Below are 111,433 nucleotides of genomic sequence, written 5' to 3'. Positions count from 1 at the left end.
ACTCTTAAGACGTGAGATACCTCAGACTTCGGCAAAAGAAAAATAAAAGAATAATGAAATTGTTCTCTTTTCTTTGCCAACAATTCAATTGTTGAAGAATGTGGCATTGTAAATCTGATAAACTAAAATACAACTTATATTGAGTGATTACACTATTAATTACTTATTATTTTTTAATTAAGTTCACACTCGTTGAATTGTGCATGTAGTTAAGTTGATCAATGTATTGTGTTGCTTAGTAGTGGGTCTATATCAAATGTATGAATCATACCATATGATAAGTTTGATAACTGAGGTTAAGCACTACCACTACTCACTATCACTAATCATCCGTTCGTTAGATAATTGTCACGTAATGCTAGAGTATGGAGATCTTTATATGTAACTTTTCTTTTCCTTTTTTTCCGTTAACCAACTGATAAATTAGAGAAGGAAATTCGAACTTGAGTGTAGAGATTGTGGCACATTGTGTAGTCAACTTGGATAAATTTAAGATAAGAGAAGGCTCGCTATTTGGGCAGCTTGTCAAGCAATACTGGTCTCATCTCCAATCTGCAGAATCGCATTGAATGTAGCAGTTCCATTGTTTCATATCTCGCCATTTTTCCACGGCCGGGTAGCAAAAAGATGAAACATAGTGAAAAGGAGGATTGGTGTAAATTATAGCAAAGATTGCTTGCCCGAAGAAGCGCGTTGGCGAGGATAGGGAGGTCAGGTTCAAGGTGGTGTGTATAATCTCTCCACCTTATTTTCTCGAAGGCAAAGTCAGCATCTTAGTGGAGATCAATAGTAGCACATCAGGGTTGCATAAGGTTGTAGGTAATCGTTACCAGCCACGCGATGAATGTAATCTAAACACGGATCATGACGATGAACTGTATTGTATGTATCAGGATTCGGAAACTGGAAATTGTCATTTCTTGCGCAAGAAGTTATTGTCGAACGCAAGAGCAGGACAATACATTTCAAGATCAATAAAAAAGAGAAGTACATGGATTTGATTCCAAAATCGTTACATCATTCTGCAGCAGTACTGCACCTCCTCCCTATTACCAGCTCTAATCGAAAAATAATTACTCTGCAAGCGAAAAATCGCGGCAACATGCAACGAAAGGACCGTGATTACTAATACTTTTGTCACACACCACCATAAATGATGCTGGAAAATAATAAAGACAAACCCTAGTCACTCCAGCTCATCATCTGTTAAGCATGACACAAAAACTAATTTGGATTAGTTAAAACCTAATGCAATCGTCTCGTCTTCTAATTGACGGAAATCACTTACAGGGATTTTACCACACACGCTTAACATGGAGGGTTGCTCCCTTCGAATCTACGTTGGATTCGATCCACCAAAGTCGGCTTACATGGAGGGTTTTATAGCCGTTGCATACCCTCACTCGCACACACTTGCAATGTGACTATGATCACATACACAACACATGTTTTCATTTAACTTCTAACAAACTAGACACGTGGCAGAATATACACCCTAGAGGTGATATAATCATGTCCGTTCATGACATTATTTGAACTTCAGCTATTCTTAACACTTGGCACCATTCGAACTCCATCTTCTTCCTTTCATTCTTCAGCTGCAATGCTTCCGTGATCCAGCTGCCATGCTTATCCACCAACAATATCGTCCAAATTTGAGTTATTGAGTCAGATGTGCCAGTTGATGGAGACACAATATTAATATCCGGTGGTTGATGAAGATAATGTGTATTCATCATGCGAGTTTCGATAACATAATTTGATCCGGCTCACTAAAACTAAAATATATACAGAATGCTTTTAATAATCTACTACTTGATCATGACTTAATGAAGAAATAACAAAATTAAAACATTTCTTATAATCTTCTGATTGTTGTGTTGTGGCTGATTTATGCTTTAAGTTGGGACCGAGTAACACATATCACATATGTATTTTTATATATATTTATATATGTCAAGATTTTGGAAATACGGTGAGCAGTACACTACTAATCATGCTAATACTGTCTCCCAACTTGTATTTTAATACTTGCACAACAAGACAATTAAATGCGATTAAATATAAAACCACAAAGTGTGAAGATTCGTATTTAATTTTAGCAATCTTCCCACCCAAAATTCATGTATTCTTCAACGTGATGCATATGCTGCAAAGAAATCTAATTATGACAGACATGGCAGCTGGATGGGGGGTTTTTTTATTTTTTTTTATTTTTTATTTTTTTAACGAAAAATTCAGAGCTCAGTTAAGGTACAACTAATTTTGGTTGTTGATAAATGATTATCAATTATTGAATTTGGAGTCCTTAAATGATACTAGCATATGATGACACACGAAGTGTGTGAGAAATTTTTTTATTTTTGTTTTTGAAATATAAGGAGGAAGGAAGGAAGGAAGTGATAGAGAATGTGGGAGTGAGAAGTTTTTATTTATTTATTTTATTTTTTATTTTTATAATAATTAAAGATATATTAAGATTACATTTAGGTAAGGCCTTGAAAAAAAAATAGTAAAATTTGATTGTGTGAAATTACATTTCTACCTTATATTTCTTACTCATATTCTGTTTTAATTAGAGAGTTTGGTGGATGCAATCTTTCCTCCATTTTTTTTTATCTTAAATTTATTTTCTCAGTTTCTGGCCATACTATCCAGTATCCACTTGCTACCCTCGAGATTTTCACACCCATTTTATATGTCCACTGCGTAACTTTTTTCAATGATCCGAAGAGTATTTTTAAATCTATCGTTAATAGATCATCTTCGTAAAAAATTAGACAAATTCAAACTTATTAAGACATTCATTTACAGTGAGAAAATGGACGAATTCGGATGTGGATGATTTCTTATGATCTTTGAAGAAATACCTAAAGGATAGACGGACCGGATCATTGAAATAAAACTACAGAATGAACCGACGTGTGTCAAAATGGACCGTGTATCAAAAAATAGGTGTCCTTGATCCCAATTCTATAGGATGTGTGTCAAAATGTGTATAAAAAAGAAAAAAAAAAAAAATATATATATATATATATATATATATATATATTTTGGTTCTACAACTCGAATTTTTAATTATACTAAATTAGAAATAAACACTTCGACAACTGCATGGCGACGCCCCGATCCCGCAGGAAGGATAAGCTTGCATGCATATGCTCGAGTTATTAACAAACAGAATTACCACTTCACGTCTGCAGTAAATCACCAGCAAGAAACTTTCCATTTCGTAGATACAGTGTATATGTCTTGGTCTTGCATTGTATAACATCAACTTGAATCTGAAGAGCACAAAAAAAGAAATGATGGAGGATTTATGGACTGTGTTCTGCGGGGAATCCGGCCGTTCAGACGCAGCCGGAAAGCCATGCAGTTCCAATCTCGAGTCTCTAATCCGTCCTTCTTCATGCATCAATCACGCCTCGATAATTGGCTTCGACATTTTGCTTCTAGTACTGCTCTTGATCAACATGTTTCACAAGTCCTCGTCAAAAACAGTTCACGTTCCACGTCGATTCCAAGGCCTTTCGTGCTTCAAAATAGTCTCCGCCATTGTCAACGGCTGCCTTGGAACTGTGTACATGTGCTTGGGAATCTGGATTCTCGAAGAGAGGCTGAGGAACGCACACACTGCATTGCCTTTGAATTGGTGCCTGCTTACTTTGTTTCATGGGTTCGCGTGGTTGTTCGTGGGTTTAACCGTCAGCCTCCATGGAAAACAACTTCCCAAACAACCGTCAAGGCTGTTATCTATCCTTGCATTCTTGTTTTCCGGCATTGTCTTTGTTCCTTCGTTGTCTGCTGCCATTTTTCGGAATGAGTTGTCGCTAAAGACCTTTTTAGATGTCCTGTCTTTTCCAGGAGCAACATTGTTGCTGTTATGTGTTTATAAGGGGAATAAATACGAAGATGGCGATGACAGAGCCAATGAAAATGGCCTTTATAGGCCTCTCAATGGCGGAATTGGTAAAAATGATCGTGTCACCCCATTTAGCACAGCTGGATTTTTAAGTAAAGCCTCGCTTTGGTGGCTAAATTCGTTGATGAAAAAGGGCAGGGAGAAGACTCTTGAGGACGAAGACATACCCAAGTTGCGAGAGGAAGATCGAGCAGAAAGTTGTTATTTGCAGTTCTTGGAGCAACTGAACAAACAGCTACAAAGCGAACCTTCTTCCCAACCTTCAGTACTTAAGACGATAATCATATGCCACTGGAAAGAGATTTTCCTGTCCGGCTTCTTTGCTTTGCTAAAAATTCTTACTCTCTCGGCAAGTCCTCTGCTACTCAATGCTTTCATTTTGGTTGCTGAGGGAAAAGAAACTTTCAGATACGAAAGCTATGCGTTAGCCATGACACTTTTTCTTTCGAAAACCATTGAGTCCTTATCGCAAAGGCAGTGGTACTGGCGTTCCAGGCTAATTGGTATGAAAATTAGGTCTTTGCTCACTGCGGCCATTTACAAGAAGCAACTGAGATTATCCAATCCTGCTAAGTTGATACACTCGGGTGGTGAGATAATGAATTATGTTACGGTGGATGCTTACAGGATCGGAGAGTTCCCATTTTGGTTCCACCAAACTTGGACAAGCATCCTCCAGCTCTGTCTTGCATTGGTAATAGTTTTCCGTGCGGTTGGCCTAGCTACATTTGCGGCGTTGGTGGTGATAGTTTTGACTGTGGTTTGCAATGCTCCGCTCGCAAAGTTGCAGCATAAGTTTCACAGCAAGCTTATGGTGGCACAAGACAAAAGACCGAAGGCTTGTTCCGAGGCTCTTGCAAGCATGAAGGTGTTGAAATTGTACGCCTGGGAAACACATTTCAAGAATGCGATAGAAAATTTGAGGAATGAGGAACACAAATGGTTATCAGCAGTGCAGCTGAGAAAGCGTATAATACCTATCTGTTTTGGTCATCTCCTGTTCTGGTCTCTGCTGCAACATTTGGAGCATGTTATTTTCTTGAGGTTCCATTGCAAGCGAACAATGTCTTTACTTTCGTAGCAACTTTACGCCTTGTTCAGAACCCAATTAGATCAACTCCTGAGGTTATTGGGGTAGTCATTCAAGCGAAGGTTGTATTTGCACGTATAGTAAAATTCCTCGAGGCACCAGAACTGCAGACTTCAAATGTTTGGAAGTGCAACGTGGACAATGTAGGCTGCTGCATTGTTATTAAGTCAGCTAGTTTTTCGTGGGAGGAGAATTTATCGAAGCCTACTCTGAGAAACATAAATTTTGAGGTCAGACCGGGTGAAATGGTGGCTATATGTGGAGAAGTCGGCTCGGGAAAATCAAGCCTTCTAGCTGCAGTTCTTGGAGAAATTCGAAACGTTCAAGGAAATGTAAGTACCTATTTTCGTTTCCCTCGATAACTAGATAATACAATCAATTCATAAATTTCTCTTTTCGACTTTTAGATTCAAATTTTTGGGAAGATTGCCTATGTTTCTCAAACGGCATGGATCCAGACTGGAACAATACAAGAAAACATTTTATTTGGTGCAGCTATGGATAGTCAGAGATACCAAGAGACGATCGAGAAATGTTCACTGGTTAAGGACCTTGAGCTGCTTCCCTACGGCGACCTAACTGAAATAGGGGAGAGAGGGGTCAATCTGAGCGGTGGTCAGAAGCAGAGAATCCAACTTGCCCGTGCGCTCTATCAGAATGCCGATATATATCTCTTGGATGATCCATTCAGCGCTGTTGATGCACATACTGCTACAAACTTATTCAATGTAAATATACTTCTCTAGCACAGACAGTGCTTCTGTTGATCAACTTCTGCTTATACCGAGAGTTAATTTGTAAACTGCAGGAATATGTTGTGGAAGCACTTTTGGGTAAGACGGTCTTACTTGTGACCCATCAAGTCGATTTCCTACCTCCATTTGATTCAGTTTTGGTTAGTCTACTTTCAAATCTAGCCTATTTAGTCATATATCAATCATCGAAAGGCAATCGAGCACAAACCTTCAAGTTAAATTTTGTTGACAGTTGATGGTAGATGGGGAGATCCTACAAGCAGCTTCTTATCACCACCTGTTGGCCTCGAGCCAAGAATTTTAGGACCTTGTCAATGCACGTAAAGAAACCGCCGGTTCTGAAACGCCTGCAGATGCCACTTCCGCACAAAGTGGAATATCGTCCAAAGAGATTAAGAAGACTTACATAGTAAATCAACACAGAGCGTCATGTGACCGGTTGATTAAACAAGAAGAGAGAGAAACAGGAGACATAGGTTTGAAGCCGTTCATACAGTATCTGAAACAGAAAAACGGGTTCTTCTACTTCTCAACAGCGGTACTTCTACACCTCATTTTCGTTATCAGTCAGATAGCGCAGAACTCTTGGATGGCTGCTAATGTTGATAATCCAGATGTTAACACATTGCGCTTGATCGCAGTTTACTTGCTGATTGGATTTTCTGCAACATTATCTTACTATTTAGAACTCTTGCAACTGTTGTTTTGGGGCTTGAGGCATCCGAGTCTTTGTTCTCCCAGCTACTAAACTCGCTTTTTCGTGCACCTATGTCTTTTTATGACTCGACACCTCTGGGAAGGATACTTAGTCGGGCAGGCATTTCTAAGAGAGTTTGGTCATGAGTTAGGAGGAATTCAAGGAACTAGTGTTTTTACATGTTGTGTTTTTCTTATATAGGTTTCATCTGATCTTAGTATCGTCGATCTTGATATTCCCTTCTGCCTAGTCTTTGCGTGAGGAGCTGCCATAAATGCTTCTTCTAATCTTGTAGTACTGGCTGCTGTTACCTGGCAAGTTCTGTTCGTCTGCATACCGATGGTCTATCTGGCATTTCGCCTACAGGTAACGATGCAGAAACTACATACCTTCAACTACTGATACTTCTTTCTATTACGAATATACGAACAACCTGAAACAGAAACTGAGAGCGTAGAAATTTTCTTTCAGAAATACTACTTTTCCTACTTTTGTATTAAAACCCTTTGTCCCACATCGGCCAGAAGGCTTGAGAACAAGTCATTTATATAGAATTACCCCACTCTAACTAACACCGAGGCCTTTTGTATTAAAACCCCACACCTGACGGATTGAGCAGGTGGCCAAGTGGGGACAATATCGGTGTTGTTGGAGTGGGCCCATGACCCGTCCACCTGAAATTTAAGAGATCAATGGTACAACTAAGTCCTTTGTAGCAAACCACCTAGCCGAGTCTGTCTCTGGAGCGATTACAATAAGAAATGAAGAAGAGCGGTTCTTGGCGAAGAATTTTGACCTCATTGACACAAATGCAAGTCCTTTTTTCCATAGTTTTGCAGCGAACGAATGGTTTATCCAACGGTTAGAAATAATCAGTGCAGCAGTACTTGCTTCAGCAGCACTGTGCATGAGTTTGCTTCCTTCCGGAACTTTTAGCTCGGGTAAGCTTTTCTACTTTTCCGGTAAGTTCCTAGCTAATGGGAAAAAAGCCCGAGCCTCATACCAATTACCGTGTCACTGCAGGATTCATCGGAATGGCACTTTCTTATGGTCTTTCATTAAACATTTCCTTAATGTATTCAATTCAGAACCAGTGCACTATTGCAAATTACATCATTTCCGTTGAAAGACTAAATCAATATATGCATATACCAAGCGAAGTCACTGAGATAGCAGAAGGAAACCGTCCCCCAGCCAATTGGCCAGACGCAGGGAAGGTGGAGATACGAAATTTGCGGGTAAATATTGCTTCCTGTAGTGTCGAAACTAATGAAGGTTGAAGTTTAAGAAGGTTGTTGATAGTTTTGATGTTAAACAGATCAGATACAGGGCTGATACACCACTTGTTCTGAACGGGATCAGTTGCATTTTTGAAGGACACAAGATTGGTATAGTTGGTCGCACAGGCAGTGGGAAGTCTCTCATAGGTGCTCTGTTTCGTCTGGTGGAACCAGCCGGAGGGAAGATTATAGTCGATGGCATTGACATCTCAACAATCGGTCTTCATGATCTCAGATCACGTTTTGGAATAATACCTCAAGATCCTACTCTTTTCAATGGGACTGTGAGATTCAACTTGGATCCCTTATCTCAGCACTCAAACCAGGAAATATGGGAGGTACTGCTCGTTCTATAATTTCTATGGTGCATTCCTTTTCGGTTGATTATTTTGGCATGGTTGCAAATTTGGACTTAGCAAAGTGTTATCTGTACATGTTGAAGGTTCTTCGGTAGTGTCAGCTTTGAGAGGCTGTTCAGGAGAAAGAAGGCGGCTTAGACTCGTTAGGTAAGGTTTTCGTATATCAGTTTGAGGTGTTGGCTTTTGCCTGTGAATTCTGATCAGCAGTATTAACTGATGACCTGGTTTTTCAGTTGTGGAGGATGGATCAAACTGGAGCATGGGACAAAGACAACTGTTCTGCTTGGGACGTGCCCTTTTGAGAAGTCGGGTACTGGTGCTTGACGAAGCAACAAATATAATCGGCCACTCAGTAGAGATCAATGCTAGCACATTCATAACCAGCCAAGGCAACAAATGTAATCCACATAACACATTCAAAGGAAAATAAAATCTCTGATTAATCATAGAGAAGTATACATTCGATCTGAAATTGTCTAAAGCATTTGCACCAATCAGCACCTCCTACAGTACCAGCTCTAATCGAAAAATAACGATTCTGATCACGGAGGCTCTTATGACACGGCCAATTCAAGTTACAAATAACACAGCCTATTATTTGCCTCAAATTCCTAGTGTGGAAAGGATGATAAATACTTTCGTAACCCTCGAAAGTAACCTGTCCACAGAAGTCCATCAACCAATGAAGTATTTAGTGCCTTCGGAGAGGTCAATAAATTCAGAAGAGCAAACCACATGCCTGCAGGAATAATCTTTTGTTGTCCTCATGGCCCTCCAAGCACTGCATTCTCAATGTCCTCTCTGCTCAGTGCATAACTAAATCTCCTCTCCACATCCTTTTCAAGATTTCCCGGTCCGGTCTTTAGATACCTACATCACCAGTGCAACACTTAGCAGCTGTAACAATTGATATAACAAAAAGGTTCATAATAAAACAGTTTCAAACGATGATCTAGAGCATCATCAAGAAAAAACGGAGACAGTCATGCGATTAGGAAAGGCTAAAGGTAATGCAGGGTAAAATGAACACTATCAAGTATTCAGCCGTTCATCTACCTCGTTTTCACCTCCATCTTCTTTTCCCACAACCTTAAGCTTCCCACTTTCATCCACCGCAAACATTTCCCATCGTCTATAACTAGCTCATGTCATCAAGCGGCCAATCTCATTCATGAAATTTTGAATGTGATAAGGGGACGTATCTGCATAACGAAGAGGGCCAATCCTAAAGAAGCAAACTCTTATATCGTTCCTTTTCTACCACACATTGACTCTTTTCTCATTTTTCTGTGAATAGACACTAGTTCCGCGACTGCCAGTCGCACCCACGATCATGACCTCCAATTCGAGCAGCCAACAGGGTCAAGTTACCAAAGTAAATCACTCACTTACAGAAACTGGAAGCTACGAGTGGACCAAAGACATGAAAGCCTCAAAGAGGCCCTAACAAAACTCTGCTTTCATCGGAGTTCAGGTGCAATGCCTCTACTTCAATTACTCTTTTGTTCTAATTAATGGCGGATTAATTAGCAAAAAACATACTGCAAATTCTAAAACTTAACTTACAATCTCATTGAATTCACAATCTTTTTCCTATAAAAGTAACACTAAACCCTTAAGTAAACCACCAAATCGATACATCATCCAAAAATTCCACATATACATATACACATACATATATAGCACGAAATAGCAGAAACCCAGATGAGAAAACAGAAAACCCACCTCACATACAAATCGGTGACGTCGAGGGAGAGCTGCGCGTGCCACTCGGGCTTCTCCACCAGCCAAACCGCCCGGTCCTCTTCGCTCTGGTAAAACCCCAAGTTCCTCAGCCAGGCCTCGATGCAGGGGAGGCTGTGGGCGTACAGCGGCTTCTTCTTGTCCGGCAGCTTCTTCAGCCACTCGTCCTCCGGCGCCGACGACTGCTCCTCTTCTTCCTCCGCCTCGGAGGGCTTGGAAAACACCGGGACCGAGAGCTTTCTGGAAGAGTGAGTGAGGGGATACGGTGGGAATTTGGGTGAAAGTGAAGGGTACGGAGTTGGATACTTTGGGAAACTTGAGGAAGAAATGGAGGAGAAGGTGATGAATTTGGAGATAGAAATGGCGGACATGTTGGGACTCTGTTGTAATTTTACAATATTTCAGGGGTTAGATCTGAGAGAGAGAAAGTTTGGAGCTTTCGGGGTTGAAGAAAGAGAGAGTTTGTAACAGAACAGTACACAGAACGTGTTATCTTCTCCATGTGCGCTAGGCCGTTGGGCCTTATGAGCCTCTTTTCACTTTTTAATGAGGTGTACAATCTACATCTGTAAATAGTAATTCGACCTTTTAAACAAGGGAATTTTAATGCAAAGCTCTCGGTACTGTTCATTTTAACGAAAAACCACATTTTAACACTAAAAAGTCAATCATGGTACTATTCACTTTACCCTTTATTTTGTCCTTATCATTAAAATTCAAAATTTTCAAATCATTTTCATTAGTTTTCCTTTTAAACAATCATCTCCATTCGATTTTTTAGTCAATCTTCATCGTTTATTTTCCAGTTTTCTTAGTAATTCAAGACTATTGAAGAAAAAATGGTCCATATGTACTGCGTAGTGTTCCGTCTAGGTTTGTTTTTTTTTTTGTAAGTGAAAAATATTAAGTTTGTATATTTTTTGGCTAAAGAGAATCACTTCCAATAGAAGTATGTTGAAATTAGAATATTTTCTTGCTACCAAAATTTGGTTTCTCGCCTAAGCATCATTTGTGCCATCGTGTTTCTCCTAAAAACGACATCATTTGCTAAAAACAAATCACATATATAACAATTATATTGAAATTTTCGTAAAAAGTGGTGCGTTTTTTCACGTGAATAAATACTTTAAATGTTTTTAATTTTAGTTTTATTTTTTCCCACTGATGTCAAAAGCTCTTTTGTCCTCTAAAAGCGCTTTCAACAAATTCAGAAGCATGCCAAACAGGTCCTTCAATCAGATTAAAAATATTTCCTTTACCGCCAAAATTTAGTTTCCCGCCCAAGCATCCACCGCACCGCCGTTTTCTCGTCGAACGACAGCGTTTGGTTATACTGCCTTTATTCATCATTTGCAGCTCACTTCTTCTCTGCAGTTAAAGTCCGTCTCTTTTTCCGCCTGCAAATGCGATGGCATCCGATCGGAGCTCCGGCGACCCAATCGCCGACTACGGCAAAACGCAGCGCATCGTCCTCCTCCTAGACCTCAACCCACTTCTCCACCTCCAAAACCCAGCTCCATTTCTCACCGCCCTCCTCTCGGCCGTCAAAACCCTCCTCTCCTTCCCACCTCTCTCCTCCTCTCTCTTCGCCTTCAGACCCTTCTTCTCCTCCCTCTCTCCGCTGCTTTCCTCCTCCAAGATCCCCACTTCCCTCTCCCTCTCTTTCCACCTCCCAGGCCCATCTTTCAACTCCCTCTCCCAAACCCTCAATTCCCTCCCCGCATTTCGCCGCGACCCGTTGTCGCCACCCCGGGCTTCTAACCTCGCCGCCTCCTTGCGCCAGCTCGTGCACGATTACGCCTGGGACCCCGTGGTCTGCGATCCGGTAACGGGTATGTTTTCGAATTGTGATTCGATTGCTGTGAGGTCCAATTTGGTCGTTCTGTTTTCGCCCCTTTGTGTACCTGCCAACTGTTTGACAGAATTCCTGAATGTGGGTGTGGGTGACGAGTCTTTGGAAAATGTGAATGCGTTTTCCGAGAGATTTCGGGGTTTCTTTGAGAATGTGAATGATGCATTTATGAGTAGGGATATTCAATGTAGTTGGGTTGATGTCAGGTATGAATTAGAATGTGGTGAGGGTGAGGTTGGGAACGATGAGGATAAGACGAGATTTGAGTTTTTCGAGAGTGGGGTTAGGAGTTTGGGATGGGGATTTTGTTCAACTGATTCGATTGTTCTTGGTTCTGCTCTTGTTCCTTTTGGTTTGATTTATCCAGAGATTGGGATTTCATCCAAGTTTTTCGGTTGTACTGATAGTCATAAGAAAGTCAACGCGCAGTTGAGTCTCGAGATATTAGATGTAAGTGGGAAGCCTTTGGAATGCAAGTTTTGTGATCTTCAATTGGTTGATTTGAAGATGTTGCCTAGAAATGCAGCTGATGATACATTCTTTTCCCTAGAAATCATGAATTCACAAACAAAAGGTGGTAAACTGAAGGAATTGTTCTGGGGGAATTTTGGTAAAGGCGTGACAAAGTTTCAGGTTATGGCTTTGCAAAAGTATAATGAGTTTCTGAAATTCAGGGGGCACTTATCTGATCCTCTCCTTGTATGTGAAGGTTCGGAAAAACCTGGTAAAGATGGAAAAGAAAGTTTTGGCAATTATTATGCAGATAAGGTTCTAGAAATGCTAGCAGTGGACTTGGGTGAGAATGCAAAGAGAAAATCTACACCCAGTTGGCAGATTCTCTTGAGTTTCTTATATAGGAATGGTCATGGAGCATTAGTGTCTCTTTCAAATGACAGTGGTGTATCATATACCGCAATCCTTAAGCCTTTCACAGTTTCTTCGGCTCTTCTGTTTATTGTGGACGAAGGATTTCACCCTCAGACAAAAGTGCATGATATTGGTGGAGCAAAAGCAGACCGATTAAGTCCAAAGATGAAGAATGAGATTTGCAAACCGAATGCTGATTTGGACCAAACTGGGCCACCTAATAAGCATTCTGCAGGCAAGGATGGAAGGAAGCGGAATATCAAAAGAAATTCACATTTGCTACAAGATCTCACATGGAGTGCTTTCTGCAAGGCAGCATTTGAACACTCAGAGCTAGGTTTGGAAGAGGTTTACTTTGCCAGGGAATGGTATAACTCAAAAAAGATGAGATTTCTGAAATGCTGGATGAAACAGATTAAAAAGTCTAGCGAATGTGGCCTAATAGAGGAGAAAGAATCCCAGGCAGACAAGCTCCATAAAAAAGAGATGGACAATAGGTTGGATAACTTGCACCAAGAAAGTGAACAGCCAATTTCTTCATCTCCTTCCATTGGAGAAAATTCTTTGACTGTGGCTTCTGGTATACAAGATGAAGCTGCTTTGGAATTTAGATCAGAAACGTTGGAAGCTTTTTTCAGTAGTCTATCCAACAAGATCCAGCAAGGACTTGAATATGAAGCAGTAGACTTGGGGGCTTTGGCATATCGGCTTGTGAATTCATCCATATATTGGTTAAATACAAAGCGGGAAGCAGAAGCCCTGTCAGAGAGTCAAACTCCTCTTGTAAATTCTGGTGCTACTGATGATTTGGTTGCTGCCGAGGTGTTAAAACTTCTACTCAGAGATCCCAAGGATATCAATGCAAGGCAGAAAAGCTGCAACCTCTCTGTTAAAGCATCTGATTCAGAATCTGAAGGACTTGCTTCGGGAAATATTGTTCGAGAGTATCCTTTTTCATTTATAACTTAACTACTATGATAATTTGTCTCTGGTTACATTCATACTTTTCCTTCACTGAGTACTAGATATGAATTGCAGATATTTTTCCGGATGGAGATACTGCAATCAGAGGTTGGTGCAAGTATTCCAGAGTCTATGAAACAGAAGTTTGTAAAACATATTTGCTCATTTTTGGAGAAAATTCGGTGTCATCTGGAGGGAGGCTTCTTTGGTGACTGGAGTGTAGATGATTATGTTGAAAAGATCATAAAAAACAGGTAATGAGTCTCTACATGGTTGAAATCTCCTACCTCTGAAATCGTAATCTTTACCTTCTTTCGATGTTTATTGAGACATCACGGCTTTCTCTAAAAGGCTAGAGCACACTAAATTCAATCTATGATTCACATCTCAACATGTAGGCATGTCAAGTGCCATTGTTTTCCATTTTTGCTATTGGATATTACTTATCGTCTACCAAATGCTGTCCTATGTACTTTTGAATTTTGCAAAATTTAAGGAAAGTGTTTATCTTTATTATTTTAGAGGAGTTAAGTGTCTTTCCATTTTAGTGTAAATATGCAGGATTTCCGCCAGTTATTCGCACATCGTACCCATGTTTTTCTGAGTGAGTTGGGAGTGCACATACAACTTTTGCAATAACATATTAATCTACAATGTGATTCTTGAACATGGAGTCAAATGATCTGTCATTCGTTTTCCCTAAAGTACATTTGCCGGCACTCCATTTTTGTTAGATGAAGATTAAGCTGATAGACTAATCTTTGAACTCCCATACTTTCAGATACTGTGAGACACTTGAGGACGTGGTTCACAAAATCTATATGAAAATGGATTTGTTGCTGTTTGCTGACGAGGAAGAACTCCCTAATAGTTTACTCAACAGCGAGGACAGCAATCGATCCTGTAGAGAAAAACCAAAGAGAGATGAAGTGGATGAAAATTACAAAATCTGGGACTCATTGTCAGCAGAAGGTGAGTCCCTTGGTCTGCTGAAAACTGATAGTGGAAGACCAACCGCTGAAGAGGTTAAACAAAACGACGACCATGCTCGCAAGTTAGTTGAAGCTCAAGAGAGTAGAGAGAGAGCTCGAAGATTCGCTTCTTTCACAAGAAGGATGCCCGATCTGCAGAGAGTTTGGGCCCCAAAACAGCTAAAACCATTGAAACCGAAGTCCAATCCGCTTCGAAAGCTGTTTAAAAGGAAGGATCATAGAGGGTCATGTGATGACAGGGTATGTGAAACCCCAATGACAGGAATCAAACGCTCATGCTCGCAAAGCAGCTGGGATGACGAAGAAGATTGCCGAGAATACAGTAGCCAGCCGTGTGGTTCTGTTTCGAAAGCATTGTTCCAGGATGATGACCAGTGAAATGGAGCTGCAATGAGACACGGAAAGCATATATTATAGTCTTACCAAAAGCAGCTCAACTTAAACCATTTGATTTTCAAGTGCAAGCTTCTCTCTTTAATTGTATTATTAATTTTCAGTAAAACAGTTCTATTATTTTCTTAGTGGTATTCAACAACAAAAATTAATAAAAAACAATGTGTGATTTTTAATTTTTCAAAACAAAGTGGGAAAATGCTTTGTTGTTGTTGTCAAGACCCGTTTCATTTTTCCCGTTCAACATACCAGAAAAATTGTTGTCACTATTTAATCACGTCATTCATAGAGCACTACTCACGGGAGACTATTTCGGTAGCAACGGATCTGAAAAAAGTATATAGAAAGAGTTCTTTTCTTTTTTTTCTTATTTTTTGGCAACAAAAGAGTTCTTTTCTTTTATATTAGCATTTAGCATTAGGTTGAAAGTTGTCGAGGTGATAGCAAAAGTAGGGAAGTAGAAGCAAGAGGTCTTCAAAAAAAAATTGTGTAATAAAGCTTCTGAAACACAAAAAAAATGTTATTGGTTTATTAAATTATTTATCGAGTCATGAAAAAATTCTTTTGTATTCTTATCTCATTCAATTTTATATTATTTCTATCAGTGTGAGAATTATCCTAATCAGCAGTTCTACCGAAGTTTCTCCGAAAAATTTGTAGTTGCTAAACTAAACTAACCCAAACCCATGTTCACAACACCACAGTCCAATTCATGAGAGCCATTACTCCCATTTCCCGCCAGTTTACAACTGCCAGACAACTACCAGCCATCATAACATCTACTCGAAAAACCGAACCTTTCCTACAGGACCCAGTTCTTGCACACCAAGTGTTTGGTAAAATACTTGATCAAATCCCAGATATCAAAACACTGAAGAAACTCCATTCCAGCATCCTCGTCAACCAAAATCTCCATTCGGACGCATCGCTGGGCATCAAACTCATGAGGGCCTATGCTGCTTGCGGAGAACCAGGAATCGCACGCCACATATTCGACGAAATTCCTGAGAAGAATGTTGTCTTCTTTAATGTCATGATCAGGAGCTATGTGAACAACCATTTGTACCATGATGCTCTTCTTGTTTACAAAACTATGTCTGCCAAGGGTTTTAACCCGGATAATTATACGTTCCCTTGTGTGCTGAAGGCGTGTTCCGGGTCGGATAATTTGTGGGTTGGGTTGCAAATTCATGGTGCTGTTGTGAAAGTTGGCCTTGATGTGAATTTGTTTATTGGGAATGGTTTGATTGCCATGTATGGGAAATGCGGTTGTTTGGTGGAGGCTCGGAGTGTTCTAGATGAGATGCCGTGTAAAGATGTGGTTTCTTGTAATTCTTTGGTTGCCGGGTATGCTCAAAATGGACTGTTCAATGATGCGTTAGAGGTTTGTAGGGAAATGGAGGCGTTGGGGCTTAAACCAGATGCCGGTACCATGGCTAGCCTATTCCCGGCTGTGTCCAACACTTCATCGGAGAACGTTTTGTCTGTTAAGGATATGTTTATGAAATTGGTGAAAAAGAGTTTGGTTTCGTGGAATGTGATGATAGCGGTGTATGTGAATAATTTAATGCCCAGTGAAGCAGTTAATATTTTCTTACAGATGGAGGCGAGTGGAATAGAGCCTGATGTAGTCACAATCGCCAGTGTTCTTCCCGCTTGTGGGGATCTTTCGGCTCTGTTGTTAGGGAAACGAATTCATGAATATGTTGAGAAAAAGAGACTCAGGCCAAATTTGTCGTTGGAGAATGCATTGATCGACATGTATGCTAAGTGTGGATGTTTACAAGATGCAAGAGAAGTATTTGATGCCATGAAATTTCCGGATGTTGTATCATGGACTTCAATGATGTCTGCCTATGGTAGGTGTGGACAAGGTCGTGATGCCATGACACTCTTTAGGAAAATGCAAGATTCGGGCCTGATTCCGGATTCAATTGCATTTGTATCGGTAATGGCCGCGTGCAGCCACGCAGGATTGCTGGATGAGGGACAGCATTACTTTAAAATGATGACTGAGGAGTACAGGATAGAGCCTAGGATAGAACACTGTGCTTGCATGGTTGATTTGTTTGGGCGTGCTGGAAAAGTGGATGAGGCTTACAGTTTTGTCAAACAGATGTCACTGGAGCCTAATGAAAGAGTGTGGGGTGCTCTGCTTAGTGCTTGCCGGGTATACTCTAACATGAACGTTGGACTTCTAGCTGCTGATCGCCTTTTCCAATTGGCTCCCGAGCAGTCAGGTTATTATGTCTTGTTATCAAACATCTATGCAAAAGCCGGTAGATGGCAAGATGTCACAACTGTCCGATCAATAATGAAGAGCCGAGGAATCAAGAAAATTCCCGGTGTCAGCAATGTTGAGCTCAACGATCAGGTCCATACTTTTCTTGCTGGTGATAGATCACATCCTCAATCTAAAGAAATATACGAAGAGTTAGACGTGTTGGTAGGGAAAATGAAGGAGTTAGGCTATATCCCTGAGACTGATTCCGCTCTCCATGATGTCGAGGAGGAGGAGAAGGAATGCCATCTAGCAGTTCACAGCGAGAAGTTGGCAGTAGTGTTTGCCATTCTAAATACAGAGCCAGGGACACCGATCAGAATTACCAAGAATCTTCGTGTTTGTAGCGATTGTCATATTGCAATTAAGCTCATTTCCAAAATAGCGGAACGGGAAATTGTTGTCAGGGATACTAATCGCTTCCACCATTTCAAGGACGGTTTATGTTCTTGCGGAGATTATTGGTGACTGATAAGCCTCCACCCGCTACTCGCACAATGTTGCCCTGTACCTCGGACTTCTTAAAACCTTCAAGCGCAAGACATGAACTAAATGACTGTGGATGGTGACTGCGTTGGTAGAGCATCATGTGGTCAGTGGCGGTTTTGGGCATGTGCATATAGGTGCCCTTGCACTGGGCCGCCAACCCTAAAGGCCCCCCTAAAAGATGATGTCATCTACATATGTAACAACTTGGTTTGTGGCAAAACTTTAATCTTTGAATTTTTTTCAGCGTGTGAATAAGAGAAATATGATCTATGTTTTTAGTTTGGTTATGACAGCTCTGCTGTAAATTGTATTTTATTTTTTTTTTTCATGATTTTTTATTTGAATATAACTCACAAGTAATAATACACATTTAGATCCCTTATTAATACAACTGTGGACAAATAAATTAGCTTTGTAGCATGAGCTTTTTATGCAATGGCCCATTTACTATCTTCCGCACAAGGCCTTAAAATCTCAGAGCTGCCCCTGCATGTGGTATAGTGAACCCTTTGCTGGCTGCAACGGTTGATTACTAGTCAATTTGTTAACTATCGAAGTCTTGTTTGATAACCATTTCATTTGTACTCTTGATAGCGAAGCATGAACTTCAGCAAACAAAATCGTCTCTGTCAAACAGATCACAACACAACACACCTGGCTCTAGTAGATAATTTTTATTTTCCAAATTATTTTATCAATCATGTAACTTTATCTTTCAAATGTTTGTGTAAGACCGCGAAATAGTTCAAAGTCATGAGACATCAAGTTCAAGGTCAAGATATAGCAGCCAGCAATTTGGCATCATCTTAGATGGTACTAGAAATAATGCCTGCGCGTTGCTGCGGGAACCAGCTGTTTCAGGCGTAATCGAATGAATAAAACACATTTAAGTTGAATAAATTCAACACAATTATGAATACATTAAGATGAATATAGATTCTTAACATGTTTAAGTAGCGAAAAGATTACAGCACTTTGGATGTGTTAACAATCCATAAGCTGATGACTCCCTCCCTGGTTTATCGCATCATTCTTAATGTATTCAACAATGCAGCAGCAATTAAAAGTCCTTGAAAAATGCCTAGCTACTATAAAGACATGACGAAAACTATATCTCACCTTACCCCCTTGTTGGCATAGACAGCAAATCCATCCTTCTTGTTCGGGGCGAATCATAATCCTGAACTACATTATCATCATCGTCGAGAATGTCAAACTGTAAATCAACCATGCATTAAACAAAACTTAGAAATTAAACAATTATCAAAGCTTGGGAAGAATGCTAAATCCAACTAATTCGAAACATAAAGCAACCTGAAAGAGCCCGAAAGAGAGAAAACTTATAAATTCTATACAAATTATAATCCTTAAGAGAAGGATGGAACAAAACAGGTTCATTCTTGAGAACAGATGTAATTTTACACATTGCATATATGTAGATTTAAGGACGGCCTGGGCTAAAATAAAGAGGATGAACTCTAGAAAGTAGAAAATGTTGTTGTTCAACCAAACTCAAAAGTAAAGAAACCATAATATTAACATATAAATAAGTTTTATATATCAATGTTTACATGTACATTGTTTGAGAAGGTAAATTAGCAACATACACAGTGATCAAAAGATTAACAGCAATAAACTGCTAATTATTCGAAATATACATGAAAGTTGTCATTCACATGATCCAAATGGTAGTTAATGCAGAGGACAAAACAGAAGGAAACAAATATTATACTGGCATAAGTTGAATAATTGCAGCAAGCAAACAAATAGAAGACTAAAAAACTGAAAATGAAAACAGGTAACATTGAGTTTTAATAACCAAAAGGGGACCTTGTTTAAGCAGCTCCACAACATCATTTATACTTGGACGATGAGCGGCAAAAACAGAAAAGAAAACACAAATTAAACAAAAAAAATATAGAATTTAACACTAATCCAAGGATTAAATGTCAAGTATAAAGTCAATTGGATTGGGACCTTTGCATTGAGGAATATCTACTACATTATGAGTTCCCTCTCCTTATAAAGCCCAATCAGGGGGTTTTCCGGTGAGCCACGAACGGGTTAACTTTGCACGACACCGCCATCCCCACTAACACCAAACCCAGATAATATCAAGATCAAAACTAACCATTACCAGAAAGATATTTCTTTTTATTTAAATTTTAAGAAAAGGCCTAAACTTTACGAAATTAAGAGGAAAAAAAAGGTTAAGTAAAGCACCAATTTGCAACTATCAAAGTGAAATCTGAAACTCCAACTGTGTTGAAGAACTCTGTCGCCTCATCGACGATAACCGGACGGTGGAGATTGAACTGGTGCGTAGACCCGGAGCACCTGATTATACACCGAACAAAAAACAAAATTTAAATCAAGTCGAACAATAATTATGAGAAAAAAAACTATAAGGGATTTGAGCTGAGAGTTATGATTCGAAGTGCGGGCAGTGGAGGGTGCAGGCGGCGGCGGAGGAGGGGTTGAGCTAGGGCTCAGTGAGAGAGAAGTTAGTGCTAAAAGCACTATTTGTCAGCCAATCATATAACAGCCACACCACTTTTCTATATATGACAAAAATTAAGAGTTCTCCAAACTCAAGCATGAAATTAGATTCACCAGAGAACTGGAAATTGCACATGAACAAAATAATATACATCATGCCGTGATTTTCAAAGAAAAAAAGAATACCTTCTTCATGTCCGCTTTAGGAGGTGGAGGCTCTTGATAGAAGATTGGCATTGGAGTTGTTTTAAGTCAGTTTCTTCCTAAACATCCTAATGTCAGCTTCTAGAGTTTCCAGTAAAAGAACAAACAACATTCATAATAAGAATGTAATTGCACACACAGGTTTCAGTTGACCACCATTGATTGAATACCACCTCATGCTTGGCTTGCAAATTATTCTTTTCCATCTCCTTTGCATGTATCTTTTCCTCCAGTTTAGTATAAAACTGCCCAAGGTAATTGTAAACGTTACTTCGATAATAGATTAAGCACACAACAAAGGAAAAATCAGAAAGATGCAAATGCAGAAACAAACAACCACCCAAAAATTCAATATCCATTTTCCCCTATGATGCTATTTTTAAGAAAACTATCATCTCCTTCAACAGATTTATTCATGAGATAATTTAAAAAATAAAATAACTTTCACCATTAACTGTGAATATCCTCATAGGGTAACGATTCTCAGAATTAATCCCTACCTACCTCCTATCCAGAATTAAACTTAGTTTTCCAAAATCAAATTATACTGATTGATAAGGATTTAGGAGCAGTATGTGCATATGCAATAAAACTCATAATTTGTGAGTTTTATGTAAATGATCCATTAATTTTCTATATTCAGGAGACAGTTTCTGATATTAAATTACGCCGGAGGGTACGCGAAAGTTGGACTGTGGTTTATTTGGTTCTACTTCTGAATTTCCTCTTCATTAAATTGTTTACTTACCTGCTTCTAGTCTTACTTATGAATCTATTTTTTTAGAATAAAGTTAGAAGATGTTCTAGCACCAGAGACTATTAGAAGTTGGAAAGATATGCCGATGCAGCGGTTGGAGAACAGTTTGGGAAACTTTGGGTAGGAAATATGCTCGCAAGGAAAACCGACAATGGGTGAGTATCACTCTCAAAGCTGGTTTATGTTTAAATTAGTGAATTACCATAATCTTTGCTGGTTGGTTTTCACTCTTGGCCTATTTTAGTGTGTAAATGCTGAATGTATTCCTCTTTTTGCATGATCCTGGACAACTCTTACACCCTTACTACATTGTCACCCTTCTGATTTTTGAAGAACAAAGACTTAACTTTGTCCTAAACTTTTCCTAAATCAACCTAACTGTGTCTTAAAGATTTAGACCCGACGACATAGTAGTGTTTTGGCAATTCTATTTCTCTTCCGCCTTAATTACAGAAGTAGCACAATTTATGGGGAAGAGAAGTTTTCATGCTGATGAAAGATATACACTCAGCATCTTTCAGATTCGGGGATTGTACATTTTAAATTGAATTGGATAAAGCTGAATATATTATTTGAAAGACTCAGTCTTCAGAAGTTCTAATCATATCCTATTCATTCTTAGTGTGGTTGTGAAAATCTCCTAATGCATAGTTTAAGGAGCTGTAGGAATCCGTTTTGTTCTGTGTGGAACACTCGGGCAATGGTGTAATAACAGGCAAGATTGGAAGTGCAAAGAAAAAGACTAATAGGATCATCTGCTAGAGTCTAAAGCTGAGAGAAGTGCAAGAAAACTACAGGTATGTGAGAAATTTTATTTTGCTAATCGGACCTCTGGTTTATAGATGCATGATAAAATAATTGAAAAGCCATAGTTTATCACATGGTTTTTTATCCTAGCCATAATTAGACTAATGTGATTTATACCTAGAGACTAATGTGGTTTTTCACATGCTTTTTTTCACTCAAAATGTATAGGAATATGAAAATGATCATCACAAATTTCAAATCCTGCATTAACCGAAATTAAAACAATTATTCAAATTCCTAAATTAAAACAGCATTTAGAAGCACTATAAACTCAAATTACAAAAAACATCAACAACATGGTGAGAATGAAGATTTATTTTATAGAAAATGATAAATCTTTCTCAACCAATATGCTAAAAATGTTCGCCACCAGTATATAATAAAATACCGAATGCTAAATTCATCACATAGCACCAACTTTAAACGGATCTCCTTCCAAAATTAAATTAAGAATTCACATGCCACTCATTAAGAAAATCATACTAACTGAAGCTGTATATTGTAAAATGCAACTGCTTTTAGAATTCCTAAGTCATATCAGTTAGCAAGAAACCCATACTAACTCAAGTTACAGTTTCATAACGCAACTACAAAAAGACCAAGCTTCTACTGCAAAAAAGCTTTTACAAAATCATAAAACTCTTTAACCGTTTGAACCTTACCAGAAAGTTTATATGAGTTGAAGAATAGTTGTACCTAAGTGCAGCAAGATCATAACCTCTTACAGCTTCTCCTCTGCATCAGAACCACCTACAGTCCAAATTAACAAAGATTCAATGCCAGATCAAGAACAAATCAGTAATAATTTAAACTAAAATCCCTAACTATTGTTGCAGAGAGAATTCATATCAAGATTAACTACATTATTTAATTCGAATGGAATCCAAAAGCAGCATAAATATAAAGGGTAAAAAATTAATAGCAAAAGTCACATTTCAGCAGCAATTAATAGCAGAAATCAGAGTTTAGTGGCAGGGACCAAAACAATTTCAGTAAAAAAAGACCAGAAACTGCAATGACTAACATATTTAAATAAATGTGAAAATCTATTTACAACCACATTTACAATGTCTAACATATTTACAATAACTTACATATATATAGGTGTCCAAGTGTCCATATCAAGGTTGTAGTTCACAAGTTCAGGAACAACTTCAATGAAGAAAGCATGCTGATCTGAACAATAGAAAATGGGGTTTCGAAGCTCACAACAAATCTGACGGGTTGACAGAAAAATAATAACCAGTCATTCATCATACCTGAATTTCTTGAGTTATACAGCTCCGAGGGATCTCAATTTTGGATATGTTGTAGTTCACAAGTTAAGGAACAACTTCGATGAAGAAAGTATGTTGATCTGAGCAAGAGAAAATGGAGTTTTTGAAGCTCACAACAAGTCTGACGCGTTGATATACAAATGACGAACAATCACTCATCATACCTGAATTTCTGGAGTTGCACTGCTCCGGTGGATCTCCAATTCGGATATGTTATAGTTCACGAGCTAAGGAACAACTTTCATGAAGATGGTTTTGCGATTTGAGCCACAGAAAATGGTGTTATATTGAAGAGCTACCACTCCCTCTACGTAGACACCCTCCTTGGTTTACCTAGCTCCAACACCCACATTTCCTTCAACAAGACTGCAGCAAATCAGATTGTGAGGAAAGATGGCAATCTTTCCAGCCAAAAAGGAAAGGCAAAGCAAAAGAAAATTAAACACATTGATGGCATATTATGAAAGAAGAAAAGGAAAAGTAGTAAATGATGATGAAGTGTGGGAACAACATCATGACAAATGATGATGAGTCATGCTTTCCCCCCTCCTTGGATTCGGCTGAAAACATCCCCCTATTTGGATTCAGCTGAAAACATCTCACTCAGTCGACAAAAAAAAAAAAAAAACAAAAAAACAAAAAAAAAAAAAAAAACAAAAAAAAAAAACAAAAAAAAAAAAAAAAACAAAAACAAAAAAAGAAAAAAGGGCCTAGGCCTCCACTTCTTTGGGCCTAACACATCTTCATAACAAAAAAACAATATATGAAGAAAGAGCCCTGGGTTACCACTTCGAAAAGAAACAAGTGAAGTTTTCCTACTCATGACATTGACTACTAGCTAGACACCTCATTCGGCAACTCTCTTCGCCTGAAGACTTGGGGGACTCCCACCATATGCTACTGCACCTTGATACTCGGCAGTCTCACAACCACTCAGTGACTTGGATTTTTCAAGTCTCCAACCGAGAAGTTTTCCTCACTCGGGAAATTAAGGGAACACTACCTCAAACTACATGCTTCACTCACAAAGCTTCAACAATACAGGTTTCAACAAAAGCAAAAATTCAAAGAACTTTATGAAGAAGGCTTTGGTGTATTTAACACAATATGTTGAAATGAAGCAAAGCTTATTTATTAATATTTTCGATAAGCCACAAATATGTACATATACATGAGTCAAAATAAACAAACAAAAGGGAGCCTTCACAAAGGTTGCTTAGGCGAAGTCTCAGCAGTCGGTAGAGCCCCAGAAAGAGAAAGCACCGGAGGGTGGTTATCCGGAGCCTCAGTACTTGACAAAACCCCAGAAGGAGGAGGCATTGGAGGTTCATCATTTGAAGCTTCATTACCAGGTACAGCCCCAGAGGACGAAGGCAATAAATGCCTTTGGAACAAACCCACAAACCGCTGATGATCAAGTAAAACCTTACCATCAGATTCCTTCATCTGGTCAAGCTTCCTCTTCATGTTTGTAGCATAGTCATGGGCGAGCCGGTGCAACTGCTTATTCTCATGCTTGAGCCCTCTAATCTCCTGTTTGAGACTCATCACTTCAGCAGCCAATGATTCAACTTGGCGGGTTCTAGCAAATAGGCGTTGGGCCATATTAGACACAGAACTTGCACACTGAACACTAAGAGCCAGAGAGTCCTTAACAGCCAACTCATCAGACCGTTTGGAAAGTAGTCTGTTATCTTTGGGAGTGAGAAGGTTCTTGGCCACCACTGCAGCGGTCATATCATTCTTCATCACAGAATCCCCAACGGTAAGAGGACCAGTAGGGGATATGAAGGATGGGCGCCATATGTTGTCTGTAGAAGGCGTGGCTGTCTCTTCTCCAAGGTTCAAGTCAAAACGACGGTCGGAGGGTTCAGACATTTTCAAATGTGTTGAAAAGGGAAGAGGTCAGACAAATCAAGATCTTAGAAGTGCAAGAAATGAGCTTCTACTGGTAAAGATTCAAGTGTGCTGTGGAACTTAATGCCAGCCTCTATAAAAATCTGCACTCGACGGAGCTTCAGAAATCGAAGAGGCGTTTGCTTTCTCAAAAGCTGAGCTGCTCAGAGACCACGAGGGCTGATCTCAGAAATCGAAGAAGCACCTGCTTTTTCAGCCTCGTCAGCACCTGTCACATGCACACTCAGCTTTGCGGAAATTACGGGCAATCTGTCGAAGATTTCTGGTGAAGTAGAAACAACGCTATTTCTATGGGTTTGAGTTAAAGAGTTCAATGAACTCGCTCTAAACTCCGACAAACTACACAGGGCTGTTATCTATCGGCAACTCATTATCAAGTTCAGTACGCACAAATTCTTCGTATCCACAAAAGCACAAATTCTTGTACTGCCAAAAGCATCTGCAACCCAATATAAAACTATACAAAAACTTTAATAATACATGAACCATAAACACAATTAATTCCCTGACCAAAAACCTCTAAAAAACCAAGCTTGCAAGCATAAACACAAAGTCTTCAATCTTTCCGGGCTAAATTAATAACATAATCAATTCAACCCCATTTCCACAATTAAAATTTTAAAACCATCAAACTTGTACATTGAAAGTCATGATATCAACTGCAATGCACAGAGAAAAATGCAACTGCACATAAGCTCTTAAGCACATTGAAAGTCACAATATCAAAGCAGTGATGTAACTTCTTCACATGATATCATTTTGAATCATTCCAAAGAATATGAATTCTACGTGATTTTGTCAAGGGTAACAACTGGTGCAAGAATTAAGATAGAAAACAATGCTGGGATGATGAATTATGAAAGCATAAGGCAGGGATTATGATTAAAAGTACCTAAACCCTATTTTCTATCTGTACTACTGTCTTTCAAATGGATCCTCAATTTCTTAAATCACGGAAAAGAACCAGCTGAAAAAGTTAAGAAAAAAAAAAGTTCAACTGTGTATAGGTACCAAAGAAAATGCTTTTTTCTAAGATTTATTGATTTATGCTTGAGAACATGTGAACAATCAGCAAGAGACACAACTGATTTAGGCATTACCCAAACACTGAATCAGATAACACATTAGTAGACAATCCAACACCTCACCACTTCCTTAATTAAAGGTGGAAACATAGGGTACAAAAACATGATTTTCAATTAAAAAAAATAAAGAACACGTTAAGGGCTTGAATTGCAGGTGCACTCTCTCAGTTAGTAGCAAATAATATAGTCATGCTGCTTATAGTTATACTAAAACAACCATCACCTAAAAGGCCACACCTTTATGCTTCATTCAAAATAGCTACCATAAACATTTTGCAGTCCAAAGCTCCAATAATTCAAAGCTCATAAGAAAACTGAAAGTAACTAATTAACCACCATCACCTAGAAGGCCACACCTTTATGCTTCATTCAAAATAGCTACCATAAACAATTTGCAGTCCAGAGCTCGAATAATTCAAAGCTCATTAAAAAACTGAAAGTAACTAATTAATCTTAAAATAAAGCAATTTGGTACAGGAAAAAAAAAAGAAGAGAACTCTGAGCAAATACAAATACCCCTAAAGATTCTAAAGAAACAAAACCCTAGTTCTCAAATTACAGAACACTAAATTAGATACTAACTTTTTACTTCTGTTATCTTTCGGAATGCATGGTGAATTCATTTTTATTAATAATCTATTGTAAGTCTGAATGGGAGTTTCTGATGGACTGGTAACTGAATGCAAGGGATTAGGATGAGAGAACTTAGGTAACGGCGTGATGTAATGACACTAAATTTCAAATTTTCTTTTAAAGAGTCAATAGTTTAGAGCCCAGCCTCTGCCTTTAACAGTCTTTAGTCTAAAGCAAGGTCAAGACAACCTCCGGCTTCTGATCACAGAATAAAAAACCAAAACATCAACTACTAATTCATGGTGATCACATATCAATTACATGATCCAAACAAAAATCATAGCTCTTGTTTCGAAAATTACGGCTTAGGGTTAACAGAACAATTACAGGTAAGCAGATAAAATCAAATGGTGAAGTTAGGTAGATCTATTGGTCGATTTCTGTTAGAAAAAGCACACCTAATGCCAAACAGATATGCAAATATGGTTACCAAACAGATCTCTACGCAATGTACCAACCAAACCGCTACCAAACAAAACCCAATTATCCAAGAAAAGCGAAGCAGAAGCAGATCTTAATCTCCCAGGAGCAATCCTAACCATAATTATACACAACAAATCAAGCAAAACAAAAAAGAAAGGATAAAAATCCGGGGGAATTTGAAGTCCGGACAGGAAATGGGATCCCAGAAACGGAGCCAAACAACGGATCTCTCCTAATCCGGGGTGGTTAGTCCACTGGAAATCCGAAGTGCCAATGAGTTTAATAAACCCTAGTTCAGTTACACAAAAGCATGAAACATGAACGAATCTGAGACTACCAATTGCGAAAAAACATCTCAATAAAAAATTAAGACAGAAAACCAATCCCCACAGACTACAAAAAAAAAAAGAAAACTAATTTTACCCAAATGAAAACGGTTTCACGAATCTCACATCTCTCCTTTTTTTTTTCCAGCTGGGATACACACTGAATACAAAACCATGGCAAAAGCCGTACTCGAATCAAATATATACAGTCAAATAAACCACTGGATTTCAGCACTGCTTAAAAAATTAGACAAATACAGAATCTAATTTCATCTTTTTCCACTCATTGTTTTTCTTGCAACACTGTTGGGCACCAAACATCACCAAAACTGAGCTCCACACAAATAAGCACAGTGACTGTGGGAAAAATATAGAGCTCCAACAATCAAGTAAAATAAATGCAAACCAAGAACATGTAGAATTATAACAATAAATTTAATTTGACAGATAATTTTCTTGCTGAAAAACTTTGATCTGCAAAACCAAATAACATTTTTCAACAAAAAAAGAACTAATTTAACAAAGCAAAAACAGTATACGAAAAACAGCTATTCAATTTAGCTTCATTAAGAATACAGGAAGTCCATTCAAAACAACCAAACGGATAAAAATATAGAAGAACCAACCTTTTTGAAAGATCACTGGTTCCATCGTACGTTCAATAACTTTAGCATGAACCAAATTATCTGAAATAAAAACAAAGTCCATTAACCAAATCAGAAGAAAACCAATACAGATAAACAGAGAAAAACGCATTCACACACATGCATAATACAATACATACAATATATAATTAAATGACATACCTTGATGGCCTGTGGATCTGCGACCTTGTTTCAAGAAGAAGAGCAGACGGAAACAGTTCTAATGATGAGGCAGTACAAACTTCTGAGTGGGAACTAAAATTAGAATAACGTAAATTTCAAACCATTTATAAGTACCAAATCACAAAAGCCCCAAATTTAAACAAATTAAAGCCACCCGGATGTACAACCCAAAGAACTCACCGGAAAGCCCTAGCTTTTCTGCCTAAAAAATTCCTTTAAATCAAACCGAAAAACTGAAGATGGTTACCTGAATTCAATAAAAATTAAAATATAATGAATTTACTCTTAACCATGGTTTTTTCAAGAATCAGAAAAACCTAAAAATATCCGAAACGATCCCAAATTTTGGAACTGCTTTAAAGTTTAAACCAACCTGCCATGAAATTGGGTCCACTGCGCTCGCCATTTCCCACTTCCTCCGATCGTTTTTGATAAAACAAAAATTTTTAAATTGTCAATTTTCAGATATTAATTGGAAAATAAAGCGCAGAATTGGTAAAGTCCGCACCTTCACACCTCGTTTCTGCGGTTGAATGAGTTATCTCAGCTGAACATACAGAGTGAGAATGGCGAGCTGTCAAGGAGTTCGCGGCTGGCGAGAGAGAGAATCGGTGAGGGATCTGAGGGAAATTACAGAGTGAGAAAAGGGAGGGATGGGGGATGGATGTTTATAGAGAGAGTCAGGAGAGAAAAAGAGGGAATGAAAGAGGGGGATGGAACGGACGGAAAAGTATTGCACGATGATTGACGCGTGGGCGCTCTTCCACCGTGCGGTGGCAATTTCATAAATAAATAGAAATTCCAATCTGAACAGCAGAGAAGGGCTGTGGCAATTTTGCAAATAAAGTGAAATTCGGCTCCATACACTGTTCATTTGTACAGTGCAATTGAAAAGCCTTCTTTAGACTAAAGTAATTGGGAGTCTATGCTCCTTCTCTCACACAGCATATTCCATTCGGTTTCATACTTACAAACTTCCAAACGTTTATGTGATGATAAGGCTGTGTTGATTCTCCACGTATTGTTTCTAGCTTGTCTCTATATATGTATATAAATATGACGTTCCATCGGGATTGTTTGTCAGGTTTGGTGGGTTTTTTTTAACCTAATCGATGGTTTAAGTCTCGTTTGAAAATCATTTCGTTTTTCATCCTAAGTTTAGAAATCTTTCATTTTATTAAGAACATGTTTAAAAGTGTTTCTGATACCTTTTGAGCGAAAAAATTCAAAGTGCCTATAAATTAAAAAAAAAAACAATAGAAGAGAAAAAAAAAACACTTCCGAATACTTTTTCTTAAAGTGCCTACATTTAAAAAAAAATAATTGATAGGCTACTTCTACTAAAAGCACTTTTAAGCAAAAACACTTTTAAAGTCGCCCTAATTCGAATGACGGTTCTAAATTTTCAAGTGAACTTGACTAAAATCCACAGTCCAGAATTATTTCCACAGAGATTTTAAGACACGTCTGCCAATAAGCTTCCAAGCAGAAGGAATGGCACCAATTTCTTACCCGCACGACACGTCTGTCATACTTTTCTTCCCTAAACCTTAAACCAGATATGTCCCCTGCGCCTATAAATGCATGTACCCTCCCAAGCACTTTGAGCAACAACCAAAAAACACACGTACAAAAATGGCAACCAAAACACAAACCCTAGCCCTAACGCTGTCCCTCTTGGTCCTCATTTCTTCATGCAAGTCCTCTGAATCTGCCGGAATCGCCACGTATTGGGGCCAAAACACCAACGAAGGAACCCTAGCAGATGCTTGCAACACAGGCAACTACCAGTTTGTTAACATAGCTTTCCTCACGACTTTCGGCAACAACCAACCCCCTGTCCTGAACCTCGCCGGCCACTGCGACCCCGGCAGTACTTGCAAGGGGCTGAGCTCCGACATCAGAGCCTGCCAATCCAAAAACATAAAAGTCCTCCTCTCGATTGGAGGGGCTGCCGGAAGTTACTCTCTCACTTCAGCTGATGATGCCAGGCAAGTTGCTGATATACATCTGGAACAACTTCCTAGGTGGTCAGTCAGCTTCGCGCCCGCTTGGAGACGCTGTTTTGGACGGCGTTGATTTCGACATTGAGGCAGGTGGTGGGCAGTTCTATGATGAGCTTGCCAGGTCACTGAACGGACACAAAGGACAGGCAAAAACAGTCTATTTAGCTGCAGCTCCACAATGTCCGTTCCCGGATACTCACCTAGACGGCGCTATCCAAACCGGCTTGTTTGACTATGTTTGGGTCCAGTTCTACAACAACGCCGAATGCCATTATGCAAACGGTAATGCCGACGCTCTTTTGAGCAAGTGGAACCAATGGGCCTCGGTTCCCGCCAGCCAGGTGTTGTTGGGGTTACCGGCTGCTCCTGCGGCTGCTCCGAGCGGCGGATTTGTTCCTGCTGATGCTCTCAAGTCACAGGTTCTTCCAGCTATTAAGAATTCGCCTAAGTATGGAGGAGTTATGCTTTGGAGCAAGCAGTTTGACAACGGTTATAGCGCATCCATTAAGGACAGCATCTAATTAAGTTCTGTGCCTGGCTTGCTTGTCCATATTATGTTGTTAAATAAGTTCCCAATAATGTAATCTCGACACACTAGATAAATAAAGTGTTTCAAGGTTGTTTGATTAAAACTATTTGGTTGAGTTGATCTATACACTCCATCTAAATTTAGGGATCATTTGTAAGTGATTTTAAAGTAACTGAAAACGCTTTTAGAAAAAATGTTTTTGGGTTCCAAAAGTATTTGAAGTGTTTTGTACAAGAAACATCAGTATATGTTTTTTGTACGAAACACTTTTAAGTGATTTTCCGGGATTCACTTGCAATTTAACTAAGGATTGTTTTCAAAAATATTTTCACCGAAAGCGTTTTCAGTTATTTTAAATGCACTTCTAAATAAGCCCTCACTTAACTAAGTAATCTAAAATAAGTATAAATTGGGATCAGGATCCATCATCCACCACACGTTCAACAATTCGAACAACTAGAGGTGAAAAGAGCAAGTTCGTTATTCTTATAACCAACTCTCACAGTAGTATATAACTATATTCGATCGCTCTAATTCTTCAACAAATGGCAAAGGGTCAATTTATTTGGGGTTTTATCACAAATGATCTATGTAATAGATCTAATACTCATTATTTTGGTCCCTCAATTTGAAAATCGATCAAAATTTACAAACTGAAATGCATCAATTTCATTATTTGGTTAATAAAAATAAAAATTTAGAATTTCCGTGTGAGAAAAAAAAAACTTGAAATTAAGACCTCAATTCCCAAGTTTAAATTCATGTAGATAGTTGTCCTATTCAAAATTTCGCCAATGAAGTTTAAAAACAAAAAATACAAAAAAGTCAACCAAGAACGACAACAACCACCACATGTCATCATCATATACCATTATCACTGATGTTGCCGCCACCATCATTACCGCATTTGCCACCACCATTACATCTCCTAACTATAATATCTCATGTTAATGACTCAATACGTCAATTCAATTTTGGATTTAGTCAAACAATAAAGTTCACAAATTCTAAAAAATAAAATTCCATGTTCAATTTGCGTGTTTAGAATCTTGTACACACTGTAACAGATCATCATTAATCTTGCTTTTAAGTCTGATAGCTTATGTAAAGCAAACCGTGTCTCCATGGTCAACTGTTCAAAGGTATAGTTGGGCACTTTAAAGTTAAACCCATACAACAACAACAACAACAAAGCCTTTTCCCACTAAGTGGGGTCGGCTATATGAATCCTATAGCGCCATTGCGCTCAGTTTTGTGTCATGTCCTCCGTTAGATCCAAGTACTCTAAGTCTTTTCTGAGGGTCTCTTCCAAAGTTTTCCTAGGTCTTCCTCTACCCCTTCGGCCCTGAACCTTTGTCCCGTGGTCACATATTCGAACCGGAGCATCAGTAGGCCTTCTTTGCACATGTCCAAACCACCGTAACCGATTTTCTCTCCTCTTTCCTTCCATTTCGGCTACTCCTACTTTACCTCGGATATCCTCATTCATAATCTTATCCTTTCTCGTGTGCCCACACATCCAACGAAGCATCCTCATCTCCACTACACCTACGTGTTGATGCTTCACCGCCCAACATTCTATGCCATACAGCATTGCCGGCCTTATTGCCGTCCTATAAAATTTTCCCTTGAGCTTCAGTGGCCTACGACGGTCACACAACACGCCGGATGCACTCTTCCACTTCATCCATCCAGCTTGTATTCTATGGGTGAGATCTCCATCAAATTCTCCGTTCTTTTGCAAGATAGATCCTAGGTAGCGAAAACGGTCGCTCTTTGGTATTTCCTGATCTCCGATCCTCACCCCTAACTCATTTTGACCTCCGTTTGCACTGAACTTGCACTCCATATATTCTGTCTTTGATCGGCTTAGGCGAGGACCTTTAGATTCCAACACTTTTCTCCAAAGGTTAAGCTTCGCGTTTACCCCTTCCTGCGTTTCATCTATCAACACTATATCGTTTGCGAAAAGCATACACCAAAGAATATCATCTTAAATATTAAGTTTGTGATCTTCGCTAGATTGCTCCGGTCATTAGTATGGATAAGTATGTAAATGGATAGAGATAGGAAGCAAACACAAGATGTACGTGGTTCACCCAGATTGGCTACGTCCACGGAGTAAATGAGTTCTCATTAATTGTGAAGGGTTTACACATTATATAGGTTCAAGCTCTCCTTTAATGAGTACAAGTGAATGATTTAGTACAAATGACATTAGGAAATATTGTGGAAGAATGATCTCGTAATCACGAAACTTTTAAGTACCGAAGTGTGGTATCGTCTTCACTTGCCTTATCTGTCTCATAGGTAGATGTGGCATCTTCTTTGGAAGTACTCTTCCTCCTTCCAGGGGTGGTATCTTTAACTGGTGGAGATGCACAAGGTAATGTATCAATTTCACTTGACGCTTACTTGTAGATTCAGGCTTGGTCAAGCGCGATACAAACCATGTAGTAGGAGTCCCCCAAGTCGCCGAGCTAGGGGATCTGCTGAAAGAGGTGACATACAAGGTAAGCAATCAGAGCTCCAAGCAATCAGTCCCAGATCAGAAGTTTGATTTCGAGTTCCGGCTGATTGTTATCCTTCTCCTTATCTTGCAGGTAGCATGAAGGATAAAGAGAAGAAAATGAGAAAAGGTGATATGAGATACTTTTGCTTTCGAAGAAGTAACTTTCCACAGGCTTATTCTTGAACTGGGCTAGAGGGTTTTCTTGTTTCCGCCAGAGTATAAGGCCGACTGAAGAATTTGAGGGTCAAAACAAGTCCATCAAATCTAGAGTACGTTCGACCCTGCTGATATGGGATACTTTTGCTGTTGACAAAGTAGTGGATGTATCGGCACGTGTTCTGTTGCGCTTGTCTCCACATGCTTCCTTGTATCCTTCTCACTTGCCCTATTTGTTCCTCAGACAGATGTGGTATCTTCTCGGGAAGCATAAGATGTTGAAGATGAGTACTCGAGAGCAATGAGGTTCCAAACAGTCAGTTCCGGACTGGAAGCTTGATTCCAAGTGCTGGCTGATTGCTCTCTTTCTCCTTGTCTTACAGGTAAGAACAAGGCCAAAGGAAAAGACAGGGAAAAAGCATGATATGGGATACTCTTGCTTTTAACCCTGATGATATGAGATATTCTTGCTCTAGTGTAGCTTGTTTGCAGAGGTATTCTCGGGGGGAAAGAAAGCTGAGTATTTCAAGAGGCTTCGTTGGGAGCAAGGAAGAAAATATCGGTAATATCGGAAATATCGGTAGTTCGAAAACAAGGAATATCGATGGAAATATCGGGATAATATCGATATCGATAAAAATTACATGGAAACCACGGAAATTGTAAGAAAAACTTGGAAATTTTTATTGAAACTTTGCAGGATGTTTATTTAGTCAATTATCTATTAGTTTATCACAAAAAATTGGAATGAAATGCATTGCATGATGGATTTAACATTATCAAGTTGATTATATAGCGAGCTGACAAACATTGTGAGTGTAGAAAATATGTAGAAATTAATGAAAGAAGTCTAAACACACCATAATCATTTATATATAATGAATTAGTACAATATTTTCCACTTTATACATTGCATGGTAAGATACATGAGTGACTTAGTACCACATAGAGTTCCTATGAGGTTCAAAATTTTCACTATCTTCATCATCTCTATGTGTAGAGTGAGTGTATTTTGAAGAGTAGTTAGCAACCATGGCAATGGTTTTCAAGAACCAAAACCCAAAAGTCAATAGGAAACCAAATACTTCGGTATTTTTCGGGATTACCAAACAAATGGGATTTGGAAACCAATCCCATATCGAAAATTTCGGTATTTTTCGAGATGGGATTCCCAAACTTCATGATGGTTTTGGTTTGGGATTTTTTGGTTTGGGTTTGGGACTTTTTCGGTTTGGTTTGGGATTTTCCAGAATTTTTTCCAGCCCTACCATGTAAGTGACCAAATAAAAAATAGAAAAATTAAAAACCACATGCCATTGACTAAGTAATTAATTGACACAATTTAAAATATAATACCACAAAAAATTTGGAATATGTGCAAATTTGTTTCTTGTAAAAAGAATTCAAAACAAAAGCATATATATAAATATTGTAGCATATTATCACAACAACATAAGTGGTATAATGGTTAAGGCGTTAAGGAGTTAAGTGGGAGGGGTTCGAACCCCTGTATGCTCAAAATTGAGACTTTTCAAAATTTTCAGGAATTTTTGGACTAATATCGTGATATTATAGTTAATATCGCGATATTATAGTTAATATCGCGATATTATAGCTAATATCGTGATATTATCGATAATATCGCGATATTTTGACGAAAACTCATTGGATACTCATTAAAATATCGGTAACTCAAAAAAACGAAAATATCGGCGATATTTCGCCGATATTTTGGATATTTTCTTCCATGGTTGGGAGTGCCCTCTCAGATATGAGGAAGGGTTGAGCATTTTTGCAGGTCTGCCTGTCTGTTAAGAGGCTCTCGAAGTTGAGAAAGCGGTGCCTCTTTGGTTTTCGAACAAGCAATCATGTCGGGGATCTGTCTCTCGAGATTCGGAGAACGGTGCCTCTTCGATTTTTGAGAAAGCAATCCTGCTAGGAGTCTAGCTCTCGAGATTCGGAGAGCGGTGTCTCGTCGCTTTTTGAGAAAGTAATCATGTTGGGAGTCTGGCTCTCGAGATTCGGAAGACGGTGCCTCTTCGATCTTGAAGCAAGCAATCTTGTTGGGAGTGTTTTCTCGAATGTGAGTAAAGGTTAGGCCTGTTTGCTAGTCTACCTTGCCACGGAGCACAGAGGTTGACCCACAGGGACTTTCCAATTATCCAGCAATGGTCATGTTCCTTTACCTTTGTGGGTAATAATATGGTAGCTAGACCTTCAAAATTTATGTGTCTAAACTTTGTTAGTGCTGTTTCTTTGCTATTCTTTTACCCTTCTTGGTCATAGCGATGTAATGGGAGCTGCAAGCTTCACGTGTCTAAACTTTGTCAGAGATTTTTGGCAAAGTTATCTGTGGTACCCGTGAGCTGATGTTGCGTGTGGAAAGTGAATGATTGAACAGTAACATTTACGTGCTTTCTACTTCACTAGAAATCTTCGACAAAATGCCCGTAATTTCCGCAAAGTTGAGTGTGCATGTGATAGGTGCTGACAAGGCTGAAAAAGCAAGTGCCTCTTCGATTTCTGAGATCGGCCCTCGTGGTCTCTGAGCAGCCCATCTTTTGAGAAAGCAAGCGCCTCTTCGATTTCTGCGATCGACCTTCGTGGTCTTTGAGCAGCCCAGCTTTTGAGAGAGCAAACGCCTTTTCGATTCTTGAGATCGGCCCTCGTGGTCTCTGAGCAGCCTAACTTTTGAGAAAGCAAACGCTTTTTCGATTTCTGAGCAGGCGCCTCTTCGATTTCTGAAGCTCCATCGAGTGCGGATTTTTATAGAGACTGGTATTAAGTTCCAAAGCACACTTGAATCTCCACCAGTAGAAGCTTCATTCTTGCATTTCTAAGATCTTGATTTGTCCGACCTCTTTTCTCTTCAACACCTTTAAAAATGTCTGGCCCCTCCGACCGTCGTTTTGACTTGAACCTTGTTGAAAAGGCAGCCACGCCTTCTCCAGACAACATATGGCGCCCATCCTTCTTATCCCCTACTGGTCCTCTTACCGTTGGGGATTCCGTGATGAAGAATGATATGACCGCTGCGGTGGTGGCCAGGAACCTTCTCACTCCCAAAGATAACAGACTACTTTCCAAACGGTCTGATGAGTTGGCTGTTAAGGATTCTCTGGCTCTCAGTGTTCAGTGTGCAGGTTCTGTGTCTAATATGGCCCAACGCCTATTTGCTCGAACCCGCCAAGTTAAATCATTGGCGGCTGAAGTGATGAGTCTCAAACAGGAGATTAGAGGGCTCAAGCATGAGAATAAACAGTTGCACCGGCTCGCTCATGACTATGCTACAAACATGAAGAGGAAGCTTGACCAGATGAAGGAATCTGATGGTCAGATTTTACATGATCATCAAAGGTTTGTGGGTTTGTTCCAAAGGCATTTATTGCCTTCGTCTTCTGGGGCTGTACCGCGTAATGAAGCTCCAAATGATCAACCTCTGATGCCTCCTCCTTCTAGGGTGCTGTCCAGTACTGAGGCTCCGAATGATCCCTCTCCAATGCCTTCTCTTTCTGGGGCTCTGCCGACTGCTGAGACTTCTCCTAAGCAACCTTTGTGAAGGCTCCCTCTTGTTTGTTTATTTGACTCATGTATATGTACATATTTTTAACTTATCGGAGATATCAATAAACAAGCTTTGTTTCATTTCAACGTATTGTGTTAAATACACCAAAGCCTTCTTCACTAAGTTCTTTGAATTTTTCTTTTGTTGAAGCTTGTATGTTGAAGCTTTGTGAGTGGAGCCTGTAGGTTGAGGTAGTGTTCCCTTAATTTCCCGAGTGGGGAAAACTTCTCGATTGAAGACTTGAAAAATCCAAGTCACTGAGTCGGGTCGGCTATATGAATCTTAGAACGCCATTGTGCTCGATCCTGTGTCATGTCCTCCGTTAGATCCAAGTACTCTAAGTCTTTTCTTAGAGTATCTTCCAAAGTTTTCCTAGGTCTTCCTCTACCCCTTCGGCCCTGAACCTCTGTCCCGTAGTCGCATCTTCTAACCGGAACGTCAGTAGGCCTTCTTTGCACATATCCAAACCACCGTAACCGATTTTCTCTCAGTTTTCCTTCAATTTCGGCTACTCCTACTTTACCTCGAATATCCTCATTCCTAATCTTATCCTTTCTCGTGTGCCCACACATCCAACGAAGCATCCTCATCTCCGCTACACCCATTTTATGTACGTGTTGGTGTTTCACTGCCCAACATTCTGTGCCATACAGCATCGCCGGCCTTATTGCCGTCCTATAAAATTTTCCCTTAAGCTTCAGTGGCATACGACGATCACACAACACGCCGGATGCACTCTTCCACTTCATCCATCCAGCTTGTATTCTATGGTTGAGATCTCCATTTAATTCTCCGTTCTTTTGCAAGATAGATCATAGGTAGCGAAAACGGTCGCTCTTTGGTATTTCCTGATCTCCGATCCTCACCCCTAACTCATTTTGGCCTCCATTTGCACTGAACTTGCACTCCATATATTCTGTCTTTGATCGGCTTAGGCGAAGACCTTTAGATTCCAACACTTCTTTCCAAAGGTTAAGCTTCGCATTTACCCCTTCCTGAGTTTCATCTATCAACACTATATCGTCTGCGAAAAGCATACACCAAGGAATATCATCTTGAATATGTCCTGTTAACTCATCCATTACCAACGCAAAAAGGTAAGGACTTAAGGATGAGCCTTGATGTAATCCTACAGTTATGGGGAAGCTTTCGGTTTGTCCTTCATGAGTTCTTACGGCAGTCTTTGCTCCTTCATACATATCCTTTATAGCTTGGATATATGCTACTCATACTCCTTTCTTCTCTAAAATCCTCCAAAGAATGTCTCTTGGGACCCTATCATACGCTTTTTCCAAATCTATAAAGACCATGTGTAAATCCTTTTTCCCATCTCTATATCTTTCCATCAATCTTCGTAAGAGATAGATTGCCTCCATGGTTGAGCGCCCTGGCATGAACCCGAATTGGTTGTCCGAAACCCGTGTCTCTTGCCCCAATCTATGCTCAATGACTCTTTCCCAGAGCTTCATTGTATGACTCATTAGCTTAATACCCCTATAGTTCATGCAATTTTGTACGTCGCCCTTATTCTTGTAAATAGGCACCAAGGTGCTCTTTCGCCACTCGTTTGGCATCTTCTTCATTTTCAAAATACTATTGAAAAGGTCAGTGAGTCATGCTATACCTGTCTCTCCCAAGGCTTTCCACACTTCAATCGGTATATCGTCTGGGCCCACTGCTTTTCTATGCTTCATCTTCTTCAAAGCTACAACCACTTCTTCCTTCCTGATTCGACGATAAAAGGAGTAGTTTCTACACTCTTCTGAGTTACTCAACTCCCCTAAAGGAGTACTCCTTTCATGTCCTTCATTGAGAAGATTATGAAAATAACCTCTCCATCTGTCTTTGACCGCGTTCTCTGTAGCAAGAACCTTTCCATCCTCATCCTTGATGCACCTCACTTGGTTTAGGTCCCTTGTCTTCTTTTCCCTTGCTCTAGCTAGTTTATAGATATCCAACTCTCCTTCTTTGGTATCTAGTCGCTTATACATATCGTCATAAGCCGCTAACTTAGCTTCTCTCACAGCTTCCTTCGCCTCTTGCTTCGCTCTTCTATACCTTTCACCATTTTCATCGGTCCTATCCTTGTATAAGGCTTTACAACATTCCTTCTTAGCCTTTACCTTTGTTTGTACCTCCTCATTCCACCACCAAGATTCCTTTTGGTGTGGAGCAAAGCCCTTGGACTCTCCTAATACCTCTTTTGCTACTTTTCGGATACAGCTAGCCATGGAATCCCACATTTGGCTAGCTTCCCCCTCTCTATCCCACACACACTGGGTGATTACTTGCTCTTTGAAAATGACTTGTTTTTCTCCTTTTAGATTCCACCATCTAGTCTTTGGGCACTTCCAAGTCTTGTTCTTTTTTCTCACTCTTTTGATATGTACATCCATCACCAACAAGCGATGTTGATTAGCCAAGCTCTCCTCCGGTATAACTTTGCAATCCTTACAAGTTATACGATCCCCTTTCCTCATTAGAAGAAAATCTATTTGTGTTTTTGACGACCCACTCTTGTAGGTGATCACATGTTCTTCTCTCTTCTTAAAGAATGTGTTGGCTAAGAAGAGATCATATGTCATTGCAAAATCCAAGATAGCTTCCCCATCCTCATTTCTCTCCCCAAAACCATGGCCACCATGAAAACCTCCATAGTTGCATGTCTCTCTACCCACGTGTCCATTTAAATCTCCTTCTATAAATAACTTCTCCGTCTGAGCAATTCCTTGCACCAAGTCTCCAAGTTCTTCCCAAAATTTCTCCTTCGAACTCGTATCCAACCCTACTTGAGGTGCGTACGCACTAATCACATTGATGAGTTCTTGTCCTATTACAATCTTGATTGCCATGATTCTATCTCCTACCCTCTTGACATGTACAACATCTTGTGTCAAGGTCTTGTCCACAATGATGCCAACACCGTTTCTCGTTTTATTTGTGCCCGAATACCAAAGCTTAAACCCTGAGTTTTCTAGATCCTTTGCCTTAAGACCAACCCACTTAGTTTCTTGTAGGCACATAATATTTATCCTTCTCCTCACCATAACTTCCACTACTTCCATAGATTTTCCCGTTAAGGTTCCTATATTCCACGTTCCTAAACGCATTCTACTCTCTTGAACTCTACCCTTCTGTCCTAGCTTCTTTACCATCCCCCGTCTAATAGGATCAAAGTACTTCTTTTGTGTGTCCTGTGTAAAGTTGATAGGAGCATATGCTCTCAAACAACTTTGAGTGGAGTCGTTCGAAAAGAAGTTTCTATGGCCCCCTTGCTCATTTAACACTGCATTCGGGTGTCGATGGAGATACAGCGACCCTTTCTCACTTATCACTGTGCTCGGGCCACATAGCGCGCCACTTACGGATGACGTCCTAGCTTTAGCGCGATTTCGTTCTGGATTCATTGTCATAAGGATTCGACGTAACTGTGGAGTGCTGGCTGTCGACTACCTGACGCCCTCCCCCTCCTCCTTTATCCGGGCTTGGGACCGGCAATGTAAGATAAACTTACATAGGCGGAGTTACTTTAAAGTTAAACCCATGTTTAAAAAAAAATAAAAAAAAGAACATAACTTCGTCAGTTTCCACGATAACACTAGAAGTCTAGCAAGCATGGGTGGAAACTCCCAAGCCCCATTTCTACTCCTTGTCTTCTTAGCGCAGCTCGTTCGATTCAAACTCTGCGACGCCGGCATCGCCATCTACTGGGCCAAAAAGGGAACAAATGTACCCTGGCCGAAACCTGTGCCGCGGGGAAATACTCGTACGTGAACATAGCCTTCCTCAACAAATTTGGCAGCGGCCAGACCCCCCAAATCAGCAGGCCACTGCACCCGGCATCCAATGGTTGCGCTATCGTCAGCAGTGGCATAACGAGTTGCCAAAACCGAGGAATCAAGGTGTTCCTGTCTCTTGGAGGCGGAATTGGAAACTACTCTCTATCATCAGCTGCTGATGCAAAACATTTCGCTGATTATCTATGGAACAATTTCTTAAGTGGCAAGAAATCAACTTCGCGCCCATGTTTTGGACGGCGTTAATTTTGACATAGAGCACAATTCTACTCAGTAATGCTGACGCTCTTTTGAGCGGCCGGTGGAACCAATGGGCCTCGGTTCCCGCCTGCCAGGTGTTTTTGGGGATACCGGCGGCTCCGGAGGCTGATAAGAGCAGTGGATTTATTCCTGCTGATGCTCTCAATTCATAGGTTCTTCCAACTATTAAGAATTCGCCCCAAGTACGGAGGAGTTATGCTTTGGAGCTGGCAGTGTGACAATGGCTATAGCGCATTCATCAAGGACAGCATCTAATTAAGTTCTCTTCCTGGCTTGCTTATCCACACTATGTTGCTAAACAAGTTTTTTTATTTTTTAAAATGATTATTATTAAGGCGGGAGGAAGGGTTCCAAACTTCTAGGAAATGACAGTTTCGAACCCGAAATGCATGAATGCTAAATAAGTTTTTAATAATGCAACCTGAACGCATAAAATCAACCTCATTGCTGAGACATATTTTTAAAGATGTGGGCCATACCACTTATATTAAAGTGTGTTAGCGATGATATTACTTTTGTATGTTTAAACACTCATGACTTTTATTTTAGTGAACAAGTTACTCATAAGTTACGCATCATTGTTAACATGTTTTTCCTTAACCTACTGGCTAGAGTTAATTACATGCATATGTATTTTTGACAATAAAACATCTTATTGCATGTACTATACTTTGAAACTGGAATAAAATAATTTTACATGTGTGGGCATGGACGGAGGCAGCATATGCGCATCGGGGCAGTTGTTCCCAATCATGAAAAATGCTCCAACTAAAACTATAAATTACTTATATACTTGGAAATGAAGTTTTACTCCAAACACTCAAAATATCCTCTCACGTTCTATACTTTTCCTACTCTCTCACCCTTCCGAACCATGTAATTTTTCTATTAGTTAATCGTTTACAATTTTACCGTTCTAAGCACTAGTTACCCAAAATCATGTTGGACAATAAATTAATAGCATTGTATCAAAATTTCATTTAATTTCATTATTCTTTGCCCCCGCTAAAAAATGTTTTTGACTCCGTCCGTCCATGTGTGTGGGTATGAAATGAAATTATATATAGGTCCAAATAAATTGTCAATGGTATGTATGAAGGCTAGCTAGCTCATGCATACTAATATGTGAATAGACTGATAGAGAAGGCTATCTTTATACTATAACTTGGATCAGGGATCCATCATCCACCACACCTTCAACATTCCAAACACTAGTGGTGAAAAGAGCAAGTTGTTTATTCCTAACCCAGTCACGTACACAGTAGTAGTCTATTACTATTTGATCGCTCTAATTAACCTCTTCAACAAATGGCATAAGATCAACTTATTCAGTTTTGACTGTAAATAGTTCGTGAAATTGACTCAACTCATTATTTTAGTCATCCAATTTAAAAATTGATTTAATAATAAATAAATAAAGCTTTTAAAGGCAACAGCAGCCCAAGAGATGTCATCTCCTCCATCCCATCTGGAATCTCCCACACAGATGGGGATTCTCTCCCCCTCCTTTTTTTCCTCTCCTCCCTCCCTCCCCTCCTTTTCTCTCTCTCTACAAAGGTAAAATCTTGAGCGCTCAAACAAGAAGGTAGGGAAGGGAGAGAAAAGAAAAAAAAGGAGAGACTCCTTGTCCCTTCCACCCTAATCCCAGCCCAGCCACACCCACACACCTTCATCTGCCTACAAGAATAGTGATTATTAGGGGCAATGGATTAGAGGCGGATATAAAGATTTGCCCTTATTAATCTTTACTAGAGGCAGAAATATAGATTTGTCTCTATTAATTGTAATAGAGGCGAAACAATAAGTGCCCCTATTAGTGTTACTACTTTTAGGGGCGAAAAAAAACACATCTACAAAATTTAGTTATTAGTGGCGGATGAATGAGCCTTTAATATATATATATATATATATATATATATTTTAACTTAATAATTTACATTAGAAGCATTTATCTCCTTATATTTAACTTTTTTCTTAATTATTAATCAAATAAATAAGATATTTATCAAAACCTTAATTATAGGATAACCAACACGCACATTCCCCATATTTCTCTCTTGATCTTCTTTCACGGCACAAACTCCTCATCTCCATTTTTCATGTTCCTTCATATTCTTCTCATCATCTTCATTTTCTTGTTGATTCTTCATACCTCATTCCATTTTTCTTGCTTCTTCATATTCTTTTTCTCATTTCCATTTTGCTTGTTCCTTCATTTTCTTCTTCTCATCTCCATTTTTCTTGTGTTGGAAATTATATATTATAATATGAAATATTGTAATATATAATTTTAATAATTGTTGAAAAGTGGTAACCAATTTCTTAGAAAGGTTATGTTGTTTAGGTGTATTCCCTTGATAAGTAATGTATACTTACAGGTGAAAAGTTATATCTCCTTAACAAGAAGTACTTGAGTTCTATATAAACTCATGAAACCATTATCATTAAGATATAGAAAATTAGAGTTAATTTTTACTCTTGAGAAATAAGGTTTCCCCACTTTGTTTCTCTCATGCTTCGTGTGTCGAATTCCGAGTCGTGTCTTGAGAGTACGGAATATATAAAGTTCGCTAGAGTCCGAAGATTAAAGTGCTTTGACTTCGGATTATAGATTGTTGAATCCTAGAAGATGGACGCTTATCGAACTACAAGCACAAGAGTAGGGGCGAAATTCTATCTTTAGGATATTGCATTTATGCAAGCCTCAATCTTCAAGTTTGTCAGTTTTTCTAACTTTATCTCTAGTTGTTTATATTAATCTCATATATAATTGATGTTGTGAAATTTCTTTATGATTATTATTATTAAAATTCTTTTGTATTTCTCATATTTTCTAATATTGCTCTAACAATCTAAGGATATAATTTTTTTCTCTTGCAATATTAGAGAGTATGAGTCTGAGTACATAATAGAAGAAGTTAAAATCAATAACATTGAACATAGCCCTAAACGCTAAGTAGAAGAAACTCTGATTTTGGTTTGGAAAATTTATGGAGCTGGATTTTATGTGCATATTGATGTGTATTAGTTTATTTGATGTGTTTGATATATACAATAATGTCTGTATGTTGCCACACTAATGGAAATTGCGTTGTGTATATACTGGAAGATATTTTTCGGTTTTCTTCTGGCAGCTATATGTGTGCTTTCATTGTTTGCATATGTTGTTACATCATAAATGCCTTCTTGCTTGGTTATTCTCACCAAAATGAATCTGTCATTCTTATGAGATTAAAAGAAAATTAATAAATAGATTTTTCTACATTTGACAGTGATAAGGTATTGATGTCTCTGGCCATTTACCACCATGTTAAAATTTGAATTGTCATATGGGGTGATGCCCAGAGTGTTTCTTTCAAAGAACAAAATTAAATTATTTCATGAGTTACTGATAAGTGACCTGGATATCTCCATGAAAAGGTATTCGGTACTTTAACCAATCAGTTTAGTGTGGTTTGTGGTTAGGGGCTGAAATCAGATATGGCTATTCTAAATTTTCTTTGATTATCATGATTGGTTTTGAGATATTTTCAGAGAAAACATGGATATATTGATAATATATGTTGCACTGCAATCATGAATCTTTTGTTTCACATATGCGATTCTCATGATTCAATTGCATCATTCATGAATATCTGGCAAGTATGTTTGGCATTGACTTTTCTATTAGAAAGGAGGTAACGGTTAAGGCTAAATGAAATGGCTTGATTCAAAAATTTGCATTATTTGCAAATCTAAAAGGGCAATTATGTGTACCAGTTCGTGGACTGATGCAATGTTTCTTTCTTGGGACAAAGGAAATCAATATTTGATTGGGCACGAGGATGATTAATCGGGTTTTGTTGAGAAAACCCTTATATTCATAAAGATGTTAGCGAAAGCTCTTGATGAAGAATGACTACCCAAATAAAATGGGGTTGTTCTAAATTTGTATTGAAACAGTTTGGAAAACTCTAGTAGAAGATATGAACCCAACTTCCATGGTATCATAGAATATAAGATGAGTGCAGATTATTCATATTTATTCATGGAAAGAATGGAATACATATGAAGGAAATTGAACAATTACTCAGACATATGTGTGCATATGCAAAATTGGGTTTAGTCTTTAGTCATGGTCAGTCATGATAAGAACCCAGAAAGTGGATAAATTTGGCTTTGAGAAGCAACGAAAATAAAATGATAAACTTAACTCATTTTAGATGAGTTATCTGTCAACGTCAAAAGACGCTTATTTAATTATGGGGTCAAGGTCCAAGACTTATGTTGAATCAAATTAAAAGACACTAAAAGTATGGGGAATATTTTGCAATTTTAAGGGTTGCATGTACGATTCACAAATTACATTGTATAGGCTGAGGCCTATAATCAAAAGAAGATAATATTCCTCTGGGGGTTCTAGATCCTTGACAATTTTGAAATAAAAGCTAAGAAGTGCTTCTCATGGAAAGGCACGATCATTTCCGTCGTAGGGTCATGGATTTGGTTCATTCAAACTGTAACAATTTGGTTACTAGTTATGGAGATGATAGTTCTTTCTCAGACTGTAACCTTTGATAGTTGTTACGGTGCCCTTTGAATAGCATCATTTTGGCTTCGTTATTTGAGTAGCTGCACGTATCTTTGAGATATGAGATTTACATAAGAAGAATGGAAAATGTAATTTGCTAATTGAGTTAGATAATCAAAATGTCATCTCTTGTAATGAGTTATTGTTTAAGGTATGACAAGGTTATAAACCTTCTATAGATACCTTAAATGTGGGGGAAGTCTACTTCCTAGTGTTAGCAAATTATTACATAAGTCCTAACATATGTTTCGAGGACTTAACATTGGAAAACAACTACTCTCGTATGAAATATAATTTCATAAGATGGATTGTGCACACCATTAATGACAGTCAACCTAGTGGTGGATTCAATTATTAAGGGGTGTGATATCCACACACCCATTTTTACTTCTCTCACACCTTTTTTATTTTCGGCCGTCAGATCGAATGAATTGAAGAAGATCAACGGACAGAAATTCACGAGGGGTGTGTGAGACGTAAAAATGGGTGTGTGAATAGCACACCCCATTATTAAATGTTAGACTAGAGAGTAAGTTGATCATCGAGGGGAATGAGGCTAAAACCAACATAACTAATGAATCAGCCGAGCGGAAACCTAACTTAATTGATTGGAGATCCCATGGTCTAAGTTCAACAGGCAAACTGGTTGAGCATGATTCAAAGAAGTTAACACACTATATACCTCATTCCTATGATGGAAGAAGTATGTTGTCTGCAGAAGTTTCAGGGTGTATATTTATACTTAATGACAGTGATATCTTATAAATAAGAGGAATAGAGCAGACTATTCTTAATTAGTGGTCACCTATGTGAGAGTAGAAGTGGGTCGCTTCTATGAGTATGAGATGGCTAAATTCTCTAAAGCTTTCATGAATCCAGGATTTGTTCAGGACCAAAATGAACACAACCGTATGAACCGTAATATATTAGGATTAGTGATGTGTGTTGCTTATTGTCTTGGTTTACTGCTGCGGTGAACAGTTCAAGATTCTATATTCACTGTGTCACCAAGTAAATCCGATAAGTATTCATTAGGGTAGGTTCAAGTCCAAAAGACACCTCTCCCGATGCATCTCTTGTCCGCCTGTACTCTCAAATTCTTCCTAATTTTTCATTCATGTGGGGGATTGTTGGAAATTATATATTATAATATGAAATATTGTAATATATAATTTTAATAATTGAATGAAAAATAATGTTAACCAATTTCTTAGAAAGGTTATGTTGTTTAGGTGTATTCCCTTGATAAGTAATGTATACTTATAGATGAAAAGTTACATCTCCTTAACAAGAAGTACTTGGGTTCTATATAAACTCATGAAACCATTATCATTAAGATATAGAAAATTAAAGTTAATTTTTACTCTTGAGAAATAGGGTTTCCCCACTTTGTTTCTCTCATGCTTCGTGTGTCAAATTTCTAGTCGTGTCTTGAGAATACAGAATATATAAAGTTCGCTAGAGTCCGAAGATTGAACTGCTTTGACTTCGGATTATAGATTGTTGAATCCTGGGAGATGGAAGCCTATTGAACTACAAGCACAAGAGTATGGGCGAAATTATATCTTTAGGACATTGCATTTATGCAAGCCTCAATCTTCAAGTTTGTCAGTTTTTCTAACTTTATCTCTAGTTGTTTATATTAATCTCATATATAATTGATGTTGTGAAATTTCTTTATGATTATTATTATTGAAATTCTTTTGTATTTCTCATATTTTCTAATATTGCTGTAACATCTTGTTCCTTCATATTTTTATCCTCCTTCTTCACTTTTTGTTCTAGATCTAATATTGTTTTCTCTTCATATCTATTTTTTCTTAATTTTCTACCTTTCAATATTCCCTTTGATGAGTCTAATATAGCGAAAGAGAGATTTAAAAAGGTTTGTAGTAGAGAAAAAAAACTAAACTTATTTAGTTTGATTGAAGTTTTTTTTGTTTTTTCCTCTCAAACTGTTGTTTTGTAGGTAAATTTGGAAGTGAAATTTGTTAGGTGTGTTCTTCATACATATTTTTTTTTCATTTTATTTTTGTATAATATAGGTGTGTTATCAAAATTATAAATTACATCATAAACCCCTATTGGCTTAATTTAGGTTTTATTTTTTGTTTGTTTTGGAGGTTTTGTTTTTTTTGATGTTTTGTGAACGGTAGGTACATAATTTGATTGTTTTAATTTGTTCGTTTCTTTTCATGGTTGTGAGTTCTCCATAATTTGATTGTTTTGGTTCTTATTTTTTCTAAAAATAGTTTTACTCTAATTTGCTTTTACCTTCTCTGGTGTATCTACCAGATGGATCATGGAAGACACTTGCTTTTAACTTTTCATCTTTTCGGTGTTTCAGATGCAGAAGATTGATTAGACATATAAATTTTGTTTAGACTACCATTTGTATCTAATAGGCTTAAACTTCTTCTTGATACTTGTACCATTTGTATATAATAAATGAAGTATGAATCATTTTAATATTAATTTTTTTATTGACAGTTTATTTTTTCGTCTAGGGTGGTGGGGGAAAATAAAATAATCGTAAACATACTTGACCCTAAAAAACGTTTTTAATTAATATAATTCCCAAAATGCAATAATAATAAATATAAATGCATTAAATATATAATAAAGTATGGGCTTTAATAATCGCCCATAATACTTTAAACATTCGTACCTAATATTGTTTGCATGTCACTTGCCTACATGACAACAAAACTATTAGGGGCGGAAATAAGTGCTTATTTGCCCTTATTTATTAATAGCAACGCTTTTTTTAAGTGCAATTTCAATATCCGCCACTCCTAACTATTAGGTGCAGAAATCCTCAATTTTTGCCCCTATTTCTAATTAATAGGTGCAAATGTATTGGCTTCTACTTGTTCATAGTTTTGTATTTGTGTATGCATGTATCATGGCAGCTTCATAACAATTCAGATTCCCCTTCAACTAATGAAAAATTAGAAGAATATGTTAGGATGCCAAGTGACATTTTGGCAGTATAGGTTATGTTCTGTATCTGAGTAGTTGAAGGGAATCTGAACTGCTTTGAAGCTGGCATAACAAGCCCTCAACTCATTAATCTGTTAGACTTTGCCATGAAAAATTACAAGCCCTTATATTTTAATCCACCGCCACTGATCGAGTATATTATACTTATGACGTGCGAACTTGTAGTTTGACTGCAATTTTGGTTGAAATTTAAATTTATTCCATATGCTTTATGTAGCCTCTAACTCCAATTTTTTATTCTTTAGGTTACCTCTAACCCCAATTTAATTGGCCAATATATAGATAACATCTACAATAGAAGATATACCAATATGTTCGGCTGAGAGAAAGAATTTGGACAAAATTCAAAATTTATACATTGAGATGCACCAATTTTATTGTTTGGATTCAATAAATATAGAAATTTAGAATTTCTTTGTGGGAAAAGAAACTTAGAATTTAGAACCTCAAATTCTCAAGTTTAAAGGTCATATCCAAAATTCCACCGGTGAGAGTTTAAAATAAAAAATACAAAAAACTCAACTATAAGTGACCATCACTACCACATGTCACCACCATATACCACTATCACGGCTCGCACCCACCACCATCACCATCGCAACCATAATGCATCACTGCCTTCCGCCACCACCCACCATCATCATAGCAGCTATTACCACCATTACTAGCACATCTCCTAATTATAATTTTTCATTTATATATTATTACTCTATACACATATTTAATTTTGTATTTAACTAAACAATAAAATTCACAAATTTTAAAAAATTAAATTTTATCTTTTCAATTTTCATCATCTTAAAATTTCTTAATAACCTTAAATTTATTCTCCAAACACATTAAAATCATCATTAATCTTGCCCTTAAGTCAATGAATCCTCTCGACCGAAAAAAAAGGTCAATGATTCCTTATGTCCAGTAAAGCAAACCGTGTCCTTTTCCACAGTCAACTGTTCAAAGGTATAGTTGGGCACTTTAAACTCCTATAAAAAAACATAACTTCATTAGTTTTCACTATAACACTAGAAGTCTAGCAAGAATGGCTGGAAACTCCCAAGCTTCATTTCTACTCCTTGTCCTCTTAGCACAGCTCGTTCGATTCGAACTCTGCTACGCCGGCGGCATCGCTATCTACTGGGGCCAAAACGGGAACGAAGGTACCCTAGCCGAAACATGTGCCACGGGGAGATACTCGTACGTGAACATAGCCTTCCTCAACAAATTTGGCGGCGGCCAGACCCCCGAAATCAACCTTGCAGGCCACTGCAACCCGGCATCCGGTGGTTGCGCTATCGTCAGCCGTGGCATAACGAGTTGCCACAGCCGAGGAATCAAGGTGTTGCTGTCTATCGGAGGCGGAGCTGGAAACTACTCTCTAGCATCAGCTGCTGATGCAAAAGATGTCGCTGATTATCTATGGAACAATTTCTTGGGCGGCAAGAAATCAACTTCTCGCCCCTTAGGCGACGCTGTTTTGGACGGTGTTGATTTTGACATAGAACTCGGTTCTACTCAGTACTGGGACGTCCTCGCGCGACGCCTCAAGGCGTATAGCAAGCCGAGAAGAAGTGTGTATGTAGCAGGAGCTCCTCAATGTCCGTTTCCTGATAAGTTTCTCGGGCGTGCTCTTAATACAGGGCTTTTCGACTATGTTTGGGTTCAGTTCTATAACAATCCTTCGTGCCAGTACAGCTCTGGTAGCACCGATAACCTTATAAACTCGTGGAAGCGATGGACTACATCGGTCAAGGCAGGGAAGATATTTATGGGGTTGCCGGCCGCTCCTGAGGCAGCCGGAAGTGGGTATATACCGGCTGCTGTGCTGAAATCGAAAATTCTGCCGGTGATAAAGAAGTCGTCGAAGTATGGTGGTGTGATGTTATGGTCCAAGTTTTATGATGATAAAAGTGGATATAGTTCTTCCATCATCAAAAGTGTTTGACTTTTGTAACTCTATGTTTTGGTTTGTCCTTAAAATACTATCTCAATAAATAAATCGGATGTCATTATCCTAATGAATGTGTTTAATTTTGTTTATGAAGTCCGTCCATATCAACAATTTTTGTTTAACTTTTGAAATTTTGTTAAGATTTATTTTTAACGTCATCTGGAATTCGTTTGTAAATTTATTTTATTCATATAATTTAAAAGTTGTCACTTTACTTTTTGAAACTCAGAATTCGTTTCACTTTACCCTTTGTAATTCGATTTTGATCTCATGCCCCCTAGTATTCAAAAGTCATCATTTGCTCTATAAAACTCAGAATTGGCTCAACATCGCCTTAATTATGTTATTTTGTTACCTGTGCTTGATTTGGATACAACAGACTAATCAATTCTTTCTTTTTTTTCATCTCTGTAACTCAAGCACAACAACCCAAAAAAAATTCAAATTCTTAATTTCTTCTTTTAAACTTAATATTATTAAATATTTATGCATAGTGAAGATTTATAATCAAATTCAATGACACGTGTGGCATAATCTTATTGGGTGGTGGGTTTCACATAAGTGCTGGAGCAACTTTTGAGTTTCAAGGGAAAGAGTATCACAAGTTAAAATAGAACCAATTTTAAGTTTCAAAGAGTAAAATGAGAACTTTTGAGTTTCAGGAAAAAAAAAAAGAATTCACAAGTTAAAATGAAACAAATTTTGATTTTTAAAAAGTAAAATGGTGATTTTTGAGTTACGGGACAAGTAAGATTAAAATTGATTTTAAAAAACGTAGCTATAAATAACTTTTTTAATAAACAAAAAATCTGCCTCATTCCATCAATGCCCCTTCAAGTTCAAACCATCCGTAAATTCACATCATCGGTAGAACAACTTTCAAGCACGAAACTCCCTCAATCTTAGTCCCACACTCGTGCAGCCGACGTAAAATCCACCCTAGCCAGTGGTTAACGGCTATGCAACAAACGGTAAGCAGCGGATATCAAAAGGTGACGATCTGTTTCCTCAATCAAACTATTAAAAGACATTACAGTTTGAGTAATAAGTTAAGACATTTCATTCCAACTGCCAAATTTATAACTCAACAACTTCTTCTTGTTCTAAAACATACACCAAAATTATTTAAGGAAAAATTGTAAAACAAAAAATAAGCATATAGGATCACAAAAGAGTGCAATACAAGAAAAAACAACCAAAGCAAGAAACTACCACAACAATTCCGCTGGAACTACAAGAGATACGCTATCGTTGGAAATTATCGTAGTGTAGACGAAGAAATCTATGTTACGAGGGAGACATTTCCATCTCAGTTGCACCTAAATTTTGCGCACTTGAATGTTGTGAGTGGATTGGAGCCGCCAAATGGGTTGCCTGCCACTTTGAACGAGTGCGACCTCTTCTCCTGCCTTTACCAATCCTTGCTTCTGTAAACAAAGCACCGGAAAATGCATCATCAGTGTTGGCATGGTTGAATAGCATATAGCTATGTTAGTCCAAATCAGAACCAAAAGTGTCGTATGAAAAAGTTAAAATAAACGAAAATATTGATACTGTCAAGATTGATTCAAGGATGAGCCTTTAAGGGAAATGAAACCCGATATAAAAATGGCCGATTGGATAATTCCCGTATGTGACCAAATACAAATTTAAATTACTCTTATGTTGCCGTAAATTTAGGAAATATGCAGCATAACGTCACCTTCAGCACAGTCAAGGCATTGTTAAAGCTTGTTTCAGAATCTTCTGTGAACTCCATGTATATGGGACATACGCCTTGATACAAAGCCAACCTCCGTTGTATGCTCTTACTACATGGCCATCAAAGTACTTGATCAGTCAAAAAATCAAATTCACTTTCCTAATGAATAGAACTTGCACAGCATATTTTAACTGATACAGTTACAACTTTAACAAAATTCTTGCCGTGCACCCGCCCGGAGGAGGGGGATGACAAATCTATCAAGGAGAATCAAAACAAAATTCTAGTAACACTATCACAAATAATGCCTCTGTGACAGTTAACATGAAAACTCACTCATTCGTAAAGGCAAATATGGTCCCGGTAGGTCGGTAATGGCTCAATAGAATAGCCATGAAACCAGATCTGGTAAAGACAACGATTGAGGTACCAAGAGTATTGGACATCATGGTTGCATGGTAAGCAAACATCTCACTCATATGGTTCTGCAGGAAAAACGACTTCAGAGTCGGTTGAAACTGAATGAATAAGATGCTGCCTATTGAAACTGAATGAATAAGTATATGTTCCCTAACCTTGAAAGCTTTACCAAGATTGGCAGGCACTGCGCCACCCAAGATAGTCGCCTCAGTCCGAAGTGCGACAGTGTGCATAACTTTCACTGCCTTCAAAGGAAACCTACATGGATATGAAATCTCTTTATTACATTATGCTACGGTCTAAATGTTAGTATATAGTCCAAAACTGGTTCCGACAGTATAATTCCAATAGCCACAACAACTTACTTTCCATGAGCAGTCTCTCCAGAAAGCATAATTCCATCAGAACCCTCTCTAACAGCAATGGCAATGTCGGATACCTCAGCTCTGGTTGGTGTTGGATGAACAATCATGCTTTCCAGCATATTTGTTGCCACAATAACAGCCTTTCCCATGCTACGGCATATCCTAATTATCTCTTCCTACATTTTGAAATAAAAGAGAGAATTCAGAATGTACTAAATGAACTCAACTTAATGTAACAATCTTGTTAAGTGGATTCAATTGCAATGTGTTTATCGTTAAGTACCTGCAAAAGCGGAACTTCCTCAACAGGGAGCTCTGCACCAAGATCTCCTCTTGCAACCATTGCCTAAAATCAGATAATTGCATGTCAGTATTATCTTCAAAATGTGTTATTCACATATTAAGATGCAAATATCCAGGAGAAAGAGCATGTAAATCATTTATTAAGCATCACGTTTCCACTCATTGATTCGAGAAATTACCCCATCGGATGCTGTGATAATCGAATGCAAATTTGGGATAGAGTCTGCACTTTCTATTTTAACAATAACGTGTATATCTGCATTATTACCTGCAATATAAAATAGGTTAAGATACATTTATTCAAAAGCATTACACAAAATGTAGTATTCAAATGTATTTTCTGAATATATGATAAAAGTATTTGGAAAGTTACTTTGCAGATAATTCTTCAATTCATGAACAACTTGCGCATCTTTGACAAATGAAACAGCGTAGAAGTCAACTTTATTGTCCACTCCAAATTTAATATCTTCCCAATCTTTCTCTGCAATAAATAAGTTTAGACAACTATATTATTAGGAAAACAGATCATAAAGAAATAAAAGAAAACATCTTTAATGGATTGTAAAGGATTGAATCGACAATCTAGGAGTCCAACCAGTGATAGAAGGCAATGTTGCACTTTTCCCTCGCACATTCAAATGTCGCCTAGACTTAAGCTCTCCTCCATCAACAACTTCACATTTCACTGATTCTTCTGTCTTGGACTTCACCAGAAATGACATCATACCACCTGCAGCACAAATCAAGATTCAGAGTGCATATAAACATAATTTCAATTTTTAACCAAAAGAAAAGTAAAATTCAGCATACCATCAACCAAAAGCATGTCTCCCGGTGCTACATCGTTAACAAAATCATCATAGTTCACGCTAACACAATCTGCTGTGCCAACCCCTCTTTTGATTGTAAAGGTAAATTCCTGCCCACTTTCTAAATTGATTGGCTGTGGCAGGTCACCGCTCCTAACCTCAGGACCCTGATACAGAACAACATTCATCAATGGAATGCTTAGATGTTCTCCGAATAGTAAAAGATAAGCAATTCAAACTGATGACTTGATATTGAAGGAAACAAGAAACAATAGGGGGAGCCTTGCCTTGGTATCAAGCATGATCGCAATGGCATTGTCTTCATGTTGTTCATTATATTCTTTAACCAAGTCGATAACTTTTTGATGAGACGCGTGATCTCCATGCGACATATTCATACGAGCAACATTCATTCCGGCCTCTGCCAACTTCCAGATCATTTCGCGCGTGTTGGTGGAAGGACCAATTGTGCAAACAATCTTTGTCTTACGTTTGACCACAGGCCTTGACCACATACCCACTGCTGTGTCGTCAAGTTGCTGAATTGCCCTCAGCTGATCCTCTATCTGATCAGCAACACAAACTAAACAAACTGAGCATGCATTCTAAAGCACACGAACTTTAAACGAAATCTCTCAAGTCATTCTAATAAAAGCGCTTATGAGCAGAAGTGCTTTCTATAAAAGCAATTCCAAGGAGGTCCTTCCTCGGCCACCAAAAGCAACATCTCTACAGTCTAAGAAGCTAAACATCTAGTAATCAGTCTAATTACTATCAATTCAACATCGAAAAAACAAAAGAAATTCACTTTTGGTCATGATTTCCTACAATTTCTGGGCAACGAAACAGATTATACTTTTTTTTAAATTAAAGTATCAAACTTGCCATCCAAGCGAGTCGAACCTGAGACCTCGGAGTTACTATATAAGGAGGAATACCACTAGACCGCATTGTTAACGGCAGCAACCAAACACATCACGCTCCCAAAAAAAAAAAAAAGGAAGATTGAACAGTAGCACGAACCTTGGGCGAGTCTTCGGGCGAGACGGGAACGACCTCCGTCTGAAGGGGAAGCTTGGCGGTGATCTCAGACCTCCTATTCCCAAACACTCTCCACCTCCATCCCTTCTGCTTCTCCTCAAAAGCCATAACTTTGTACGCAAAGCTCGTCGGCGGCTTCAGCTTGTCGGCGGCGCGGCCGCGTGCAGATCCAGAGCTGGGAGAGAGGATCGAGCTATGAATCGCCCGCATAGCCACCACGTGCGCCATTTTGTTTGGAAGGAAAGAGAGAGAGAGAGGAAGAGGGAGGGAGATTCGGGTTTTTGGAAGGGGAATGCGGAGGTTCTGAGGGAGAGGAGGAAGGTGAGGGGGAAGTGTGTGGCGGAGGGATTTAAAAGAACGTATGTATGTAGGTAGGGAGTGGTTAAATCGTGTTGAAGTCGCCGCTGAATTTGGCGGAGGTTTTGAGGCGACAGATGGATAAAGAGTGTTTAGGAGGGACGGGAGGGCTTTGGTTGTATCGAACAAAAGTAAAATGTTGTTCAACTTCTTTCGTTCAAAGCTGAGCTTGTCTCGAAAGGGGCACGGGTGGGTCACGTCACGAGACGGTTTTGGGCCTGTTTCGGACCAACACTTCTGCCTACGCATATGCTGGGCATATTTCACACGCGGGCTGCTGGGTGGTTTGCCAGGACACCTAACTTGCATAACTGGTTTACCGTTATCGTGATATTCCAGCACTATTTTAAAAATTTCCGTCTAATGCCGTTTAGGTATTGTTTAAACGCTAGACGGCTGGTCACTGCCCCGATTAATACCTAAACGTTTGAAAATTAAGAAATGGCGCCTAGACTTGCTGAGACGCCCGCCTAGCAAGGACGGAGCTGCCATGGGCCTAGGGGGTGGATGCCCCCACTAAGATTTTTCTGACGCTGGCATGCTGCTCAAATTGAGCTGGGTTTGCAGCAGCAGAGCCCTCACTGAACTGATCTGGTTCTGCTCTCCGACCTGGTTCTGCAGAAGCAGAGCTGGGTCTTATATTTTTTTTTTTAAAATCCAGGCCAAAACGACGTCGTTTTGGTCCTGGTACAAAAAAAAAATAAACGAAACGGCGTCGTTTCGTATATGTTAACAAAAAAAAAGTATGTTAAAAGGGGGACCGCTTGTCTCCACAGTCCACCCCCATTCCCTGATTCCCATCTCTCCGTTTCCTTTTTATTTCCCTTGCCAATCAGAGAGCAGCGTGGTGCTGCTCTCTTTCCCCAAATTCCCAACATCTTGAAACGGAACGGAACAAGAGCAAGGTGATGTTCCCAGCCACGCCAATAGCCAGCCACTCCAGCCAGCTACTCTCTAGCCGACATATATATATTTAGGGTAAAATTTTTAATTCCTAAATCTATAATCCATAACCATAATTAATTATTTAAGACGAATTTTTGTTTAATTGGTATAGAAATATAGAATCATATGGTAATTGGTTATTGATTATTGATATGAATTCTATGATTATTGATGAATGAAATTATGAAATTACGAATTCTATGAATATGGGTATACATTTATTCATATGATTAGTTGAATTAAATGTTTATTTGTTGAAGAATTTGTATGCTTATTGGTATTGCCATATTGGTTAATTGAATTGTTGCCTAGGTTGGATATGGATTAGTTATTAGGCATATTAGCACAGTATACTCTAGGACTAAGAGTCTAAGAATTTTATTGAGATTTTTATTCTATAAATTATACAAATTACGTATGAACCTTATATGTTATTGGTATCAATATGATTGACTTTGCAGACTAAAACATCATGGAGAGGTTTTTCAAAAAAATATCAGTGCCGCCATCCCCAGTTATTGAGAAAAATGATGATACTCGGGGACAAGATAGTACAGAATTTATTTTATCAAATCTTCCATCAGATCCTGGTAAGCGAATTCGAATTTTGGATTACAATCCTAATATTCGAGATCAAGTACGAAGAGCGTATGTGCTAGCTGGTCCTCAACAACCTAAAACCCATAATTTTCCTTACAAGAAATATGGAGACACGCAAAGACGATTCAACCCTGCTTGGTTTGATGATTTTCCTACTTGGTTGGAATATAGTGTAGAAAAAGATGCTGCCTTTTGTCTGTGTTGCTACCTTTTTAAACCAAACATTGGAGAACAAGCAGGTGGTGATTTCTTTGTTGGAGAAGGATTTTCTAACTGGAAGAAGAAAGAAAGACTTCTAACTCATATTGGAGGCGTCAATAGTGCACATAATCAAGCATGGAGTAATTTTGAAGCTTTAAGGAGTCAAAAGCAACATATCCAATCTTTTTTCTCTAAAACTCATGATGAAGCTCGAATTCAATATAGAGCTCGGTTGAATGCATCAATTGATTGTTGTCGATTTCTTTTGAGACAAGGGCTTGCATTTCGTGGTAATGATGAATCTGAACATTCAAGCAACCATGGAAACTTTCTTGAGCTTCTACAGTTTCTTGCCGACCACAATGAGGATGTGAAAGCTGTTACTTTGAAAAATGCTCCGGAGAATCACAAATTGACATCACCAGATATTCAAAAAGACATTGTAAATGCTTGTGCAACTGAGACCATCAAGACTATTATTAAAGACATTGGCACTTCGCTGTTCTCTATTTTGATTGATGAATCTCGCGACGTATCAACGAAGGAACAAATGGCTATTGTATTGCGTTATGTGGACAAGAATGGGCATGTCGTTGAGCGTTTTATTGGTATTGAGCATGTTACTAGTACTGCTGCTCTTTCACTCAACGAAACCATTGATGAGGTATTTTCTAGGCATAAATTGAGCATGTTTAGGTTGCGTGGGCAAGGTTACGATGGGGCCAGCAATATGCAAGGTGAGTTCAATGGTCTTAAAGCTCTTATTATGAAAGACAGTGGTTCTGCCTATTATATTCATTGCTTTGCACATCAACTTCAATTAGCTCTTGTAGTTGTGGCAAAGAAGAACATCCAAATTGAGTCTTTTTTTAGTATAGTTACTATTTTGGTAAATGTTGTTGGAGCTTCATCGAAGCGTTATGATCTTCTTCGAGAGAAGCAATCTATTGCAGTTATTGAAGCACTTAACAGTGGTGAGTTTACAAGTGGGAAAGGCAAAAATCAAGAAACTACTTTGAAACGTGCTGGAGAAACACGTTGGGGTTCACACTTTGGTACTTTAGTAAGTATCATGACTATGTTTTCATCCATACTTGATGTACTTGAAGTAATAGCAGATGATGGAGTAAGCTCTCAACAAAGATGTAAAGCGAATAATTTATTGGATTCCATGCAATCATTTGATTTTGTGTTTAATCTACAGTTGATGAAAGATATACTAGGAATAACCAATGAATTGTCACAAGCATTGCAAAGGAAGGATCAGGATATTGTAAATGCAATGAAGTTGGTTGGAGTTTGTAAGCAAAGGTTGGAGATAATGAGGAAAAGTGGTTGGGATTCTTTACTTAGTAAAGTCTCAGATTTTTGTCTTAAACATGATATTGATGTGCCTAATATGGATGATATGTTTCTTTCTCGAAGGCGAGGGCAACGAAAAGCACAAGCAGTCACAAATATGCATCATTATTGTGTTGGGATATTTTATGTTGTTTTGGATTGGCAGCTTCAAGAACTAAATAATCGTTTCAATGAGACCAACACTGAGTTACTTCTTTGTTTGGCATGTTTATGTCCAGCCGACTCCTTCTCTGCTTTTGATAGCCAAAAGCTATTGCGTCTTGCCCAGTTTTATCCTAAAGACTTCTCTATGAATGAGCTAGTGATACTTAAGATTCAACTTGAGACTTACATTATGGATATGCGGTCTAGCATTGAGTTTTCAGGTTTAAAAGAGATTGGAGATCTTGCAAAAAAAATGGTTCAATGCAAAAAACACAAGGTGTATTCGCTGGTTTACTTGCTTGTGACATTAGCACTAACTCTTCCAGTTGCTACTGCAACCGTTGAAAGAGCATTTTCGGCCATGAAAATTCTGAAGAATCGATTGAGAAATCGAATGGGAGATCAATGGATGAATGATAACATGGTTATTTTTATAGAGAGAGATATTTGATGGTATTGGTAATGATGTTGTCATGCAACGCTTTCAGAACATGAAAACGCGTCGAGGGATATTGTAAGGGACTGTTGTATGAAAAACTTTTTGGATTAATATATAAGTATTGTGTTTAGTAAATTCTTGAGGTTTTTAATTATGACTTTGTTGTTTGAGGATGCCCCCATTCACACAAATCTCTGGCTTCGTCCCTGCCGCCTAGATCGTCTAAACACCTGTCTAGCCCATCCAGACCCGCCTAGACACTCTAGGTTGCGACTTACTTAGACAGAAAATAGATAACTTCCATTTACATTTTATTTTTTTCAATAAATTGTAAGAAACTTGTTGAATACTTAAATGAACGCACATTATATGTTTGTTTTCCATATTTTCATTATGTTCCAATACTTTATAATATATATATATATATATATATATATATATATATGTCATTCTATTTTATAATTTATGATGAAATTATATATTTTTTAAGTATAAACAAGTACTTATTTACACGAAATATAATAGATTTACTTAAATCCGTCTAGTCCGCCTATGTGTCTGCCTAGACCCCGACTAGCACCTAACGTCTTTTAGAATCTTATATTCTAGAGTGCTTTAGCATTCCTCTTTCATTTGATTTATAAAACTTGGGCTACACCTAATGAGCGCCGGTAAGACTGTGTACGATAAACGTATTCCCGATCCTCACAAAGCGAAGAACCTTATTGGATTGGAGTCGTTCTTTTATTATAGTATGGCAGTGTGATCAGTTTCACCGAGCTTATTGAAGTGGTGAAATCATCCATTTTTCTTAAACATACATTCTGTAAGGGATTGGTGTGGACGGGGAAGGTTACCTCCGGACAATCAGACCTTTAGATGCCACTCGGGGTAGCATCCTAAAAGGTGGGACAAAACACCTCAATCCACCTTATTATTCCAATTAAATTCCCATCTTCATATAGCTAGTCCTAGGTCTGATTCGTGGCCATGTTGAATCATGCAATGATGGTTAGATAAGGCTAAAATACTTTTGTGAGTCCTTTCAACCCCAAAAAAGTAGATCAACATGGCTCTGCCACAAGTTGGTCCTTTAAAAAAAATGAAATCCCCATTTTTTTCTATTGATTTATAAATATTATATTGGCGTTTACTTTTGACTTTGCCACCCATAGAAAGCTTAAGAACAAACAAATGGTCATAGACATATATTATATCAAATGAACACAATGACTTTCGGTTCCGTTTTGTTAGCAAAATGTATTAAAGTTAACAACATCCCTTTCACCTCCGCCCATCACATTCCGTGTTGATATGAAACCATTCACGCACTGCAAATGATCAATCTTTAAAGCAACATCTCTTGCTTTTCACTCCCAAATTCACATACCATGTTGTTCAAAGTCATATATTCTGTCTTGTTTGTGCTTACATCTGTCAATTGTTGTTTGAGTGCCGGAATCAGTTCCAACATCAGGTGCTTACAAACAGAAAAAACCGCTCTGCTTCAGTTCAAACAAGGCCTCGTCGATGAGTCCAATGTTCTTGCCTCTTGGGAAACCGGCAAAGATTGTTGCGAGTGGAGAGGAATCACTTGCAGCAACGAAACAGGTCATGTCGTCACACTAGATCTTTACTATAACTCTTTTGATGTTTATAATGTTGAAACTCCTTTGAGTGGTGTCATTGCTCCTTCTCTACTTGAATTGCCGTATCTAACTTACTTGGACCTCAGTTTCAATAATTTCAAAGGAAAAATTCCCAAGTTCATCGGTTCTTTAAGCCGGTTGAAGCACCTCAAACTGGCAGGTGCTAGTCTTAGCGGACCAATTCCTCCCCAACTCGGAAACCTCTCTAGTTTGTATGCTCTTGATCTTGCATGGAACTATGTCACATTTGAAAATCTCGAGTGGTTATCTCATCTTTCTTCTTTGAGGTACTTGAACATGTCGGGTCTTAATTTTTCCGAGGTTGTAAATTGGCCAGAGTCTATAAGCAAACTCCCTTCACTTGTTGAGCTTCAGCTATCTTCATGTAATCTTCCCAATGTCGAACTGAGTTCGCTTTCTTTTGTCAATTCTTCTAACTCTCTTGAAGTCCTTGAACTCTCGTATAATTTTCTTAATCTTTCGATATTTTATTGGATGGCCAATGTTAGCACCAACCTTGTTCACATTGGTTTAGCTGGTGATCAGTTGCAAGGTCCCTTCCCAGATGTTTTTGCAAACATGGTTTCTCTCGTGTCTCTTGATCTCTCGTATAACAAACTTGAAGGCAGGATACCAAAGTCCTTTCGAAACCTTTGCAACTTAGAGTTGTTGAATTTACTGGAAAACAAACTTTCTGACAGACTTGAAGACTCTGTCGAAAACTTGTCTTGTGCTCAAGACACCCTCGAGTCCTTGTCCTTGAGTGGGAACCTATTTTCGGGTTCATTTCCTGATAACCTTACAAGATTTTCATCCTTGAAAGAATTGTACATTGATGGCACCAATGTAAGTGGATCTCTTCCAGAAAGTTTTCAGCCACTCTCCCAGCTAAGATCCTTGAGCCTAGTTCTAAACCAGTTCACCGGATCACTGCCTGATTTTACAGGTCTTTCGTTGTTAAGGCAGTTATTTATCTCCAAAAATCAGCTCAACGGATCTATACCAGAGAGTATCGGACAACTTTCCAGCCTCGAAGATTTGGATCTTTCTTGGAATTCTTTGAATGGTGTCGTAACTGAAGTACACTTCTCCAATCTCTCGCGTTTAAACTCTTTGGATTTTTCTCATAATCCTTTGTCTTTCAACTTGAGCTCGGATTGGACTCCGCCTTTCCAAATCAAATCACTAGGATTGGACTCCTGCAAGGTTGGCCCTGCTTTTCCGAAATGGATTCAAACTCAGACAAAACTTACTTCACTTTACATGTCTGATGCTGAGATTTCGGATTCTATACCTGATAAGTTTTGGGACCTGTCTTCCAGCTTATTCGAGTTAAACCTATCGATGAACCAAATCCATGGAAAGTTGCCAAATCTATCAACAAAAAACAGCACCTTTTTTTCACTTGACTTGTCATCTAATCGCTTGGACGGTCCACTTCCGCCATTTCCTTCAAGTGTAGCCATCTTGCTTCTCTCCAAAAACATGCTTTCGGGACCCTTATCTTCCTTTTGTGAAACAGAAACTCCAAACTTGTTTAATCTAGACCTTTCCGAGAACCAGCTATCCGGCGAACTTCCTAGTTGTTGGATGCAGTTTCAAGGATTGTTCTCTTTGAACATGGCTAAGAACAATTTCTTCGGAAAAATTCCAAGCTCATTAGGCTACTTAAAGAATGCTGCATTGTTACGCTTACATGACAACAACCTTTCTGGAGAATTGCCATCTTTGGAGAACTGTACAGAGTTAAGGGTTGTTGATCTCGGTGCCAATAAACTATCTGGAGAGATACCGACATGGATAGGCCCGAGCCTAACAAAGTTGCTGGTTCTTCGCTTAAGGTCAAACGAGTTTTATGGAAGCATACCCTTAAGCCTATGCAGTCTTCCTGCCCTTCATGTTTTGGACTTCTCCAAGAACAATATATCTGGGGCCTTACCATTTTGCCTCCCTAACATAACAGCTTTGTCTTCTATGTCCCCCGAGGTTGAGGACAACATTATTGTTGGGTTTGTGCAACTGATTTGGAAAGGAATAGAGATTGAGTTCGGCGAAAATCTTAAGCGTTTGAGAAGCATTGACATTTCAAGCAACAACTTAAATGGAGACATTCCAGAAAGTGTAACAAGTTTGATGAAGTTGATTTCTCTGAACCTTTCAAGAAACAGTTTCACTGGGGTGCTTCCTAACAAATTTGGCCAGTTGGAGATGTTAGAATCGCTCGATTTGTCACGAAACCAGATATCTGGTAGCATTCCTTCGAGCTTTTCCAGCTTACATTATCTTAGTGTCTTGGACTTGTCATACAACAACTTAACAGGAAGGATTCCGCTAAGCACTCAACTTCAAACCTTTGATGCTTCTGCATTTACGGGAAATCTTGGACTTTGCGGGCAACCGCTCACACCAGAATGCCCGGGAGATGCAACAACTGAAGATCCTGCAGTCCCTAATGGCAGTGGAAGTGACAAGACCAAACAAGATGATGATGGTTTCATAAGCTTAGGATTTTATGTCAGCTTGGTGCTTGGTTTCGTCATAGGATTCTGGAGTGTCTGTGGTACTTTAGTTCTCAAGACAACTTGGCGATATGCCTATTTCCGGTTCTTGGATGATATCAAAGATCGGATTATGTGACGACCGTTGCCTGTGAAGGAAAAGCTGTAGGGGAGATTTCAAAGGTAAACGGTAAAGCTCTACTCTCCTAATCTGTTATATACTTCCGAACTTATACAGATTCATTCAGTTGTATTTTCCGATTTGTAATAAAATGTCATCAACTATGATGCTTGTTTGTCTCAAGGGCTATGCTCTATAAAAACTGTTCAATGATTTACACCTACACACTAATACAAGACACATTGCTCAGATGAAAGCCAGAACGAAACCAGTTCAAACACACCGGAAGTGAACTTCATCCAACGTCAGGCACACCAAGAACACGGAGATAAAAGTCAAACATTTATGACATAGATGTTACCAGGACAGAGTTATCAGCCGATCCTGTTAAGAAGATGGGTAAAGTCGGGTGCCAATCTACAGTAGTTATAGCAGCACTGTGTGGGAGAGGGCTCAACCCATTCACATGACCCCGAACCTGAACCAAGTTAACAAAACAAAAATTTGTATCAACGCAATGCATCACATAGATATTCAAAACACCGCAATCAGGGAAACCCTATACATAATGAAGCCACTCACACAAACGCATGGAGAAGAGAGAACAACCTGGTATATGGGCGCTCTTACGGAACCGGATGTTACCAATAGTCTCCTCCCGGTAGCATCTAAAGCCATTTCATGTCTGCAACTTTTTGAGCTCTCAGGGTCACAGAACCTACGGAATGGAAGAGAGCAGCGCTAGTTAATCAGGTGTATGGAGAAATAGTTTTGTTTGACAAGACTGCAGTGTAACTAATATCTATTAATAATATGGGATGCCAAAGAAAAAGTACCTGGTACAGTTTCTTGACCAAAGGATTTGACCTTGGTTTTGCAAGCTCCATTCAAACACCTGACAGCGCAAAAACAGTTCTGTTAGGCAAATACTTTTGAGAGGACAAAATTATAAGACCAGCTGTAGTTCAAGTAATAACGAGGGGGCAAATTTTAAATGCTCTAATCAAACTTCATGCAAAAATGAATGTAAAGCACTTGCCTTTCCATCTACTCCCAAACTGAAAATACTTGTCTCATCAGGGCCGAAAAGAATGGAGCTTATAGCAGAGTCATGTGCAGGCCACCCGGTTATTTGTAGATAGGCAGACATATCTTTGGCTTGTTAAGGTGTTCGTATTTGTATGAGTATGTGTACATATGCAGGCAAGCTAAGCTATGCAGAAGGGGGCACCAGTTTATGATTCTATTAAGACGAGGGATTAAACACACAGCTAAAATGCCTTTGTTGAGGGCAAAAATTTAACCACCTTGGAAAAATAAAAATAAATAACACAAGAAATGCAAAAGTGTTCAAAAATATGTGTGGATACCAAACATGTGAATCATTCCATCAGTTGCAGCGGCCACTAAAACTTTCCCATTGTGATTGAAACTAAGGGATGTTATTGCAGGTGGATCTTTACCAAGAGGAAGAACTGTCTTCACGAAACCCAAAAGGTTAAGCACTAAACTTACAAGTGTCGGAAATGAAAGGCTTAAGAATATAAGTTGCTATAGCATGCATAAATGATCTTCTGGTACAAAGAAAGCATATACCATAGCCTTCCACGTCTTCATATTCCACACAGTTAATGAAGCGAACCCCATACTATCAACATAACTTGATCCGTGCCTACAAATACAATAAAAGTCATAATTCTGACATTCATGAGAATTTAATCCCCAAACACACAAAAACACACATGAGCATATATGCATATACGTAATGGTAAAAGGAATGGTTTCATGTTTAAATTATAATCATTTCAAGCAAAGTGCTCGTATCATACTTCAGTTGAATAGAGCTGTTACAATAGGGGAAAATTTTTGGTCAAACACGGAGTCTAGTATGAAAATATGATAAGATTACAGAAAGAATGTACCCCTTGGATGCTGCTGCAGTAACAAAAATTGGCTCTACAGGGCTGCACTTTATATCCAGGATACTGTAGCAAGGGAAAAAAAGGGTAAATAACAGAGCCAAGAAGTACACAATAGTACGAGTAATATCAGGAAGAACCTTGGAAATTCTTCACTCGTGCTAAGATCACAGACAACTCTCTTTGCATCGACATTCCATGCTTTAATGCCTCCATTAGCAGTGCCTATGAGAAGCTTTTGTCAAAAGAACAAAAACACTTAAACTAGATATTCCACTGTCAAATAATCAGGTTAAGATTCCAATGCCAAGCAATATCTAAGTGCATTTTGAAAATCTAATCTGCATGCATACCAATCGGTCAGATTTGCACTCCCAGTCAAGTGACATAATCTTGGCTCCACAATAAATGGTTGCATTTCTAGATGCCGGAGTTGACGAGTCATAGGTCCATATCCTATTTAATGAACAAATACAGATTACGATTTGAAATCAGCCGATGGTCAAAGAGTTGAGAAATCAGCCAATAGTCAAGGAGTTGAGCAATAAATGTAGCACTTTCGTAACTACTAACTATAGAACTAATACCTTACTGTTCCATCTTCAGATGCGCTGGCTATATTATTTCCAGATGCAGAAAAGCGGCAGCGACTGATTGGACTTGTGTGGCCCAAAAATGTCTCCTATAAACAATGATGATTCGAAAGTTATGGAGTCTCCGATAAAACATAAACAACTGAAGCTGAAAAAAAGTTATCAGAAAACAAGGAGCTACAAAAATACTAAAGCGCAACGAATTGAATATGAGCTTGTAGCATCACAAACCAATCATGCCTTAGAAGCAGTTTACCTGGAAGTCAACCTTAAATTCAGTGAAGTCTTCTAAATGGCTTTCCCTGCCATTTTCTGTAATCACATTCCATAGTTACTAAACAGATAATCTCCGTAACAGCTACTGCACTGTCCCCACAACACAAAGGGAAAATAATTCAGTACAGAAGTTACTTACCATTATAGGGGTCATCCTCGTATAGCTGAATACTATCAGCAGTTCCACCATCTCTCACGCGAGGAGTTGATTGAGAACTTAAATTAGGATCAGACTTAGATATGTTAAACTCTGGTCTGTTTCCCATGTGTCCAGCAACAACCCAATCTGGATCCACCTCTGCTCCCCTTATTTGAAAAGTATCAGGAGGGCAAGTTTCCTGAGTATCCTTAGATATAAGACGATTTTCCTCATGCACTACACTTGATGAACTCATGGTTCGTTCAGTGCTTGCATCGGTTACTGACGAACAACTACAGAGTTTCAAAAGTAAAATAAAGGAATAAGGAAGAGACAAAAACATGATAGTCTCAAAATACTGACGATCCCTTGCACCACAACAACAACAACAACAACAAAGCCTTTTCCCACTAAGTGGGGTCGGCTATATGAATCCTAGAACGCCATTGCGCTCGGTTTTGTGTCATGTCCTCCGTTAGAACCAAGTACTCTAAGTCTTTTCTTAGAGTCTCTTCCAAAGTTTTCCTAGGTCTTCCTCTACCCCTTTGGCCCTGAACCTCTGTCCCGTAGTCACATCTTCGAACCGGAGCGTCAGTAGGCCTTCTTTGCACATGTCCAAATCACCGGAACCGATTTTCTCTCATCTTTCCTTCAATTTCGGCCACTCCTACTTTACCTCGAATATCCTCATTTCCAATCTTATCATTTCTTGTGTGCCCACACATCCCACGAAGCATCCTCGTCTCCGCCACACCCATTTTGTGTACGTGTTGATGCTTCACCGCCCAACATTCTGTGCCATACAACATCGCTGGCCTTATTGCCGTCCTATAAAATTTTCCCTTGAGCTTCAGTGGCCTACGACGGTTACACAACCCGCCGGATGCACTCTTACACTTCATCTATCCAACTTCTATTCTATGGTTGAGATCTCTCTAATTCTCCGTTCTCTTGCACGATATATCCTAGGTAGCGAAAACGGTCGCTTTTTGTGATCTTCGCTAGATTGCTCCGATCATTAGTGTGGATAAGTATATAAATGGATATAGATAGGAAAGCAAACACAAGATGTACGTGGTTCACCCAGATTGGCTACGTCCACGGAATAGAGGAGTTCTCATTAATTGTGAAGGGTTTACACAAGTACATAGGTTCAAGCTTTCCTTTAGTGAGTACAGGTGAATGATTTAGTACAAATGACATTAGGAAATATTGTGGGAGAATTATCTCGTAATCACGAAACTTCTAAGTATCGGAATGTGGTATCGTCTTGACTTGCCTTATCTGTCTCACAGGTAGATGTGGCATCTTCTCTGGAAGTACTCTTCCTCCATCCAGGGGTGGTATCTTTAACTGGTGGAGATGCACAAGGTAATGTATCAATTTCACTTGAAGCTTACTTGTAGTTTCAGGCTTGGTCAAGCGCGATACAAACCATGTAGTAGGAGTCCCTCAAGTTGCCGAGCTAGGGGATTTGCTGAAAGAGGTGACAGACAAGGTAAGCAATCAGAGCTCCGGCTGATTGTTCACATTCTCCCTATCTTGCAGGCAGCATGAAGGATAAAGAGAAGAAAAATGAGAAGAGATGATATGGGATACTTTTGCTTTTGAAGAAGTAACTTTCCACAGGCTTATTCTTGAACTGAGCTGGAGGGTTTTCTGGTTTCCTCCAGAGTATAAGGCCGACTGAAGAATTTGAGGGTCAAAACAAGTCCATCAAATCTAGAGTACGTTCGACCCTACTGATATGGGATACTTTTGCTTTGACAGAGTAATGGATGTATCGGCACGTGTGCTGTTACGCTTGTCTCCACATGCTTCCTTGTATCCTTCTCACTTGCCCTATCTGTTCCTCAGGCAGATGCGGTATCTTCCCTGGAAGCATAAGATGTTGAAGATGAGTACTCGAGAGCAATGCCAGGTAAGTAAGTTCCAGGCAGTCAGTTCCTGGCTGGAAGCTTGATTCCAAGTGCTGACTGATTGCTCTCTTTCTCCTTGTCTTGCAGGTAAGAACAAGGCCAAAGGAAAAGACAGGGAAAAAGCATGATATGGGATACTCTTGCTTTTAACCCTGATGATATGAGATATTCTTGCTCTAGTATAACTTGTTTGCAGAGGTATTATCGGGGGGAAAGAAAGCTGAATATTTCGAAAGGCTTCGTTGAGAGTGCCCTCTCATATATGAGGAAGGGTTGAGCATTTTTGCAGGTCTGTCTGTCCGTTGGGGATGGAGATTGACATATATAGGAGTCTCCTTAACAACAAGTAGTAATGCTATTCCTTTACCCTGTCAGAGCACTTTGAAAAAGTGGTCTGTGGTATGTGGAAAGCTGATGTTGCGTGTGAAGATTACAGACAGCTTTATCCAAGGAGATCCGGCTCTTGTAGTTGGGAAAGTGTTGCCTCTTCGGTTTTCGAACAAGCAATCCTATCAGGGATCTGGCTCTCGAGATTCGGAGAACGATGTCTCTTCGATTTTTGAGAAAGCAATCCTGCTGCGGGTCTGGCTCTCGAGATTCGGAGAGCGGTGTCTCTTCGATTTTTGAGAAGGTAATCATGTTGGGAGTCTGGCTCTCGAGATTCGGAGGGCGGTGCCTCTTCGATTTTGGAGCAAGCAATCTTGTTGGGAGTGTTTTCTCGAATGTGAGTAAAGGTTGGGCATGTTTGCTAGTCTACCTTGCCACGAAGCACAGAGGTTGACACACAGGGACTTTCCAATTATCCAGCAATGGTACTGTTCCTTTACCCTCTCTTCGATTTTTGAGAAAGTAGTCATGTTGGGAGTCTGGCTCTCGAGATTCGGAGGACGGTGCCTCTTCGATTTTGGAGCAAGCAATCTTGTTGGGAGTGTTTTCTCGAATGTGAGTAAAGGTTGGGCATGTTTGCTAGTCTACCTTGCCACGAAGCACAGAGGTTGACACACAGGGACTTTCCAATTATCCAGCAGTGATACTGTTCCTTTACCCTTGTGGGTAATAATATGGGGTAGCTAGACCTTCAAAATTTATGTGTCTAAACTTTGTTAGTGCTGTTTCTTTGCTATTCTTTTACCCGTCTTGGTCAGAGCGATGTAGTGGAAGCTGCAAGCTTCACGTGCTCAACTTTGGCAGAGAACTTTGGCAAAGTTATCTGTGATACACATGAGCTACTATTGCGTGTGGGAAGTGGGTGATTGAACAGTAAGACTCATGTGCTTTCTACTTCACCAGAAGTCTTCGACAGAATGCCCATAATTTCCGCAAAGCTGAGTGTGCGTGTGACAGGTGCTGCCAAGGCTGGAAAAGTAGGTGCCTCTTCGATTTCTGAGATCGGCCCTCGTGGTCTCTGAGCAGCCCAACTTTTGAGAAAGCAAGCGCCTCTTCGATTTCTGAGATCGGCCTTCGTGGTCTTTGAGCAGCCCAACTTTTGAGAAAGCATACGCCTCTTCGATTTCTGAGATCGACCCTCGTGGTCTCTGAGCAGCCCAGCTTTTGAGAAAGCAAACGCCTCTTCGATTTCTGAGCAGGCGCCTCTTCGATTTCTGAAGCTCCGTCGAGTGCAGATTTTTATAGGGGCTGGCATTAAGTTCCAAAGCACACTTGAATCTCCACCAGTAGAAGCTCCATTCTTACACTTCTAAGATCTTGATTTGTTCGACCTCTTCTCTCTTCAACACCTTTGAAAATGTCTGGCCCCTCCGACCGTCGTTTTGACTTGAACCTTGTTGAAGAGGCAGCCCCGCCTTCTCCAGACAACATATGGCGCCCATCCTTCGTCTCCCCTACTGGTCCTCTTACCGTTGGGGATTCCGTTATGAAGAATGATATGACCGCTGCGGTGGTGGCCAGGAACCTTCTCACTCCCAAAGATAACAGACTACTTTCCAAACGATCTGATGAGTTAGCTGTTAAGGATTCTCTGGCTCTCAGTGTTCAGTGTGCAGGTTCTGTGTCTAATATGGCCCAACGCCTATTTGCTCGAACCCGCCAAGTTGAATCATTGGCGGCTGAAGTGATGAGTCTCAAACAGGAGATTAGAGGGCTCAAGCATGAGAATAAACAGTTGCACCGTCTCGCACATGACTATGCTACAAACATGAAGAGGAAGCTGGACCAGATGAAGGAATCTGATGGTCAGGTTTTACTTGATCATCAGAGATTTGTGGGTTTGTTCCAAAGGCATTTATTGCCTTCGTCTTCTGGGGCTGTACCGCGTAATGAAGCTCCAAATGATCAACCTCTGATGCCTCCTACTTCTAGGGTTCTGTCCAGTACTGAGGCTCCGAATGATCCCCCTCCGGTGCCTTCTCTTTCTGGGGCTCTACCGACTGCTGCGACTTCTCCTAAGCAACCTTTGTGAAGGCTCTCTTGTTTGTTTATTTTGACTCATGTATATGTACATATTTGTAGCTTATCGGGGATATCAATAAATAAGCTTTCCTTCATTTCAACGTATTGTGTTAAATACACCAAAGCCTTCTTCTCTAAGTTCTTTGAATTTTCTTTTGTTGGAGCTTTGTGAGTGGAGCATGTAGGTTGAGGTAGTGTTCCCTTAATTTCCTGAGTGAGGAAAACTTCTCGGTTGGAGACTTGGAAAATCCAAGTCACTGAGTGGGATCGGCTACATGAAAAAATGAAAAACTTCACCTTCTTAACTGGCATAATTGACCATCTTTTTCCTCCAACAAAGCCTGAAGTTTTGATAACTTGAGCTTGAGTTGCTTGATGTCTTTTTTCAGATGGTTGACAGTAGTCTTTTCTGAACTAATTTTCATAAGGGCTGGTATGCGTGGTTTAGTTAAGGGCATTTTCTTCAAACTTAGTCATATTGCGCAATTAAAGGGCAGAAATCAATGTAAAACTAACCTGGTTTTCACTTGAAATATGTAAAAAAAAGGTCGTACCCAGTGCACAAGGCTCCCGCTTTACGCAGGATCTGGGAGAGGTGAATGTCGGCTAGCCTTACCCCCATTTATGGAGAGGCTGCTCCCAAGTCTCGAACCCAAGACCTACCGCTCATGGGCGAAGGCACTTGCCATCGCACCAAGTGCGACCTCTTCACTTGAAATATATAAACTCAAAAAAATAAGAACAAGGTTGATATAAACGAAACTGGTTTTCATATGGTAGCTGAGAAATTCAAATTATCATAATATCAAAAGCCTACATAGTTGGGCGCCATGTGACAACAAGTACCAAGATCGACGAACAGCCCACTCTCAAAAGACAACATATATAAAAATGAAATTAGCCAAATTCTGAAGGATATGAGTACCGTTGAAGATCTCACTAAAGAAATTTCTGACAGATAAACGCAAGGCCTCATACCATTCCTTTGAAAAGTATATACGAAACTCAGGATCAGAGTTTGGTTTCTTTACATAAGGAATGGCTGCATCACACATATAAAAAGGTAAATCAACAAAAGACAGTAGATCACTATATCAAAATAGAAAGACAAAAAGACAAACCCACCAAACCATGCAGTCCAATCCTGGCCCCTTTGCAACAAATCATTCCCAATCATTCCAAAGAACTCTAAAACCTTGTCCCTCCTCCCTGACTGGATGGCATTAACAACGTAGTAGCGTAGAATAGACACCTCCAGTTTCGAAAGAGTAGTCAAAAGTACTGTCTCGGATGATGAAGAGAGACACTGCTTGAAAAAACTGAACAGACCAACTAATTTTTCTGCCTGAAACTTAGGTACATACACTGAGAAGATTAATTCCATTATCCTATCTACTTGAAACCCTTTACTGATATCCGTAGATAATTCAGAATCGAAAGCTTGCAAAGTGTTAGTGAATCCTTTAAACACAAGAAACTCCCTCACAAGCTCCTCAGCATACTGCATATTCTCCATCTTCCCCAGCTATGTCTACAAACACATATATTCACCTTAACTTGTATACCAGGTTATTATACATCCATGTCTCACATGGATCAGATAACAAATACTAAAAAGTGCATCTTTCACTACTTATCACTGTTCTTCAAACAACAACAATAACAACAACAACAAAGCCTTATCCCACTAAGTGGGGTACTGAAAGGTTGCATTTTTCACCGATTTTTTTACAAAGAATTAAACTTTTAGTTGCAAAAAAATTCAATTTTGATTAGTTTTACATTACATTTAGCCCGAAACTAAAAGGGTGATCAGGAAATCTTTAAACTCAGTTCATGATTGTATTTATGTGGTAATTCGTATCAAGTTGGAAGCATAATAATAAGAAGGGAAAGAGGGTTTAAAGGGATTTAGGGTTTGCAGAAATTGAAATTTCAGGAATTGGGGGAAGGCAAGATTGTACCTTGCGGAATTGCAGAGGAACCGGATGGGATTTGTAAGTTACAGTCAAAGGAGGGGAGTTCGATTCAGCTTTCCAGTCCAGGTTGAGCAGGGTGGAAGGTGGGAAGGTGGGAAGGTGGGAAGGTGGAGTGAGTTTGGCGCTTAAATTATTGCTACTATTATCATTGTAGTCGTTGAAGCCCAAACATGTTGCTTTGAGCCCAAACGTAGTTAATTGGGCCATTTCTAATTAGGAGGACCTTGCTAGGGCATTCTTGGGTAAAACCCGACGTATTATTCTTACAAGTAACATGGAACGAGCGAGATACTAATTATAATTAGGGATAATATCTATGATTATATACCAATTTAGCCATTGTTGGGGTCTCACTTCATGATGTCCCTTTTTTTTTCAAATAAAAAATTGTTCACGCTTTGTGTATATAATAACTGAGCTGTTATTGGCATTTCCGAAAAGTCATCATGTGTTTTTTCTGATAAAAAAAAAGTGAGAGAGGAACAAGTGCAGAAAGGCTATTTTAGACTTCTAATAACATTTTCAAAACTAGAGATTAGCTTGCCAAAATTGTATCTGTTAGGATTCTACCGATATAATTTATAGAATGATAAAAGTCTTAATAAAAGTCCATCCCTCTAACAAAACTACGAAAAAGGAAAATGCCAAGATGCAAGAAACTTCAAAGCAGTTTCTTGTGGAGAAGTCAACTTATTTCTCTTTGCTCCGTCAAAGAGAGAAGTCTATCCCTCTTGCTATGGGACAGGATCCTCTCCGGATCATTTTCATATAGATTTTGGGGACCAAATTATCTCAGTTGTTCACGTAAAATCGTGAGGATGAGATCACTCGCGTCCTCTCCAACTTCTCACTCTTTCTCTTTCTCCTCAACGTCCTTGTCTTCATCTCCAACGGCGATCAACGAAGCAGAACTTCAGAGAAGAAAATGGGAGGGGTTGAAGGTCGGGGAAATATGCAGTGGAAATTGGGGTGGGAGGCGGAGGTGAGTGACGGTAGGGAGGTATGCAGGATACGGATAGAAGGGGATCCAGAGAAGATCTATTCCCCTCTTGCTATAGCCTTGAAATTTGGTAAGCCAATCTTCTTTAATTATTTTGGTCATGTAGCAATCTGCATGAAGGCAAGTAATGGTGCTGCTAATTTATAGAGTATACATTCATTCAATTTATAGGACGGGAAAGAATACATAGCTTTTCCCTATATAGAATATACATTGAATTTATTGTACGTACGTTAACCTACGATTCTACGACCGTCATCGGACCACCATGCATCCAACCATGAAACTACGTCGTCATACTGCGTGGAAAAAGTTGTTCTAAAACGCGGTCTAGGCGGCAGTGCTCTGCTGTGAATTACCCGAAATCGTTCATTAAATCGGCAAGGACATTAAGCAGTGTAAGGCGGCCGCCTGGGCGGGCTAGGCAGGCTCGGCGGACGCTAGGCGGTCTGGGAAAAAAACTTATGGCACGGACTCACAACCTTCTTGTCTCCCCGAGTCATGTCGTCTGCCTCTCTGTTTGCTAGAAGAGAAGTCGAATATGGTGAGAGAGAGAGAGAGAGAGAGAGAGAGGTAGATGAGATTTGTGCAATTGCAGGGATGGGTGATGGCGACGGGTTGTAAAAGGTTGCAGAGATGGGTGCGGCGGTAGGTTGTAGAAGATAGTTTGTAATTGGAGAGAGCGACTACTTTAGTTAGGGTTTTAAGCAATTAGTAACCCTTTAGCTAGCATTTGTTAGGTTTGAGTCGGTGAAGGATTAATTAAAAAAAGATTGGAGGGCCAACCTTTTATTTTATTGAGAGTCCCAACAATATGGGCTTACAAAATGATACACCTTTGGAACTTTACATATATACTCATATTTAACATATATACCTATATATATTCTTTATTTTTTTTTAAATAATATAGTATCAATGTTTATTTATATATATATATATATTATGTAGTAAATTTAATTAATTTATATAATGTATTACTTAAATCCGTCTAGTCCGCCTAGCCACCTAAGCGCTAGGCCCCAGCCCTCCGCCCAGCGTTTTTTAGAACCTTGGGCTTATAATATGGGCTTACAAAATGATACAACTTACCTATATATATATATATATATATATATATATATTTTTAGATAACATAGTATCAATGTTTATTTATATATATTATGTAGTAAATTTAATTAATTTATATAATGTATTACTTAAATCCGTATAGTCCGCCTAGGCACTAGAACCCAGCCCGCCACCCGACTAGCACCTAACGTTTTTTTAAAACCTTGGGAAAAACAACCGGCACACATACAACTGAAGTATTGTTAAAGCAAACAAACTTAAAGTTGTGAAGTAAATGTAAACTTTGCGCTTCAAGAGCTTAAAAACATCAACTTTGATAACTTCACCAGAGGTATGACACTCCTTTAACTGTATGGACACATGACTCTCAGGGGGTGGCTGCTTAGCCTCCTGTATCTTCTTGTATATGAGATCTTGCTCCAAATAGCTGACACCCAAATGATACTCTATCCGGTAGAACATTGTCACGGCGTATAGGAAAGCCATGAAGAATATTACTGAAGAAACTAGTATCATGCTGAAGGGCACCCACCATTGGCAACTGTAACCGGAATCCAAACCGTTTGGCGGCTGCCGTGATGAAAACCCTAGGAAAAATAGGGCGTGCAATAGAAGATAACCGATGGCTAAATTATGAGCTCTTGTCTCGTGGTAATGGGCGCGTTTTTCTTGCTTTCTGTTGATGACCTTCAACTCCTTGAAGCTTTTTTTCTAGCTCTTCTAACTTCATAGCTAATTATGTACGAGGGATACTTACACGATTATATAAATAGGCCCCTTCAACTGTGCTTTTTCGGAGCAATTGCAACTTCATTGCCTTGTAACTTCCCCCAATACGAGTCAAAGTCATGGTGGAATATTCGTAACGCGTTTTTCTTCTTGTTTAATCAAAGTCGTGCTTTTTTATGTTTGTATAAGTCAGTCATTGCTGATTTTTCCTGGAAAAAATTGATTGAATTGACTTGAGAGGGATATTTGGGCTCTGGTATGTTACTTTGTTTGGGCTGAGTGCCTGAAATGAAAGGACATTGTACAATTAACAGGATGAAGTTGAACGTTTTTTATTACAAAAAATGTGGCTGCAAAAAATCCTCTGTACAATTAACAAGATGAAGTTGAACGTTCTTGATTACAAAAGATGTGGTTGCAAAAAATCCTCTGTTTCCATAAGAAACAAAAGCAACATGCAGTTCACTCATCTCTGTTTCCTTTGGTAGAATTATCTTAACAGTATACAGAAACAAAGAAATTATGTTTTGCATTTTGCATATCACTGTCATAAAATGCATCAAGCAATCAACTAACAAATAAAAAAGAAAGACCAAAAAACGAATGCTTTCCATTCAACAGAAAAAAAGTCCGCATAAAGATAAATTGAAATGATAAACATACAAAATTTGACTTTTCACTTCACATAATTTGTTTGAAATCACTAATTATCATTAGAACAACTTCTTAATGAAAAAACATTACACTGAAATTAGGAGAGGAAAACCCCTGTGAGAAAAAAGAAAGGCAAAAATCAAAACTTGCCTCTGCCAAATAGGAAAACCCCTACAAACCACACAATCAGAAAAATTAAATACTTTTTTTCTAAAATTAGGAGAGGAAAATGGAATGATAATGGAAAATCTTACAAATAAGAAAAATAAAAGAAAAACTAACGAAAAGTTCAAAAAAAACTTCCCTTTTAATGAAAAATCATTTTTAAAAGTATAGTGAATAGTACCAGGGAAAGGTATAAATGTGATTTTTCGTTAAAAGTGAACAGTACTATGAGTGTTTTGTTAAAACTCCCAAAAATAAAAGCCAAAAATTATAGATCTAGAGAAAAAAATTACCCAAATTTCCATTCAGCACAAACATAAGGGCCAATGCGAAGGTGAGCATAGAGCCCTGCCTTCTTCTGCATGATCTTGAGAAACCTCACCAGATTATACCTCCCTTTAAAATTGTACTAAAACCCAGCATAAACCCAGAGGGTGAAATTAACCATAAAACCAAATATACAAAAGTATTCGTTTGCAGATCTAAATTCATACCCCTTTATACTGGCTCCAAGGTGGTTCATGTCCAAGACTCCATACATCTACAGCAAGGTTTGCACCACCTGAGTTCTGTATAACCTGGGCAAGCAACCGAAATCAAGACTTAAGTAAAAGTAAAACAAAAAAAACTCACCCTCACAAACTTATCCTGTGAAGCTCCATTTGATTGCTCTAACCTTCTTGTTTGACCAAGCCCGAAATTACAAGTAAGCTTCAAGTGAAATTGATACATTACTTTGTGCATCTCCACCGGTTAAAGATGGATGGAGGAAAAGTACTTCCAGAGAAGATGCCACATCTACCTATGAGACAGATAAGGCAAGTGAAAACGATATCACACTTCGGTACTTAGAATCTTCGTGATTACTCAGCGGCTTGGATCTTGCAAGTCCCCAACCGAGGAGTTTCCCTCACTCGGGAACTTAGGGGAGCAATGTTTGTACCATACTTGACCAATCCCGAAACTACCGAGCACCGGTCAATGTTATACCGTCAATGACTCAGAAGAGTTTCCCTCCAACCAGGAGGCCAATCACAGCGCGACACGTGTCGACACCAGAAGCCAATCATAGCGCGACATGTGTCAACATCAGAAGTCAATCACAACACGACACGTGTCAATATCATAACAAAGCTAGAAACTCTCTTCTATAAAAGGAGATCATTTTCCCACAATATTTCCTAATGTCATTTGTACTAAATCATTCACTAGTACTCACTAAAGGAGAGCTTGAACCTATGTACTTGTGTAAGCCCTTCACAATTAATGAGAACTCCTCTACTTCGTAGACGTAGCCAATCTGGGTGAACCACATACATCTTGTGTTTACTTCCCTGTCTCTATCCATTTTCATACTTATCAACACTAGTGACCGGACTAATCTAGCGAAGGTTACAAACTTGACACTTTCTGTTGTACCAAAGTCCTCATTGATTTTGTGCATCAACAATCTTCAACTCGTTTAAGCTTTTTTCTAGCTCTTCTAATTTCATAGTTAATCATGTACGAGGGATATTTAAAGTGCTTCTAAATTAAGCTCTAATATAATAACTCAGAAGTACTTTTGCATTACACGATTTTATATATAGCCCCTTCGACTGTGCTTTCGGAGCAATTGCAAGTTCATTGCCATGTAACTTCCTCAATATGAGTCAATGTCATGGAATAATCGTAAGGTGGTTTTCTTCTGGTTAGTTTAATCAAAGTCGTGGTTTTCTGCTGACATTTTCAAACCATGGCCATTTGACTTGAGAGGGATATTTGGGCTCTGGCATGTTTTTTTTTTTTTTTTTTTTTTTTTTTGGAAAACCTGGCATGTTACTTTGTTTGGGCTGAGTGCCAGTAGTCATGACCATGCCCAAGTGGATCGTCCTCTTTTCACGGATTATGTGTTTATATCTGATTTTGCGCTCGGCCCATTGGTTTCGAGCCGTCAGATTAAAAGAAGGTTATGATGATTTATAATAACTTTGGGGGTGTGATATCCACACACCCCTTTTTACTTATCCCACACATTTTTGGTTTTCGGCCGTCGGATCAGATGAATTAAAGAAGATCAACGGACATAAATTAACAAGGGGTGTGTGAGAAGTAAAAAAGGGTGTGTGGATAGCACACCCCTAACTTTTTTAGATATTATAATGGTTTTGATAGTATTATCTCATGGGTTATTGGCAATTATCTTAAAGTGATTGAGGATCGGGATTGACTTTTGGATGGAGTTTGAATTAATAGTATAATAGGACTAGATTCAGAATCTTGGTTTGAGTTGAAGAAGGTGAAGCATGATGATGAAGTTTCAGTCGAGAATAATTCCACGTATATTCAAAGAATATGTCAAAGAATTGGAATCTTGTTAGAATTTTACCACTCGACTGACTTAGGCATCAAGGATAAATACAGGGGATTTGCAACATAGAGAAGCCCCTTCAACTTCACAACTCAAAACGCTCTACGCAAAACCCTTCTCACAATATTGAGAAAAACACTAACTATCATAACTCACCCATCAACATATCTCGTCAACACATCTTCAGTTTGGACTAACAATACTAGAGCCGTAGAACCAACGATTAAGAAGCACTTTCAGTTTGGACTAACAACATTGCTTCTAGTCGATTAGTTATCTATCCAAGTCTTGGCCAATGAAGGGTTTTCAACTAATTCACCGAAAGAGGTCACTTCATTAGCTTACCAGCGAAGTTGAGTGTTATATGATTGGTTACTCTCAAGTGCATTTTGTAGTTCAGCATTTAGAGGGTTGAACCACGTTCACCGTAAAAAAACCTCATCTTCTTTTGAGTACATGTGTCCCTACAGTCTGATATCGATTCGGCTCATTTATATTCTAACGAATATAGTCGAGACAGCCGAGCTTGATACAGGAGATCCTAAACTTTACAGTGATTTAGGCAACCTTTGTCTTCAAGTTCTAGAACCCAAGGCCGATACATGTGCCTTTCTCGACCATAATGCATTAGCCACTACCACCACATCTATTATACTTATCCAACCGAGCTCAATTGCGAATTGGCATGCCTGCCTCACAAAAAAGACGTAGTTAGCGCACAACGTAGACTTTGTAATTTCTAAAGTCAACACTACTTTTATGTGTGTTGAGCATTATTGAATATATATACATACACACACACACACACACACACATGGAAATCAGTGAAGACCAATGTCATTATACGCATTGAAATCTAAAAGTTGATTGAGGGGTGTGATATCCACACACCCCATTTTACTTCTCACACACCTTTTTAATTTTCGGCCGTCGGATCGGATGAATTGAAGAAGATCAACCGACATAAATTATCAAGGAGTGTGTGAGAAGTAAAATGGGGTGTGTGGATAGCACACCCCTTGATTGATCTAAAATATGGTGTTATGAAATAAAAGGGTCCCTCAAGATCCAAAGGATAAAAAAGGTCACGGTCTATAATAACCTTAATGTGAGTGTGATCGATCAAGTAAATATATTTATCTTAATATTTTATAAGGCACATATTTTGCAGCGTTCGTCTCTCCCTGTCCACAGGACTTGTGTTTTGGAGTACATGCGGACAAGTGTGTACCAATCCACTCCTTGATTGGTTAAACAAAGATCATGCCTATCAACTTACCCAAATATAAAACCATATGATCATTGAATTAAGGGTTTATGGTTTATTTGTAGAATCGTATTCGACCTTCTCTACATTACAAATGAATGTCTCAATAATTTTCAACTTGTCTAATTTAGCTAAGATAATCTTTGAACAATGTTTTAAAAGATATACAGTTCGGATCGTCAAAATACATTACGTGTGGGCTCCAAAACAACATGTGTAAAAATTATGTAAAAAAAAGTGGTGCCATAGATTTTTCCCCATAAATATAATAGCATTCACAAGTAATTGCAAATAATTTTTGGAAGATAATTGTTGTCTCACCATTTTCCTTTGATTTGCAATATTGAAACTGACAAGTGCCTACAGACAATACATACCATATCAGCTCAAGCGTGCTTCAATCTAAAACTAGAAAATAATTAGCAATACTACAAAGAAAGGGCAAACGTAACTTCAATGCCACGCATCAATGAATATAACAAAATTGTCACCAGCAGCACATTACGGTCTCTTCTTCTATATAATGCAACACCTCTTTCATATTATTTCCCACCAAAACTTCCACAATCAAACCACACATAAACCTTTCTCAAGATATGGCTCCAAAGTCCACAATGTCCCTAGCATTGCTCTCTTTAGTTACACTAGTTCTGGCTTTGGGGGCTAATGCCGGTGGAATCGCTATATATTGGGGTCAAAATGGGAATGAAGGCACGTTAGCGGAAACTTGTGCTACAGGGAATTACCAATTTGTAAACGTAGCTTTTCTCACCACCTTCGGCAATGGCCGCACCCCCGCCATCAACCTAGCCGGTCACTGTGACCCAACGACCGATGAATGCACCAAGTTGAGCCCAGAGATCAGGTCATGCCAAGCCAAGGGGATTAAGGTCATACTTTCCATTGGAGGAGCTTCTGGGAGCTACTCTCTAACTTCAGCAGCTGATGCAAGGCAAGTTGCAACTTACTTGTGGAACAACTTCTTGGGAGGGCATTCATCATCAAGGCCATTGGGAGCTGCAGTATTGGATGGAATTGACTTTGATATTGAGGGAGGGACTGACCAATATTGGGATGACCTTGCTAGGTACCTATCTGGATATAGCAAGAGAGGCAAGAAAGTTTACTTGACTGCTGCCCCACAATGTCCCTTTCCTGATGCTTGGATTGGAAATGCACTTAAGACAGGCCTCTTTGACAATGTTTGGGTTCAGTTCTACAACAACCCTCCCTGTCAGTACACTTCCGGCGACGTGGCCAATCTAGAGGACGCTTGGAAGCAGTGGACTTCAGCCATCCCTGCACATAAGATTTTCTTGGGGTTGCCTGCTGCTCCTCAGGCTGCCGGTAGCGGTTTTATTCCTGCTTCTGATCTCAACTCACAAGTCCTTCCGGCTATTAAAAATTCGGCTAAGTATGGAGGTGTCATGCTTTGGTCCAAATATTATGATGATCTTGATGGATACAGCTCCTCCATCAAGAGTCATGTCTAAAATTTCAATATGTTTACTATTTGAAGAACAAAAGGGATATCCACCCTTATGTACGTTGACTACATAAATATGTATCTGCCAGTCTATATCGATTGAGTTTATGCAATGTCAATACTATTAATTTCCTAGGTTTTTATGAATGAATGATATGATCTTGAGTAAAAGAATGAATTAATGCAGTAATTGAATGTCAACTTTGATGAACTATAATTGAGCTTTTGTGGATCATACAAGACTGACCAAATATGGTCGGTTGTAACCCGATTTCTAGTTGACTATCTAGGGGACATTGTGGAGTAACTGCATGTAGCTTGAGATGAAGAAGGATGAGTATTGATGGTGAAGGAGCTGAAGTGATTGAATTCTCTCTTCATTGCCTTGTACACATGATCTAGGCCTTCCTCAATTAACTCCAAAACCGTTTGGGGCATCGGTGGCATGTTGATGCCGACTGATCCTTCCAACATTCTCACTACTTCCCCCATTGTTGGTCTCATGAATATCTCATCTTGGATGCACCAAAAGGCAACTTTCAAGGCTCTAATGAGTTCTTCTTCTTCAACCGCTCCTTCCAGTCTCCTGTCTGCAACTTTCATGGGATTTCCACTTGTCATCTCCTACAATCATGATTGAAATTCATTACGTAAAACCAAAGTTTCCGCAAGATTTTAAGGTTGACAAAAAATTTAAACAAGAAAAAAAATTATAAGAAATTTTCTATTATACCTTAAAAGCCCATCCAGGATAGAAAAAGTCATCTGCATCAAATGACATGTCAAGGTTTCTTCGACCACCAACGATCTCTAGAAGAAGCATACCGTAACTATAAACATCAGCCTTGACAGTTATAGGCCGGTTACTCACCCACTCCGGAGCCAAATAGCCTCTTGTTCCTCTGACCATGGTAACAACCTGTGAGTGCTCTCTGCCCATCAACTTAGCTAGTCCAAAGTCGGAAACTTTAGGACAGAAATTTTCATCCAGCAGAATGTTTTCTGGTTTGATGTCACAATGTATAATTCGATCTCGGCATTGCTCATGAAAATATGCAATTCCTTGTGCAGTACCCACGGCTATATCAAAGCGTGATTGCCAATCTAGCAACTTGTCTCGGGAATGATTTGAGCGAAATATCCATTTGTCCAGTGACCCATTTTTCATGAACTCATAAACTAAAAGCCTGCCAGCACAAGAAAATATGTTCAGTTTTTAGATCAATCAAATGTAGCATCTTAAGAATGTTTACTAGAATTCAGAAGACCATGAGTCATTGGCTACAAACGTTTTAAGAAGCTATGCATACACAAGTGTTAATTTGGTGAGAAGCCTTTAGGTTTCTCAAAGTTATTGCTTACCGTTGTGAGCTCTCGGAGCAGTACCCGCATAGACGAACCAAGTTCATGTGATGCATGGAACCAATGGTGTTCACTTCAGTTATAAACTCCTTCTCCCCATGTGGCAAAACCCTCTCAAGTTTTTTTACGGCAACCAAAGTGCCATCAGCAAGGCTTCCCTTGTAAACACTCCCAAATCCCCCTGCAAAGTAGCATATAATTACTAAACAGAACCAACACAATAAGAAAATAGCAAATTACTATTATATATATACTCCATTCTTACCAGTTCCAAGAAGCTGTGAGAAATTCCACGTACGAATTTGTAATTCGCGGTAACTAAGATTCAACGGAGCACCAGACAAGATTACTGAGCTTTCCAGTGTTCTCTTCAAGGATCTCCTCCTATGGACATTGTAATATAGCAAAAGACATAGGAGGGCAACAAGGAAGGTCATGCTAAGAACAATAGGAATAACCAAAACTTTTGTTTGCTGATTACCCGACCCCTTGGAAGACTCCCCGGATCCTTTTGCGTTGCCCTCTAAGCCATTAGACCGAACCTTCACAAACAGAGTTGAAGCAGGATCCTCATAGCCACCAAAATCCATGCTTCTCAAAACCCAACAGTATGGATTTTCGTCATCAAGGCCGTAAACTGAAGCAACACATTCACAATCAGCTAGACAAATCTCTCCACATTTTGTTACATTCTCAACATCGCTGTAGTTTGCTATGACTGAAAATTCTGGAAAATAGTAATTGGTTTGCTGCACCGTTGAAATTCTAAACTGGGATGGCTGATAATTACTCCGCGAATCACATTTTCCTGTAAGTGATGAATTTTCTGAACAAAGACTTCCCCCATTTTCCTTATAAGTCCCCGGTAGACATGTGCAAGAAGCATTAGTCTTACTCCTATCCAAATTACATATCCCTTTACCACAAATTCCAGCAATGTCACATGGTGTTGAAACTGCAGCCCACTCTGGCACCCATTGCCTTGACCCATTAATATCATTATCCCAACGATACAAGCGTAAATTCCCATTACTCTCGATTATCAATCTACGAAGAACCAATGATCTGGTTGATGCGGCTGATAGTCCCCCATCATCGCCATCATTCTTGTACACATATACAGCTCCATCTGATGACTCCCCATACACAATTCCAAAGCTCCCTGCTTCATCTAAAACCGCTACAACATCCCCGGTTACATTTGATATGTCTGGTCCGTTCCAATAAGAATAGTTGTAATATGATTCAGGGGAGGAATTGTATAAAGTTTCTGGCATGTTGTAAGTCAAGGCAAGGCTTAAAGAAGTGCGTTGTTGAAGCATTTTTAGTGCATAGTATCCACCACGTGGGGAGGACTTAGAAGTTGTTAGCTCTAAAGAGACTGAAAGAGGTTGGTTTGGGAGGAGAGTGTCAGATGGGTGTGAGAAACTCTGCCACACAGGGCGGTTGACATCGTCATAGATAATGAAATTTCCAGATTCTTGCAACGTTGCGCCTTCAACACCAGCGCCGGAGGTGTTTGAGGTCCACGTGGTAGCGTCTCCATCCATGAGGACAAGGTTTCCGGTTGTGTCAAGCTCCAGGATCGCATTGTTGGAGACGGCTGAGTTTCTATATATTTAGATGATTGAGAGAAAATGAAATTTGTAACCTGCAAAAGCTATTGTAAAGACTAGATGGGGAATTGGTTTGTGATCTTTTTGTTTTCTAATTAGTCAAAGTCTATTAATCATTCACTCTATATGCAACATTCTATATGCAAAATATTAGGCAAAATGATTGATCAAAATCAAAGATTAACAACATAACGATCACATACCAAAAATTGATCATTTTAACAACTGAAATTTATAAATTGTTCATTTCAACCAATTTTTCAAGATACTTTTTGTTCTTGAACTAGTTAAAGCATGCAACACAGAAAAGTACACTATCCTTGTAAGTCAAACATAACATTTTCCTTCATTTTAATTAAGACTTTTTCATTGACACAAGTTAAAAAATTATTAATCAAGTTTCAATGAAAATAAAAAGAAAACATATCAAGAAAAAGAGCAAATATATTTGTCATCGTAATATTGATGGACCTAGACCTACTGGTTAAATTTCATTTTGTCAATTTTCTTTTTCAAGGGATTAAAACGAGGAGGTTTTGGATGATTTACCTGTTAGCAGACCATACTATGGTTCGATCTCCGGGAAGCTCCGCAAACCAAATTGCCAGTTGAAATCTGTCGTCTTCGTCCGACGTTGGAGTGAACCCTAAAGCAAATGTGCCATTATCTGAGACCAACGTTTGGTTCTCTCTAGCCAACAGCCTCGAGCCCAAACCAATCCGGCTAGCCGAGCAGGCATCAAACCCAGCTACAACCAAGAAGAACAGTGCCACCAAATAAGTAGAAAAATAGGTGGAGGACATTGCCATTGGAAGCTGAATTGGCCAGTGTATTATTTGTTGAAGAGCCGATTAAGCTAGAACAAGAAGAAAAAAAGGTGGTTGCGTCTTATTTATTTGTTAAACTGAGAGGAAGAGGAAGACTTTCATGCATGGAAGAAAATTGAGAAATCATGACACGTATAAACAGTAGTGGGTGAGCTAAATATTGACAAAAGTTTCACCAATATTTGGTCGGCTGATAAGAGCAATTGGATGTTGGGGCACGTGTTGAATGCAGTGTGGTGTGGTCTTCAATATTGGACTGTGAGTTCAGACTTCTTCAGTCGTGGCCGAGCGAAGGTTATGAGAGGCTATGAGCCGATATCGACACGTTGCATGAGAATAAATTGTGGCTTTCACACCCATATATCATTGGGGATGGATATATGGCACTAGTGGTGAATGATTGAGTTAAAGTTCATCTTGCCATTGTTTATATATTATATAACATTTTCGGATGCTAAAGTTCAAATATGTTGAAATTCATATGTAAATAGGTTTTGACACTGAAAGCTCGAGTATTGCTGTTGCTTTCAAACATTTTATCCATTTTGTGATGTAATTCCTAGTTGAAATTTTGGAACTAAAATTATGATCTAGGAGGACCTTGTATTTAAGGCATATTAATTCTAGATTGACAAATATACACAGATAAGGCAAGTAGATGATTGTCCTGGTAGTTATGGTTTTTCTCTTTAACTCTTTAGATTTCGAGTTCAAATATTTTCCATCTCAAACATAAACGATTTTAATAATAGTACTAGACATTAAAGTTGTAGATGAAAACTAAAAACAAACAATCTCAAATAAAACACAAGAGATTACGCAGTTTTCTATAGAAGCTTGCGTCTATAGGCGAAACATGTTGAGGAAATTCCACTAACAAATCCTAACAAAATCAAACGAGAACGTAGAAGACTCTCCCAATGAGCTTTCTAACTCTCAAACTTACAAACTGACTCTTACAATTAGTTCATTGCTTTGTGTTTTAAGTCCTTTTTTTATGCACACATGTATGCAAGTAATTACTTTATTTTTTCTTTTGAATATTTCACACGTGATTTCTATTATTGTTACTTTGTTAATGTTGTGGCAAAGGAAAACTTGATGTGGATTTCTAGCAAACAAAATCATTTCTTGCACCTTGGGTCATCTTGCAGAGTCATATGATTAACTATCAAATGAACAAATCATTTTCTTCAAAATTAATTCTCTGACAAAAGTATATCGATCGCGATAACTTCAAAAAACCAGTACAAATATTTCTAGGTATTGACATCATTATGTGTCATCACTACGTATGAATATTTCAAACAACCTTGCGTGTTGTTCTGTTAGATATGATAATTTTGGTTTTTGATATGATATTCCAATTTTCACCCTTCAAATAAATTAAGGGAACATTTAAAAATTTCTAATCCTGTTTAAAGAACTTTTTTAACTTTGGCTAATCAATTATGAGAGATGAGATGTAGCATATTGTCTCCGTTTACTACTGCGGTGAACAGTTCAAGAAGAAAATTAAGGCGGATGGAACCATTGATAAGTTCAAGGCACGTTTAGTAGCCAAAGGTTATCGCCAAAAAGAAGGGTTGGATTATTTCGATACCTATTCTCCAGTTTCTCGCATAACGTCAATTAGGACGTTAATAGCGATTGCGGCTGTATACAACTTTGATATACATCAAATGGATGTAAAAACAGCATTTTTAAATGGAGAACTAGATGAAGAAATATACATGGAACAACATGAAGGATTTGTGTTTAAAGGACAAGAAAGCAAAGTGTGCAAATTAGTTAAGTCATTATATGGACTTAAACAAGCACCAAAACAATGGCACGAGAAATTTGATCATACTTTGTTGACACATGGGTTCAAAATAAATGAATCTGATAAATGTGTCTACATTAAGAGTAATGATAAAACTTGTGTTATTGTCTGCTTGTATGTGGATGATATGCTCATAATGGGAAGCAATAAAGATGTCATAAACAAAACAAAGAAAATGTTGAATTCCAGTTTTGACATGCAAGACTTAGGTCAAGCCGATGTCATTTTAGGAATTCAAATTAAGAGAAATAGTGAAGGATATGTCCTTACACAATCCCATTATGCAGAAAAAATATTATGAAGGTTTGGTCAATTTGACTGCAAACCTGTTGCAGCTCCTTTTGATGCTGGATGCAAGTTGGAGAAAAATAAAGGCGATGCCATATCTCAACTTGAATATTCTCAAGTAATTGGAAGTCTAATGTACTTGATGAATTCAACTAGGCCCGACTTAGCTTATGCAGTAAGTAGGCTTAGTAGATATACAAGTAATCCGGCACAAAAGCATTGGGATGCTTTAGTAAGAGTGTTAAGGTATTTGAAAAATACACTTGACTACGGATTACACTACACAAAATATCCACCTGTTGTAGAAGGCTTCAGTGATGCCAATTGGATTTCTGACACTACAGAATCCAAGTCGACAAGTGGATATGTTTTTACCTTGGGAGGTGCAGCAATATCTTGGAAATCCTCTAAACAGAAATGTATAGCTCGGTCCACCATGGAGTCCGAGTTTATAGCTTTAGACTTGGCTGGTGAAGAAGCCGAGTGGCTCAAAAATTTTCTGGAGGATATTCCAATGTGGCCAAAGCCGGTAACGGCTATATGTATACATTGTGATAGTATGGCCGCACAATCAAGGGCCAAAAGTCATGTATACAATGGGAAGTCACGTCACATCAGGCGTCGACATAATACTCTTAAGAAGTTGCTCTCCAATGGAATAATATCCATTGATTATGTGAAGTCAAAGGAAAATATAGTTGATCCTTTGACAAAAGGCCTACCAAGAGAGCAAATATTATTTACATCGAGGGGAATGGGTCTCAAGCCAATTCAATGAATCGAACTGGGCGGAAACCTAACCTAGCTGATTGGAGATCCCATGGTCTAGGTTCAATAGGCAAACTGGTTGAGTTTGATTCAAAAGTTGAACACACAACTTACCCATTCTTATGATAAAATGTGTGTTGTCTGTTGATGTTTAAGGGGTTATGTTTTATACATTTAATGACATTAATATCTTGTTATCAAGAGGAATATGACAGACTATTCTTAATTAATGTCACCTATATAGGAGTAAATGGGGCCACATTTATGAGAATTAACATTGCTAAATTCTCTAAAGCTCCTACGAAATCCGGGATCTGTTCAGGGCCAAAATGAACACAACAGTATGAATTGACGTGTGGCAGCCATGATATGTGTATAGCATATTGTCTCGGTTTACTACTACGGTGAACAGTTCAAGATCTTCCACATCCACTGTGTCACCAAGTAAGCCCGATATGTTTTCACTAGGGTAAGTTCAAGTCCAAAAGACACTTCACCCGATGCATATCATGTCTATTCTCTCTCAGTTTTAGGCAGCCTACTCATCCATTTGCATTTACATTTGCATTCAAATGTGGGGTCATTGTTGGAGTTTGAATGAAATTTCAACTCAAATGTGGGGTATTGTTGGAAATTTGAATAGTTTGAGTAGAAATTTCTTTGTCCCACATTGGCCATTCCCAAAAGATTTTATCACTTTATAAGGCTTTGTCCTTTATAGAAAGTGATTGGAGTAATAGGTCTGGAGACTAAAATTGGGCTCACCTTTGGGGTTGGGCTTTGGGGTGTACTAATTAATTGGTAATTAATATATAATTAATATATATTTAATTGTCAAAAGATGGGCCTTGGGCCTTGGGGCTCTAATAATTAAATTAATTAATTACTTTCGGAATTAATTAATTATTTTTAATTTCGAATTTTAATTAATTAATTATTTATTTTTACCAACAGACTTATCTTTTCAGATGAAGTCTGAAGTGTGAAAACGCAGAAACAAAAACATCATTTTCAGCAGATGTCTCCTAACAGATGCATCCCTTCCTCATACCTGTTGCGAACAGGTATAATCACATTATATATACATCCATCTGCATGGCATTTAGAATATAGAAAAATCATAAATCTTCTCCTGCAATCATAAACATCCTTTCTGAGAGAACCACATTAATATTCGCCAGAAGTCAATTTTCCGGTGCTGGAATTTCTGACTTAGATCGTTGAATCCTGGTGAAGCAGACGTCCGTAGAACTACAAGCACTGAGTAGGGACGAAATTTCTGTTTCAAGGACATTGCGGTACGTAAGCCTCGATCTTCAAGTTGTCTGTTTTTATAATTCGTATTCTAGTTTATATTCTGTTAATTCCTATTGCATTTATTGTTTATTAGCACATATATTTAAATCACAGATTGTTGACTTATAACCAACAAGAACATGAAAAATCGAAGTTCTCCGAAATACGTTTGGGTGTTGAATTTCCGAATTTTTTTGGGATATAAGTGGAAATATTATCCGTTTTCAATTGGCCAAGATGACAATTTTCATATTACATTCAACCAAATTAATAATTAAGACGACAACAACAACAACAACAAAGCCTTTTCCCACTAAGTGGGGTCGGCTATATGAATCCTAGAACGCCATTGCGCTCGGTTTTGTGTCATGTCCTCCGTTAGATCCAAGTACTCTAAGTCTTTTCTTAGGGTCTCTTCCAAAGTTTTCCTAGGTCTTCCTCTACCCCTTCGGCCTTGAACCTCTATCCTGTAGTCACATCTTCGAACCGGAGCGTCAGTAGGTCTTCTTTGCACATGTCCAAACCCATTTTGTGTACATGTTAATGCTTCACCGCCCAACATTTTGTGTCATACAGCATCGCCGGCCTTATTGCCGTCCTATAAAATTTTCCTTTGAGCTTTAGTGGCCTACGACGGTCACACAACACGCCGGATACACTCTTCCACTTCATCCATCCAGCTTGTATTCTATGGTTGAGATCTCCATCTAATTCTCCGTTCTTTTGCAAGATAGATCCTAGGTAGCGAAAACGGTCGCTCTTTGGTATTTCCTGATCTCCGATCCTCATCCCTAACTCATATTGGCCTCCATTTACACTGAACTTGCACTCCATATATTCTGTCTTTGATCGGCTTAGGCGAAGACCTTTAGATTCCAACACTTCTCTCCAAAGGTTAAGCTTCACATTTACCCCTCCTGAGTTTCATCTATCAACACTATATCGTTTGCGAAAAGCATACACCAAGGAATATCATCTTGAATATATCATGTTAACTCATCCATTACCAACGCAAAAAGGTAAAGACTTAAGGATTGTTGATGCACAAAATCAGTGAGGACTTTGGTACAACAAAAAGTATTAAGTTTGTGATCTTCGCTAGATTGCTCTGGTCATTAGTGTGGATAAGTATGTAAATGAATAGAGACAGGAAAGCAAACACAAGATGTACGTGGTTCACCCAGATTGGCTACGTCCACGGAGTAGAAGAGTTCTCATTAATTGTGAAGGGTTTACACAAGTACATAGGTTCAAGCTCTCCTTTAGTGAGTACAAGTGAATGATTTAGTACAAATGACATAGGTTCAAGCTCTCGTCTTCACTTGCCTTATCTGTCTCATAGGTAGATGTGGCATCTTCTCTGGAAGTACTCTTCCTCCATCCAGGGGTGGTATCTTTAACTGGTGGAGATGCACAAGGTAATGTTCAATTTCACTTGAAGCTTACTTGTAATTTCAGGCTTGGTCAAGCGCGATACAAACCATGTAGTAGGAGTCCCCTAAGTCGCCGAGCTAGGGGATCTGCTGAAAGAGGCGACATACAAGGTAAGCAATCAGAGCTCCAAGCAATCAGTCCCAGATCAGAAGTTTGATTTCGAGTTCCGGCTGATTGTTCTCATTCTCCCTATCTTGCAGGCAACATGAAGGATAAAGAGAAGAAAATGAGAATAGATGATATGAGATACTTTTGCTTTTGAAAAAGTAACTTTCCACATGCTTATTCTTGAACTGGGCTGGAGGATTTTCTGATTTCCTCCAGAGTATAAGGCCGGCTGAAGAATTTGAGGGTCAAAACAAGTCCATCAAATCTAAAGTACGTTCGACCATGCTGATATGGGATACTTTTGATGTTGACAAAGTAGTGGATGTATCGGTACGTGTTCTGTTACGCTTGTCTCCACATGTTTCCTTGTATCATTCTCACTTTCCCTATCTGTTCTTCAGGCAGATGTGGTATCTTTTCTGGAAGCATAAGATGTTAAAGATGAGTACTCGAGAGCAATGCCAGGTAAGTAATAGATAAGGGGTTTCAGGCAGTCAGTTCCTAACTAGAAGCTTGATTCCAAGTGCTGACTGATTGCTCTCTTTCTCCTTGTCTTGCAGGTAAGAACAAGGCCAAAGGAAAAGACAGGGAAAAAACATGATATGGGATACTCTTGCTTTTAACCCTGATGATATGAGATATTCTTGCTCCGGTGTAGCTTGTTTGCAGAGGGATTATCGGGGGGAAAGAAAGCTGAGTATTTCGAGAGGCTTCATTGGGAGTGCCCTCTCAGATATGAGGAAGGGTTGAGCATTTTTGCAGGTCTGCCTGTCCGTTGAGGATAGAGGTCGACATATATAGGAGTTTCTCTAACAACAAGTAGTAATGATATTCCTTTACCCTGCTTGGTCATAGCACGGTAGTGGGAGCTGCCAGCTTCACGTGTGTCAGAGCACTTTGAAAAAGTGGTCTGTGGTATCTGGAAAGCTGATGTTGTGTGTGAAGATTACAGACAAGCTTTATCCAAGGAGATCTGGCTCTCGAAGTTGAGAAAGCGGTGCCTCTTCAGTTTTCAAACAAGCAATCCTGTCGGGGATCTGGCTCTCGAGATTCAGAGAACGGTGCCTCTTCGATTTTTGAAAGAGCAATCCTGCTGAGAGTCTGGCTCTCGAGATTCGGAGAGCGGTGTCTCTTTAATTTTTTAGAAAGTAATCATGTTGAGAGTTTGGCTCTCGAGATTCGGAGGACGGTGCCTCTTCGATTTTGGAGCAAGCAATCTTGTTGGGAGTGTTTTCTCGAATGTGAGTAAAGGTTGGGCATATTTGCTAGTCTACCTTGCCACGGAGCACAGAGGTTGACACATAAGGATTTTCCAATTATCCAGCAGTGGTGCTGTTCCTTTACCCTTGTGGATAATAATATGGTAGCTAAACCTTCAAAATTTATGTGTCTAAACTTTGTTAGTGTTGTTTCTTTGCTATTCTTTTACCCTTCCTGGTCATAGCGATGTAGTGGGAGCTGTAAGCTTCACGTGTCTAAACTTTGTAAGAGATCTTTGGCAAAGTTATCTATGGTACCCATGAGATGATGGTGCGTGTGGAAAGTGGATGATTGAACAATAAGATTCACGTGCTTTCTACTTTACCAGAAATCTTCAACAGAATGCCCGTAATTTCAGCAAAGCTGAGTGTGCATGTGACAGGTGCTGACAAGGCTGAGAAAAGCAGGTGCCTCTTCGATTTCTGAGATCGGCCTTCGTGGTCTTTGAGCAGCCCAGCTTTTGAGAAAGCAAACGCCTCTTCGATTTCTGGGCAGGCGCCTCTTCGATTTCTGAAGCTCCGTCGAGTGCAGATTTTTATAGAGGCTGGCATTAAGTTCCAAAGCACACTTAAATCTTCACCAGTAGAAGCTCCATTCTTGCACTACACTTGAATCTTCACCAGTAGAAGCTCCATTCTTGCACTTCTAAGATCTTGATTTGTCCAACCTTTTCTCTCTTTAACACCTTTGAAAATGTATGGCCCCTCCGACCGTCGTTTTGACTTGAACCTTGTTGAAGAGGCAACCACGCCTTCTCCAAACAACATATGGCGTCCATCCTTCTTATCCCCTACTGGTCCTCTTACCGTTAGGGATTTCATGATAAAGAATGATATGACTGCTGCGGTGGTGGCCAGGAACCTTCTCACTCCCAAAGATAATAGACTACTTTCCAAACGGTCTAATGAGTTGGCTGTTAAGGATTCTCTGGCTCTAAGTGTTCAGTGTGCAGGTTCTGTGTCTAATATGGCCCAACGCCTATTTGCTCGAACCCGCCAAGTTGAATCATTGGCAGCTGAAGTGATGAGTCTCAAATAGGAGATTAGAGGGCTCAAGCATGAGAATAAACAGTTCCACCGGCTCGCACATGACTATGCTACAAACATGAAGAGGAAGCTTGACCAGATAAAGGAATCTAATGGTCAGGTTTTACTTGATCATCAGCAGTTTGTGGGTTTGTTCCAAAGGCATTTATTGCCTTCGTCTTCTGGGGCTGTACCGCGTAATGAAGCTCCAAATGATCAACCTCCGATGTCTCCTCCTTCTAGGGTTCTGTCCAGTACTGAGGCTCCGAATGATCCCCCTCCGGTGCCTTCTCTTTCTGGGGCTCTACCGACTGCTGAGACTTTTCCTAAGCAACATTTGTGAAGGCTCCCTCTTGTTTGTTTATTTTGACTCATGTATATGTACATATTTGTAACTTATCGGAGATATCAATAAATAAGCTTTGCTTCATTTCAACGTATTGTGTTAAATACACCAAAGCCTTTTTCACTGAGTGGGGTCGGCTATATGAATCTTAGAACGTCATTGTGCTCGGTCATGTGTCATGTCCTCCGTTAGATCCAAATACTCTAAGTCTTTTCTTAGAGTCTCTTCCAAAGTTTTCCTAGGTCTTCCTCTACCCCTTCGGCCCTGAACCTCTGTCCCGTAGTCGCATCTTTTAACCAGAGCGTCAGTAGGCCTTTTTTGCACATGTCCAAACCACCGTAACCGATTTTCTCTCAATTTTCCTACAATTTCGGCTACTCCTACTTTACCTCGGATATCCTCATTCCTAATCTTATCTTTTCTCGTGTGCCCACACATCCAACGAAGCATCCTCATCTCTGCTACACCCATTTTGTGTACGTGTTGATGCTTCACCACCCAACATTATGTGCCATACAACATCGCCGGCCTTATTGCCGTCCTATAAAATTTTCCCTTGAGCTTCAGTGGCATACGGCGGTCACACAACACGCCGGATGCACTCTTCCACTTCATCCATCCAGCTTGTATTCTATGGTTGAGATCTCCATCTAATTCTCCATTCTTTTGCAAGATAGATCCTAAGTAGCGAAAATGATCGCTCTTTGGTATTTCCTGATCTCCGATCCTCACCCCTAACTCATTTTGGCCTCCATTTGCACTGAACTTGCACTCCATATATTCTGTCTTTGATCGGCTTAGGCAAAGACCTTTAGATTCCAACACTTCTCTCCAAAGGTTAAGCTTCGCATTTACCCCTTCCTGAGTTTCATCTATCAACACTATATCGTATGCGAAAAGCATACACCAAGGAATATCATCTTGAATATGTCCTGTTAATTCATCCATTACCAATGCAAAAAGGTAAGGACTTAAGGATGAGCCTTGATGTAATCCTACAGTTATGGGGAAGCTTTCGGTTTGTCCTTCATGAGTTCTTACGGCAGTCATTGCTCTTTCATACATATCCTTTATAGCTTGTATATATCCTACTCGTACTCCTTTCTTCTCTAAAATCCTCCAAAGAATGTCTCTTGGGACCCTATCATACGCTTTTTCCAAATCTATAAAGACCATGTGTAAATCATTTTTCCTATCTGTATATCTTTCCATCAATCTTCGTAAGAGATAGATTGCCTCCATGGTTGAGCGCCCTGGCATGAACCCGAATTGGTTGTCCGAAACCCGTGTCTCTTGCCTCAATCTATGCTCAATGACTCTCTCCCAGAGCTTCATTGTATGACTCATTAGCTTAATACCCCTATAGTTCATGCAATTTTGTACGTTGCCCTTATTCTTGTAGATAGGCACCACAGTGCTCTTTCGCCATCTTCTTCGTTTTCAAAATCCTATTGAATAATTAAGACACTTCTAGCTTAATCAGCTGTTTTCGAACATCCAATTTCTAGAATGTTTTTCTCAAGATTAATAGAAAGCTTCGAAATTAATTGTATTATATTGACGTAACATAAACTCGGTATAGGATACATATTGATATAGTCAAGGTAATAAGGAAGGATCCTTTTGTTCTTAAAATTCTAGACATCATTCTTGATGGAGGAGCTGTATCCATCAAGATCATCATAATACTTGGACCAAAGCATGACGCCTCCATACTTAGCCGAACTTTTAATAGCCGGAAGAACTTGTGAGCTAAGATCAGTAGCAGGAATAAACCCGCTACCAGCAGCTTGAGGTGCAGCAGGCAATCCCAAGAAAATCTTATCTGCAGGGATGGCTGAAGTCCACTGCTTCCAGGCGTCTTCAAGGTTGGTCACATCCCCAGAAGCGTACTGGCAGGGAGGGTTGTTGTAGAACTGAACCCAAACATTGTCAAAGAGGCCCGTCTTAAGTGCATTTCCAACATAAGCATCAGGAAAGGGACATTGTGGGGCAGCAGTCAAGTAAACTTTCTTGCCTCTCTTGCTATATCCAGAGAGGTACCTTGCTAGGTCATCCCAATGTTGGTCAGTCCCTCCCTCGATGTCAAAATCAATTCCATCCAAAACGGCAGCTCCCAATGGCCTCGACGACGATTGCCCTCCCAAGAAATTATTCCACAGGTAAGTTGCAACTTGCCTTGCATCATCAGCTGAAGTTAGAGAGTAGCTCCCAGAAGCTCCTCCTATGGAGAGTATGACTTTAATCCCCTTGGCTTGGCATGACTTGATTTCTGGGCTCAATTTGGTGCATTCTTCTGTCGTTGGGTCACAGTGACCGGCTAGGTTGATTGCAGGCGTTTGGCCGTTGCCGAAGGTGGTGAGAAAAGCTACGTTTACAAATTGGTAATTCCCTGAAGCACATGTTTCTGCTAATGTGCCTTCATTACCATTCTGACCCCAATATATTGCGATTCCACCGGCATTAGCCCCGAGAGCCAGAACTAATGTCACTAAAGAGAGCAATGCTAGGAACGTTGCTGTGGACTTTGAAGCCATAGTTTTAAGTTGTTTGTGGAAGTTTTGGTGAGAAATGATATGAAAGAGGTGTTGTTATATACAGGCAGAGAGAGAGAGAGAGCTATTGCCGTAGCGTACGTATTGTGCTTTGTGACATTATGTTCTTTGAAGCGTTACATTACATTCACGCAGCTGCGTCTTTCTTTGTAGTCTAGTTACTTTATAGTTTGTAGACCGAAGGCACGAGTGAGTTGATATGAAATGCACTGTCTATATGCACTTGTCCAGTTGTACTTCAAATGATAATACATTGTGTATCCGTTAATAGCTAAAGTTATAAACAATTCTGGAGCTATTCAAAATTTGTATCTTATTTAGTGTGAGGATAAAATTACATTCAAGGAAACGAAAGAATATGTCCACAAAAATATTAGTTTTTTTATACAACGATATATCTACATTAAGAGTTGGGGGAATAAGTTGGTATTGAATTGACAATTCGCGATATTCAAATTTAAAATTTAATATCACTTAAATCTAAACTTGATACAAAGTGGCCCACAAAAATATAAGTTAGAAAACCCTTAGTTTGGAGAATTTATTCACAAACGTGGCAACAAACAAATGATATGGGGTGCAAGTAATTGCATTGGAAATTCATATATGACCGATATTCCATTTCAAAAATTTATAACTATGGAGATAAAATATAAAAAATAAAAATAAAAACAAAAACAAAAACAAAACAAAACAAAAACTGTGGATTCACAAGGCATATCCCAAAACTCTAAAAGTTTGCTTATAGCCCATAGTTGGAGATAGCCTACTCTGTCGATGTGGCTAAGCACAAGTTTGTCGGACTAACGTTCAATTTAATTTACAATAGCATATGTCTATACATTTTGTGTGTGAACAATTTTCATTTTAAGGGGAAGGAGAGAGAACGTGGAAGTAGGTAGGGAGAGAAATTTTTATTTTGCATTTTTAAAATTAGATTTAGATATATGTTAGCATTATCTGTAGGTGAGGCATTAAAAAAACTGTAAAATTTAGGTGTGCAAAATTACTTTACTACCCTTGAATTTATTATGTGGTAGAAGACTAAATTGTTTTTTCGCCTTTTTTTGGATGACAAAGAAAATTAATTCGATTATTACCCGTGGTAAAAAATTAGGATTTAAGCTTGTGGTAAAAAAATTAGGATTTAAGCCTTGTGGTGAATTCTATAAGGATTAAAGCGCAAAATTGAAAATTCCATCAACTCTCGGTTAATTATTAGTATGTGAGTCTCATGTGCTAACAATTAACAGAGAATTAACAAAAATTTCAATTTTGAGTCTAATAAATCCTAACATACTTCACAACAGGGCTTAAATCCTTTTTTTTTTTTTTTTTTTTTTACCACAAGAGCAATCTTCCAACTACCTTATCACCACGGAAACTATTAATCCAATAAAGTTTGTTTTTTTTGTCGAAAAACGGGGCTCAAAGCAAGAGCCCATAACAAACCTACTAAATAATAAACCTACACCGGAACATCCAAAATCAATCCTCATAGATGAAACTAACTGAACAAGAAGGATGAGCATCAAAATAAAAATTACCTAAATCTAAATCAAGAAGGTCGCTAAACTGTGTTAATATATAGTTTAGACCAATGGGCTCTAGGCTCCCTGGCGAAAAGAAAGAAAACCTAATAAAATCCTCGGAAAACCTACCTAGTTAGGGTTTTTGGGAATGGCAATTAGCAAGATGAACAGACTGCGCGGCGGCAAGTACAAGGGAGAGAATGGCGGCGGCATGGGCAATGGGGAGGAAGGCGACAGCAGTGGCGGGATGATCGTGCGGAAGAAAGGAACGGAAGATGCTGCTGTACAAAGAAAGTCGAATATGGACGACAAGTCCTTGTATATATGTTTCATGGAGTGGAAGGGCGAAGTCTTTTCTTACGTTGCCTAAGCCATCAAATCGAGTGATTTGTATTCGACAACATATTCCTGCCTTAATGTTCGCAATCGTGCTCCAAATGTTGGACTTGCTCCAAAGCCAAGAAGAATCCGAGAAAATGCCCTAGTTGCACTAAAGGCAATAGTCAATTGCACTACGTGAATTCTATGCCTGGGTTGTGGCGTACTTGGATCTCAAATTCTTTTTGCCGATGGCAAGAAACGCCACTTTTTCTCTCCACGTGCCAATCCATTTGGACCATTTCTCAGTAAGGAAGTTTATGGACTTGAGACCAATCTGACTTTGGATCCCAATTCGAAGATCAAAATTGGAGGCGGAAATCATATTTTGGGAAATTACTTGGAACGGGGAGCATCCAACCCCTGCTTGTGGAGCTGCATGGGAAGCTCTACGCTCTCTCCCGTCAACAGAGTGATTGTCTCTCAAGCCGTCCATGTTTCCAGGTACTTGTAGTTTTCGGGCTTTAGATGTACTTTCGGAGCATAACCGTGAACAGTTCCATGAATAGAAAAGATCAATATACAGGTCAAGCATTAATTCTATTAATTCTTTCATCACAGAGATATTCTTAGTTTGTTTTCGGACTGAAATATCTTTTATTGATAATACTTTCCTGTTACCTGGTTGATGAATATATGCTATATATGCCCCTCTTTCCTTGGAGAAAGACTTTGATGCAACTGGGAAGCTACTCTGGTGGTATCTCAATCCAAATAAGAGTGTCTATATGATTCATTTCTTGAAAATTTCCTATCTGTTCTGGACTATGTGTATGTGTGTAATTAGAGTTGTGTGTATAAAAGATTGAACCATTGTTTTCGCTTATGTTTTTTTTTTTTTTGAGATCCCGAGCGAGTTAAGTTTGTGATTTAAAAGTTCGGGTTCTTGTGCCAGATTTTTTGTTGCAAACCGATCTCATGTTTAAACGTTCATCTTTACTGTTACAACTTAAATGTCGGAAATTTGGAGTCCAACACAGGAAACAAAGGCTGAGGGAACTTAACAAATAAGGATTTGAGGGAATTGTAACACATAAAAAGGTTTAGAGGTTGACTAAGCAGATATGAGATTTTTAAGTTAATCCCTTCCCTACAATGTACTGGGACCAAAAGTATATAGGATGTTCTTGTGCTGCGGCGTATGGAGTCAGTGCATGACATACAAAGAAGAAACAAGCACGTTGATTTATTTGTGTACTTTAGGGATCTTATTGTAGTTATTATAAAGAGGTCTTGGAAATTGGCCAGTAATATCATTTTTCAAATTCCAATGTTAGTGTGTCGTCGATATCTGATTGTTAAGTCATCAATCTTTGATTGTTCTGTCGTCGACATTTGATTGATATGTCGTCGATATTTAATTTTGATCAATCCAACATTTGGGATTTGATTTATCATCATTTTAACTAATTTCTAAAGAAATTTTGATTGATGATGAGTATTCTCACAGAAGTATCTACCATAATATTTTTGAATGTTTGGAATCTTTAGCATTTGCTTATTGTCTTGAAAGGGGGACAGAAGAGGGGGACCAATTGGTTTCAAATCACTCTCCTTTTCTGGGTTGTCACTAAATCCTGGGTTCATGTCCGATTTCTTTCTCCGACAGCCCTGGGGACCCCTGTCTACTATTACTTTCGTAGCAAATTGTTTTATTAAAATAGTTCAGTTTTGAATCAAAAGGATGCAAATTTCTCTGAAAATTAATTTGAGCATGAGAAGATACTGTTTAGTAGTGGGTGAAAAAGCTTGAGAATTCCTCACCAGAAAACTTGAGCTATTTATGACGATGGTCTTCATTTGATTCCTTCCATCTGTGTGTAGGATTTCACTTTTCGTTGTTAAACTAGAGGACCATGAGAATGCTTGCCTAGCCAGTACTGATATCAGAAAATATTCTGTTTCCTTCAATCTTCTTGTGGTGCTACTTCTGTAATTTTTTTCAACAATTCAGACTGTTTATATTTTAATACATCATTCTCTAATCATTCTTGCAGAAAATTGTGTAAATATAAAACCATTAAGACATCCTATATTGTAGTGAAGGAAATAAACGAATATGGTTTTTCAAAGAAACACTATTAAGACTGCTATATATATAGTCCAAAGGTCAAATGGTTTCGAATTTGAGTATTTTTTGTAGAAATGATCTTTGAGAAAAAACCTAAAAGATAGATGATTATCTTTAAAATATGATGTAGAGTGGGTCTTACAAAAGATCCCTCAAATAAGCTTATTTTGAGAGATCCTTCAATGAAAAAGGACTGTATATATATAAATAATATTCTAATTTAAACTACAAAAAGAGAATTCAAACTCGTGTACATGAAGGTTACACATCCCTTCGAGCTACGTTTGCAAGAAATTTCATAAGTTGTGCATTAAATTTGAATAGTGTGATATATACATGTCATAGGCAATCACGATGTTTGAACTTTTCTATTCTTTCATTTTCCCTTTACTAGCTAGGTGTGGTCTATTGAACCTAACAAAGGAAACACTTCACATTCTGGTTTCTCTTTCCTCATGCTCATGGTCCAATATATGATACGTATCTACTAGGTACCTGATCACATGATGAGAGCCCCAAAAAGAGGGGTTGCATCCTTGGTCAGTAGTAGTATGGTAATATCTCTCCAGAATACTTGCTAATTATAACAGGTCAGCCCTTTCCATAGAACCTAATTACATCTTTGCGCACTGATAATTTTTTTACAACAAAACCAATTTTGTATTCAGAACACCACTATAGTTGCATACAGCATATAATGATTGCGACTTAATAGAATAGTATTATACATTGTTTAGGTTCAGCTTTGTGCTGAGGTAGTTCGCAAGTGAGCATCACATGCTGAAATCATCCTCTCAAAACTGGTCTAAACCCTTTCCGCGCGAACATTTTGATAAATACAATATAACATCAAAACTCGACCAGAAAAAAAAAAATAAAAAAATAACCTCAAAATTAGAGAATGACAAAGAATAGAAGGCTAAACAGTTATATATTTTCTAAATATGGGGAATGACTTGTGAGAGAATATAGGTTGGAATTGGATAAATAATGGAGCTTATACATACATGCATGAATCTGCTTGCCTTGCACACAAATTTCTTACTGTAATTACTCTCTACTTTTAGGAACTTATTTTGATTAAGCTCGTAATCAAATCCGGCTTAGAAATTAATCGAGCATGCATGAACCTGTTTGTAATTTTTTTTTTAATTTGAAAGCAAAATAAACATATGTAAAAAGAAACCATCTTCTTTGTGAACTTTTTAGAAGAAAAATGATTAAAACGAAAAGTGGGGTTAACTACTGAAGCAGACACTACATTATAGATGCGTGGGGGCTCACATTTCTCTGTTTCTTTCCTCCTTTTCTCTTTTCCAAATTATCAAAACTCAGTGTCTCTTGCCAGACAACCACATATACAATTGTTGGAGAGAGAGAAGGAGAGGAGAGAGGGAGGATATTAAGTTATATATATGCAGTAGAAGATATGTTCCACATGTAAGAGTGCCTGGCCTCCTAGAAATTAGTAAATTCTCCTGCCTCTTTATATGTTCATATCTTTCTCATACAAGTTTGAAAGCCATGGAAACGTCCCAGCCTCTTTCCATTGAAAGCTTTTCATACAGTTGGTTAGTAAACCTTAAACCAGCTTCTCTGGAGAGCCTTAACAACTCTCTCAGAACCTCGCTTGATGCGTCCGATGAATCTTCCTTCATCGAGATGGACCCAACAATGCCACCCTCTCAGAGATTCTTTATGAATTCCCAGCAGGATTTCAAATTTGACTTCCCTGCTGCCATTTCACAATCTCCTCTCACTACCCTAGTTCATGCCGATGAGCTCATTTCCAACGGCTACCTTTTGCCTCTTTCTGTTGAGTCCTTAATGAAGATGGAAGCATATCATTGTGACGAGGCCTCAAATTTCACTCCAGTCCCTTCACATTTACAAAAAGATGCTGCTCCAACTGATAATCATAATTCTAGAGATTGCTCTAAATCATTGAGGAGGTGTAGAAGATTGTCACGACGAATATTCGAGAAGTACTTGAACTTTCTTAGGCCCTTGTATAGAAGGATTAGAGGTGACCGCAACCATCATCACAAAGCGAATCCTAAAGGTGGAAATCTTGATAAAAGGAGCCATTCGGTAAAAAACTGCAGGGTGCATTCATCGGAAACTAGTCAATCCCCAAGAATAAGTGTAGCATATTCCGCCGATGATTGGCGGATGTCTTGTGATTCTGAGAGCTCAATCTATGAGGCAGTTCTCCATTGCAAAAGATCTATAGGTATATATGTTACTTTTTTCTTTTCACTTAATTTTTACATCAGTATCATATTTTCTCTGTCTTTTTTAAGAAAAAATGAGCCACTTAACTAATATCTATTGAAACATTGTTAATTTCAGGAAAATAAATGGATTGAGGGATGTGAACAAAGCAGTGATTAATAGAAGAAAGGGAGAGGAAGAAGAATTCACATGGAAGAGTGGAAATGAGAGGTCACAAGTCCAGAAGAATATCATCGGCCACTTGTTCTTTGTCATCTTCCTCACTCGTCCATATATATTTCTTGGATGATAATGTAAAAAAAAAATATATATATATATATATATATATATATTTTTTTTTTTTTTTTTTTTTTTTTTTTTGAGGATGGTGCCCATGAACAATTCCGTATTCCTGTAATCTTAATTTACAGCGGGATTTTTTGGTTTTGTTCGGTTCAAATTCTATGAAATATAATTAAAGAATGAAGCAGGCCACCAGACCTTTGAACCAAAAGATTTAATACGACATCCATTTACTTCATTTGAATTATGTAATTATAATCTTTTCTAGTTAGAAATATGAAATTCATATCCATTTGCTGCCCTTTCAATGCCTCGTCAGTCCTTTCTCTCCTTCTACTCCACGTGCCACAACACATTATAAATGCCAAGAAGCAAAATATTACCAATTTTTTTAACTTTGATATTTACAAAGATGCGTTTATAACAAATCATTAATCTGTCTCTACATCAAGCTATAATACGTTATAACATATTGTCGAACTTCTTACATGTACCTCCAAGATTTTATTTAAACAAGTAGAAACTGATATCGTTAGGCCAATTGATCATCAGCCAAATAGAATATTTTGTTAAGCACGCCCCTGTGGGACTGTAAAGAACTATAAACAGATAGAGATTTTGACATAGGAATAATTTGATTGGATATGACAACTGGTCGTCCTTGCATATTCTTCATAATTCACATTTTGCGTCTTAATCAAAACTTTGATTTCCAACCTAAAAAAAAAAATCGAAAGTTGTGCATCAATTGTGAAAAAATAGAAAGATTCTTTGTATATTTTTCTCTCTTATCTCGGGGTGCAAAGCTGTGGTAAGACGTGTAATACAGGCAAAGTATTATTGTGAGGAAAAGAAAAGAAAGAAAGAAAGAAAGAGGTAACATGGCATAGAGTTTGTTGAGTTTGAGAGACATATGGAATGTATTTTTGGACTCATTTGAAGTAATCAATAGTATGGTAGACCCCTCTTCATGCAGCCCTCATACCAAACCATATGGATTGTTTGCAACATAATCATATCCATGGCTTCCTTTGTGCCCATATACCAATAATATTGTAGCATACATTTGTGATTTTTGTGCTCATATATTGCAGTGAAGCTGCTACAAAAACAGACCAAAATGCATAGTTTGATGATTAATTTGATTGAATTGATTATTAATTTCACATTGGAGAGATCGTCATAGTCATGGAGAAATTGAACCCCAAAAGATAGGCAGTTTTTTTTTTTAACAAAGCGATACTATTTTAAAATAATTCTTACTTACGAAATGGAGAATACAAATTCAGGTTCAACAGACGAACAACACATTGACCTGACCAACTAAACTAAACATTTTGTAGTAAAAATATGGTAAAAGTAAAAACTTATTGGTCCCCTTTAAGCACATGCATGCCCATTTGTTGTTTCAATCAATTGAAGAAGCTGAGTTTTGAGTGTGGCCTAATATTAGCCAATGGGTACGTAATGGGGTAGGATGGTAAGAGAAACTAATGAGGATAAGATGCGGGAAATGAGAAGTTTGTCACATGCATGTCACCAAAGCAGGATAAATAAAGGGACATGGACAAAATGTGCCTAAAAGAAATGCCAAAGTTGGATGACATTGCTTCTTGTTTCTTTCTACTTATTTTTCTGTCGTCGTTTTGGATTTTTCTCCTTGGTGGCCAAGGAAGCACGATATTGAATAGCTCTATTATCTTGTTTTCCTCTTGTTGCTACAGCACCCCAGGGTCCTAGGCCCTCCTTAGGCCCCTCCTCTTAGCCGTTTGTGGGGACCAAAACTCCATACATGCTACTTGTCGCTGCTATTTCCTTCAGTCACTGTATCAACTAGCCCAAGTCATAATATCGAGTCTCAAGTTAAGGATCCTAAAAAAAATATTCCATACGCACAAGAGCCTCACATTCTCAATGAGGTACTATTTCAAAAACTTAATAAAGTAATACTAAGTTGATGATGCATTGTTGTTCACTTGCATTAACAGTTAAGACCAGTCTTCGTGTACAATTGACCATAACACTCTTCAACTTATTAAGAGATTATTGAAGAATTTTAGGGCTTAGAGACAAGACAGTCTTCAACACTATGATTAGCTTACAAGTTCTAACAAGTGTAAAGAGTTTGATGACTTACCAAAACCCTATAAACAAGAAGGCTTCTTGGGAACAACTTTGGGAAACATCATAACTCATATCTAAGATAATAAGAGAGAGCCCGGGGGACCAGAAACTTCTTATATGCCGTATGTCGGAAGTATATATTAAGATTACATGCATCCTTGTGACACACAATGAAAAATGCATATAACTTCTTATGTATTTGTTGAGACCTTGTTTTCTGCAAAGGTAAGTAGGGCAGCGTCCTTGTCAAGGGAGTCAATTAACTTGGTTTTGATTGTTTAAGCGGAGAACGAATCAATGTATCCATCTCAGCACGGAAGATTCTAATCATATAGAGATGTCAGTATATGCAGGAATAGAAAAACCCTACCCAATTTTGAATGCCGCTCTTTTTGTGAACAGCACATGAACAGTGTCCTCCTTTCCCACTGATTAGTTGATATTCTTGGGATTCAATTCCCTAAACATGTAGCTTTCATCCCTTACATGCAGCGTTATCGTTTCAACTTGTCACATTGTTTTCTATTGAGACCGAGTGCATGCATGAACCTCTTCCTCCCAGTTAAGGGATAAGGCTTTCACAAAATAAAATTCAATGTAAATGAACAAGAAATTAAAGCAGATTATGAACAATAATATTGTACGTACTTGATGCGGACATAAATCAAAAGCTTTGGTTTCATGCATCTGCCTCTGTAATTTAACAAGAGCTGAAAACTTTAAAGTGCTCCATTTGTTTTACGTGAGAAATCATTATCAAGAGTAAAGAATGTAATTGAGTAAGCAAAACCAGCACTAGTCACTCCCAATATGCTAAAATTCACGCTCTGATGCCAACGGACTTTGTGTAATATAAGTAAAAAGGAATCCTAAAACATAAAAGTTTGAAATCTATCTGACATAGTAAAAGTTATAGATAAAAGGGAACAGTCATCCTTGATCCTTGGATAGTATTTTGGAATTCACAAGAAAATTGAGAAAAGCTCTCGAATTTTGAATAAATATGTGGATGCAAATTTCTTCCTCCTTGATCTTGGACAATTTTGCACCTACAAAACAATTAACACCTTAGGTTAAGGCCAAGAGCCTCACGCGCCCACGGGGTTTTGGCCGAAGAACCTCCGATGCCAAAGTTAGAATTTAGAGAGAAATAGTGTTTAGAGAATTTTGGGATTTTTGCCAAAGTGTTGGAATGAAAGTTTTGTGAAAAAGGGAGGGAGCCTTTTTATAGGGTTTGGCCGGTCCACTTTTTAGAGAAAGTGGCCGGCCATTAAGTGGGTTTTGTGGTTGAATTTTAGGTTTGACTAGCCAATTTATTATGATTAATTGGCTAATTAAACATAAAGGGAATAAATGGATGGTTATAGAATCAATTAGCTAGCTTAATTGGGGTAGTAAAGTGGGAAAAGATAGGAAAGGTAGAAAGCTAAGGGGATGGCCGGCCATGTGGTGTTTTATGGGTAAAAGGGATCACTTAATTGACAATTTAAGGGATTAAATAGACAATTAACCCCTTAATTGGCCATTTATCATGATTTTTAGAAGGAAGGTTTTAGAAGTTATGGAAAGAATAAAATAAATAGCTAATTGATTAGCTAAAAGAGGGAAAAAGAGGTAAGAAATATATGGAATGAAATAGGTTTTAAGTTGATACCTATTTTGGGCATTTTTGACTTGGTTTAGGGATGATTGCCCGCTGCTCGCGCGTAAGAATCCCAGTATGCCTCAATGGTATTTTTGTCCTCTTTTACCCAAGAATCCACGTGTCACCTTGTGATTATTTTTGGCTCCACAAAATAATAACATGAGATTACAAACCCGAGGCCACGATGACCTATTTATAATGTAATTACACCCTATAAACCCTAGAAATCCAAATACGAAAGGAATTAAACAAATACAAAATATCAAAAAGATCTTAAAATATTAAAACCCAAATTAAACACATTAAACGACACAATTCGCCCAAAGTTCGACTGGGCTCGTTGTAAATCTCGTCGTTTTCTTTGAATTCATATATTACAAGTCCAAAGCTTACACGTTAAATGAAAGTAATAACGTTAATCTGAACAACATGAAAAAGTCCATAACATCCAGTTTCAGGATATATCAGCAACAAATAATCTTTTAATCTGTGAATTACCAATTATCCAATTATTTTTCTTAGTTAAATGGTGTTTCCTTGTTTTAACTTTCTCACATGTAAAATAACACCAATCCTGTCATCAAAATATATGAAAGAAGCCTCAAAGGTTATTGTTTTATAATAAGGAAAACTAATGAAAAAGGCTTGAAAACTTTGAGTTTTAACGATAATGACAAAATAAAGGTAAAATGAATAGTACCATAATTGACTTTTTAGTGTAAAAATGTGGTCTTTCGTTAAAGTGAACAGTACATTATGCTTTTTGTTAAAGTTCCCTTTATAATATGAAGATAACAACATTAATAGCAAAGAAAAAGTTGCTTTTATAGTGACCTCAAACCCTACCGTCATTAGGAATCCCTAAATGGAAACAAAATGCAAAGGAAAAATTTTATTTGAACCCATAGGAACCTCTTTCTACACCCAACTTAAATTTTGAATGTGAATTGTCTTTTTGTACCCTATTGCATAATTACAATTAACTACAAGATGAAATTAACAATAAAACTAAAATGTTTCTATAAACCCATACCCAATCATCAAACCCTACCATCTTGGAATCTTTAACCTACATTCATTCTAACTACAACCTAAGACGATCTCACAGAGAAAAAAAAAAGACTCTTTTTGAATGATGGATGGTGATTTAGAAGTTTTTGAGTCCTCCAACTAAAGTACAAATTAATTTTTGCAAGTTTTTTTTCGTTTGATTTTAGTTTTTTTTTAAGGAATTAGGAATAAAATCAGCACATTTTCTAAAGCATAATTACTAGCAGAAACATATATGGGATTTAAATTTTAAAGTCTAGTTACTTGTGCGAATGTCATGCTTTCTTTTTGTTTCATTCATGAAGGGTGGAGGCTATACTTTGCTTGTAGTTTTGATGGCAGTGCATGGATGGATGCTATACTTTGTGTGTACTTTTGATGACAGTGCACAGCAGCAATATAGTGACTGTTCTTGAATTTGAAGGTGTTGAGGTCCATCTATCTGGTGAAACAAATATATGTAGTCTCCAAAAGCTTCCCCTTCTTTCTCTTGTTCCAATCAATATTATTTTTTCGTAATTTAATTTGGTTGTTGGATGTCGAAAATGATTTGATTTCATTAAAATATCGGAACGTGAGGTTCAAGTAGGTTCATAGCATAGAAAAATATGCCTTCAATTTTAGAGTTCAATTTTTTTATCTTGATTATGACAATTAAAACATAATCTTGTTTTGGTACAAGATTATTAGGTACCCTTATGGTCATGTAATGCGAAGAAACTGTGCCTCTACTTCTCTGCAAATTGGTGTTGGCCTTGCAAGGCTCTTACCCCTCAGCATAGCAAGAACGTGACTTTGTGAAATGCTTAGAGTGGAAGGCTAAAAGTTTAAGATGAGTTTAAGATCATATTTGTCTCTATCGATTGTGATGAGGAAAAGAATGAACACTTCAAGTGCATGTCTTGGCTGGCAATGCCGTTCAATGCTATTCAATAATGCTATTTTTCATAAAAGATTGAGTAACATGTACCGCATAGAATGGGTTGCAAAATGCTGATTTTGGGTCTTTATTTTCTAAATGAGTGTAAAGATAAATTTATATATTGAATTTGGTTTGTGAGGGTAGTTTGTTTAGGTAGTAAGTTGGGTTTAAAGAGATATTGAGAATTTAATCAAAAGTAATATGGGTGTGAAGAATAAGTTGATTGTCGAAAGAGGTTATATGGGTTCAAATAAAATTTCTCAATACAAAAATAACAAAAATTTAGAACTTATCATAAATGATGGCTTTCGGCCAAAATGCCTTTATATGACGGGAAAATGGTAAGATTTACTCGTCTTGCCATTTTAAACGAGATGAAGTCCTACGTCGTCAAATGAATTTTTTTTTTTTTGTGTCAATTGGGTAACCCTAGTTCAGGACCGGACTTTCAATTTAGACCCATGGTTTCCTGGCGTTGTGGCCCAAACGAAAAGAAATAAAACATAATAAATTACTTCAAAAGGATGAATTTTGGTGCAGAGTGCAAAGCACATGAAACTTGAGAAAACTAGCAAGCTAGGGTTTTTGGTGGATAGCAATTAGCATGGAGAAGTAAGGCGGCGATGGCGGGGCAATGTGGAGAAATCCGGCAGCAAGAGACTGGCATGGTTGTCGAATGATGATGCATCAGAGGTCCTTGTATAGTATATTCCTATTCGTGATGATGATGCAATCTTTGACGAATCCTAGTTTTTCTCCACAACCCTAGGTCCCTAGTACGATTCAAAACAACCAGAATCAAATGACCTAGTTGATTCGACGGCTATTGTCAACAAACTTTTTAAATTTTCATCATCAAAAGTCCCAATTTTTTCATTCCATTTTATATAAAAGGCCTAAACTTACAACATATATAAGGCCAAAGCAAATCTTTATCAAGCTTTCATAATCTCAAAATTATAAAGAAATTGAGGTTACACCGTGAAACTAAGTGGCAATCTGGAAAGTAGCCCAACCTAAGCTCTTACAAGATTTCTCATTCCACCAATATGAGAATCTTTTACCTTCACATCCTCACAAATTGCCCTTCTCCCGTTGTGATTTCAAAAGGAAAAACAAATTCACAAAAATTAAAAGGAAATCATTGACATAGTGAGACTTCGTCCTTCACCTATTAGGATTTCAAAAAATGAAATCACAAAATTACAATTGAATTAAAAGGATTTAAAGTAGTGGTTTTTTTAACAAAGGATTTAAAATAGTTCAATAAATATTAATGTTGAATGAATTTTAATTACAAACTTTTTTAATGAATTTAAATTTTAAACTTAAGAAAAAATTAACAAAAAGTGGGTGTTTAATAAAAAATATCTAAACTGCATATTAATATAATCCTCTTTGTCAACAAAAAAGAAGGTAAAAATACTATTTAGTCTTCTATCGCAACAAAAAAATAAGGGCAAAAACGTAATTTTACAAAATAAAATTTTTTTATTTTTTTGTTTAAGCCTCATCTACATGTGATTTTAATATGAATCTCTAATTTAAAAAAATAGTAAATAATTAAAAATTAAAAAGAAATCGCTCTCCCTCTACCGACTCCCATGTTCTCTCACTCTCTTCCTCTCTCCTTCAATTTAAAAAATAAAAATAAAAAATTCAAACAAACAAAAAACAAAATTTGACTTTCTTAGTAAAAAATTTGACTTTCTTAGTAAAAAAAACTTTGATTTAACACACAAATGGCAATTGTCACACGCTTACTTAAATAAAAAACAATGACTAAAACAAGTAAAGTTAAACAAAAAAATAAAATAATAGATAATACATTATCAGACAAAAAATAGTCAATTGCCAGACACGTGTGGCAAGATGCTAGTTTTCAATAATACAATTGGTTACGCAAACTCATTGACCTTTTTCTCTTGCGGTTCCAGAAAACTATCACACACACACACACTATATTACCATCACCCTTCTCTCACAATATTGTACAATTCAGCAATCATATTTTTGACCTACTCTTATTAATTTACTAACTAAGATATGTTTTTCACTCGACACATGTTCACGGGAACTATTAAATTTCGAACCTATGTTCCTCACATGTTCGAGCATGGACTTAATACCATATTTATATGTTCGACTAGTGGACTTAATATCTTACATGTAATCGTTATTCAAACTTCATAGCTTGGCATCTTCTAAATCTTTATTTTCTAAACTTCTTGTTGATTTCAAGAATTTGTCAATGTCCCTGGTGTCCGAGCTTCCATGTCTGAGGTGGAACCACTTCTTGTTTAGTTTAGGATTTCTATCACTGATGGCAATTGCAATGTCATTGGGGAAGAGGTCTTGGAGCACAAAGGCATGCAATATAGTTACTATGAGGAGAATAGTGACTATGATCGTGGCAGTGAGAGAGAGTATGACAGCCAGAGCTTGTGTTACCGGATTCGTGACTTCGTTCGAGTACCTGATGGTTGCAATGGCAGCACCAGTCATCGGGAAAGTATATGCCCACCATGCCAAAGAAAACCTATAGACCAAATGCAAATAAATGTTAGAAACTTGAAGTGTAAATATGCAATCTTATTTTCCGATTAGCCATAGAAATGAATGGAAGTGGCATCTTACTTAAATCCTCTGAAGAAATTAACCCGAACTGCCTGTACAAACAGCAAAGGAGGATTAAAAATGTTAAAATTACTAGTCTTAACAAAATCCTTAAGTATTGGAACTAGGTTCAGGTTATACTTGCCAGTGAGAGATAAAGGAACAAAG

At 38.5% G+C, this 111,433-nt stretch overlaps 13 protein-coding genes and 4 pseudogenes across 34 annotated transcripts in view; 10 read left to right on the top strand and 7 right to left on the bottom strand.

Annotated features, from left to right (window-relative positions):
• The first annotated feature begins 3,204 nt into the window (after positions 1 to 3,204).
• On the top strand, positions 3,205 to 8,533 carry LOC126630313 (ABC transporter C family member 10-like; annotated as a pseudogene).
• On the bottom strand, positions 8,519 to 10,365 carry LOC126629342 (uncharacterized). The gene is made up of 2 exons (XM_050299366.1): positions 9,829 to 10,365; positions 8,519 to 8,973 (listed from the first exon to the last, which is right to left on the bottom strand). Exons 1-2 carry the CDS (start codon positions 10,215 to 10,217, stop codon positions 8,868 to 8,870), a joined length of 495 nt encoding a protein of 164 aa, XP_050155323.1. The 5' UTR covers positions 10,218 to 10,365; the 3' UTR covers positions 8,519 to 8,867.
• A 709-nt stretch (positions 10,366 to 11,074) lies between these two features.
• Positions 11,075 to 15,089, top strand: LOC126629324 (uncharacterized). Its single transcript, XM_050299340.1, has 3 exons — positions 11,075 to 13,509; positions 13,591 to 13,782; positions 14,310 to 15,089. Exons 1-3 carry the CDS (start codon positions 11,255 to 11,257, stop codon positions 14,896 to 14,898), a joined length of 3,036 nt encoding a protein of 1,011 aa, XP_050155297.1. The 5' UTR covers positions 11,075 to 11,254; the 3' UTR covers positions 14,899 to 15,089.
• Positions 15,090 to 15,220: 131 nt separating this feature from the next.
• On the top strand, positions 15,221 to 18,074 carry LOC126629328 (putative pentatricopeptide repeat-containing protein At3g49142). The gene has a single exon (XM_050299346.1). It carries the CDS (start codon positions 15,626 to 15,628, stop codon positions 17,660 to 17,662), a length of 2,037 nt encoding a protein of 678 aa, XP_050155303.1. The 5' UTR covers positions 15,221 to 15,625; the 3' UTR covers positions 17,663 to 18,074.
• A 500-nt stretch (positions 18,075 to 18,574) lies between these two features.
• On the bottom strand, positions 18,575 to 29,340 carry LOC126629341 (uncharacterized). Of its 18 annotated transcripts, none has more exons than XR_007625737.1 (13): positions 28,947 to 29,340; positions 28,812 to 28,854; positions 28,619 to 28,685; positions 28,418 to 28,510; positions 28,238 to 28,297; positions 23,392 to 23,593; positions 23,210 to 23,307; positions 23,045 to 23,126; positions 22,647 to 22,700; positions 20,560 to 20,631; positions 20,369 to 20,445; positions 19,661 to 20,020; positions 18,575 to 18,899 (listed from the first exon to the last, which is right to left on the bottom strand). XR_007625737.1 is itself a non-coding variant. In XM_050299364.1 (5 exons), exon 5 carries the CDS (start codon positions 25,103 to 25,105, stop codon positions 24,431 to 24,433), a length of 675 nt encoding a protein of 224 aa, XP_050155321.1. In that variant the 5' UTR covers positions 25,106 to 25,352; positions 28,238 to 28,297; positions 28,418 to 28,510; positions 28,812 to 28,854; positions 28,947 to 29,340; the 3' UTR covers positions 24,344 to 24,430. The 18 variants fall into 18 exon arrangements, 3 of the variants coding, with proteins under 3 accessions (XP_050155321.1, XP_050155320.1, XP_050155319.1); XR_007625733.1 differs by having other exon boundaries at positions 28,812 to 28,850; XR_007625740.1 differs by having other exon boundaries at positions 28,955 to 29,340.
• A 582-nt stretch (positions 29,341 to 29,922) lies between these two features.
• LOC126629334 (acidic endochitinase-like) lies at positions 29,923 to 31,095 on the top strand (annotated as a pseudogene).
• Positions 31,096 to 40,821: 9,726 nt separating this feature from the next.
• On the top strand, positions 40,822 to 41,519 carry LOC126630312 (hevamine-A-like; annotated as a pseudogene).
• An 8,333-nt stretch (positions 41,520 to 49,852) lies between these two features.
• Positions 49,853 to 50,852, top strand: LOC126629335 (hevamine-A-like). The gene has a single exon (XM_050299355.1). It carries the CDS (start codon positions 49,877 to 49,879, stop codon positions 50,777 to 50,779), a length of 903 nt encoding a protein of 300 aa, XP_050155312.1. The 5' UTR covers positions 49,853 to 49,876; the 3' UTR covers positions 50,780 to 50,852.
• Positions 50,853 to 51,842: 990 nt separating this feature from the next.
• Positions 51,843 to 55,912, bottom strand: LOC126629327 (plastidial pyruvate kinase 2-like). The gene is made up of 12 exons (XM_050299345.1): positions 55,411 to 55,912; positions 54,675 to 54,953; positions 54,389 to 54,554; positions 54,174 to 54,308; positions 53,949 to 54,059; positions 53,755 to 53,843; positions 53,556 to 53,618; positions 53,273 to 53,448; positions 53,063 to 53,165; positions 52,824 to 52,972; positions 52,488 to 52,596; positions 51,843 to 52,212 (listed from the first exon to the last, which is right to left on the bottom strand). The coding sequence occupies exons 1-12, from the start codon at positions 55,654 to 55,656 to the stop codon at positions 52,105 to 52,107; spliced, it is 1,734 nt and encodes a 577-aa protein (XP_050155302.1). The 5' UTR covers positions 55,657 to 55,912; the 3' UTR covers positions 51,843 to 52,104.
• Positions 55,913 to 56,600: 688 nt separating this feature from the next.
• On the top strand, positions 56,601 to 59,658 carry LOC126629326 (uncharacterized; annotated as a pseudogene).
• A 1,209-nt stretch (positions 59,659 to 60,867) lies between these two features.
• On the top strand, positions 60,868 to 63,762 carry LOC126630311 (receptor-like protein EIX2). The gene has a single exon (XM_050300397.1). It carries the CDS (start codon positions 60,868 to 60,870, stop codon positions 63,760 to 63,762), a length of 2,895 nt encoding a protein of 964 aa, XP_050156354.1.
• A 45-nt stretch (positions 63,763 to 63,807) lies between these two features.
• On the bottom strand, positions 63,808 to 75,845 carry LOC126629329 (uncharacterized). 3 transcript variants are annotated; one of them, XM_050299348.1, is made up of 16 exons: positions 72,964 to 75,845; positions 72,125 to 72,530; positions 71,920 to 72,041; positions 71,297 to 71,433; positions 66,672 to 66,964; positions 66,513 to 66,568; positions 66,251 to 66,345; positions 66,017 to 66,119; positions 65,804 to 65,898; positions 65,667 to 65,729; positions 65,341 to 65,416; positions 65,115 to 65,223; positions 64,784 to 64,896; positions 64,581 to 64,639; positions 64,354 to 64,462; positions 63,808 to 64,222 (listed from the first exon to the last, which is right to left on the bottom strand). In XM_050299348.1, exons 2-16 carry the CDS (start codon positions 72,513 to 72,515, stop codon positions 64,088 to 64,090), a joined length of 1,956 nt encoding a protein of 651 aa, XP_050155305.1. In that variant the 5' UTR covers positions 72,516 to 72,530; positions 72,964 to 75,845; the 3' UTR covers positions 63,808 to 64,087. The 3 variants fall into 3 exon arrangements, with proteins under 3 accessions (XP_050155305.1, XP_050155304.1, XP_050155306.1); XM_050299347.1 differs by having other exon boundaries at positions 71,297 to 71,441; positions 71,922 to 72,041; XM_050299349.1 differs by lacking the exons at positions 71,920 to 72,041; positions 72,125 to 72,530; positions 72,964 to 75,845 and adding an exon at positions 71,721 to 71,897 and having other exon boundaries at positions 71,297 to 71,535.
• A 4,965-nt stretch (positions 75,846 to 80,810) lies between these two features.
• Positions 80,811 to 81,707, top strand: LOC126629336 (hevamine-A-like). The gene has a single exon (XM_050299356.1). It carries the CDS (start codon positions 80,811 to 80,813, stop codon positions 81,705 to 81,707), a length of 897 nt encoding a protein of 298 aa, XP_050155313.1.
• Positions 81,708 to 81,874: 167 nt separating this feature from the next.
• LOC126629325 (G-type lectin S-receptor-like serine/threonine-protein kinase At5g24080) lies at positions 81,875 to 85,603 on the bottom strand. 3 transcript variants are annotated; one of them, XM_050299341.1, is made up of 5 exons: positions 85,228 to 85,603; positions 83,328 to 84,673; positions 83,063 to 83,243; positions 82,434 to 82,887; positions 81,875 to 82,324 (listed from the first exon to the last, which is right to left on the bottom strand). In XM_050299341.1, exons 1-5 carry the CDS (start codon positions 85,485 to 85,487, stop codon positions 81,983 to 81,985), a joined length of 2,583 nt encoding a protein of 860 aa, XP_050155298.1. In that variant the 5' UTR covers positions 85,488 to 85,603; the 3' UTR covers positions 81,875 to 81,982. The 3 variants fall into 3 exon arrangements, with proteins under 3 accessions (XP_050155298.1, XP_050155299.1, XP_050155301.1); XM_050299342.1 differs by having other exon boundaries at positions 83,328 to 84,713; positions 85,228 to 85,374; XM_050299344.1 differs by having other exon boundaries at positions 83,328 to 84,722; positions 85,228 to 85,368.
• Positions 85,604 to 95,449: 9,846 nt separating this feature from the next.
• On the bottom strand, positions 95,450 to 96,402 carry LOC126629988 (hevamine-A-like). Its single transcript, XM_050300161.1, has one exon. The coding sequence runs from the start codon at positions 96,390 to 96,392 to the stop codon at positions 95,493 to 95,495; it is 900 nt and encodes a 299-aa protein (XP_050156118.1). The 5' UTR covers positions 96,393 to 96,402; the 3' UTR covers positions 95,450 to 95,492.
• Positions 96,403 to 101,764: 5,362 nt separating this feature from the next.
• Positions 101,765 to 103,146, top strand: LOC126627631 (probable membrane-associated kinase regulator 6). Its single transcript, XM_050297139.1, has 2 exons — positions 101,765 to 102,624; positions 102,744 to 103,146. The coding sequence occupies exons 1-2, from the start codon at positions 101,916 to 101,918 to the stop codon at positions 102,749 to 102,751; spliced, it is 717 nt and encodes a 238-aa protein (XP_050153096.1). The 5' UTR covers positions 101,765 to 101,915; the 3' UTR covers positions 102,752 to 103,146.
• Positions 103,147 to 110,823: 7,677 nt separating this feature from the next.
• Positions 110,824 to 111,433, bottom strand: part of LOC126630433 (S-type anion channel SLAH2-like) — a 2,228-nt gene continuing 1,618 nt past the window's right edge. Inside the window, exons 3-5 of the mRNA XM_050300567.1 lie at positions 111,407 to 111,433; positions 111,287 to 111,314; positions 110,824 to 111,188 (exon numbers count right to left, since the gene is read on the bottom strand). The exon at positions 111,407 to 111,433 is cut by the window's right edge and continues 751 nt beyond it. Coding sequence (XP_050156524.1) covers positions 110,837 to 111,188; positions 111,287 to 111,314; positions 111,407 to 111,433 — 407 coding nt within the window. The 3' untranslated portion in view covers positions 110,824 to 110,836. The remainder of the gene's footprint in view (positions 111,189 to 111,286; positions 111,315 to 111,406) is intronic.

The sequence above is a fragment of the Malus sylvestris genome, chromosome 7 (assembly GCF_916048215.2).
Source record: "Malus sylvestris chromosome 7, drMalSylv7.2, whole genome shotgun sequence".
Lineage (NCBI taxonomy): Eukaryota > Viridiplantae > Streptophyta > Magnoliopsida > Rosales > Rosaceae > Malus > Malus sylvestris.
Note: the sequence above shows the minus strand (reverse complement) of the source record. Positions and strands in the feature narration are given on the sequence as shown.

Coding starts and splice junctions, on each gene's coding strand:
- LOC126629342 (XM_050299366.1), bottom strand. CDS start 10,217: ATGTCCGCCATTTCTATCTCCAAATTCATCACCTTCTCCTCCATTTCT. Junction 8,974..9,828: donor GTCACCGATTTGTATGTGAG/GTGGGTTTTCTG, acceptor CTGGTGATGTAG/GTATCTAAAGACCGGACCGG.
- LOC126629324 (XM_050299340.1), top strand. CDS start 11,255: ATGGCATCCGATCGGAGCTCCGGCGACCCAATCGCCGACTACGGCAAA. Junction 13,510..13,590: donor TCGGGAAATATTGTTCGAGA/GTATCCTTTTTC, acceptor ACTGAGTACTAG/ATATGAATTGCAGATATTTT. Junction 13,783..14,309: donor GAAAAGATCATAAAAAACAG/GTAATGAGTCTC, acceptor CCATACTTTCAG/ATACTGTGAGACACTTGAGG.
- LOC126629328 (XM_050299346.1), top strand. CDS start 15,626: ATGAGAGCCATTACTCCCATTTCCCGCCAGTTTACAACTGCCAGACAA.
- LOC126629341 (XM_050299364.1), bottom strand. CDS start 25,105: ATGTCTGAACCCTCCGACCGTCGTTTTGACTTGAACCTTGGAGAAGAG.
- LOC126629335 (XM_050299355.1), top strand. CDS start 49,877: ATGGCTGGAAACTCCCAAGCTTCATTTCTACTCCTTGTCCTCTTAGCA.
- LOC126629327 (XM_050299345.1), bottom strand. CDS start 55,656: ATGGCGCACGTGGTGGCTATGCGGGCGATTCATAGCTCGATCCTCTCT. Junction 54,954..55,410: donor CGCCCGAAGACTCGCCCAAG/GTTCGTGCTACT, acceptor GTTGCTGATCAG/ATAGAGGATCAGCTGAGGGC. Junction 53,449..53,555: donor AGGAAGTTCCGCTTTTGCAG/GTACTTAACGAT, acceptor TTCAAAATGTAG/GAAGAGATAATTAGGATATG.
- LOC126630311 (XM_050300397.1), top strand. CDS start 60,868: ATGTTGTTCAAAGTCATATATTCTGTCTTGTTTGTGCTTACATCTGTC.
- LOC126629329 (XM_050299347.1), bottom strand. CDS start 72,515: ATGGAGAATATGCAGTATGCTGAGGAGCTTGTGAGGGAGTTTCTTGTG. Junction 72,042..72,124: donor GGATTGGACTGCATGGTTTG/GTGGGTTTGTCT, acceptor TGTGTGATGCAG/CCATTCCTTATGTAAAGAAA. Junction 64,897..65,114: donor TGGAATGATTCACATGTTTG/GTATCCACACAT, acceptor AACAAGCCAAAG/ATATGTCTGCCTATCTACAA.
- LOC126629336 (XM_050299356.1), top strand. CDS start 80,811: ATGGCTCCAAAGTCCACAATGTCCCTAGCATTGCTCTCTTTAGTTACA.
- LOC126629325 (XM_050299341.1), bottom strand. CDS start 85,487: ATGGCAATGTCCTCCACCTATTTTTCTACTTATTTGGTGGCACTGTTC. Junction 83,244..83,327: donor CTCACAGCTTCTTGGAACTG/GTAAGAATGGAG, acceptor GCTACTTTGCAG/GGGGATTTGGGAGTGTTTAC. Junction 82,325..82,433: donor ATCCTGGATGGGCTTTTAAG/GTATAATAGAAA, acceptor TCATGATTGTAG/GAGATGACAAGTGGAAATCC.
- LOC126629988 (XM_050300161.1), bottom strand. CDS start 96,392: ATGGCTTCAAAGTCCACAGCAACGTTCCTAGCATTGCTCTCTTTAGTG.
- LOC126627631 (XM_050297139.1), top strand. CDS start 101,916: ATGGAAACGTCCCAGCCTCTTTCCATTGAAAGCTTTTCATACAGTTGG.